Here is a 144,179-nt window from a genome sequence, read left to right as displayed (position 1 = left end):
TCTCCTGCTCATCATCCTCTTCCTGCCACTCTATTGCCATCAGCTTCTGGAACACCTCAAACTTCTCCAGCGTTGCCATGGCGATGTCGGTGAGGTAGGTTTCTTCGGCGATGGCGAGGATATCGTTAAGTTTGGGGTTGATGATGAGGGTCTGGCCGTTCTTGACGTGGGTCTGGTACTGCCCCTAGTGCTCCAGGAAGCAGTGTCAATAGCATACCGCCGCCATGGTTACCCAGAACAGCTTGGACTTCACCATCTCTGTCTGCTTGAGCCCCATGCGGAAGTAGGTGTACTGCCGAGAGGGATGGGGAAAACAGGTGTAAGAAGAGAAAGAAAACTAATGTCAAATATTTGACATAAAGGACAAACATACTCAAAAACATATAGGCTTAATGATCAGCAAAATTAGTAGTTGTCTTGCAGCTAAAGCATCAACCAATATATTTACTATATCTTTACTGCATTGAGAATACAAAGTCTCCTTTCAATTGCCTTGTCTTTTTTTATCTTACTCTTCTACTCCATCATTATAATTCCCAGTGAGTCTGACTTGAAAAAGCCTTGTAGCCCAAATTTGCTTTCAATCCCATTCAAATATTTTATCTTACTCCCAACTCCCAGTGAGTGTGACCTCTGACCTGGAACTTGTACTCCAGCTCTCCCAGGTCATCCTGCACCATGGCTGGAGAGTCTCTGAAGAGGTCAGTGATTGCTGGACAGTGAAGGCGCACTTCTCTCTGAGAAACCTGGCCACTGTGTTAACCCTCCTCAGAGGAAGGGTCAGGATCTGGGGGTAGTGGCTCACCACCCGCTGCAGATTGCCTGGAGAGAAAGTGACACACAGGGGAGATTGTGTTAGAGAGCATCCATGGAAAATGGGTGGAAGATGTTATGCACATACACATCCAATAGCTTTGTGAATAAATACAATAAATAACACTTAAACCACTATGATCCAGCTCTAGGCCTATCTCAAACTGTGATGTGGTAACAACACCCTCAACCTGTATAACCTGAGACTATACAATTGTAATACCCTTGTTTGAACCAAGTATTGAGTTTGTTATAATTAATTGGTATTATATTTAAAAGATGATTGAATTGCTCCTAAACTGTAATGTTGTTAATGCATTATGCTTTTTGAAGAAATATTTATTTAATGTATTAGTGAATAGTTTGGTTTACTTTGAAGTTTTAAGTTTTGACCAATAAGGTCACTTGTTAAGCTGTGGCCAATGGGAGTTGACCTGGTTAACGGGAGGCCTGGGAAAAAGAGAGGGAAAGAGACATTGGTAGAAGGATGGACTTTTTACCTTAGGACCGTTGGTGAAGAAAAATTATAAAAGAAGACGACAGAACTGGAACAAAACCCATACCTACAAAGACATGAAGGGAAATATATATTTAATTTTATAACAGTTGTAATTTTGTTAAAACTTAGTAAAGACTGAAGCTACCGTCTCGTCGTGGAGGTATTTGCCAGCCTTGAGGTTAGCCTAGCATCGTGTGACACCGGGAGATAATTGCTTGGGAAGCTTAACAAGTTCATGTTCCCATGGGATATCGGTTACGGCTAAGGAGTACTGTCTGCATGGGTAGCTGTGCTTGCCTTGGACTTTGTGAGGAAACCTGCATGGAACTGCCATACTTCGCTGAGGGAATATCTACTAAGTAGTGAGTAACCCCAACGTGAGGTGCTTCTGGATATTTTTGGGTGTCATCATTTTTTTTATAGCTCCAACGCGCGCCAACGGTTTATTTAAGCAAACTTGAAATAATTTGGACACGGTTGTGCACGACTCATTGGGGTTTATTAATTTTTATTACTTTTGATGTTGTGTCTGAAAATGCATTTGTGTTTGAAAATGTTTTAATACACATATGGAACCTTATGTATGTTGCCTTGGTGGAGTCATTGATTGTTTCAATTTAATTTAATGCATGGGATAGTTTATCCTGATTCTATAACAGAAACCTATAATCATTTCATCTGAAGTTAATACCCTATTGTCATAAACCTAGATGGTTTACAATAGGAATTCTTATTGGAGATGTCCTTCTCACCTAACATCCCATGCTGTTGAGACACTCTACATAAGTTAATATTGTGAGAGTCATATTCGAGCCTGGTGAGAGGGTTACACAATGCAAAGAGAGGTTCATCCTCTCACCTTCAAGCAGCCCTAGTCTCCTCATGTTGTCCATACGTTGCTGCAGCTGAGTGCCCTTCACATAGAACAACTCTGGACACTTCTCCAACACACTAGATGAGAATAGAGCCATGAGAGCCATGGGAATAGAAGAGGCATGTTCACTCTGCCCTCCTCGACGCTTGGTTGCTGCCTCTAAGAGTTGATCTACCTGGTTGTCTGTGAAGCCCATGTCGAGGAGAGCTTGCAAGGATAGCTCCCTGCCCGGCCGCAGTTGGTGCTGTGACAGGTCAGTATGCTGATGCTGGGTGCTAGTCTGGTTGTTGGTAGAAAAGTCTGCATGTTGTGAAAACCGGTTGTCACACATTGTGTCTCCCAAGAACGGTTCTTAGATTCAAGACAGGGCAGGTTGCATATATATATATATATATTTTTTTTATAACTAAGCAAAGATAGACTACAGCCTGTCGTTTCAATTGGGAACAAATGAGCCATAGTGGGCAGAACAAGCAAGTAGGTGGGTAGAGCCAAGCACAGTTCTAGCGACATTTGCATATTTCCATTGGGGAACGCCTACGCTGTGAAGTGCACGTGTGCAATAACTCAATTCGCCTTTGCACTCCTTCTAAACAACACCATTTTTTGAAACTCTGGCAAAGGGTAAAGAATACAACACTTAGTCCACTCTGCTCGTAACATTTTAGTTTTGAGAGCAGTAAACTGTATTGAGATCAAATGTTTCATTGATGAGTAAATTAACAGAATGTCAGCCAAAATCCATCTCATTCCATATTCTCCCACTGCAGGCCACTGGGCTTCCTCTCACGACTATATTTGGTAGTGAGTGGGAATGCCAACCGGATGCTTCACATTTATACATCTGGTGAAATATCGGTCTTATTATTCTATCTATGCCCTTACCGTTTTAAATATAAACTTCAATTGGGTGACATTAGAGTTGGGAAGTCCCAAGGATCCTGTTTGGACTACCCCCTAGCATATCGGAACCTGTTCCAGTCGTATATTTGTGATTTTGTTGAAAATAGTACAATATAAACACTTAGCTAGTTTTCAATAATAATCTACGCATTCACCTGCAAGTAGGGGATCAGAATATATACAGTACCAGTCAAAAGTTTGGACACACCTACTCATTCCAGGTTTTTTCTTTATTTTACTATTTTCTACATTGTAGAATAATAGTGAAGACATCAAAACTATGAAATAACACATATGGAATAATGTAGTAACCAAAAAGAGTGTTCAACAAATCAAAATATGTTATATTTGAGATTCTTCAAAGTTGCCACCCTTTACCCTGATGACAGCTTTGCACACTCTTGGTATTCTCTCAACCAGCTTTACCTGGAATTATTTTCCAACAGTCTTAAAGGAGTTCCCACATATGCTGAGCACTTGTTGGCTGCTTTTACTTAACTCTGCGGTCCAACTCTTCCCAAACCATCTCAATTGGGTTGAGGTCAGGTGATTGTGGAGGCCAGGTCATCTGATGCATCACTCCATCACTCTCCTTCTTGGTTAAATAGCCCTTACACAGCCTGGAGGTGTGTTGGGTCAGTGTCCTGTTGAAAAACAAATGATAGTCCCACTAAACGTAAACCAGATGGGATGGCGTATCGCTGCAGTTTGCTGTGGTAGCCATGCTAGTTAAGTGTGCCTTGAATTCTAAATGAATCACAGACAGTGTCACCAGAAAAGCACCATCACACCTTCCCCTCAATGCTTCACGGTGGGAACAACACATGTGGAGATCATCCGTTCACCTACTCTGCATCTCAAAATGGCACGGCGGTTGAAACCAAAAATCTGAAATTTGGACTCATCAGACCAAAGGACAGATTTCCGGCTACCCGGATAAAGCACTAAATAAACTTCAGTTAGTGCTAAATACGGCTGCTAGAGTCCTGACTAGAACCAAAAAATTGGATCATATTACTCCAGTGCTAGCCTCCCTACACTGGCTTCCCTACCCACGGTTCAAACTATTCAACAGCCAGTGAAAAATCAGAGCGCCAAATTAAAATCAACAAAATGTCATAATTCAAAGTTCTCAAAAATATGATTATTTTACACCATTTTAAAGGTACACTTCTCCTTAATGTAACCAAATTGTCCGATTTCAAAAAGGCTTTACGGCGAAAGCATAAAGTTAGATTATGTTAGGACAGGTACAACACAAGAAAAACCACACAGCCATTTTCCAAGCAGGAGAGGGGTCACAAATACCAGAAATTCAGCTAAAATTAAGTACTAACCTTTGACGATCTTCATCAGATGACACTCCTAGTACTCAATGTTAGACAATACATGTATGTTTTGTTCGATAAAGTTCACATTTATATCCAAAAACAGCATTTTACATTGGCGCGTGATGTTCAGAAAATATTTTTCCTCCAATAATCCAGGTGAATCAGCACAACAATTTACAAAAATACTCATCATAAACGTTGATAAAATATTAAACTGTTATTCAAAGAATTTTAGATAACCATCTCCTTTATGCAACCGTTGTGACAGATTTCAAAAAAGCTTCACGGGGAAAGCACACTTTGCAATAGTCTGAGTACGGCGCTCAGAAACATACACTAGGCAATACAGATACCCGCCATTTTGGAGTCATTTAAAATCATAAATAGCATTATAAATATTCACTTACCTTTGATGATCTTCATCAGAAGGCACTTCTAGGAATCCCAGGTCCACAATAAATGTTGTTTTGTTCGATAAAGTCCATAATTTTTGTCCAAATACCTCCTTGTTGTTTGCGCGTTCAGTAAGCTACTCCAAATGTAGGAAGCGCGCCCAAATTTCACGACAAAAAGTTTTTAAAAAAAGTTCTATTTACGTTCGTTGAAACATGTCAAACGTTGTATAGCATCAATCTTTAGGGGCTTTTTAACATAGAACTTCAATAATATTCCAACCAGACGATTCCAATGTCTTGAAAAACGTTTTGGAACACAGCTACCTCAGCACGTAGCGCCAATGAACTCATGTCCTTCCCTGAGTCACCAAATCCCCGGCCTTCTTGTTCGCTCTCTGTTCACTGCAAAAGCCTGAAACTGGGTTCTAAAGACTGTTGACATCTAGTGGAAGCCTTAGGAAGTGCAAAATGAACCCTAAGTCACTGTGTGTTGGATAGGCAATGACTTGAAAAGACTACAAGCTACAGATTTCCCACTTCCTGGTTAGATTTCTCTCAGGTTTTTGCCTGCCGTATGAGTTCTGTTATACTCAGACATCATTCAAACAGTTTTAGAAACTTCAGAGTGTTTTCTATCCAAATCTACTAATACTATGCATATTCTAGTTCCCGGGCCCGAGTAGTAGGCCGTTTAATTTGGGTATGTTTTTCATCCGGCCGTGAAAATACTGCCCCCTACCCAAGAGAGGTTAACCTGTTGAGGACCCCTTCGAGATAGGATCCCGTTAACGGGATCATTTGACAAAATAGCATGGCGTGACTATTTTACACCATTTTAAAGATACACTTCTCATTAATGCAACCACATTGTCCGATTTCAAAAAGGCTTTACAGCGAAAGCAAAACATTACATTATGTTAGGACACCACCTAAACAAGAAAAGCCACACAGCCATTTTCCTAGCAAGGAGAGGCGTCACAAAAACCCGAAATACAACTAAAATTAAGCACTAACCTTTGACGATCTTCATCAGATGACTCTCATAGGACATCATGTTACACAATACATGTATGTTTTGTTCAATCAAGTTCATATTTATATCCAAAAACAGCATTTTACATATTACAGAAATACTCATCATAAACGTTACAAATTATATAACAATTATTTAAAGAATTATAGATATACTACTTTTTAATGCAACCGCTGTGTCAGATTTTAAAATAACTTTACGGAGAAAGCACATTGTTCAATATTCTGAGTACATAGCTCAACCATCAATGCAAGCTATACAGTTAGCCACAAAGTCACGGCGTCAACAAAACTCTAAAATAGTGTTAAATCTTTTCTTACCTTTGCTGATCTTCGGTGGAATGCACTCGCAGGATTCCCACTTCCACAAGAAATGTTCATTTGTTCGATAAAGTCCATCATTTATGTCCAAATACCTCCGTTTTGTTGGCGCGTCCAGAACACTATTCCAAAGGCACGAGGCGGGGGCGCAAATAAATAGACGAAAAGCTCAAAAGTTCCATTACCGTTTGTAGAAACATGTCAAACGATGTTTACAATCAATCTTTACGGTATTTTTAACGTAAAAATGCGATAATTTTCCAACCGGATTCATTCCAGAAGAAAAAGAAGGAACGGCGCGCTCGCGGGCTCGCGCATCACCAAGTCCCTTGTCCTCAGACAGGCCACTGATTGACTGAGCTCCTATTTTCTGCCCAGTAACAGGAGAAGGATGAAAAAAAATTTCTGAAGGCTGTTGACAGCCATTGGAAGCCTTAGGAAGTGCAACGTGACCCCTTAGACACTGTAGTTTCGATAGGGATTCAAAATAACTACAATTCTCAGATTTCCCACTTCCTGGTTGGATTTTTCTCAGGTTTTGCCTGCCATATGAGTTCTGTTACACTCACAGACATCATTCAAACAGTTTTAGAAACTTCAGAGTGTTTTCCATCCAAATCTACTAATAATATGCATATCCTACCTTCTGAGTCTGAGTAGGAGGCAGTTTAATTTGGGCACGTTTTTCATCTAGCCCAACATTTGTAGAACAACTAAAGCTACATTAATAACGCTTGTAACGATGTACGCTGAGAGTCGGGAAGCAAGTTCAGGGAGTGAATACGATTAATAAATAAACGAACAAAACAAGAAACACAAACAGCGCACCGTCACCAAACAGCAACAATGACAACTGGGGAAGAAACCAAAGGGAGTGACATATAAAGGGCAGGTAATCAAGGAGGTGATGGAGACGAGGTGAGTGTCATTATGCATGTAACGCTGGTGACAGGTGTGCACCCTAACGAGCAGCCTGGTGACCTAGAGGCCAGAGAGGGAGCACACGTGACAACTCTAAATTAAATAGGAGTACCTATTTCTTTGTTAACCGCTCAATACTGAATAGCTGCATGTGCGCAGTCCCTCAAATCACTTGGAGAAAATATTATTTTGAATTTATTCAGCCTTGTTCAATTGTATTCTTCATACTATAAAATAATATAAAATGACGCCACGGAATTCGAAGCAAATCTTGCTAAATGAACTAGTGTAGCCCACAGCCATATGGCATAGCCAGATCAGGACCTAACACAAGGACAACTCAGAGTATGACATTCTGTTCTTCTGAAATAGACTACATTTTCTTCATATCATGTGTCATGACTGTCCTGTGAAGATCCACATGGGTCAGATCAGGTTTGCAATGAATAACTCAACCAGACCCCTTTCACCCACAGTGAGGAGGAGGGAACTGGGCCGGGATGACAATTCATGCCCTGTTGTAAATGAAAGGAGAAGAAGACTCCCCCTCCAGTATTAACCAAAGGAATGGTCTTTGTTAACAGACTGTTAGCCTGACAGAATCGTCCCTGTCGACCAGAGTGCATAAAAGGATTTGTAAAGAAATTAACATTTAGACCAGGAAAGACGGGGAGTTGCAGCCCACGTCTAAAGTGGTTTGAAATCTGAATCTCATAGACGAGAACATCGCAAGGCTGCAGCTGCGTGTGCAAAGTGGTTTGAACCCTGAATACCAACAAGAGGTGGAGGAGAAAACTCCCCTCTCAGACAATCACTGGTACGGCTGATTAGCTGTCCTAACTGAAGTATCTAGAAAAGCGAATTTAAGTGGGACCATTCAACTACTCTTCTCAAATCACCATAGTACGCTACTCTAATAACCAAAAGGTGAACCATCGACACGGCAGGCTAGCCTATCTTCAAATAAGCAGCTTCAGAGCGAATGGAACAAAGTGAACTATGTAGTTCTGTTCAGGACTACACAACGGACAAAGACATTTACACATAAATACATTAATGATTTCTTATTCCAAACGGGTGGCAGGTTCGTGTGCAAAGTATATGATTAATGTGAGAATAGTTTCTAAAATGTATCTGTCATGTCCTGACCAGTGTAAGAGGTCATTTTCTATAGTGGATGGGTCGGGGCGTGACGGGGGTGTTTGTTTGACAGTCTGTGTTGTTATTTCTATGTTGTGGGTTCTAGGTTTTCTGTTTCTATGTCGGGTGTTTGGGGTTGATCTCCAATTGGAGGCAGCGGTTTCTTGTTGCCTCTGGAGATCGTATTTAGGGAGGGGTTTTTCTTATTGTATGCTGTGGGTTGTTAATTGTGAGTAGTGTGTTTTCCTGCTCTGCGTCACGGCTTTATTGTTTTGTATTTTCTAGTTTAATGTATTTGGCATTCGGTTTCACGATTCAATAAAAGATGTGGAACTACGATCACGCTGCGTATTGGTCCGATCCTTCAGAAAGCCCTGACAGTATCAACGATAAGTCTCTCTCCCACTCTCTCTCTCTCTCTCCATGCCATTGTGTAAGAAGCAGCCATATTCTTGTCAGTCCGCTAGGGACCTTTTCCTAATGTATTAAGTGTGTATGTTTATCCTGTGTTATTATTTAGTTAGCTAGTAAATAAATAATTAAACCAATTAGTATAGTACTGAATCATAAGTATTGCTATTTTTTTTGCAGATGCAGGAGGTTACAACTGTTCAGAATTATGATTTGATAAGAGGTTATGATTAATACGTTGACTGTTTTATGGATGTTATGGGTAAAGACCTTTTAGAGTTTAATTCGAGAGATGGTAACTCTTTAAACAACTGCTCTCGTGGTGCCCCAAATTCCTAATGAGTTAATTGTTACCTGATTGATTTATATAGTTAGTTGATTCGATAAATAACAGTCATCAGATTATTGAAAGTAAAGTCACACCATGTTTCTTTAGACCTGTCTAAAAGAAATAATTAATTTATTGTGAAGGTGTAGGCTATATTACATGGATTTATTAGACTTTTTAAAATGTAGATGTTCCCAAGGTCTGCATCAGTGGATGTGAAGAAGCCAGGAGAAATTGGTTTATGTTAATTAACGGTCAATTACTGTGAGACCGGCAGTTATTTGCTTGACAATCACCGGCTGCCAAAATTTCGTGACCGCCACAGCCCTAACTCTGCCCATAACTTTTAGACATTATACAATTCCCAGAAGGCATGAATTACTGAGTCATTGTTAGTTTACAAAGTGGAATAGTCACATATGTTTACTGGACGGGGGAAAGAAAAACATTTCAACTATCTGTTTATTATATAAAAACTAGTTTTTTTCCAGATCAATCAGGAATTTCCATTGTCTGTATACTGACCTCTACCAGACTTAGTGCTGATGCGTCCTGTAGTGAAGCACTGTTGCTGTAGATGTGCCTATAATGCAACATGGCATCCTGCTGGCCAGGCCTGCTCAGCCACACACCAAACACACACCTGCCCCCATGGAGCTCAGCCCTACGGATGTCACACTGCACCTCTGGAGGGAGGAGAAAAAACAAAAAAGCGGGTCGGACTCTACCAAGTATGGGGAAGGGGTGTGCAGGAGCTTGGCGTTATCATCTGAGGTATAGGAGAACTCGTCATTATCAGCATGTGCCCCAACACTAGGCAGCTCTATACTTCCACTCAGGTCTGGCCCTGCCATGGCCCGAGTCACCTAGTCCCCGTTGGTGTCCAGGTCCAGGTAGCAGATGGCTGAGTCCACAACCTGGGCTGACTGGGATGTCCCATCCTCCGGACTGGACCCCCCATGACCCAAAACCTCCTTCTCACAGAACCCAGAGGAGGAGCGGCTGCCCAGGGAGATCACCTCGAAGCTGGAGTCCTACAGGGCCCACAGGTCACACTGATGCTGTGGATCTTTGGCATGGTGTGAGAAGGGGCGGCAGGGCCCAGCTGTGCTACGCTCTTCCATGGTTGGAGTGTCTTGGTAAGTAACACAAAAAATACACAAACATTATAGTCCATTCTCAGAGGAAAATGTGAAGTGAATGTGAATTTACTGCACGACTCAATGGACCTAATAACATTTTAAGATTTCAAAATCATATTTCTTGACTGGCTAAAACACTGTAAAATTAACTTTTCATTAAGACCTGGTCCCACCCCTTTGAGGAGCTGCTGTCCTGGGCTACGGGTTGGAGGGTTAGTGGGTGACAGGCAGAGTGTCTCAGGCCCCTGGGACACGGGACCACCTGGGCTGCCTCCTCCATCAGCTCTGTAGTGTCGTTATCATCAGCCCTGTGGAGAGACACCTAGTTAGGTACAATCCCATATCAACCCCTCGTCCCTAGGCACAGTTAATCTCAGTCCCATATTTCCATCTAGCCCCCTACAGCTCTGTAGTGTCATCAGCCTTGTGGAGAGACCTAGTTAGGCCCCATCCAATATCAACCCTTCGCCCCTACAGCAACACTGAGAAAGTTAGGCCTAGTCCCATATCCACCCCTTGCCCCTACAACTGATCTTCACTTAGATCTACAAAGATTGTACTAGACACGCAATTTGCCTACTTGAGGGCCTCAAACCTGCTGATTTATCATTATATTTTATTTGGTATTTTATTAATAGTTGGGAGGAGTCAGTGGGACGTATCAGTGACATTTACTAGCCAAAGTGGAAATGAAAATCAGCATGAAAACCAAAGGGAGCATGACACACCCACGCTATGTGGTTATTTCGGGACTGAACTAACTTGCCCACAGGTAACGAGGTGACTCACCTGACCATGGGTGTGGAGGTAACATCAGGTGGAGGGAGTGCTGCCCTGCTGCTCCATTCTTGTACTGGTCCCAGTAAAGATCCTGCCCTTTCCAGTGGAGCTGTTTCTCCCCAGTCCTGCCTGCTGTGCCATGGCCACGTCACCAGCCAGTAGAGAGGTGGGTTCTAGAAAAAAAAAGTCATTATTTAAGTAACAAGCACAATCCCTATTGAATTGTTCTTTTGGCAGCCTTACTTTGATTACATAAAGTACAAGTGATTTGGGGATTTGAGACACCATGAAGAAGAATCAGCGATGTGATCAGCACAACAATGAAATCAGGAAGAATGGTTTGGGGGTAGGTTCTTTTCAGTATATATGAAGGATGATCACATTTTGACTATGCAGAAAGGAAATGGATTTCATGAATAACACGAGCACGGGAAACATCAGAAAAGTTAGTGATGCGTGAGAGCCAAACTTTTCCCTGCTGAAGTTTGCCTCCCAGTGGGTGTGTGACTGCGATGAGTGACCATTCTAGTTCCAGGGGCAGGGTTAGGACGATGAGAGCATCTACAGGGGTCTAGAAGGAGCGAGAGAGGAACAGACACTTACTGCTCCGTCTACTGGAGATGCAAGAAACAAGGAGTCTGACAAACACCCATAGCTGGCTGCCATCCGACAGTGTTTGTTTTCATGGAGTGGAAAGCGTTAATTGGTTTACATGATGCATCCCAGCCCAGGTGCTAATCTTGAGGCTAAACCAATAGAGGTTCAGAGGCCTTGTGTCCCTGGCACTACACACACATTGTTAATCTCTACAACAGTGAGTGTTGCTCACTCCTGGTTCTGGAGAGACAGTGTGTGCAGGCGTTTGTGCCAGCCCAGCACTAACACAACTGGGACAATCAAAGTCTTTCTTGATGAATAGTTGATTAGCTGAATCAGGTGTGTTAGTGCTAGGCTGGAATAAAAGCCTGTACACACTACGGCCCCCTAGAACAAAGAGAGAAAGAACACTGCTCTACGATGAAGAGAGAAAGTGAACTAGAAGAGTCAACCGTGTTGCTAGTAGAGGGGTTGGACGAGCCTGTGTGTAGAAACCCACCCCCTGGATGATGGGGTAGAGGACTGGCACCATTCTCCGAGCCACAGGAACACTCTTAGAAGGCAGGCATCAGGAAGGTGACATCCTGTAGGGACCAAAGACTGAGTGAGGACTATTCAATAGAGCTACATTAGGGAGCCCACTACAGCATATGGACACAGCTACAGAAGAAAAGTACTCTGAAGTACTTTAGATTATTGAATACAAAAGGTCCATAAAATGAGTCTCGTTTCCATCAGCCATTACCTCAAAATACAATGAAGGGTGCAGAACTCATAACTATGATAAAGATGAAAATGTATATTAGAAATAATTTAATTGAAAGCAAACCCCTGAACCAGAGTCTGTATGACATAAGAGGTGCAATTCAATACCTTTCCCTGTAGCTCAGCGTTGCCATAACCCAGGAGGCTTAGGGTGGAGGGTGAGGAGACCACTGAGGGGCAAACACCGACACCATCCCAGAATATACCAGCCCCAAACCAGAGGAGAGGAGACGACTGTCCTCTTTGACTCCTGAAGGATGGCACATAGACTTCAGAGAAATAAATAATATTGATCTTACATTATGCATGGTATTATATATAAAACATAGTGTAAAAAGAATAGAAAATGAGAATACCACTGTGTCCTACCAGAGGACAGTTCCTTTCCATGTAGCTGCTCACAGTGTTGTGAGGGCTCTGGTGCTCTGCAGACTGGGAAGGAGAGGAGGGGGAAACACTGCTGGTTCTTGAGTCCTCCAGAGGTGTCTTTGGGTTCTGAGCAGACCAACCCATCCCCATCCCTCAGCTGCTGGGGTTTCCCACACACCACCGCCCCTGGGGTTTAATACAGAGAGGAACGGAGGTGCCCCCCCCTGCTTTGACTAGACACAGGGAGTACAGGAGGGGACTAAGTACAAACCCCTAAGGGGCCCCAGAGTTGAGGATCAGCGTGGCAGATGTGTTGTTGCCTACCCTTACCACCTGGGTGCAGCCCGTCAGGAAGTCTTGGATCCAGTTGCAGAGGGAGGTGTTTAGTCCCAGGGTCCTTAGCTTACTGATGAGCTTCTTGGGCACTATGGTGTTGAATGCTGAGCTGTAGTCAATGAACAGCATTCTCACATTGTCACGTTCTGACCATAGAAAGATGTTATTTTCTATGGTAGAGTAGGTCAGTGCGTGACAGGTTTTTTTTTCTAGTTTAGATTTTCTATGTTGTTATGTTCTAGTTTTTGTATTTCTATGTTGGGTTTTGTTTGGGATGATCTCCAATTAGAGGCAGCATTAGTAGGTGTTTTTCCCACCTGGGTTTGTGGGAGATTGTTTTTGAGTTAGTGTATGTTTCACCTCTGCGTCACGGTTTGTTGTTTTTTGTTCTTTAGTTTATTTGTATGTATTGCATAGTTTCACACTTTAATAAAGAATACTGTATGTGGAACGCGCATGCTTTGAGTACACGTCCTTGTAATCCATCTGGCCCCACGGCTTTGTGAATGTTGACCTGTTTAAAGGTCTTGCTCACATCGGCTACCGAGAGCGTTATCACAATCATCCAGAACAACTGGTGCTCTCGTGCATGCTTCAGAGTTGCTTGCCTCGACGCGAGTATGAAAGGCATTTAGCTCATCTGGTACAGTGCTTCCTCCTTTAAAAGTTGTGTCATACTGCGACACACCTTGCGGGCTGCTGCAGCATTCTGTGGCATGTTATCTATTTGTTAGCCATTTTTTTCTGTTAATTCAAGTTGTTGCTAGTTTGACCACCAGAGGGCATCTTTAAGAAGGATTTGATAACCAGGAGGAAGGAGTAGACTGTCCTTGTAAATAATAATTTGTTCTTAACTGATTCCATATGTGTTATTTTATAGTTGTGATGTCTTCACTATTATTCTACAATGTAGAAAATATTAAAAATATAGAAAATCCTGGAATGAGTAGGTGTGTCCAATCTTTTGGCTTGTACTTGCTTTATTCATTTGATTAATAATATTATGGTGTTTCTATTCCATGAAAAACGAAAAACCCTCTGGTTAAATTCAGACCGTCTCGCTCTTGGAGCGCACACTGGATGTTCGGGCAGAGGAGTAGGGTTGATTTGAGCGTTCTGGCCTTATAACGGCAGTCAAGCGCCCAAGCTAACATTGGCTAGCTTGCTAGCTACTTCCAGACACAAATGAGACCACTCTGACCATTTTACACACCCTAGCAGAGCTGCTTAGGCAGTTTTTTTGTTAACCAGAGTGTTGGTGACTGCAAATGTGCTGCTGGAAACAATTTAATTACGCTTTTTTGACTGACGTTTATTGACACCAGCCATATTCAACGGGTGTAAGCGCTCGTAAATTCATTATTCAGAGCGAATTTACGAAAGCACGCGAATGTCCATTGAGAACGCACAACGACTATACCATTTACCTAAGCTAAGAATGATGGGAATAACCAAGTCAATAAACGTTGGGTAGTTAGACAGCCTATAGTTAATATACTGTCAAGTTTGATATAAAACCCCTTAACGTTAGGTAGATAGCTAACATACCGGTACATACTGCTGTAATGATATACTATGTGGTTTGTAAGGACAGAATAGCTAACAAATTGTCAGTCAACATAATGTGTAAGGTAACTTATTTGAGAAAAGATGCGCTCTATCAACTCTGGGGCTTGAGCATGCTTTTGGTGCACAGTCGATAGCGCGCAGGACATCGGGCAAGAAGGTTGATGGTTCGAAACCTGTTCCCTGCTTTTTTCATTTGAAGTCGTGCACAATTATCAGTTTATTATTTGGTTTATATTGCCTATTCATTGTCAGCTAGAGACACAGTAGTGCATTGTGACCCAAAAGCATAATCAGTGCTCTAACTCTCTCCTTGGTTGTTAGGGCAAATCTGGTCTGTGATAGGACGGGGGTTTTCACACCAAGCTCGGCTATTAGACTATTCTTTAATAAAGGTTGAATAGTCTATTGTTCAGCTATTAGCCCCCCTCCCCAACCCTCAAGAATTTCCCTGTATTTAGCACCATCCATCATTCCTTCAATTCTGACCAGTTTCCCAGTCCCTGCCAATGAAAAACATCCCCACAGCATGATGCTGCCACCACCATGCTTCACTGTGGAGATGTTATTCTCGGGGTGATGAGAAGTGTTGGGTTTGCGGCAGACATAGCATTTTCCCTGATGGCCAAAAAGCAACATTTTTGTCTTATCTGACCAGAGTACCTTCTTCCATATGTTTGGGGAGTCTCCCACATGCCTTTTGGTGAACACCAAATGTGTTTGCTTATTTTTTTCTTTAAGCAATGGCTTTTTTTCTGGACACTCTTCTGTAAAGCCTAGCTCTGTGTACGGCTTAAAGTGACCCTATGGACAGATACTCCAATCTCTGCTGTGGAGCTTTGCAGCTCCTTCAGGGTTATCTTTGGTCTCTTTGTTACCTCTCTGGTTAATGCCCTCCTTGTCTGGTCCGTGAGTTTTGGTGGGCGGCCCTCTCTTGGCAGGTTTGTTGTGGTGCCATATTCTTTCAATTTTTTAATAATGGATTTAATGGTGCTCCGTTCAAAGTTTCCGATATTCTCTAATAACCCAATCCTGATCTGTACTTCTCCACGACTTTGTCCCTGACCTGGTTGGAGAGCTCCTTGGTCTTCATGGTCTCGCTTACTTGGTGGTGCCCCTTGCTTAGTGGTGTTGCAGACTCTGGGGCCTTTCAGAACAGGTGTGTATATATACTGAGATCATGTAACAGATCATGGGACACTTAAATAAAGTCCACATGTGTGCAATCTAACTAATTATGTGACTTATGAAGGTAATTGGTTGCACCAGATTTAATTTAGGGGCTTCATAGCGAAGGGGGTGAATACATATGCACGCACCACAACATTTTTTTTTTTTTTTCACTTCACCAATTTGGACTATTTTGTGTGTCCATTACATGAAATCCAAATAAAAATCAATTTAAATTCCAGGTTGTAATGCAACAAAATAGGAAAAAGGGGGATGAATACTTTTGTAAGGCACTGTATAATCATATTTCATGACATTGTAACGGTTGTCTTTTTTACAGAAGACAGAACTGTCAGGGAATGCTATTCTGATATGTCAGATGACGAGATGGACCAGAAAGTCAGGGCCATTAAAGCAAGGATGCCCCATGCGGGCTTTAGAATGGTCAAAGGAAGTCACAGAGCAATGAGCCATCGTGTACAATGGCGAAGAGTTAGGTAGTCTTTGCAGCGTGTAGATGGTGCAGGTGTCATTTCCAGAATGATCCAGCTTTGTTGTATAGCTTGGCAAAAATACTCAGTTCCTGCTCCCCTGTCTCTCGTCCACATTGATACAAATCATAAGTTGATAAGGTACTAAGATGTATGTCTCCATCAAATCTAAGGAATTATTTTAACTTTTTTATTCTTACTAATTCGTAGACAAATTTTCAATGATGTATGAAATTGTAGTTGTTCTTCATCAACTGGTAATACATTAATACTGAAGCAGGTTAATGGGTTAAACATTTCACTTTTAATTCCAATGCTTTTTTTCAAGATACAACATTGTCATCTTTGGCAGTATAGATGGATTTTCAAGGAAGGTAAGTATATCATTTTGTATGCATATTGCATATTTCCCATCACGTAATGAACAACCACAATACCAGTCTGGTGTTAAGCTTTCTGTGCTGTATTGACGTATCCTGAAAATGACATCTGCTGCTTTAGATTGAATGGTCATATCTCAGTTATTTTCATATCTACAAAAAATAAGCTATTTTCTTTACTTTCAGAGTGCGAGCTGATCAAGGGGTCGAAAATGTAGATATTGCCAGATGTTCACTGTCCGAGGAACAGGCTGGGGAAGCTTTATTGCTGGCAAAAGTGTCCATAACCAGAGGTAATTAAACTGTTCTGTGTTCTTTTTCTCTCTTCCTCTCTGCCTGTCTTGTTGTACATGGAACCTGTCTCACATGCGTTAATTTAAAAAACCTTAAAATGTCAGCTGCTAATTTTAAGATTTACACCACATAAACACTCAGACAATTTCACTGGACTATCAAGCCCCTGTTGCAGCCAAATTTATCGTCACTAATACAGATTTGTTTCTTTTGAGCATTCCAGATTCAGCAGGTGGAGGACCTGCTTTAACAGGAGGATAATCTGAAATCTGGAAACACTGACCATGGGGTCATTGTACTTGACATCCCATGCCCTGTCTACTGAGAATCTTTCTGTGCTGCAATGTCAAGTGAACTCTACCACTGACTCCTCATCTTTTGGTCAGGACATATACATGCATGCTCTGTGATTAGTTATGAGTCTCCAGCCTTTTTAGGTGCAGTCCTGACACACTATGTAGGATATTGTTTTAGCCCCAATGACACTCTTGATAATGGCAAACATTTGTATTTTTTGGAGGAGGGTGAAAGGATACCAGGCCCAGCTGTCAAAGTGAGAGAGTAGGCTATTCTGGATAGAGCCGGTTTTTGCCTCAAATGATCAAGTCATCATCAAGCTTCAAGTGGTATTTATGTATTCATTTGTGATGCTATCCTTGATATGATCCTGCTATTGTCACATGCTACACATGCACATGTATCTATCTATCCAATGTTATCATGATTTGTTATTAGCGATATTATACTTATATTATACAGGAAGTATTATTAAAGAGATGCTTTACATTGAAATACAGACAGAGATGTAGTAGTGCCAGAGTTAATGATCCAAGGTCAGTTTTGCATTTCACCTCCTGATGATTATGATGACTGACCATGTTAGAATAAAAAAAACTAAACTTAATCATGCTCTCTCTCTATCCATCTGTCTCTCATCTGCAGGTACTGTATGTTTTGATGTGAGAAAGGAAGCCAGTCCCGTCATCGCCACCTCACCCGCTCTTAAGATAACCTTCGGGCCGACTGGGAGCCCAAGGCTGGTTAGGAGACACCGCAAGAGACACTATGTAATTGTGATGAAGTGAGAGAATATTAGGGTAGCACTGTAATTCATTAATCATATGCTGTCTTCCCTGCTCCTCTGTTTTACCTTTTTCCTTTTCTGTCTTCTACACCTCTCTCACCACCTCCTTTTCCTTCCTATTTTTTTATAATGCACACCATATGTGCGTTGAAGTACACATATGTGCATTGAAGTACAGATTGAACTTGTATTTATAATAGAATGTTATAATATTTATAATGCATGTATTATGTATTTATAACACCTGGATAATGAACTTTCAATAAAGCGTTAAACATGCTCCACTGGTTGTAATGAAGTATCTCATTGGATTACTACACCTATCCTGTGTCCTCAGATTAATGCAGATGAAGGGAGTTAGATATGCATAGGTGTATTTCGTTTATATGAATTACAAATCAGCCTTTACGTAAATCATGTTTCCAGTCTATTGCATAGTTACAATGTGTAATCATTGATGTCCCAGGAGCAGGAGTGGTAAACACTGTTGAAGTGCATAATTGTAATACATACATGCAGACACAGAATCATTTAAAGAACTGCTGCTCATTCTGTTCCCCAGTTCGAGGTCTACGTCACCGGTTTTCTAGGATTCGCTGACCAGGGATTTTCCCCGTTGGCGCCAGACCGACCCGCACCGCGCCCCTGTGGTTGTCCCCGAGGCCGGTGTCGTCCCGCTGCTAGTGCAGCGTGTCGGGGGGGTTTTCTAGGCTTCACTGAATGAGATTTATTATCATCAACCCCGGACTGTCTTTTTCCCCTGATTAGTATGATATATACAGTATGTGCCCTCTGTTCCCTCTGTCTTTGTCGGTTATTGTTCCTATGTCCGTTGGTCGTGTGAGTACCTATGCATTGGTGCAGATGTTATGCTGCGTGCTTTATATATTGTGTATTACGGGTATCGTCCCGTGTCATTCAACGAGGTTTACCCTCGCTCTTTTGTTTGGGTACAGACCAGTGTTTTGTATACGTGTTTGTTTTGGGTGTATTAAAAATCCCTATTGTGTATTCCTGCGCCTGTCTCCAAATCCTTTATAACAGCGTGACAGTTTGATACACCTGGTATTGGATATGACTGAAAAATGTCTCACAGAGATTCATAGCTTTATTTATTTATTTGCACCTTTATTTGCCAAGGAAGACTACATGATCAGTGAATATATTCAATGTACAGACTGCAATGTGGGGATCTCATGCATGGTACTAACTACAGTACATGTCTATAGGACTTGCATCCTTGGCACAATAAAGTTATTATATTCTACTCAAGCCATAGGCTTCATTAATGCCATTCAGACTTGAAGTCGATACAACAACTTTGATAGCTGAGGTTCATAGATAGGTTCTGAACTAATATTCATACCAAAAGTTTTAGGGTCCATACACAGATCGGCTACATACTGTAGCTAGCTACACATCCATAGGCATACAGTTATTTTTTTATCCTCCACTACACAATAAGCAAATAGTTTGCTCGCTATGTTACTTTAGCTGTATTGCAGGGCAAATATAAGCAAAGCAAGCTAACACAATTGTACATTCAATTTGCAGTAAATGCTTTAGCTAGCTAGATTCTTTACATCCACTGTTTCACAAGACGACAGCCTGGTTTGCTGGTTTTCTCAGGAGTCCCTAAAACATTAAACAACACAAATTCCAAATTCATTCTCATGTCATAACACTAGCTAGCTAGCTGGCTAATGTTAGCTAGTCAGCTAACTTGCTTAACAGTGACTTTCGTAAATTAACTTTATGACAGAAAAATATGCACAAACGTTTGTCTCTACATTAACTAACATATTCCTCTCAATTGTAAATGTTTTGCTTGACTCGTTATGACGTTATAACTACTTACATTTGCTTCCACCATAATGTTTTGTCAGCCATCTTTGCTGAAGAAAGTCACCAGGGACGGGTTCGTCAAATTCATCATTGGAACCACTCAATATGATTGGTCATATAAAAACCTTGGGACCCAAATGCATAATGAGTGCTCTAACTCCCCCTTGCGGTGGTCTGGAGCAATGAAGCCGTGACCCTGGGTACCTCTAAAAAACTGATTTAAGTTTGCCTGCATTAAAGTCCCCGGCCACTAGGAGCGCCGCTTCTGGAGGAGCATGTTCTTGTTTGCTTATGGCCTTATAGAGTTGGTTGAGTGTGGTCTTAGTGCCAGCATCGGTCTGTGGTGGTAAATAGACAGCTATGAATAATATAGATGAGAACTCTCTTGATAGATAGTGTGGTCTACAGCTTATCATAAGGTACTCTACCTCAGGCAAGCAATACCTCAAGACTTCTTTAATATTAGCATTTTAGTGTTATATTTTGAAACAGGCTTGAAAAGCTAAGTAGCCAACAGGCAGAGGGTAGCATAATTTGTCTGATTCTCTGTAATAATGGTATGGGAATAATAATTCATTTTATTTTGTAAAGTGGTTTCTTGCATCAAACAACAAAATGTTCAGTCACCACCTTGTCTGAAGGACAAGTTGATGAACAGATTAATGGCTAGCCCTGCATGCTTTTTTCAAAAGTCTCATGGAATGTAGGCCTACATTGAACATGTAGGCTGCTACTGTAGGCTGAATCATAGAACCGCTATTTCCATTTTTATAAAAATTATGTGATGCATTTTCTCCATTGTTTTTTTTAATGGTAGGCCACTATGGTAGGCCTACATTATGATCAAATAGCCACAGTATTAGAGGGAACATTGCTCCTCAGCACAAATTTCTGCAGGCCCACCAACCAATGAATTTATGTTATGCCCCTGGAATAGAGCACACACAATCTCCTATACTGTTCCAATCTGATTAATATTTGAGTTTCATTCCAAATCGCAATACACACCAATTTTCATATTCATGTTTTTTTTTATCAGAAATTATTTCTTATGTGTGTGTAAAATATGTAATGTTCGTATCCTGTATATTTGAATTTGATATGTGGTTGTCTCACCTAGCCATCTTAAGATGAATGCACTAAGTCACTCTGGATAAAAGCATCTGCTAAATGACAAAATTGTCAAATGTAACTATTTTACATACAGAACTCATAACGGTATAAATAAATAAAAATGTATATAAATAAATATTGATGTCACAAATGTATAATTTCTACAGTTCTTTATTTAAAGTATGTATACTGTTTAAGTAGTTATTTTTCACATTTGACTGTAAAACCAAGCAGTACTACCCATCTGACAGCGAGGTGGATATACAGTGTTTTGAACCATATGGAAACTATCAAGTGTTAGATTTCAAGCAAATACATGTCTGTCATTGAACAACCCCATTTCATGATTAGATGGTGAAACATTCTCTCTACAAGTTCTTAAAACAATAAAAGCTAATTTACCAACATTTCGGAAAAAGAAAATATAGCATTTTGGAATAAATCTCTTGATTTGATCTACACAAACATTTCTATATGAACATTTTGCAAATGGACAAGCTAGTTGGCTAGCTCGCTAACAGCTGTGTTAACTTTTCCTTGCTGGCTTGCTTGAGCAGGTTGGTTGCTAAGGTCAGAAGAGCTGCCATAAAGTCTGATGAATCTTAAATAAGCTTGCACACTGTATCGTGTTTAGTGACACAAGTTCATGGGTAGTTGAATGCTAAATATTATCAAAGAAAGAGATTAAATTTTGCTTTGTTATTTGTAGCTAATGTTATGTGGTATCCCAGGAGGTCTACCCCAGGGGGTGGTAATAGAGGGGAGGTACGTGATGCGACGTTGGCTCCCTCTGCTGGGAATACACGAGCTGGACACCCCGACACGGATAGCTCCAAGTGGAGGTAATTAGGGATAATGCCAACCAGCCGTGGAGGCCACATAAAAGGAGCACTGTGGCACATTGCGAGAGAGAACTGGGAGAGGCCGACACAGAGCCAAAGCGGAGAAGAAGGACCGAGCCAAACCTAAGTGATTTTCTTTGTTATATTTATTTTATGCCCTAGTAAAGTTGTGTTTGCGGACTAAAACCTCCCTGTCTCTGTGTTAATCTCTGCATGCTCAACCCAACACCCCACGGTTTACCACAGTTAGATGGTCAAGAAAAGTTAGCATTATAGCTACCGGCTAAGTGGTTCTCCTAAACCTGCAACGAAAAGTCAATTTTGACAAAAGCTGTATCCCTTCTAGACAAAACCGGCTTTGGCAGAGGTACCAAACAGTGCATTAGTGAAAAAGTGATGAATCAGCGCATTGTGTGCATCAGAGCAAAAGTTAATATTCCTTTGAAATCAATAAAAGCTTTAATGTTGTTCAAATAGAACATCAAGACAATTTAGATATCTTATTGACTTCTGCGTTCTGGTGGAAAAGCTACATAATGAAATTGGTAGCCTACATCCTTAACTTTAGAGGAACATTTTCCCAATAAAGTCATCAATTCTACTCTGACCATTAATTTCACAAATATGAATCATGTTCCTTAGTCCAGGAAACTTGTCTTTTACTTATTTTTTTACTACATATTTACAGTGCTGCTTGAAATAAGGTGTTTTCTGAACAGAGAAAACCATTGTTCACACTGGATATTTATTAATATATGTACAAATTAACAACAACGATAACAAATACAGTCTTGACTGAAAACTCAACCACTAACATAATCTCATTATACAATTTTACATTTGAACAGACATTGTACTCAGTTTTAGCCCTGCTGCAATGATAAAGGACACAGCTAATAACTTGGATAAAATGAAAATGCTTCTCGTGGTTTGGCGGGTCATGTTTCGGAGGACTCGACCTTCGCCTCCCAAGCAGGTTGGGGAGTTGCAGCGATGTGACAAGATCGAAATTGTGGACAAAAATGGGGTAAAAAAAAAAAATTATATATATATATATATACACTGTATATATATATATATATTAATACATATGTTTTAATGTTTCTGTACATGCTTTGTGGGTAATGCTGTTTACACAATGATAGAACTACGTACATGAGTTCAATATCTGTCAGCAGAAGAGACGATCGAGAGAAATGGGAAGATACTATGAAAATAGTATTCCAATAGTGTGTTCTGCTGTCCATCATTGAAAAAATTAAATGAGTTAACAGTCATTACAAATGTTTTGAATTTGAAATATTCAACCCAACACACACACACCTCTGTTGGTATTTTAGTATCATGATGCAAAAAAAACCTCAAGATCTCATCATGTACCAAAGAGTTAAATATCACAACAACAATGCAGGGCTAGGTAAGCACTCGTAGGGTAGGAAGGGCTCAGCCATGACTGACCATCATGGACAGTAGAGATAATTAGTACATGCCACTGTTAATCACTTTGAAGACAGGAACACAGTCCTCTGTCCAATAGTTTTCTCAAAATGTCCTACTGTAGTCTACAGAGGTCAGCAGGATGGATATAGAGAGAGGGTTCACTTTGGCTTCTACAGAATGCAGGACAGCTGGGTGTACCCAGAGCCATGTACAGTGGCAAGACAAAGTATGTGAACCCTTTGGAATTACCTGGATTTCTGTATAAATTGGTCATCAAATTTGTCACAACAATAGACAAACATAGTGTGCTTAAACTAATAACACACAAATGATTGTAATTGTCTTGTCTATATTGAATACATAATTTAAACATTCACAGTGTAAGTTGGAAAAAGTATGTGAACCCCTAGGCTAATGACTTCTCCAAAAGCTAATTGGAGTCAGGAGTCAGCTAAGATGGAGTATAATCAATGAGACAAGGTTGGGGATGTTGGTTAGAGCTACCTTACCCAATAATAAACACTCACAAAATGGGTTTGCTATTCACAAGAAGCATTGCCTGATGTGAACCATGCCTCGAACAAAAGAGATCTCAAAAGACCTAAGATTAAGCTGGAAAGGGTTACAAAAGTAACTCTTAAAGCCTTGATTTTCATCAGTCCATGGTAAGACAAATTGTCTATAAATGGAGAAAGTTAAGCACTGTTAATACTCCCTAGGAGTGGCCGTCCTGCAAAGATGACTGCAAGAGCACAGTGCAGAATGCTCAATGAGGTTAAGAAGAATCCTAGTGTCAGCTAAAGACTTACAGAAATCTCTGGAACATGCTAACATCTCTGTTGTCGAGTTTACGATATGCAGAATACTAAACAAGAATGGTGTTCATGGGAGGATACCTTGGAAGGAAGAAACTGCTGTCCAAAAAAACATTTCTGCACATCTGAAGTTTGCAAAAGTGCACCTGGCTGTTCCACAGTGCCTCTGGCAAAATATTCTGTGAACAGATTAAACTACAGTTGAGTTGTTTGGAAGGAACACACAACACTATGTGTGGAGAAAAAAAGGTACAGCACACCAACATCAAAACCTCATTCCCACTGTAAAGTATGGTGGAGGGAGCATCATGGTTTGGGGCTGCTTTGCTGCCTCAGGGCCTGGACCGCTTGCTATCATCGACAGAAAAATGAATTCCCAAGTTTATCAAGACATTTTGCAGGAGAATGTTAGGCTATCTGTCCGCAATTGAAACTCGACAGAAGTTGGGTGATGTGACAGGACAATGACCCAAAACACAGAAGTAAATCAACAACAGAATGGCTTCAACAGAAGAAAATACGCCTTCTGGAGTGGCCCAGTCAGAGTCCTGACCTCAACCCCATTGAGATGCTGTGGCATGATCTCGAGAGCAGTTCACACCAGACACTGAAACAGTTTTTTAAAGAGGAATAGTCCAAAATTCCTCCTGACCGTTGTGCAGGTCTGATCCGTAACTACAGAAAACGTTTGGTTGAGGTTATTGCTGCCAAAAGAGGGTCAACCAGTTAAACCTGTTGGGGTGTAGGGGGCAGTATTTCCACGGCCGGATGAAAAACGTACCTAATTTAAACAGGTTACTACTCTGGCCCAGAAACTAGAATATGCATATTATTAGTAGATTTCAATAGAAAACACTCTGAAGTTTCTAATACGGTTTGAATGGTGTCTGTGAGTATAACAGAACTCATATGGCAGGCAAAAACCTGAGAAAAATCCAAGCAGGAAGTGGAAAGTTTGAGAATTGTAGTTCTTCTTTTGATTCTCTATCGAAACTACAGTGTCTGTGGGGTGGCGTTGCACTTCCTAAGGCTTCCATTGGCTTCCAACAGCCTTCAGAAAGTGGTTTGAGCATTCTCCTGTCACTGGGCAGATAATAGGAGCTCAGTTACTGAGTGGACTGCCTGGCAACAAAGGGATTGGATATGCGAGGTCACGCGAGCGCGCCGTTCCTCCTTCTTTTTCTTCTTGAATGAATATGCTATTGTCCGGTTGGAATATTATCGCAATTTTACATTAAAAATACCATAAAGATTTATTTTAAACAGCGTTTGACATGCTTCTAAGTACGGTAATGGAACATTTTGACTTTTCGTCGAGCGCGGTATGCCTTTGGATAGTGACCTGAACGCACAAACAAAAGGTATTTGGACATAAATATAGAGTATTTCGAACAAAAACAACATTTATTGTGGAAGTAGCAGTCCTGGGAGTGCATTTTGACGAAGATCAGCAAAGGTAAGACAATATTTCTAATACTAATTCTGAGTTTAGGTTGACCCGAACTTGGCGGGTGTCTGTATAGCTCGTTGTGATGGCTGAGCTATGTACTCAGAATATTGAAAAATGTTCTTTCTCCGTAAAGCTATTTTAAAATCTGACACAGCGGTTGCATCCAGGAGTAGTCTATCTATAATTCTTTAAATAATTGTTATATATTTTGTCAACGTTTATGATGAGTATTTTTGTAAGTTGATGTGCACATTCACCGGACGTTTTGGTGGGAATACATTTTCTGAACATCACGCGCCAATGTAAAATGCTGTTTTTCGATATAAATATGAACTTTATCGAACAAAACATACATGTATTGTGTAACATAATGTCCTAGGAGTGTCATCTGATGAAGATCGTCAAAGGTTAGTGCTTCATTTAGCTGTGTTTTGGGTTTTATTGACACATGTCCTTGCTTGGAAAATGGCTGTGTGATTATTTTTGTCTATGTACTCTCCTAACATAATCTAATGCTTTGGTTTTGCTGTAAAGCCTTTTTGAAATCGGACAATGTGGTTACATCAATGAGAAGTGTATCTTTAAAATGGTGTAAAATAGTTGTATGTTTGAGAAAGTTGAATTATGACATTTTGTTGTTTTAACTTCTATGGGCTAGCGTCCCATGTAGCCCATAGAAGTTAAATCAAAGGATTCACATACTTTTCCCACCCTGCACTGTGAATGTTTACACGGTTTGTTCAACAAAGATATGAAAACGTATAATTGTTTGTGTGTTATTAGTTTAAGCAGACAGTGTTTGTCTATTGTTGTGACCTAGATGAAGTTCAAATCAAATTTTAAGACCAATTTATGCAGAAATCTAGGTCATTCCAAGGGTCTTTCTTGCCACTGTATATAGAGAGTTAGGACACTTTTTTGAATATTGTTCTAATTCAAGACATTCAGTTAATTGACATATTCCCCATGCAATGTTAATGAGGTGCTAACATGGCTGCCAAAGAATGTTGATATTTATACAATGGCTGGGTCTAATCCTGAATGCTGATTTGTTAAAACCGCATTCTAGCCAGTGTCCATTCCACAAGTTACCACCAGCTAAATCAATGATGTTAAAATGCCTATTTACTCTGTTCCATCTGACTACGCAATCCCCTGTCTCATCAGCCCAGCCAGGCACTTTATAAACTTGATCTCCACTATAAAAAGCATCTAGACATTTTCTCACATTTCATTTAGACTAACATTTAGTTTTCAACAGCGGAGATTTGTATAAACCTTGCAGTTTGTCTCTCCAACATTTGCAACATTGTTTCAATATTCAAATTCGATCTCTAGCTGTCCCATAGTAATGAATGTGTCGGGAGTTGGGACGAGACAGACAGTGTTTCTTACATGCTGACCACACTGCTCGCGCGCGTGCATCTGTGTGTGCCATCGCACGCATGTTGATTTTGTCCATATCAAAATGAACTCTGAACCAAATATATTCATTTGGGGACAGGTCAAAAAGCATTAAACATTTATGGTAATTTAGCTAGTTAGCTTGCTGTTGCTAGCTAATTTGTCCTGGGATATAAACATTGGGTTATTGTTATACCTGTAATGCACAAGGTCCTCTACTCCGACAATTAAGATCAAAGGGTAAACCGAGTTAGTTTCTAGTAATCTCTCTTCCTTCAGTCTTCTTCTTTGGACTTTGGCAGTTGACCACCACCTTTAAGGTGCATTACCAGCACCAACTGGACTGGAGTGTGGACCTCAGGTCATCTTTCAGTCACTCACATGTGTATATGCTCCTAAAAACCAATGAGGAGACGAGAAAGGCGGGACTTACAGCACGTCAAGCATCACAAATCGAGCCAAGATCTATTTTAGCACCTGGCTACGCAGACGCTCGTTGATGCGCGCGAGCAGTGTGCGTGCAATGATTGAATAACATGTACTTGCACATTTATTTTGCAAAGCTCGCACATGCTACGCGGGCGGTGTGGTCAGCATGTCAGCCAGTTGAAATCATGAATCAGCTGGCATAATTTTTATGTATTTAAACAAAGAAATGTAAATTGAAAAAAGGTCAAACGAAATGAAGTGCAGCTAGTTTGCAGTCTTTCCAGCTTCAGTTTGAAGTGATTGTGTTAGCTGGGTTGTTGGCTAGCTCCTCTGAACAACATTTTCCTGACGAGTGAGCACAATTTCTATACCAGGCAAAATCGTGCCTCATTTGCTCCTTGTTACGGATGTTTCCAATTAAATGTCACTAGAAAACAGCTTAAACAAATGCAAATGCAGCTACTTTGCTGTTATTCTGTCTGCACTTTTTGATGTGACTGTAAGTTAGCCGTAGTTGGCTACCTAGCAAGCAAGGGATAAGAACGTTGACAGCCAGTATGGTAATGGAACATTTAGAATGAACGACTGGGTCATGTCCATAGATACAGAACAAAAAGACTGAATGACTGGGTCGCATCACTGGCAACCGAACCGACCAGCCGGCCTCGGTAGAAACCCTAGATTTGGGTCAGGACTATATCTTGTCGAAGGATGAAATAGTATTAATAAATTCTTCAAAATATTTTTTTAAATGAAAATATGTCAATCATTACTGGAATATGTTGGTAACCTAGCCTAGTGAAAACCTACGCATAGAAAATGGGTAAACGGATTCAAAAATAAGAAACAAAGATATCTTGATTGCATAGCTCTTGGTGGATGCACTATTGGCAGCAGTTACTGCTCATTTTCAATAAGATTCCAACAACTTTGTGCAAGTTGTAGGGCAACATATTTACATTGTGTTTGTCAAAATTGCTCAAGTTCAGTCAATTTGGTTGGGAATTATTGATGTATTGCAATATTCAAATCTTGTCTCTGATTTAAAGCAGATTTAGGCCAAGTCAGGACTGAGACTGGACCACTAAGGAACACTAAACATCTATTCGAAAGCCATTCTGGAGTGTTTTTGGCCTTAAAATTCATATAAATTTCCCTCTGAAAAATACAATTATATCCTAGTATTAGGTCTTCAGAGGAATGAGGCATGTTTTCCTGTACGAACGACCAGCCAGCTTGGGCAGCAACCCTAGATTTGTGTGAGGACTATATCTTGTCGAAGGATGAAATAGTATTAATAAATTCTTCAAAATATTTATTTTTATAAAAATATGTCAATCATTACTGGAATATGTTGGTAACCTAGCCTAGTGAAAACCTAAGCATAGAAAATGGATAAACTGATTCAAAAATAAGAAACTTGATTGCATAGCTCTTGGTGGATGCACTATTGGCAGCAGTTACTGCTACGACTCATTTTGAATAAGATTCCAACAACTTTGTGCAAGTTTTAGGGCAACATATTTACATTGTGTTTGTCAAAATTGCTCAAGCTCAGTCAATTTGGTTGGGAATTATTGATGTATTGTCACGACTTCTGCCGAAGTTGATGCCCCTCCTTGTTCGGGTGGTGCTCGGCGGTCGACGTCACCGGCCTTCTAGCCATCACTGATCCATTTTTCATTTTCCATTGGTTTTGTCTGGTTTTACTACACACCTGATTTCAATCCCATTCATTACATGTTGTTTATTTAACCCTCTGTTTTCCCTCATGTCCTTCTCTGAGATTGTTTTGTTTGTTATCGGTTTTGTGTATTTTGTATTGGTGGGCTACGGGTATTTTTTATCCATGTTGTTTTTATGTACGTTGGTTTTGGAGTTCGTGTTTGTTTATTCTTTATTAAATAACTCCAGTTATACCAAGTTGGTTTTTCCTGCGCCTGACTTCCTTGCCACCTACACACACATCGATGACATGTATAGCAATATTCAAATCTTGTCTCTGATTTAAAGCAGATTTAGGCCAAGTCAGGGCTGAGACTGGACCCCTAAGGAACACTAAACATCTATTCGAAAGCCATTCTGGAGTGTTTTTGGCCTTAAAATTCATGTAAATTTCCCTCTGAAAAATACAATTATATCCAAGTGTGTCAAGGGGGTACTCAAGGATGCAGGAGGAGTGAAGTCAGGCGCAGGAGACAAATGTCCGTGAACACACGTTTAATGGGCGTAATCCTCAAATAGCCAAAAACAGGCAAGGCAGGGCAGCAATACAAAAACAACAGTATGAGCCCGAAACAAAGTAGGGGCGCAGCCCAAACTCATCAGCCTTACAAATACACAGGCAGAGGAAAAACACCTAACCCCAGCCTAACCAACCTGACGAAAACAATCACGCACAAAAAACAAACCTTAACAGAAAGACTTAGTAACCCCCCCACTAATGAACTAACACAACACAGGTGCAAACCTAAACTAGACCTAACAAAAGGAAAACGAACAGAGGATCGGTGGCAGCTAGTAGGCCGGCGACGAAGACAGCCGAGTGCCGCCCGAACGGGGAGAGGTGCCACCTTCAGTCGATGTTGTGACATAGTGTTAGGTCTTCAGAGGAATGAGGCATGTTTTCCTGTAAAATTTTTGATTTGCTTTGCTCCATTTATATTTATTTTGATCTGGACATACTCCCCAGATATTGCCGGTGACATGCATACCCATAACATGATACTGCCACTACAATACTTGGAAATACAGAGGTTTTCACTCTCTGATGTGTCACGTTGGATTTGCCCCAAACATGATCTTATTTAGGCCAAAAAGTGAATTTCTTTGTCATGATGTATTGCAGTATTACTTAATGGCCTTGTTGCAAACTGGATGGATGATTTAGAATGGATTTTTTAGCACAGGCTTCCTTCTTTTTCTTTGTCATACATGCCAGTAATATGGAGTGAATGTGATGTTGTTGATCCATGTACGTCTTTAGCCTCATAGTGATATCCCTGGGCAGATTCCATTCTCAGCCACATCACATTTAGGAAGGGTGGCCAGATCTTTGCAGTGTCTGGGTGATATGATACACCATCCAGAGATGAATTAACATACTTGTCCATACTCAAAGGGATATTTAGTGGCTTGGAATTATGTTTAACCTCCCCTGATCCATGCCTGTCTAAAAATGTATTGCAGACATGCTTTTAAAGCTCATTGGTGGCTCTGAGGATGAATCATTGTTTGAAATGCACTACACACTATCCTCTGACGTTACAGAGACAGAGGAAGTTGCTCTCAAATCAAGAGAAAGACTACTTTTACAAACAGATGGACCCCATTCAAGAAATTGTGTATTTTTTTTTTTATGAGCACATCTTGATAACGATGATTGTTTAGGCAAGTTTAAACTGTCTGCACTGTAGCAGAGCTGTGGCATGCATGCTTTGTCAAGTAGAGCTTTCAGTTAACGACATTGAGTACAGGTTGATCTTCATACGGACGAGGCAGGAGGAGGAGCTGTGCAGAACACACACACATACACAAGAGCAGGGTTGGGCACACACTGGAGGTGCCACTGATGAGAACTTGTCCAGATTAGGCATATCAATCACAGTTCTATCCTAATGTGCTTGATGAAAGTCCTTCTTACTGTGCGGTCGGTTTCCCAAGATGTGGTCAATCTCTGTGACAATGCCTGCTGTCATCTTTGGAATGACCTACAATATATGAAGAGGAGAAACAAAACATTTGATTCAGTTAGTTGTAAAGTTGATAGCAGTAGTTAGTAAATACACCACAATAGATGTACTGTATCCAAAACATTCAACAAACAGTGTAGACTAGAGAGAGGGAACAGTTTTTGAGTGCTGAGAAAGGGATGCCAGAAAAATTACATAATTTATTACAATTTTTATTTACTACATCCATGGTCCAAGTTCCGGCCTGGTCGTCAGTAAGACAGCTGGTCTAGCTCAGTTGGTAGAGCATGGTGTTTGCAATGCCAGGACAGTTGATTTTATTCCTGGCATTACCCATATGTAAAAATTGTTTCCACAGATGACTGTATGTCGCTTTGGATAAACGTGTGTTCTAAATGTCATGTGTTGTTATTATTATTATTATATATTAAAGCTTGATATCTATTCTTCAAAGGAGTCCTGCTCCCCTAAATGTAGACAGTTTAGTATATGAGAGATGCTCCTTGCCTCCATGGCCCTCAGGTTCTCTGCAAGCTGGATGGGGTTGGATGTTCCCAGCAACACTGAGCTCACTCCTTCATTCCTCAGGCACCAGGCTAGAGAAAGAGAGAGAGAGGTTAATCAGGACAAGTCCCTTGTGGAGGTAGGCCCCCAAACCTGAAACAAGGGCAATCCTCTACATTTAGCAGGGTTATCTGTCTGTACCGATATCTTACCGATGGCTAGTTGTGGCAGAGTGCAACCCAGCTTCTCAGAGATGGTAGTCAGCTCCTTCAGCTTGGCCTGTTGTTTCCTCCCGTCCTCACTCACTATCTTCTCCTTCAACCAGGCATACGGCTGGAGGAGAGAGAATGGAGAAGGATCTTAGAAAACCCCTGAGGACTAAGCAGACATTCATAAAACCCCTCAGATGTTGTTGGGACAAGAAGATACGAGCAGTACCTTCATGGAGGCCCTGGAGCATTCTGGGATACCATTCTCATACTTCCCAGTGATGATTCCACAGGCTAGAGGCGACCAGGATACCACACCCACACCTGCAATGGCACGTGGTTGTCAGGCCACATGACAGGCAAGGTAATCATCAGACCATGGTACTGAAGGACAAAAGAACTGGTATCTACAGTTTACCTTTTGCGGCATGGAATATTGACTGGTATGTCAAAGACCACAGCATGCAGACCACAGCATGCACAGTCCAATATAGATGCCACTTGCCTATCTTGTGGTAGAGCTCAGGCAGCTGTGTCTCCACCTTGTCCCTCTGGAAGAAATGATACTCGGCCTGCTCACACACTGGAGGGATCAGGTTAAACTGCCTAGCCACAGAGTACGCCTCCTAAAAGAATGAGGGATGAGAAAGAGAGGAGGAGGAAGGGGAGAGAAACATGGTGAGGAAAGTGGGATCTGAACTTTACTGACTGTATTCATCTTTTAAAGCTTTGCATTTCTTGTCAGACCAAATTTCCATATCATCAAAACATTGATATTACAAAACATCACCTGAACTTTTCAGACTTCATTTACCTTGTCAACCCCCTGTAGTGTTTGTTTACCCCCTAATGTCAGACTTCAGAAGCATTCATTTCCTAAGCATGCTAGTGAATTATGTGGACAGAATCTAGTTAGTAGGTCTACAGCAAATTAGAGTATGAAGTTCATGTATTGTGAGGTTGTGAGGAAGTGTGTTCCTACTCACCATGATCTCCATGGCAGACCATCGTGATGTTCCCCAGTACATGGACATACCCTGGTTGATCACATGAGTCATTGCCCTCACGATCTCTGCAGAGACAAAAACAACAAACACCTGCTAGCTACAGGAGGGAAACATGGCTTTTTTGGACAAATGGGATGTTGTGGGTATTGGTGTAGGTTGGCACTTTCTGCTCACGAGCCAAAACGGGTCCACCAAAATGTTGTATGATAAGTTACTTTCTGCTAAATAAATCAAATACAAAAATATTCCTGAAATTTCTATATGTTACCAATTCCAATTCCTACAATGTGTTACCAATTCCAATTCCTACAATGTGTTAGCAATTCCAATTCCTACAATGTGTTAGCAATTCCAATTCCTACAATGTGTTAGCAATTTAACTAATTTAAAGTGCTTAAAATCCTGTTCAATCTTCTTAAAGGCAAATAGTGACTTTTCTTGTCTAATATCCTACTGGGCACACCAAGTCATTTCAACGTGGAGAATTGGGTAACATTTGTTAGATGAGATTCCAACCTATTTTCACCCTCTCAAAAAGACCACTAAAAGACCTAAAAGTTTATTGAAATCACAATGTGTTATCACTATGCTTTCAACCATTTAAAAGCACAACCAAATTCCAATGTAAAATCAAATTCTGATTTTTGGTTTAGTGTCACACCCTGACCTGAGAGAGCCTTTTTATGTCTCTATTTAGGTTTGGTCAGGGTGTGATTTGGGTGGGCATTCTATGTCTGTATTTCTATGTTGGGGATTGCTTTGTTTCAGCCAGGTATGGCTCCCAATCAGGAACAGCTGTACATCGTTGTTGCTGATTGGGAGTCATACTTAGGCAGCATGTTTTTCCTTTGGGTTTTGTGGGTAGATGTTTTCCGTATAGCTTATGTGCCTTATGGAACTGTGTAGTCGTTGTTTTGTTTGTTTTTGTAAGTGTTCACTTTTCTTCAAATTAAAAAGATGAGCATTCATATTCCCGCTGCGTTTTGGTCCTGTGTTCCAGACGACCGTTACATTTAGTTAAATGTGTTATCATTGCGCTTTCAACCATTTAAAAGCAAAACAAAGATCAAATGGGAATATAATGTCAGATATTTTGTTTATTTAGACAACAACTAAATGTGTTATCACTGTGCTTCATCTAATAGCACAACCAAATGACCTGGATTGCAGTTGAGATTACATTAAAGTACATGGTGCAAGTGTTCGTTGCCATTTGAGATTCTGTGTAGGTTATTATAGCAATTGTGAAGATTTCCACAGACCTGCGACCCTGAACTTGCACACTTTCTATGATTACATAAGAAGAAATTTATTGTTACAGTAACCGCAAATTGTGGCCAAGGATGTTACTCATTTTTAAAATGAATAAATACTGTTACATTAGTTTGTAAGATAGCCTTACCATTACGCTATTTACTGTCTTACAACCAAATGAACATTTAATGGAGATATCTACTGCTTGGATAGTTAGATCTGAGCCACTGGCTTAATCCTATTTTATATCTTTAGCTTTTGTTGTTGGTTGAGATGGAGACGTGAATCCAACATATCATTTGTTAACTTGTCGACAAGTTAATAGGCTATTTACTGTATTGATAATGTGATATTGAATTGTGTTAGGTTGTCAACACAAACAATATCAACATTTGAAGGAGATGTTTTTTCTGCTTGGATAGCTCCATCTGTGTCACTGAGCCTGGCTTTAATTCCAGTTTGTCTACAAATTAATTATTGATATGTTGGCTTTAAGTCTCCATTTCCACCAAAAATCTAAGTTAAAGAATAGAACTAAATCAAATCCAATCCAACTTTAAATGCACTTTAAATACAGTTTGATTTGATTAAGTTTTATTTTTTTACTTAGATTTTTGGTTGAGATGGAGACGTGAATCCAACATACACTAAGTGTACAAAACACTAAGGACAGCTTCCTAATATTTTGCCCTCGGAACAGCCTCAATTCATCAGGGCATGGACTCTACAAGGCATGGAAAGCTCGAAACCTTCCACAGGGATGCTGGCCCATGTTGACTCCAATGCTTCCCACAGTTGTGTCAAGTTGGCTGAATGTCCTTTCGGTAGTGTACCATTCTTGATACACAGTGGAAGCTGTTGAGCATGAAAAGCCTAGCAACATTGCAGTTTTTGACACACACTGGTGCGTCTGGTGCACCTACTACCATACCCCGTTCAAAGGCACTTAAATCTTTTGTCCTGCCCATTCACCCTCTGAATGGCACACATTCGCAATCTATGTCTCAATTGTCTTAAGACTTAAAAATCCTTCATTAACCTGTCTCCTCCTCTTCATCTACACTGATTGAAGTGGATTTAACAAGTGACATCAATAAGGGACCATAGCTTTCACCTGAATTCACCTAGTCAGTCTGTCATGGAAAGAGCATGTGTCCTTAATGTTTCGTAAGCTCAGTGTATTTATATTTAACTTGTAGATTCAATTGGATATCAACCAAAGCTTGAATCCCCAGGCCTACATATCTATTTTTTGTTGATCCTGGACTGAATTAAACGCTGGAGTGATAGATGTGCAGAAGATGAATGTGCAAGTAGAGATACTGGGGTGCAAAAGAGCAAAAAAATAAATGACAATATGGGGATGAGGTAGTTGGGCGGGCTATTTACAGATGGGCTGTGTACAGGTGCAATGATCGGTAAGCTGTTCTGACAGCTGATGCTTAAAGTTAGTGAGGGAGATATAAGACTCCAGCTTCAGTGATTTTTGCAATTCGTTCCAGTCATTGGCAGCAGAGAACTGGAAGGAAAGGCGGCCAAAAGAGGAGTTTGCTTTGGGGCTTTACCTAGCAAAGACTTATAGATGACCTGGAGCCAGTGGGTTTGACGAGGGCCAGCCAACGAGAGCATACAGGTCGCAGTGGTGGGTAGTATATGGGGCTTTGGTGACAAAACAGAAGGAGTGCTGGAGGCTATTTTGTAAATGACATCGCCAAAGTTAAGGATCGGTAGGATAGTCAGCTTTATGAGGGTATGTTTGGCAGCATGAGTGAAGGATGCTTTGTTGCGAAATAGGAAGCTGATTCTAGATTTAATTTTGGATTGGAGATGCTTAATGTGAGTCTGGAAAGAGAGTTTACAGTCTAACCAGACACCTAGGTATTTGTAGTTGTCCACATATTCTAAGTCAGAACCGTCCGGAGTAGTGATGCTAGACGAGCGCGGGGGGGGGGGGGGGGCGGGCAGCAATCGATTGAAAAGCATGCATTTAGTTTTACTTGCATTTAAGATCAGTTGGAGGCTACGGAAGGAGAGTTGTATGGCATTGAAGCTCGTCTGGAGGTTAGTTAACACAGTGTCCAAAGAAGGGCCAGAAGCATACAGAATGGTGTTGTCTGCGTAGAGGTGGATCAGAGAATCACCCGCAGCAAGAGCGACATTGATGTAAACAGAGAAAAATGTTGGCCTGAGAATTGAACCCTGTGGCACCCCCATAGAGACACACTGAACTCTATCTGAGAAGTAGTTGGTGAACCAGGCGAGGCAGTCATTTGAAAAGGCTGTTGAGTCTGCTGATAAGAATGCGGTGATTGACAGAGTCGAAAGCCTTGGCCAGGTCGATGAAGATGACTGCACAGTATTGTCTTTTATCGATGGCGGTTATGATATCGTTTAGGACCTTGAGCGTGGCTGAGGTGCACCCATGACCAGCTCGAAAACCGGATTGCACAGCGGAGAAGGTGTGGTGGGGGGGTTGCAGACTGGAGTGAAGTAGGGGGTTTAAGATAGGCAGAATCATTCTCATCACAACACAATGGTTATAGTCAGTGACAAATATCAAAACTAAGCAGGGCTGGATGATGTTAAAACTCTGGATGGGAGACTGAAGGGATAGCTCTCCAGGAGGAGGTCTTGCCCAGCCGACAGTTTTTTTCTGATAGTGAATATTATGTTGAAGATCTGACGTTGTTTCAAAGGTAAACAAATTGGTTACCATGACAACATAATCCTTTGGTTGACATTTTACCCTCAAAACAAAAGTTTACGTTGATTACTTTTTCAAATCTTATGTATTTTCCACGTGGATTCCACGTCAAAATAATTTGACAAATTATACTGAACAAAAATATTAACGTAACATTCAACAATTTTAATGATTTTACTGAGTTACAGTTCATATAAGGCAATCAGTACATTTAAATAAATGAATTATGCCTTAATATATGGATTTCACAAGACTGGGCATAGGCCATCCCACTGAGGAACCAGGCCCAGCCAATTAGAATGAATTTTTCCCCACAACAGGGCTTTATTACAGACAGAAATACTCCTCAGTTTCATCAGCTGTCCGGGTGACTGGTATCAGACTCCCGCAGGCGGTCACAGAGTCCGAGGTGCTAAAGGAGCTCCTTAAACTTGACACCCAAAAAAACATCTGGGTCAGACGGTTTAGACTCTTTCTTTTTTAATGTTGCTGACCCTATAATCGCCAAGCCTGTCTCTCCTTTCTGGGGAGGTTCCCATTGCTTGGAAGGCAGCCACGATTCATCTGTCACAAGTGTCGATGAAAGGGGACCAAAACGCAGCGGGTATAGTGCTCATCTTCTTATATTTATTAAAGAGTGAACACTTAAACAAAAATAACAAACCGACAATCAACAGTTCTGTAAGGTTCACAGACTATACAGAAAGCAACCACCCACAAACCCAAAGGAAAAAAGGGCTGCCTAAGTATGGCTTCCAATCAGAGACAACGAAAGACACCTGCCTCTGATTGGAAACCATACTCGGCCACACATAGAAAACAAACATAGAAAATGAAAACTAGAACAAATCCCCTCTAAATAAACCAACCCCAAAACACACAAAAACAACACCCCCTGCCACGCCCTGACCATACTGGTCAGGACATGACATCATCCTTTTTTATAGGCCTATAACCTAACTGTTATAGGCCTATTTCTATTTTGCCCTGTTTATCAAAAGTGTTGGGAAAAAAATTAAAAAACAATAATCAACTGACTGGCTTTCTTGATGTCTATAGTATTCTATTTGGTATGCAATCTGGTTTCCGCTCAGGTTATGGATTTTGTCACTGCAACCTTAAAGGTCCTCAATGATGTCACTATTGCCCTTGATTCTAAGCAATGTTGTGCAACTATTTTTATTGACTTGGCCAAAGCTTTTGATTCGGTAGACCATTCCATTATTGTGGGCCTTTGGGATCTTTGGCCTGGTTTTCTAACTAACGCTCTCTCAAAGAGTGCAGTGTATAAAGTCAGAACATCTGCTGTCTCAGCCACTGCCTGTCACCAAGGGTGTACCCCAAGGCTCGATCCTAGGCCCCACGCTCTTCTCAATTTACATCAACAACATAGCTCAGCCAGTAGGAAGCTCTCTCATCCATTTATATGCAGATGATACAGTCTTACACTCAGCTGGCCCCTCACCGGATTTTGTGTTAAACGCTGTACAAAAAGCTTTCTTAGTGTCCAACAAGCTTTCTCTGTCCTTAACCTTGTTCTGAACACCTCCAAAACAAAGGTCCTGTGGTTTGGTAAAAATAATTCCCCTCTCCCCACAGGTGTGATTACTACCTCTGAGAGTTTAGAGCTTGAGGTAGTCACCTCATACAAGTGCTTAGAAGTATGGCTAGACGGTACACGGCCCTTCTCTCAGCACATATCAAAGCTGCAGGCTAAAGTTATATATAGATTAGTTGGTTTCCTCTATCGTAATCACTCCTCTTTCACCCCAGCTGCCAAACTAACCCTGATTCAGATGACCATCCTTCCCATGCTAGATTACGGAGACGTAATTTATAGATCGTCAGGTAAGGGTGCTCTCAAGCAGCTAGATGTTCTTTACCATTAGGCCATCAGATTTGCCACTAATGCTCCTTATAGGACACATCACTGCACTCTATACTCCTCTGTAAACTGGTCATCTCTGTATACCCGTCGCAAGACCCACTGGTTGATGCTTATTTATAAAACCCTCTTAGGCCTCACTCCCCCCTATCTGAGATATCTACTGCAGCCCTCATCCTCCACATACAACACCCGTTCTGCCAGTCACATTCTGTTAAAGGTCCCCAAAGCACACACATCCCTGAGTTGCTCGTCTTTTCAGTTCGCTGCAGCTAGCGACTGGAACGAGCTGCAACAAACACTCAAACTGGACCGTTATCTCTATCTCTTCATTCAAAGACTCAATCATGGACACTCTTACTGACAGTTGTGGCTGTTTTGTTGTTGTTGATTATCTCTACCTTCTTGCCCTTTGTGCTGTTGTCTGTGCCCAATAATGTTTGTACCCTGTTTTGTGCTGCTAACATGTTGTGCTGCTGCCATGTTGTGTTTCTACCATGTTGTTGTCATGTTGTGTTGCTTCCATGCTGTGTTGTCATTTGTTGCTGCCATGCTATGTTGTTGTCTTTCGTCTCTCTTTATGTAGTGTTGTCTCTCTTGTCGTGATATGTGTTTTGTCCTATATTTTAATTTAATGTATTTTTATTTTTAATCCCAGCCCCCATCCCCGCAGGAGGCCTTTTGCCTTTTGGTAGGCTGTCATTGTAAATAAGAATTTGTTCTTAACTGACATGCCTAGTTTAATAAAGTTTAAATAAAAAATATATAGGAGGGGGAAAAAAACGGATGTGGAGGTCCTGGGCTGGCGTGGTTACATGTGGTCTGTGGTTGTGAGGCCGGTTGGACGTACTGCCAAATTCTCTTTAACGACCTTGACGACGACTTACAGTAGAGAAATGTATATTGAATTCTCTGGCAACAGCTCTAGTGGGCGTTCCTGCAGTCAGCATGCCAATTGCACTCTCCCTCAAAACTTGAGACATCTGTGGCATTGTGTTGTGTGAGAAAACTGCACTTTTTAGTGGCCTTTTATTTTCCCCAGTGCAAGGTGCACCTGTGTAAGGATCATGCTGTTTAATCAGCTTCTTAATATGCCAAACCTGTCAGGTGAATTGATTATCTTGGCAAAGGAGACATGCTCACTAGCAGGGATGTAACTAAACTTGTGCAACAAAAAGTGAGAAAAATAAGCTTTTTGTCTGCAATGTTTTATTTCTGCTCATGAAACATAGGACCAACACTTAATATGTTGCATTTATATTTTTGTTCAGTATACATTGAAACAACGTTGATTTAACCAGTTTGTGCCCTGTGGTGGAGAGGAGAAAATGTCAGGCATGAACAACAATACATCAGTCCTGAGATGGAAGAGAGAAATGGAGAAAGAATGAAAGAGATAACTGTGAGGTGTACATTGTTCATCAGATTCTATGAATTCTTAAAGCGGCAATCAGCAGTTGAAAAAAATGTAAAAGTGTTCTTTCTGCCACTGTTTCGCTAAAAACTGAGGGATGGGGCTTGAGAATTGCAACCACTCTCAAATTCATAGACAGACCCACAGAGTTTCTAAAACTAGAGGTGCAACGTCATAAGAATTCCGGAAACGCTTGCCAAAGAGACCAGGCTGGGGTTTGAGAAGACAATGAGAGAAATGAAAAATTCTTTGTTGTTAATTTTCTCAAAATCTAAAGGCACAACCCAGATTCGAGACAACATCTTAAAGAGTTGAACAGGTGATTACTCCAACCTCGTGAAAGTGACAATTTAAAAAAAATGTTTTACAAAAACATTTTTATATTGAAGAAGTGCCTTTGATTTGATGCCCTGCACATGCGCAGTTCGGCGTGAGACAACTGTTAGAACAGATGCGCATGACCTTAGCTAACAAACATTGACATGACATGGCCTACAAGTGTGTTCTGGGATTTTATTGGAGAAGCAGTTTCTGTCTATCTTTATACTGCACTGTCTTTGACAGAGCTGTGGATGTAAGGACTGACCATCCATGATAACAAAATTATAGTTTTAACCATGGTTTACATTTACTTTGTTTACAAACATTGGGGTAAAACATGCTTATACTTTGGGTTCTGATGAGGCAAGACAGTTGAACTAAACTCATGAGGCATTTCTAAGTTATATTCTTCAAGAATCAATGGGCACATATCAATATATTATAAGTCCAAAAATGGACATACTGTAGTAACCCAGCTAACAACAAATGTTCCCACAACTTTAGAGAATGTTCCCTTATGAGTCTCTATAGGTCATTAACTAACGTTTTCATAGGAATGTACCCAGGATGTGCTAGGGAATATTTACAAGAAAATATTCCCTTAATGTCAAATAGAACTTACCTAAAACATGGTTACTGTCACGTCCTGACCAGCAGAGGGAGCAATTGTATTAGTTTTGGTCAGGACGTGGCAGAGATTTTGTGTTACGTGTGAGTTGGTTGTTGGACTCCCAATTGAAGGCAGGTGTGTTGAGTTGCCTTTGATTGGGAGTCCTATATAGTAGTGTGTGTTTTTCCTTGTGGTTGTGGGTAGTTGTTTTTGCACTGCCTTTTGTGTGCCTACAAAACTGTTCCTGTCGTCGTGTTTATTGTTTTTTCCTGTGGATGCTTTACTCGAGTTTATTACAAATATGAGTATCCACATTCCCGCTGCGCCTTGGTCCATTCCTGACGACAAGCCTTACAGAACTACCCACCACAAAAGGACCAAGCAGCGGAGGAGGAAGGAGCAACAGGAGTACAGCGTGATGGACTCGTGAACATGGGAACAAATCCTGGACGGAGAGGGACCATGGACTCAGGCTGGGGATTATCGCCTCCCGCAGTGGGAGATGGAAGCGGCGAGAGCGGAGAGGCGATACTATGAGGAGAGAGAGCGCAACAAGCACGAGAGGCAGCCCCAATACTTTTTTTGGGGGGGGCACACGGGACAGTCGGCGGAGCCGAGGTCGGAACCAGAGCCAGCCGGGTTGACATTGGAGGTGAGCGAGGGGTACGAGGCAGAGACTGTGAAGGAGTTAATGGGGAGATTAAAGGAGAGAGATGAGAGAGCTGCTAGTTTGGTGCATAAGGCACGGCATTCGCCCTACGGAGCGTGTTGTGGATATGATGTCACCTGAGGCAGCTCTCCATACTCATCCTGAGGTGCGTGCTGGTTGTCTGGTGAAGACTGTGCCTGCGCCCAGAAACAGGCCTCCTGCATGTCTTCCCAGCCCTGCACGTCCTGTGCCTACGCCCAGAACCAGGCCTCCTGCATGTCTCCCTATCCTGGTCAAGCCCGTGCCTCCTCTACGGACCAGTCCTCCAGCGGGTCTCCCCATCCTGGTCAAGCCCGTGCCTCCTCCTCGGACCAGTCCTCCAGTGGGTCTTCCCATCCTGGTTCGTCCTGTGCCTCCTCCAAGGACCAGTCCTACGGTGGATCCCTCCACCCTGGTCTCTCCTGTGCCGCCTCCTCAGACCAGGCCTCCAGCGGGTCTCCCCAGCATGGCGAATCCTGAGCCGGATCTGCCGGAGTGGCCCGCCGTGCCGGATCTGCCAGAGTGGCCCGTCATGCCGGATCTGCCAGAGTGGCCCGCCTGTCCTCCGGCCCAGCCCGAGTGGCCCGCCTGTCCTCCGGCCCAGCCCGAGTGGCCCGCCTGTCCTCCGGCCCAGCCCGAGTGGCACGCCTGTCCTCCGGCCCAGCCAGAGTGGCCCGCGTGTCCTCCGGCCCAGCCAGAGTGGTCCGTCTGCCAGGGTCAGCCCGAGTGGCCCGTCTGCCCGGCGCAGCTATCCGCGCCACCGAAGTGGGCGACGCCGAAGGTGGAGCGAGGTTCACGTCCCGCACCTGAGCCAACTCCAGGATAGGTGGGTTGGGGAGGGAGGGTGTAGCACAGTGCCGTCGTTGACGGCAGCCACCCTCCCTTCCCTCCCTTATTGTTTAGGAGGTATTGTTTATTGGTTTTGTTGGGGTATTGGGGATTTTTTGTGTTTTCTTTTTTAAGGTGCATTCCGGGGTCTGCACCTTTAGGGGGGGGGGGGTACTGTCACGTCCTGACCAGCAGAGGGAGCAATTGTATTCGTTTTGGTCAGGACGTGGCAGAGATTTTGTGTTACGTGTGAGTTGGTAGTTGGACTCCCAATTGAAGGCAGGTGTGTTGAGTTGCCTTTGATTGGGAGTCCTATATAGTAGTGTGTGTTTTTCCTTGTGGTTGTTGGTAGTTGTTTTTACACTGCGTTTAGTGTGCCTGCAAAACTGTTCCTGTCGTCGTGTTTATTGTTTTTTCCTGTGGATGCTTTACTCGAGTTTATTACAAATATGAGTATCCACATTCCCGCTGCGCCTTGGTCCATTCCTGACGACAAGCCTTACAGTTACCATGTTCTCAGAACTTAAGATATTAATGTTCTAGACATGGGAATGTTGCAAGAACATTCATGTGTCCCGCTTCTGTGGGTTAGGAGAATATTTCATGAACGTCCCACCAAACATACACAGAACATGGTTGCCATGTTCACAGAATATAAGACATTAATGTTCTAGACTCGTTTCATGGGAACGTTGCAGGAACAGGAACTTTCTCACAAACATTCTGTTGTATAAAATAAATAAAACAATTCTGACATTGTATTCCCATTTAAACAGTGTTGTCCTTTAAAATGGTTGAAATCACAGTGATAACACATTTACTGTAGATGACAACTAAACAAGAAATCAGACGGAATTTGGTTGTCCTTTTAGATGGCTGAAAGCATAGTGATAACACATTAGGAATTCAACAAACTTCTTGCTGACTTTTAGAGTTGGTAAAAAAAGGTTGCAATCTCATTGATGTCTCTACCAAATATTACCCACATTTACATGTTGAAATAGTGTGGTGTGTGTGTGCCCAGTGGGTAGCTTGTAGAGGTTCTAATCAGAGTAGTAACAGTTGATGGAGCAGAAGTCACCCGTAGTGGACCTTTGTCAGTTCTGTAATGCTGCCTATGACGCTCTGTAATTCAATAACCTCTCTCCTTCCATTGAAACAGTGTTTGTGTATCGCTCGTCACACCACAATGGCCCTGCAATACCACTCTACCTTCAGGCACAAACAGAACTGACAAAGGTCCACTACGGGTGACTTCTGCTACATCAAATGTTACTACTCAAGTTGTCTAACTAACCAGAAGCTCTATTGTAAGGGAACTAGAACATTCAATTCAATTCCATATACTTTAGATGTCCCGCAAGGGGCAAATATGCTTGGCAAGCAGTGCAATTTGGTAGCTTTACAAAATCTTATATCTATACCCCAAACAAGAAAAAGTTGGTAAGATGATAACACAGTACAACTCAACAGGCAGTACAGTATATATATATTAAAAAAGCGAAATCTCACACAGAGAGCTTTGATGATAAAATTACGGGGTGGCAGGTAGCCTAGTGGTTAGAGCGTTAGGCCAGTAATCGCAAGGTTGCTGGATTGAATCCCTGAGCTGACAAGGTAAACATCTGTCTCTGATTCAGAGGTGTTGGGTTAAATGCGGAAGACACATTTCAGTTGAATGCATTCAGTTGTACAACTGACTAGGGGTCTCCCTTTCCCCACACCCTTACAAATGTGTAGTCTAATCAAGAAATGCAACAGGATGTATTGGGTTTAGGTGCATTTCTCCATAAATAACTACAATCATGCTGAACAACAAAATGTAAAACAGGGAGAGATGGAAAAGATAGATGAACCTACATCAGTGTGATTAAAAAAAATGTGATTCCCTTTCATGAGCAGCTCATTCTGTGAGCCTACAAACAGTGGAGAGTGCCAGAGTGTGTGGGTGAAACAGGTGGGAAGTGGAGAGGAGAAAATGTCAGGCATGAACAACAATACATCAGTCCTGAGATGGAAGAGAGAAATGGAGTAAGAATGAAAGAGATAACTGTGAGGTGTACATTGTTCATCAGATTCTATGAATTCTTAAAGCGGCAATCAGCAGTTGAAAAAAATGTAAACGTGTTCTTTCTGCCACTGTTTCACTAAAAACTGAGGATGGGGCTTGAGAATTGCAACCACTCTCAAATTCATAGACAGACCCACAGAGTTTCTAAAACTAGAGGTGCAACGTCATAAGAATTCCGGAAACGCTTGCCAAAGAGACCAGGCTGGGGTTTGAGAAGACAATGAGAGAAATGAAAAATTCTTTGTTGTTCATTTTCTCAAAATCTAAAGGCACAACCCAGATTCGAGACAACGTCTTAAAGAGTTGAACATGTGATTACTCCAACCTCGTGAAAGTGAAAATTTTGTACATTTTTGACAAGAACATTTTTATATCGAAGAAGTGCCTTTGATTTGACGCCCTGCACATGCGCAGTTCGGCGTGAGACAACTGTTAGAACAGATGCGCCTGACCTTAGCTAACAAACATTGACATGACATGGCCTACAAGTGTGATCTGGGATTTTATTGGAGAAGCAGTTTCTGTCTATCTTTATACTGCACTGTCTTTGACAGAGCTATGGATGTAAGGACTGACCATCCATGACAACAAAATTATAGTTTTAACCATGGTTTACATTTACTTTGTTTACAAACATTGGTGTAAAACATGCTTATACTTTGGGTTCTGATGAGGCAAGACAGTTGAACTAAACTCATGAGGCATTTCTAAGTTATATTCTTCAAGAATCAATGGGCACATATCAATATTTTATAAGTCCAAAAATCTCTATAGGTCATTAACTATAGGTCATTAACTAACATTTTCATAGGAATGTACCCAGGATGTGCTAGGAATATTTACAAGAAAATATTCCCTTAATGTCAAAAAGAACTTACCTAAAACATGGTTACCATGTTCTCAGAACTTAAGATATTAATGTTCTAGACATGGGAATGTTGCAAGAACATTCATGTGTCCCGTTTCTGTGGGTTAGGAGAATATTCCATGAACATCCCACCAAACATACACAGAACATGGTTGCCATGTTCTCAAAATATAAGACATTAATGTTCTAGACACGTTTCATGGGAACGTTGCAGGAACATTTATGTGTGTCAATTGTCAGGACGTCGCTTTATAGTTCTAAAGAATTGTTCTCCCCCCAAAAAAATTCTTTACACATCACGCCTTGTTACTGTTGCCAAGCCAATCAATGCCCGGATCCATTTAGTTTCAAAATTCGTGCTCAAGAAGAAATCTTACAGATTCCCATATCTGAGTGACAAACTCATTTTAACTATATCAGATAGGTATTTTAACTTTGACATGAACATATTTTGATAAGAATGTGAGAGTAGGGTGATTCCCTTAGCTTGTCTGTCAAACTCATTCCACAGAGGGCCGAGTGTCTTCCTCCCTTGTAATTGATTGATGAATTAAGGTCACTAATTAGGAAGGAACTCCTCTCACCTGGTTGTCTTGATCTTAATTGAAAATAATAATAAATAAAAAAGCAGACACTAGGCCCTCCATGTAAGGAGTTTGACACACCTGTCTTACCGGTCTCAAATCCAGGCCATCAGCACCAATGACAAACACTATAACCACTGTCCCAATAAAGGATATCTCTAGGACATGTACTTATTGGGTCAGTATAGTTAGACCCTGTCCAGTACTGAAGAAAGCCTAACCCCTCCTCCCTAGGCACTTATGTGTATCTGAAACAACTTTATAGGCGTAAGGCTGTGAGAAATAGGGTGAATTCACGTTGAAGTAAATCTCAACTCTGTTAAAAGTACACTCAAGAAACACGTTTATTGATCATTGTGATTCAGGAGTATCATTATAATATGTTAACATCGCAGAAGATTGGTGGCACGCTAATTGGGGAGGACAGGCTCGTGGTAATGGCTGAAGTGGAATAAGTGGAATGGTATAAAATACATGTCATCCCTGCTTTTTGTTGCTGTTTCCACCTTCCCTGCGAGCTGCCCTGTCTGGAACTGTGAGGAGTAACAGCGTAGCCTACCATGTGAAAGACCAAAGCCGGTGGGAGTACCTTTGAGGAGGGTGGTGTCTGTCTATCACAGGTGAAGGAAATTTTAGACAAACAAAAAGATTTCTACAAGCAGTTGTTACAACATCAAAAAAATAGCTTCAAGAGTTGTGTACAAATACTGGTGAAGTCAACTAATAAAAGAATGGATGACCTGATCAGACAGGGCCAGGACCTGGAGAACAGTTTGTAGTTCTCCCAGGGTCAGTTCGATAAGTTTAAACAGGAAAATGGCAAGATGACAGAAATCTAAGTCATTGAGAGAGGACTTTAGTTCTGTATGTTAATCCATGATAACAATGACAGACAAATCAGATTATTTCGAGGGACAATCAAGGCAGAACAACATTGTTGAGGACGGAATCGCAGAATCTCCACATAAGACCTGGTCAGAGTCTGAGGACAAAGTGAGGGAAATGATCTCAGAGAAACTGAAGATGGACCACAGGAAGATTCCCACAGGATTGGAAAACCCACCACCGGCCCACGTGACAGGCCCAGGCCAATAGTGTTTCAAGACAGGCCCAGGCCAAGTTCAAGACAGACCCAGGCCAATCAAGTTCCTGATGTTCAAGGACAAGGTAGCTGTTCTGGAAAGAGCCAACAAATTGAGAGGAACATACATTTTCCTCAATGAGGACTATCCTGAAGCTGTGCACCAGAAGAGAAAATAATTTATCCCGTCCATGAAAGCTGCCAGAGCGCGTGGGGACAATGCTTACATCTGCTATGACAGGCCATTGTCCACCCTCATTCCCAAAAGCCTGGAAGGGATGAGAGAGCCAAGCCTATGGGTTCGTAGATTCAACCCCAGAGCGCACACACACCAACTGATTAATGGACCGCGGAATTCGTTTTTTTTCTCTTGCTTAGTTTGTTATTTTCCATATTATGTCAATCTCTGAGAAGCTACACAGGAAAGGCTGAAAATAGCAAATATTAATATATGTAGCTTTAGAAATAAGGTTAATGAAATAAATAACACTGACTGAGCTGACTAGCACAGTCAGTGTAGTCAGCTCAGCTATCCCCATTGAGACCGTGTCGGTGCCTCGACCTAGGTTGGGCGAAACTAAACATTGCGGTGTTCGCCTTAGCAATCTCACTAGAATAAAGACCTCCTCCATTGCTGCCATTATTGAAAGAGATCGTAATACCTCACATCTCAAAATAGGGCTACTTAATGTTAGATCCCTCACTTCAAAGGCAGTTATAGTCAATGAACTAATCACTGATCATAATCTTGATGTGATTGGCCTGACTGAAACATAGCTTAAGCCTGATGAATTTACTGTGTTAAATGAGGCCTCACCTCCTGGTTACACTAGTGACCATATCCCCCGTGCATCCCGCAAAGGCGGAGGTGTTGCTAACATTTAAGATAGCAAATTTCAATTTACAACAAAAAAAAAACAACGATGTTTTTGTCTTTTGAGCTTCTAGTCATGAAATCTATGCAGCCTACTCAATCACTTTTTATAGCTACTGTTTACAGGCCTCCTGGGCCATATGCAGCGTTCCTCACTGAGTTCCCTGAATTCCTATCGGACATTATAGTCATAGCAGATAATATTCTAATTTTTGGTAACTTTAATATTCACATGGAAAAGTCCACAGACCCACTCCAAAAGGCTTTCGGAGCCATCATCGACTGGGTTTTGACTGGGCTTTGTCCAACATGTCTCTGGACCTACTCACTGCCACAGTCATACTCTGGACCTAGTTTTGTCCCATGGAATAAATGTTGTGGATCTTAATGTTTTTCCCCATTATCCTGGACTATCGGACCACCATTTTATTACGTTTGCAATCACAACAAATAATCTGCTCAGACCCCAACCAAAGAGCATCAAAAGTCATGCTATAAATTCTCAGACAACCCAAAGATTTCTTGATGCCCTTCCAGACTCCCTCTGCCTACCCAAGGACGTCAGAGGACAAAAATCAGTTAACCACCTAACCGAGGAACTCAATTTAACCTTGCGCAATACCCTAGATGCAGTTGCACCCCTAAAAACTAAAAACATTTGTCATAAGATACTAGCTCCCTGGTATACAGAAAATACACGAGCTCTGAAGCAAGCTTCCAGAAAATTGGAACGGAAATGGCGCCACACCAAACTGGAAGTCTTCCGACTAGCTTGGAAAGACGGTACCGTGTAGTATCGAAGAGCCCTCACTGCTGCTCGATCATCCTATTTTTCCAACTTAATTGAGGAAAATAAGAACAATCCGAAATGTATTTTTGATACTGTCGCAAAGCTAACTAAAATGCAGCATTCCCCAAGAGAGGATGGCTTTCACTTCAGCAGTAATAAATTCATGAACTTCTTTGAGGAAAAGATCATGATCATTAGAAAGCAAATTACGGACTCCTCTTAAATTTGCGTATTCCTCCAAAGTTCCATTGTCCTGAGTCTGCACAACACTGCCAGGACCTAGGATCAAGGGAGACACTAAAGTATTTTAGTACTATATCTCTTGACACAATGATGAAAATAATCATGGCCTCTAAACCTTCAAGCTGCATACTGGACCCTATTCCAACTAAACTACTGAAAGAGCTGCTTCCTGTGCTTGGCCCTCCTATGTTGAACATAATAAACAGCTCTCTATCCACCGGATGTGTACCAAACTCACTAAAAGTGGCAGTAATAAAGCCTCTCTTGAAAAACCAAATCCTGACCCAGAGAATATAAAAAACTATCGGCCTATATCGAATCTTCCATTCCTCTCAAATATTTTAGAAAAAGCTGTTGTGCAGCAACTCACTGCCTTTCTGAAGACAAACAACGTATACGAAACGCTTCAGTCTGATTTTAGACCCCATCATAGCACTGAGACTGCACTTGTGAAGGTGGTAAATGACGTTTTAATGGCATCAGACCGAGGCTCTGCATCTGTCCTCGTGCTCCTAGATCTTAGTGCTGCTTTTGATACCATCGATCACCACATTCTTTTGGAGAGACTGGAAACCCAAATTGGTCTACACGAACAAGTTCTGGCCTGGTTTAGATCTTATCTGTCGGAAAGATATCAGTTTGTCTCTGTGAATGGTTTGTCCTCTGACAAATCAACTGTAAATTTCGGTGTTCCTCAAGGTTCTGTTTTAGGACCACTATTGTTTTCACTATATATTTTACCTCTTGGGGATGTCATTCGAAAACATAATGTTAACTTTCACTGCTATGCGGATGACACACAGCTGTACATTTCAATGAAACATGGTCAAGCCCCAAAATTGCCCCTCACTAGAAGCCTGTGTTTCAGACATAAGGAAGTGGATGGCTGCAAACTTTCTACTTTTAAACTCGGACAAAACAGAGATGCTTGTTCTAGGTGCCAAGAAACAAAGATATCTTCTGTTGAATCTGACAATTAATCTTGATGGTTGTACAGTCGTCTCAAATAAAACTGTGAAGGACCTCGGCGTTACTCTGGACCCTGATCTCTCTTTTGAAGAACATATCAAGACTCTTTCAAGGACTGATTTTTTTCCATCTACGTAACATTGCAAAAATCAGAAACTTTCTGTCCAAAAATGATGCAGAAAAATGTATCAATGCTTTTGTTACTTGTAGGTTGGACTACTGCAATGCTCTACTTTCCGGCTACCCGGATAAAGCACTAAATAAACTTCAGTTAGTGCTAAATACGGCTGCTAGAATCCTGACTAGAACCAAAAAAATTGATCATATTACTCCAGTGCTAGCCTCCCTACACTGGCTTCCTGTTAAGTCAAGGGCTGATTTCAAGGTTTTACTGCTAACCTACAAAGCATTACATGGGCTTGCTCCTACCTATCTTTCCGATTTGGTCCTGCCGTACATACCTACACGTACGCTACAGTCACAAAACGCAGGCCTCCTAATTGTCCCTAGAATTTCTAAGCAAACAGCTGGAGGCAGGGCTTTCTCCTATAGAGCTCCATTTTTATGGAATGGTCTGCCTACCCATGTGAGAGACGCAGACTCGGTCTCAACCTTTAAGTCTTTACTGAAGACTCATCTCTTCAGTAGGTCCTATGATTGAGTGTAGTCTGGCCCAGGAGTGTGAAGGTGAACAGAAAGGCTCTGGAGCAACGAACCGCCCTTGCTGTCTCTGCCTGGCCGGTTCCACTCTCTCCACTGGGATTCTCTGCCTCTAACCCTATTACGGGGGCTGAGTCACTGGCTTACTGGTGTTCTTCCATGCCGTCCCTAGGAGGGGTGCGTCACTTGAGTGGGTTGAGTCACTGATGTGGTCTTCCTGTCTGGGTTGGTGCCCCCCCTTGGGTTGTGCCATGGCGGAGATCTTTGTGGGCTATACTCGGCCTTGTCTCAGGATGGTAAGTTGGTGATTGAAGGTATCCTTCTTGTGGTGTGGGAGCTATGCTTTTGCAAAGTTGGTGGGGTTATATCCTGCCTGTTTGGCCCTGTCCGGGGGTATCATCGGATGGGGCCACAGTGTCTTCTGATCCCTCCTGTCTCAGCCTCCAGTATTTATGCTGCAGTAGTTTATGTGTCGGGGGCTAGGGTCAGTCTGTTATATATGGAGTATTTCTCCTGTCTTTTCCGGTGTCCTGTGTGAATTTAAGTATGCTTGCTCTCTCTCTCTCTCTCTCTCTCTCTCTCTCTCTCTCTCTCTCTCTGAGGACCTGAGCCCTAGGACCATGCCTCAGGACTACCTGGCATGATGACTCCTTGTTGTCCCCAGTCCACCTGGCTGTGCTGCTGCTCCAGTTTCAACTGTTCTGCCTGCGGCTATGGAACCCTGACCTGTTCACCGGACGTGCTACCTGTCCCAGACCTGCTGTTTTCAACTCTCTAGAGACAGCAGGAGCGGTAGAGATACTTTCAATGATCGGCTATGAAAAGCCAACTGACATTTACTCTTGAGGTGCTGACTTGTAGCACCCTCAACAACTACTGTGATTATTATTATTTGACCATGCTGGTCATTTGTGAACATTTGAACATCTTGGCCATGTTCTGTTATAATCTCCACCCGGCACAGCCAGAAGAGGACTGGCCACCCCTCATAGCCTGGTTCCTCTCTAGGTTTCTTCCTAGGTTTTGGCCTTTCTAGGGAGTTTTTCCTAGCCACCGTGCTTCTACACCTGCATTACTTGCTGTTTGGGGTTTTAGACTGGGTTTCTGTACAGCACTTTGAGATATCAGCTGATGTAAGAAGGGCTATATAAATAGATTTGATTTGATATTGTCACGACTTCTGCCGAAGTCGGATCCTCTCCTTGTTCGGGCGGCGTTCGGCGGTCGACGTCACCAGTCTTCTAGCCATCGCCGCTCCACTGTTCATTGTTCCATTTGTTTTGTCTTGTTTCCCCGCACACCTTGTTTACATTCCATAATCACACTACATATATATTCCCTCTGTTCCCCCCATGTCTTTGTGTGGAATTGTTTTTGTTACGTGTTTTGTGTGACGCGCCAGGCTGGTTTTTCTCCGGGTACCGTGTTCACCCGTAGTATGTTTGATTGTTAAACATTTTTGCATCATTGTGACTTTGTTGCGCTTTTCACTTTTGCTTTTGGCTGGAGGTTTGTTTGACGCAGTTGCGTCCGTCTGTTGTTTGCTTCTACCAAATAAAGTGTGCCCCTGATCACAACTCTCTGCTCTCCTGCACCTGACTTCTACACAAATAGCGCACAACCTGACACATATATTAGCCATTTCTGAGAATCATTTAGATAATTCCTTTGATGATACAGCAGTAGCAATACGAGGATATAACATCTATAGAAGAGACAGGAATGCTTATGGGGAGATGTTTCTATATATATATTCAGAGCCATATTCCTGTAATGCTTAGAGAAGATCTCTGTCAAGTGTTATTGAAGTGCTGTGGTTGCAGGTTCACCTGCCTCATCTAAAGCCTATTATTTTGGGGTGTTGCTATAGACCATCAAGTGCTAACAGTCAGTATCTAAATAATGTGTGTGAAATGCTTGATAGTGTATGTGATGTTGTTGAATTCTAGTTTGAAATACTTGCTTTACTAGAAGTTAATTGTTACATGTATGAGGAATGTATATGGTGGGGTCAATGGAGGTTGTATAAGAGCCAGCGCCCGGAAAAGTTACTAAGTAAGGGTAAAGGGAATAACATGGTTGCGGTCACTGATAAGGGTGGATAGCTGTTGATTAGTTTGTGGGCCAAGGTCAGGTCAGGTCACATGAAGGGAGAAGGCACAGTTTATTACCCACATCCCTAAACTTCCTGCCTAGCAACAATTTATGTAGTGTTTAGAGAAAGGAGGAGACTCTGCCTAAATGGGGGTATAAATATGTGTTTGTGTAAAGAGGGCTTTGTCTTTGCAGCTGTTTGATCCAGTGGGTGAATAAACTTGGTTTGAGCTTTTCCTAGTTGTCCGTTAGGTTCTAAATAACCAGTGTAAAACTGATACAATGTAAACAGAGAGGTCAACTTTCTTGGGGACCTCAATATTGACTGGTTTTCATCAAACAGTCCGCTCAAGAGGAAGCTTCCCAGGTTCAGGTTATTAATTAATCAACCTCCAGGGTGTTTACAAACACGACAGGAACAAGATCACCCACATGTAGTGTTCACATTTTTTGCTTTGACTCTTATGTGCATGATCTAAAAAATATTTGTTGGTCTGATGTGATGAATAAAGAGCATCCAGACGGGTGCACTTGTTTAATTTGTGAAATTGCTGCTTCCAATTATTGATAAACATGCACCTGTTAAGAAACTGACTTTTAGAAATATTTATGGATTAATGAGGAATTGAAAAACTGTATGGTTGAAAGTAATGGGGTAAAAGGAGTGGCTAATAAGTCTGGCTGCACATCTGTGGCTGATTTATTGCAGATTAAGAAATTATGTGACTAAATTCAACAAAAAGAAAAAAGAAAATAAATGAAGCCAAGATCAATGATATAAAGGATGATGGGGAAAAAACTTTGGACTACTTTAAATGAAATTATTGGAAGGAAGACAAATTCAAGTCCACCCTTCATCAAATCAGATGGCGTATTCATCACAAAACCATTTTATGTTGCCAATTATTCTAATGATTACTTTATTGGCAAAGTGGGCAAACTTAGGCAGGAAAGGGCAACAATGAACAGTGAGCCATTAAGGCCACTCCTACCTGTCATACATTTAATCTGAATCTAAAGGAAGGTGTTTGTCCTCAGCCAAAGTAATTCCGCTACCCAAGAGTGGTAAAGCGGCCTTTACTGGTTCTAACAGCAGACCTATCAGCTTGTTGCCAGCTATCAGCAAACTATTGGAATAAATTGTGTTTGACCAAATACAATGTAATTTCTCTGTAAACAAATTGACAACAGACTTTCAGCATGCTTATAGAAAAGAGCACTCAACATGTACTGCACTGACACAAATGAATGATGATTGGTTGAAAGAAATTGATCATAAGAGGATCGTGGGAGCTGTACTGTTAGATTTCAGTGCAGCCTTTTATATTATTGACCATAACCTGGGTTTTCTTTAAATGGAAACCTCTCTATTGTCAAACATGTAGGGTGTGGTGTACCACAGGGCAGCTCTCTAGGCCCTGCTACCCTTTTTAATTTTTACCAATGATCTGCCACTGGCATTAAACAAAGACTGTGTGTCCATGTATGCTGATGATTCAACCATATACATGTCGGCAATCACAGCTAGTGAAGTTACAGAAACCTTTAACAAGGAGTTGCAGTCAGTTTTGGAGTGGGTGGCCAGTATAAACTGGTCCTGAACATCTCTAAAACTCAGAGCATTGAATTTGGTACAAGTCATTCCCTAAACTCTAAATCTCAGCTGAATCTGGTAATGAAGGGGTTGGCTGTTTTTTATTTTATTTATTAATTTAACCTTTATTTAACTAGGCAAGTCAGTTAAAAACAAATCTTATTTACAATGACAGCCTACACCAGCCAAACCCAGACAATGCTGGGCCAATTGTGCGCCGCCCTATGGGACTCCCAATCACAGCTGCTTGTGATACAGCCTGGAATCAAACCAGGGTGTCTATAGTGACGCCTCAAGCACTAAGATGCAGTGCCTTAAACCAATGTGCCACTCGCTGTTGAACAAGTTAAGAATACTAAATTACTTGGTGTTACCTTAGATTGTAAACTGTCATGGTCAAAACATATAGAATCAATGGTTGTAAAGATGGGAGGTCTGTCCTTAATAAAGAGATGCTCTGATTTTTTGACACCACACTCCAAAAAGCAAGTCCTGCAGGCTGTAGTTTTGTTTTATTTTTACTATTATCAAGTCATGTGATCAAGTGCTGAAAAGAAAGACCTAGTTCAGCTGCAGCTGGCCCAGAACACAGCGCATGTCTTGCTCTTCATTGTAATCAGAGGGCTAATATAAATTACATGCATGGCAGTCTCTATTGGCTAAAAGTTGAGACTGACTGCATCACTTCTTATTTTTATAAGAAACATTAATGTATGGAACATTCCAAATTGTTTGCGTAGTCAACTTACATACAGCTCTGACACACACACCTTCCCCACCAGACATGCCACCAGGGGTCTTTCCACAGTCCCCAAATCTAGAACAAATTCAAGGAAGTGTACGGTATTATATAGAGCTATTATTGCATGGAACTCCATTTCATCTCATATTGCTCAAATGAACAGCTAACCTGGTTTAAAAATACAGATAAAGCAATACCTCACTGCACAATGCCATTCCCCTATTTGACCTAGATATTTTGTGTGGATGTATTGATATGAAGGCTATGTGTGCCGCTTTAAAATGTATTTAGTTCTGACCTTTAGCTGTTCTGACTATTAATGTTCTGTATTGTGTCATGTTGTTTCATGTCTTGTGTGGACCAGGCCTGTAATTTCATGATTTTAGGGGCAAGGCCAATTGGCCTTCAAGAGATGCCCAATCTACAACAAGGGCAACAAGGCCATTAACGAAAATAGCCAATTAAATTGCTTTGAAAACCGAAATACCGCAGCTATTCTGTTATGAAAAAAATAAGTGTATGTAAATGCAGATAAATAATTAGCCTACATATTGAATTGCAGGTGATGGCCAGACCTACGGTGAGGGAAAAAAGTATTTGATCCCCTGCTGATTTTGTACGTTTGCCCACTGACAAAGAAATGATCAGTCTATAATTTTAATGGTATGTTTATTTGAACAGTGAGAGACAGAATAACAACAACAAAAAATCCAGAAAAACACATGATACTCCCCAGGCCTTGTCCAGGTCCTGCCCCATCCAGGATTTCCTCCCAGGTCCAGTCATCCGGCCCACGCTGCTTGGTCCTTTGGTGGTGGGATCTTCTGTAACGATTGTGCAAAGGAGTAGACCAAGATGCAGCGTGGTAAGTGTTCATCTTGATATTTATTTGAACTCTGAACACTTAAACAAAATAATAAACAATGGAAAATGACCGTCATGTCTTGCAGGCTTTACACAGTAGTACAAAAATAATATCCCACAACTCAAGGAGGGAAAAGTGCTGCCTAAGTATGGTTCCCAATCAGAGACAACGATAGGCAGCTGCCTTTTATTGGAAACCATACCTGGCCAAAACATAGAAATATAAACCGTAGAATGCCCACCGCACACCCTGACCTAACAAAATAGAGAAATAAACCGTCTCTCTCAGGTCAGGGCGTGACAGAGAGACAGAATAACAACGAAAAAATCCAGAAAAACGCATGTTATAAAATGATTTGCATTTTAATGAGGGAAATAAGTATTTGACCCCTCTGCAAAACGTGACTTAGTACCTGGTGGCAAAACCCTTGTTGGCAATCAGAGGTCAGACGTTTCTTGTAGTTGGCCACCAGGTTTGCACACATCTCAGGAGGGATTTTGTCCCACTCCTCTTTGCAGATCTTTTCCAAGTCATTAAGGTTTTGAGGCTGACGTTTGGCAACTCGAACCTTCAGGACCTTCAGGCCACTCCAGGACCTTATTGTGCTTCTTCTTGAGCCACTCCTTTGTTGCCTTGGCCGTGTGTTTTGGGTCATTGTCATATACATCCACGACCCATTTGCAATGCCCTGGCTGAGGGAAGGAGGTTCTCACCTAAGATTTGACGGTACATGGCCCCGTCCATCGTCCCTTTGATGCGGTGAAGTTGTCCTGTCCCCTTAGCAGAAAAACACCCCCAAAGCATAATGTTTCCACCTCCATGTTTGACGGTGGGGATGGTGTTCTTGGGGTTATAGGCAGCATTCCTCCTCCTCCAAACACGGCGAGTTGAGTTGATGCCAAAGAGCTCCATTTTGGTCTCATCTGACCAGAACACTTTCACCCAGTTGTCCTCTGAATCATTCAGATGTTCATTGGAAAACTTCAGACGGGCATGTACAGTGGGGAGAACAAGTATTTGATACACTGACGATTTTGCAGGTTTTCCTACTTACAAAGCATGTAGAGGTCTGTAATTTTTATCATAGGTACACTTTAACTGTGAGAGACGGAATCTAAAACAAAAATCCAGAATATCACATTGTATGATTTTTAAGTAATTAATTTGCATTTTATTTCATGGCATAAGTATTTGATCACCTACCAACCAGTAAGAATTCTGGCTCTCACAGACCTGTTACTTTTTCTTTAACCTGTTGAGGACAGACGTTCCGCTCACCAATATCCAATGGTAGAGCGTGGCGCGAAATACAAAAAAACGTAAAAATGCTATAACTTCAATTTCTCAAACATATGACTACTTGACACCATTTGAAAGATAAGACTCTCGTTAATCCAACCACATTGTCCGATTTCAAAAAGGCTTTACAGCGAAAGCAAAACATTAGATTATGTTAGCAGAGTACCCAGCCAAAAATAATCACACAGCCATTTTCAAAGCAAGCATATATGTCACAAAAACCCAAACCACAGCTAAATGCAGCACTAACCTTTGATGATCTTCATCAGATGACACTCCTAGGACATTATGTTATACAATACATGCATGTTTTGTTCAATCATGTTCATATTTATATCAAAAAACAGCTTTTTACATTAGCATGTGATGTTCAGAACTAGCATTCACACCCAAAACGTCCGGTGAATTTACTAAATTACTCATCATAAACGTTGACAAAATACATAACAATTATTTTAAGAATTATAGATACAGAACTCCTTTATGCAATCGTTATGTCCGATTTTAAAATAGCTTTTCGGCAAAAGCACATTTTGCAATATTCTGAGTACATAGCTCAGCCATCACAGGCTAGCTATTCAGATACCCGCCAACTTCGGGGCTCACTAAACTCAGAATTACAATTAGAAAAATTGTATTACCTTTGCTGTTCTTTGTCAGAATGCACTCCCAGGCCTTCTACTTCAACAACATATTTTGTTTTTGTTCCAAATAATCCATAGTTATGTCCAAATATCCCCGTTTTGTTCGTGCATTCAGGTCACTATCCAAAGGGCGAGCGCATTTCAAGACAAAACATTTCAAAATGTTCCATTACCGTACTTAGAAGCATGTCAAACACTGTTTAAAATCAGTTTTTATGCTATTTTTCTCGTAAAATTTAGATAATATTCCAACCGGACAATGTTGTATTCATTCAAAGAGGAAAAGAAAAAATGGCAAGGTCTTGTGAACGCGCATCTCCAATCTCTCTGTCACCAGGCAGTCCACTGACAAACTGTGCTCCTGTACTCGGCCCAGAGACAGGAGACGCGTCAATCCGGTTTCTGAAGGCTTTAGAGAGCCAATGGAAGCCTTAGAAAGTGTCACGTAACAGCTCAGATACTGTAATTTTGATAGAGATGCAACAGAAGGACTACAAATTGTCAGACAGGCCACTTCCTGCTTGGAATCTTCTCAGGTTTTTGCCTGCCATATGAGTTCTGTTATACTCACAGACACCATTCAAACAGTTTAGAAACTTTAGAGTGTTTTCTATCCAAATCTACTAATTATATGCATATTTTAGTTTCTGGGCAAGAGTAGTAACCAGATTAAATCGGGTACGTTTTTTTCACCCGGCCGTGAAAATGCTTACTTGAGCAGGGGGACCTTGCGGGCGCTGCAGGATTTCAGTCCTTCACGGCGTAGTGTGTTACCAATTGTTTTCTTGGTGGCTATGGTCCCATCTGCCTTGAGGTCATTGACAAGATCCTCCCCTGTAGTTCTGCGCTGATTCCTCACTGTTCTCATGATCATTGCAACTCCACGAGGTGAGATCTTGCATGGAGCCCTAGGCTGAGGGAGATTGACAGGTCTTTTGCGTTTCTTCCATTTGCGAATAATCGCACCAACTGTTGTCACCTTCTCAACAAGCTGCTTGGCGATGGTCTTGTAGCCCATTCCAGCCTTGTGTAGGTCTACAATCTTGTCCCTGACATCCTTGGAGAGCTCTTTGGTCTTGGCCATGGTGGAGAGTTTGGAATCTGATTGATTGATTGCTTCTGTGGACAGGTGTCTTTTATACAGGTAACAAACTGAGATTAGGAGCACTCCCTTTAAGAGTGTGCTCCTAATCTCAGCTCGTTACCTGTATAAAAGACACCTGGGAGCCAGAAATCTTTCTGATTGAGAGGGGTCAAATAATTATTTCCCTCATTAAAATGCAAATCAATTAATAACATTTTTGACATGCATTATTCTGGATTTTTTAGTTCTTATTCTGTCTCTCACTGTTCAAATAAACCTACCATTAAAATAATAGACTGATCATTTCTTTGTCAGTGGGCAAACGTACAAAATCAGCAGGGGATCAAATACTTTTTTCCCTCGATGTATACTGACATGAGGGAGGCGCTTGAAAATGTAGCAAAACTTTAATGACACTTTTAATTATATATTAAATGCCAGTCATGTTTTACAAATATAATGTAGGATAATTATTAATATTTGATTCTGGGACATACTTGAGGCACTCTTGGTTCTGATAGGAGAGAAAGGCCAGTGCCTGTTGCGCACTGCAATCACCCACCTTGCAATCTGAGCGGACGTAGTCAACATTTTGAAACTATTTAACCATAAACGTAATTACTTAAAAACAGGATGATTTTTTTCCTTCATTTTATGAGGCACGTCTACCATGTTCCGACCATAGGAATGTTAAGGAGATTATTTAATAAACACTTCCTCATATGTCATTTCAACCAGTATTTCTCTCATTTTCTCAACTTTCTTTTGTTGTCCAGCAGCCAAAGACACAATCCTAGTCATATGAACAACCCATGCTTGTTGGTGCGTCTTTACATCTTCCCTATTTATACATTTATGAAAGATATTTTAATCTCTGTCATATGAAACCGCTTGCATTTGCGATGCAGTTTTGAGAATGGTGTTTTCCTGCTAATTGCCTTTTTGAACATTCCCGCTTATAGCCAACTGCCGTGTGTGCATTGCTGTGTTTATAATGTGTCTGTCTTCACTTGTAGCCTACTTCGGAGCTGCTGATTAAATTTTTTTATTATTATTTAACTAGGCAAGTCTGTTAAGAACAAATTCTTGTTTACAATGACAGCCTAGCGGGGAACAGTGGGTTTACTGCCTTGTTCAGGGGTAGAACAACATATTTTTACCTTGTCAGCTCGGGAATTCGATCTGGCAACCTTTAAGTTACTGGCCCAATGCTCTAACCACTAGGCTACCTGCTTCCCCTGATGCCTGTGAGAAGGACCCAATCACGTGAGGGTCATTGGCTAATAAGAATTTGTCACGTTTCACTTCAATAGCAAGGCAGGGCGCACAATATACACAGTAGGAGAACAGCTCCAATAAATACTGTGGGACGGGACGCAGCCCGGCAACCCTAATGCCTAAAACACGCAACATAAATGAGGACACACAATTGCCCTACTTGCCCAAAGACATGACAATAAACAATCCCGCACAAATCCCCAAAGAAAACAGACAAACTAAATACTCCACTAATTAACTAACCAGAACAGGTGCTGACCTAAAACAGACATAACCAAAAGACACAGAAACATAGATCGGTGGCAGCTAGTAGGCCGGCGACGGCGACCGCCGAGCACCGCCCGACCGGGGAGAGGCGCCACCTTCTGTGGACATTGTGACAGAATTGAAATATCTGAGAGAGCCATGTGAGTGAGAGGTGCTTCGGAGTAGGCTACAGCGATTGGCAGCTGGGAGAAGGGAATTATAATTACTATAGTCATCCCAAGGGCACAGTGGCCACTTTGGCCGCAGGGCAATCATTTTTTTAGTGGGCATTATGACCACACAAGGGGGAATCGACGGCCATGGCCACCGATTCCGCCGGGAAATTAGAGCCCTGGTGTGGACCCCAGGAAGTGTAGCTGCTGCTTTTGCAGGAGCTAATGGGGATCCTAATAAAACACAAAAAATACCAAACAACCTCCCCCTCAAGGTCAGCAAAACCTTGAGGGGGACTGATTGTGGACTTCAGGAGGAGAAATGTTGGGCATGCCCCCATCCTCATCAACGGTAACACCGTGGTGAAGAAGGCACGGCAGCGACTCTTTAACTTCAGGATGCTGAAGAAATTTGGCCTGTCCCAGTGGGCCCTCACGGTGTTCTACAGGAGCACCATCGAGAGCATACTGTCGGGCTGAATCACAGCCTGGTACGGCAACTGCACCGCCGCTGACCGCAAGGCTGTACAGACGGTGATACGCTCAGCCGAACAACATTGGGTGCTCACTGCCTGCCCTCCAGGACACCTACAACACCAGGTGTCGCAGGAAAGCCAAGAATATCTGTTCTCCCCACTTCCATCACTCAGACGTGGGGAGTATACAGTAGGAGTATCATGGGAAAAAAACTGTCAGACTGGCCAATAGCTTCTATCCCCCAGACCATCAGGCTGCTCCCCTTATCCCTCCCGCCCCCCCAGAATTCCTACCTCCCCCTTCTGCTGCTCCCCTTAGGGATATTCTACACCCCCCAACCCCCAACGGACACTTAGTTATTATTATTTTTTATTATTATTATCAATATTATTGTCTCATTCACTTCTCTTTTTTTGACCTGCACTTTTGGAGCTCGGAGCAGAAGAATTTCACTGTACCCGGAAATCACATCTGTGACTCTGTGCATGTGACTAATAAAGTAATCTAATCTAATCATTAAAAATATATATACTTTCCAACCCCAGGCCTCGCTGGGGTATATGTTAGGTCAATGGGTTGCTTACTGTGTACACCATGGGTAGGGGGCAGACAAATATTTGTATTTTGCATTCAGAAAGGATCGAGTGGGTTTGGTTTGTTTGTGTATTGAGTTTGTTTGTTGGTGTGTCTATGTTTGCCTGTGCCTGTATGTGTGTGTATATGTATAATTACTGTGTGATTCATATCTATATGCTACATTTAGGTTTTTCTTTAAATATTTGTATATGGCATTAGTGCATAAGCCTAAGCATTAGGGCATAACTGTATGTGCGCCAAATACACGCCAATCGCCAAAGGCTTTTGGGAGCGTGGGCAGAAAAACATTTAAACAATTTATGAAGAAATGAGAAACGTCATTGTTCAATAAATGTTCAAGAGAAAAAGGGCAGCACATTATCTATATTTGCGGGTTAGTGTCAGGTGTGGGCCTCAGATTTTCTCTTTATCACATACTGTAGACAGGCAGTGACCCGCACATCACTATTCCACACAGGTGTTTGTGAACAGGGTGTGTACTCCATGAGACGTCTGTCTTTGAGATCCCTACTGCTGTACGGGCCCGATTCAATCAGGTCCGCTTTAGCCGACATCCGCATGGCTGATGTTTTGATGGTGTTTGAGGTGGAAATCCACAAGCGGCTCCCGGCATTTTACCTAAAGCTGACATTGTCATTGGCTGCATGGAGTAGGATTAAGATAAATCTCATGCAGCCTTGTTTACAACTTCGAACACTGGATTATATAATTTAATGGTTTTCAATTTTAGCGTCATTATTTCTATATAGCCTACACTTTCTCGTTCTGAACTTCTAACTCTAGTGGGATGGGTTTGGCTTCTTGACAATGATCACAAAAGCAGCTGCTCTTCGATTTGACAGCACCAACGCAGTTCCACCTCTGACACCGCCAAAACAGTTGTCAGCTAATGCTGGTTAACTTCTTATGGCTAGGGGGCAGTATTTTCACGGCTGGATAAAAAACGTACCCGATTTAATCTGATTATTAGTCCTGCCCAGAAACTAGAATATGCATATAATTATTAGCTTTGGAGAGAAAACACTCCAAAGTTTCTAAAACTGTTTGAATGGTGTCTGTGAGTATAACAGAACTCCTATGGCAGGCAAAAACCTGAGACGGTTCTGTTCAGGAAGTACCCTGTCTGACCATTTATTTGCTTTCTTTGACATCTCTTCCAAAAACTAAGGATCTCTGCTGTTATGTGACAATACCCATGTCTCCAATGGGCTCTCAGAGCCCGGGAAAAACAGGAATGACGTAATTCAAAGCCCTGGCTGAAACAAAGGAGAGCAAAAGCTAAGTGGTCAATCAGTGGAGTAAGCCTTACGCTCGCGACCTGCCCCGCCCCCGGCTTTCGGTTTTTCCCACAGTTTACAGACAGGCAGATTCCCGGTCGGAATATTATCGCTTTTCTACGAGATAAATTGCATAAAAATTGGTTTTAAACAGCGGTTGACATGCTTCGAAGTACGGTAATGGAATATTTAGAATTTTTTTGTCACTTTCTGCGCCATGCTCGTGACCGTGATTTAGTATTCTGATAGTGTCTAGAACGCACGAACAAAACGTCGTTGATGGAATATAACGATGGATTATTTGGGACCAAACCTACATTTGTTATTGAAGTAGAAGTCCTGGGAGTGCATTCTGACGAAGAACAGGAAAGGTAATAGCATTTTTCTTATAGGAAATGTGATTTTGGTGAAGGCTAAACTGGTTGGGTGTCTAAATAGCTAGCCCTGTGATGCCGGGCTATGTACTTAGAATATTGCAAAATGTGCTTCATCCGAAAATCTATTTTCAAATCGGACATATCGAGTGCATAGAGGAGTAATGTATCTATAATTCTTAAAATAATTGTTATGCTTTTTGTGAACGTTTATCGTGAGTAATTTAGTAAATTCACCGGAAGTGTTCGGTGGGAATGCTAGTTCTGAACGTCACATGCTAATGTAAAAAGCTGTTTTTTGATATAAATATCAACTTGATTGAACAGACATGCATGTATTGTATAACATAATGTCCTAGGTGTGTCATCTGATGAAGATCATAAAAGGTTAGTGCTGCATTTAGCTGTGGTTTTGTTTTTTGTGACATTATATGCTAGCTTGAAAAATGGGTGTCTGATTATTTCTGGCTGGGTACTCTGCTGACATAATCTAATGTTTTGCTTTCGCTGTAAAGCCTTTTTGAAATCGGACAGTGTGGTTAGATTAACGAGAGTCTTGTCTTTAAATAGCTGTAAAATAGTCATATGTTTGAAAAGTGGAAGTTTTTGGCTTTAGAGGAGTTTGTATTTCGCACCCCGCCCATCATTGGATATTGGAGCAGACGTTCCGCTAGCGGAACATCTAGATGTAAGAGGTTAACACTTGATTTGATTGAATCAAGGCCTAAGCCATCATAATATATATGGGGTGAGACAGGGATAAGGCATCCCTCTATCCTGCCTGGCTGCTTTTGTATACCTCTAAAAGCTTATATGATGACAAACCAATGTCAGACACTCACCTCACTCCACGCACCACACACCTGTGGGCACAGGGGATGCAGGTTGGGTGCCTTGTGAAAATTTGTCGACGAGTGGGTAACCCGCCTGTACCATCCGTCCTATTGGCCAACGTGCAATCATTGGAGAATAAGCTGGATGAGCTCACTTCAAGACTATCCTACCAACGGGACATTAAAAACTGTAATATCTTATGTTTCACCGAGTCGTGGCTGAACGACGAGCTGGATAATATACAGTTGCCTGGTTTTTCCGTGCATTGGCAAGACAAAACAGCTGCCTCCGGTAAGACAAGGGGTGGCAGTCTATGTCTATTTGTCAATAACAGCTGTTGCGCAAAATCAAATATTAAGTAAGTCTTGAGGTTTTGCTCGCCTGAGGTAGAGTATCTCATGATAAGCTGTAGACTACACTATTTACCAAGAGGGTAGCTGTCTATTTACCACCACAAACCGATGCTGGCACTAAGACCGCACTCAACAAGCTGTATAAAGACATAAGCAAGCAAGCATGTTACATGTGCAACAAGAGGAAAAAAACTCTAGACCACTTTTACTCCACACACAGAGACGGGTAGAAAGCTCTCCCTTGCCTTCCATTTGGCAAATCTGATCATAATTCTATCCTCCTGATTCCTACTTACAAGCAACAACTAAAGCAGGAAGTACCAGTGATTCGCTTAATAGGGAAGTGGTCAGATGATGCAGATCCTAAGCTACAGGACTGTTTTTCTAGCACAGACTGGAATATGTGCCGGGACTCATCCGATTGCATTGAGGAGTATACCGGGTTCATCAATAAGTGCATTGATGACGTTGTCCCCACAGTGACCGGAGGTTCCCCAACCAGAAGCTATGGATTACAGGAAACATCCGCAATGAGCTAAAGGGTAGAGCTGCCGCTTTCAAGGAGCCGGACTCTAACCCGGACTCTTATAAGAAATGCTGCTATGCCCTCAGATCAACCATCAAACATGCAAAGCGTAAATACAGGACTAAGATTGAATCCTACTACACCGGCTCCGACGCTCGTCGGATGTGGCAGGGTTTGCAAATTATTACTGACTACAAAGGGAAGCAATGAGACAGCCTATAGGGAGGAGGTCAGAGACCTGGAAGTGTGGTGCCAGAACAACAAGCTCTCCCTCAAAGTGATCAAGACAAAGGAGATGATTGTGGACTTCAGGCAAAGGAGAGCCAAGCACACCCCCATTCTCATCGACGAGGCTGTAGTGGAGCAGGTTGAGCGCTTCAAGTTCCTTGTTGTCCACATCCCCAACAAACTATCATGGTCCAAACACACCAAGACAGTCGTGAAGAGGGCACGACAATGCCTATTCACCATCAGGAGACTGAAAAATTGTGGCATGGGTCCTCAGATCCTCAACTAGTTATACAGCTGCATCATCGAGAGCATCCTGACTGGTTGCATCACCACCTGGTACGGCAACTGCTCGGACTCCGACCGCAAGGTGCTACAGAGGGTTGTGCGTACGGCCCAGTGCATCTCTGGGGCTAAGCTTCCTGCCATCCAAGACCTATATACCATGCGGTGTCAGAGGAAGGGGCTAAAAATTGCCAAAGACTCCAGCCACCCTAGTCATAGACTGTTCTCTCTGCTACTGCAAGGCAAGCGGCACCGGAGCGCCAAGTCTAGGTCCAAAAGACTTCTTAACAGCTTCTACCACCAAGCCATAAGACTGCTGAACAGCTAATCAAATGGCTACCCGGACTATTTACATTGACCCCCCCCCTTTTCACACTGCTACTACTCACTGTTTATTATCTATGCATAGTCACTTTACCCCTACCTCCATGTACATATTACATCAATTACCTTGACTAACCTGTACTCCCGCAGATTGACTCGGTACCGGTACCCCCTGTATATAGCCTCGTTATTGTTATTATATTGTTGCTCTTTTATTTTTTACTTTGGTTTATATACTATTTAGAGTTTTTAACTCTTATTTTTCTTAAAACTGCATTGTTGGTTAAGGGCTTGTAAGTAAGCATTTCACAGTAAGGTCTACACCTGTTGTATTTGGAGCATGTGACAAATCAAATTTGATTTGATTTAACTTCTTATGGGCAGGTGGGATGGTAGCGTCCCACCTGGCCAACATCCGGTGAAATTGGAGAGCGTGAAATTCAAACTACAAAATTATAAATATTTAACTTTCATAAAATCACAAGTGTAATACATCAAAATAAAGCTTAACTTCTTGTTAATCCATCCGCTGTGTCAGATTTCAAAAAGGCTTTACGGCAAAAAGCACACCATGCAATTATCTGAGGACAGCGCCCCGCATGAAAAAACATATTTCAACCAGGCAGGTGCGCCACGAAAGTCAGAAATAGCGATATAATAGATGCCTTACCTTTGATGATCTTCTTCTGTTGGCACTCCAAAAGGTCCCAGTTACATCACAAATGGTCCTTTTATTCGATAATGTACTTCTTTATATCCATAAAAGCTCAGTTTAGCTGGCACGCTTCAGTCAATAATCCACCCAGTTTCCCTCCATCAAAATGCATACAAAATGAATCCCAAACGTTACTAATAAACTTTCCAAACAAGTCAAACAATGTTTATAATCAAACCTTAGGTACCCTAATACGTAAATAAAAGCTAAAATTTAAGACGGAGAATAGTTATTGTCTTTACCGGAGAAAAATACCAAAGAAGGCGCTCTCTTCAACTCGCTTGGAAACACTACAGCCAAAATGGGAGCCACCTAGAAAAACTACAAAACTACTAATTTTTCCAAAACCCAGCATGAAACTCTTTCTAAAGACTGTTGACATCTAGTGGAAGCCCTAGGAACTGCAATCTGGGAGGATTTCCACTTATAATAAAAGTGACAGCCATTGAAAACAGTGGTAGGCCGAATTTTTTGGGATGTTTTGTCCTCTGGGTTTTGCCTGCCATATCAGTTCTGTTATACTCACAGACATCATTTTAACAGTTTTAGAATCTTTAGAGTGTTTTCCATCCAAATCTACCAATTATATTCATATCCTAGCTTCTGGGCATAAGTAACAGGCAGTTTACTTTGGGCATGCTTTTCATCCGGACGTGAAAATACTGCCCCCTACCCAAGAGAGGTTAAATATTATGGTCTGCAGCTTATCATGACTTATTTCAACGCAAGACTTCCTTATCATTAAAGATTGCACACCGGCTGTTGTTATCAAAGAGACACACCCCTCCTCCCTTCATCTTACCCGAGTCTGAGGTCCGGTCTTGACGATGCATAGAAAAATATGAGAGATGTATATTATCCAAGTCTCCACTCTGAGATACATAGGATATTACAGGTTTTCAGGTACCATTGATAGAATAGTCTCGAACGGAGCTCATCCAGTTTGTTCTCCAGTGACTGCACGTTCGCCAATAGAACAGAGGGCAATGGCGGTCTATTTGCTCGCCGACAGTCTTGTCAGGATGCTGCCTCTCTCCCTCTCTTTCGCCGCCGCTTCCTCTTTCGAGTCCCGGGGATCAGGGTCTGGTCCAGAGTAAGCAGAACGTACAGAGGTGCCAAATAAATGAAGTAGAACTGTTAATCTAAATTGAGATTAGTGATCACTGCTCTGTTATCCAATAGCTGTTTTCGGTCATAAGAAAGACTATTAAGTTTTGATTTCCAGCGGGGGGTAAAAATACTTTTTTTCTCTATCTCATTAATCCACCCAACATAAGTTTTAATAATTGTCAGTAATTAGCCCAAGGGTAATTGGCGCTGCATCATTTGTGGGGGACGACATGTTTACTGTTGATTTATTTCAGCAATTTTAGGGCTTTTGTAAAGTTGTTGTTGGTTGGCATTTTACCCTGTTTTAATGTTACTCCTGAATCACTACGATCAATAAAATAGTTTTTCTTGAGTGTACTTTTAACAGAGCTGAGATTGACATCAAATTGCATTAACCTTATTGCTTACGCCTATACAGTTGTTTCAGATCTACACAAGTGCCTAGGGAGAAGGGGTTAGGGTTTGCTTCTGGACAGGGCCTAACTATACTTGCCCAATAAGCCCATGCCCCTAGGGTTTATCCTTATTGGGACAGTCGTTAGAGCGTTCATCATTGGTGCTGATGGCCTGGGTTCCTCACGCTACTCTCACATTCTTAGAAATATATGTTAATGTCATTATTTGGCAACAGTTACAACACCCCTGACTGATCGAATTAAAATCTGTTTCTCATCGAAAGATGGGAATCTGTAGGATTACACCTTCATCACAAAATCGGACAAAAATGTATCGATTCTCCCATTCCTCTCCCAAAAATTTGAAAAGCTGTTGCGCAGCAACTCACTGCCTTCCTGAAGAAAAACAATGTATACGAAACGCTTCAGTCTAGTTTTAGACCCCATCATAGAACTGAGACTGCACTTGTGAAGGTGGTAAATTACCTTTTAATGGCATCAGACCGAGGCTCTGCATCTGTCCTCGTGCTCCTAGACCTTAGTGCTGCTTTTGAAACCCTCGATCACCACGTTCTTTTGGAGAGATTGGAAACCCAATCTTGGTCTACACGGACAAGTTCTGGCCTGGTTTAGATCTTATCTGTCGGAAAGATATCAGTTTGTCTGTGTAGATGGTTTGTATTCTGACAAATCAACTGTAAATTTCGGTGTTCCTCAAGGCTCCGTTTTAGGACCACTATTGTTTTCACTATATATTTTACCTCTTGGTGATGTCATTCGGAAACATAATGTTAACTTTCACTGCTATGCGGACGACACACAGCTGTATATTTTGATGAAACATGGTGAAGCCCCAAAATTTCCCTCCCTGGAAGCTTGTGTTTCAGACATAAGGAAGTGGATCACGGCAGATTTTCTACTTTTAAACTCGGACAAAACAGAGATGCTAGTTCTAGGTCCCAAAAAACAAAGACATCTTCTGTTGAATCTGACAATTAATCTTGATAGTTGTACAGTCGTCTCAAATAAAACTGTGAAGGACCTCAGCGTTACTCTGGACCCTGATCTCTCTTTTGACAAACATATCAGGACTGTTTCAAGGACAGCTTTTTTCCATCTTCGTAACATTGCAAATGAAACTTTCTGTCCAAAAATTATGCAGAAAAACGTATCCATGCTTTTGTCACTTCTAGGTTAGACTACTGCAATGCTCTACTTTCCGGCTACCTGGATAAAGCACTAAATAAACTTCAGTTAGTGCTAAACACGTCTGCTAGAATCTTGACCAGAACCAAAACATTTGATCATATTATTCCAGTGCTAGCCTCTCTCACTGTCTTCCTGTTAAGGCTAGGGCTGATTTCAAGGCTTTACTGCTAACCTACAAAGCATTACATGGGCTTGCTCCTACCTATCTTTCCGATTCGGTCCTGCCGTACATACCTACACGTACGCTACGGTCACAAGACGCAGGCCTCCTTACTGTCCCTAGAATTTCTAAGCAAACATCTGGAGGCAGGGTTTTCTCCTATAGAGCTTCATTTTATGGAATGGTCTGCCTATCCATATGAGAGACGCAGACTCAGTCTCAACCGCAAACTCAGTCTTTTTATAAGAATATTTTTTTATATCTATTTGTTCACCTTTATTTAACCAGGTAGGCCAGTTGAGAACAAGTTCTCATTTACAACTGCAACCTGGCCAAGATAAAGAAAAGCAGTGCGACAAAAACAACAACACAGAGTTACACATAAACATACAGTCAATAACACAATAGAAACATCTATGTACAGGGTGTGCAAATGTAGAAGAGTTGGGAAGTAAGGCAATACATAGGCCATAGAGGCGAAATAATTACAATTTAGCATTAACACTGGAGTGATAGATGTGCAGATGATGATGTGCAAGTAGAGATACTGGGGTGCAAAATAGCAAGAGGGTAAATAACAATATGGGGATAAGATAGTTGGGTGTGCTATTTACAGATTGGCTGTGTACAGGTACAGTGATTGGTAAGCTGCTCTGACAGCTGATGCTTAAAGTTAGAGAGGGAGAAATAAGTGATTTTTGCAATTCGTTCCAGACATTGGCAGCAGAGAACTGGAAGGAAAGGCGGGCAAAGAAAGGTTGACTTTGTGGATGACCAGTGAAATATACCTGCTGGAGCGCGTGCTATGGGTGGGTGTTGCTATGGTGACCAGTGAGCTGAGATAAGGCAGGGCTTTACCTAGCAAAGACTTATAGTTGACCTGTAGCCAGTGGGTTTGGCGACAAATATGTAGTGAGGGCCAGCCACCGAGAGCATACAGATCACGGTGGTGGGTAGTATATTGGGCTTTGGTGACAAAACGGATGGCACTGTGAGACTACATCCAGTTTGCTGAGTAGAGTGTTGGAGGCTATTTTTTAAATGACATCGGTGAAGTCAAGGATCGGTAGGATAGTCAGTTTTACAAGGGTATGTTTGGCAGCATGAGTGAAGGAGACTTTGTTGCAAAATAGGAAGCCGATTCAAGATTTCATTTTGGATTGGAGATGCTTAATGTGAGTTTAGAAGGAGAGTTTACAGTCTAACCAGAGACCCCTAGGTATTTGTAGTTGTCCACATATTCTAAGTCAGAACCGTCCAGAGTAGTGATGCTAGTCAGGCGGTCGGGTGCGGGCAGCAAACAGTTGAAGAGCATGCACTTAGTTTTACTAGCATTTAAAAGCAGTCAGAGGCCACGGAAGGAGTGTTGTATGGCATTGAAGCTCATTTGTAGGTTTGTTAGCACAGTGTCCAAAGAATGGCCAGATCCAATCAAATCAAATTTTATTTGTCACATACACATGGTTAGCAGATGTTAATGCGAGTGTAGCGAAATGCTTGTGCTTCTAGTTCCGACCGTGCAGTAATATCTAACAAGTAATCTAACAATTTCACAACAACTACCTTATACATACAAGTGTAAAGGAATGAATGAGAATATGTACATATAAATATATGAGTGATGGCCGAACGGCATAGGCAAGATGCAGTAGATGGTATAGAGTACAGTATATACATATGAGATGAGTAATGTAGGGTATGTAAACATTATATAAAGTGGCATTGTTTAAAGTGACTTGTGATACAGTTATTACATCCCATTTTTAATTATTAAAGTGGCTAGAGATTTGAGTCAGTATGTTGGCAGCAGCCACTCAATGTTAGTGATGGCTGTTTAACAGTCTGATGGCCTTCGTGCAAACTTCACTACCCTCTGGAGAGCCTTACGGATGTGGGCGGAGCAGATGCCGTACCAGGCGGTGATACAGCCCGACAGGATGCTCTCGATTGTGCATCTGTAAAAGTTTGTGAGTGTTTTTGCTGACAAACCAAATTTCTTCAGCCTCCTGAGTAGGCGCTGTTGCGCTGTTGCGCCTTCTTCAAGACGCTGTCTGTGTGGGTAGACCATTTCAGTTTTCCGTGATGTGTACGCCAAGGAACTTAAAACTTTCCACCTTCTCCACTACTGTCCCGTCGATGTGGATAGGGGGTGCTCCCTCTGCTGTTTCCTGAAGTCCACGATCATCTCCTTTGTTTTGTTGACGTTGAGTGTGAGGTTATTTTCCTGACACCACACTCCGAGGGCCCTCACCTCCTCCCTGTAGGCCGTCTCGTCGTTGTTGGTAATCAAGCCTACCACTGTAGTGTCGTCTGCAAACTTGATGATTAAGTTGGAGGCGTGCATTGCCACGCAGTCATGTGTGAACAGGGAGTACAGGAGAGGGCTGAGAACGCACCCTTGTGCGGCCCCTGTATAGAGGATCAGCGGGGTCGAGATGTTGTTTCCTACTCTCACCACCTGGGGGCGGCCCATCAGAAAGTCCAGGACCCAGTTGCACAGGGCCGGGTTGAGACCCAGGGTCTCGAGCTTAATGACGAGTTTGGAGGGTACTATGGTATTAACCTGTTAGGGCTAGGGGGCAGTATTTACACGGCCGGATAAAAAACGTACACGATTTAATCTGGTTACTACACCTACCCAGTAACTAGAATATGCATATAATTATTGGCTTTGGATAGAAAACACCCTAAAGTTTCTAAAACTGTTTGAAAGGTGTCTGTGAGTATAACAGAACTCATATGGCAGGCAAAAACCTGAGAAGATTCCTTACAGGAAGTGGCCTGTCTGACCATTCCTTGAGCTTCTTGCCTCTGTTTATTGAAGACTGAGGATCTTTGCTGTAACGTGACACTTCCTACGGCTCCCATAGGCTCTCAGAAGGCGGGAAAAAGCTGAATGATGTGATTCCAGCCCCAGGCTGAAACACATTAGCGCGTTTGGATAGTGGCCGATCAGAGGGCCATCAGACTAAGGCACGTGCACGAGGGGATCCCATGCTTTTACTTTCTCTCTCGTTGAATGTAAACAGGCTTTGCCGGTCGGAATATTATCGTTTTTTACGAGAAAAATGGCATAAAAATTGATTTTAAACAGCGGTTGACATGCTTCGAAGTACGGTAATGGAATATTTAGAATTTTTTTGTCACGAAATGCGTCGTGCTCGTCACCCTTCTTTACCATTCGGATAGTGTCTTGAACGCACGAACCATATAGAGGATATTTGAACATAACTATGGATTATTTGGGACCAAACCAACATTTGTTATTGAAGTAGAAGTCCTGGGAGTGCATTCTGACGAAGAACACCAAAGGTAATAACATTTTTCTTATAGTAAATCTGACTTTGGTGAGTGCTAAACTTGCCGGGTGTCTAAATAGCTAGCCGTGATGGCTGGGCTATCTACTTAGAATATTGCAAAATGTGCTTTCACCAAAAAGCTATTTTAAAATCGGACATATCGAGTGCATAGAGGAGTTCTGTATCTATAATTCTTAAAATAATTGTTATGCTTTTTGTGAACGTTTATCGTGAGTTATTTAGTAAATTGTTAGTAAATTCACCGGAAGTTTGCGGGGGGTATGCTAGTTCTGAACATCACATGCTAATGTAAAAAGCTGGTTTTTGATATAAATATGAACTTGATTGAACAAAACATGCATGTATTGTATAACATAATGTCCTAGGGGTGTCATCTGATGAAGATCATCAAAGGTTAGTGCTGCATTTAGCTGTGGTTTTGTTTTTGTGACATTATATGCTAGCTTGAAAAATGGGTGTCTGATTATTTCTGGCTGGGTACTCTGCTGACATAATCTAATGTTTTGCTTTCGTTGTAAAGCCTTTTTGAAATCGGACAGTGTGGTTAGATTAACGAGAGTCTTGTCTTTAATATGGTGTAAAATAGTCATATGTTTGAGAAATTGAAGTAATAGCATTTCTAAGGTATTTGAATAACGCGCCACAGGATTCCACTGGCTGTTACATAGGTGGAATGATTTCGTCCCACATACCCTAGAGAGGTTAAATCCTGAGCTGTAATCGATGAGCAGCATTCTTACATAGGTATTCCTCTTGTCCAGATGGGTTAGGGCAGTGTGCAGTGTGATTGCGATTGCATAGTCTGTGGACCTATTGGGGCAGTAAGCAAATTGGAGTGGGTCAAGGGTGTCAAGTAGGGTGGAGGTGATATGATCCTTGACTAGTCTCTCAAAGCACTTCATGATGACGGAAGTGAGTGCTACAGGGCGATAGTCATTTAGCTAAAGTTACCTTAGTATATTGGGAGCAGGAACAATAGTGGCTCTCTTGAAGCATGTGGGAACAGCAGACTGGGATAGGGATTGATTGAATATATCCGTAAACACACCAGTCAGCTCGTCTGTGCATGCTCTGACGATGCGGCTAGGGATGCCGTCTGGGCCGACAGCCTTGCGAGGATTAAAACGTTTAAATGTTTTACTCACGTTGGCTGCGGTGAAGGAGAGCCCACAGGTTTGGTAGCGGGCCGTTCAGTGGCACTGTATTGTGTGAGTGGCACTGATGTATACAGAATGGTGTTGTCTGCGTAGAGGTGGATCAGAGAATCACCAGCAGCAAGAGCGACATCATTGATATATACAGAGAAAAGAGTCAGCCCGATAATTGAACCCTGTGGCAGCCCTATAGATACTGCCAGAGGTCCGGACACCAGGCCTGCCTATTTGACACACTGAACTCTATCTGAGAAGTAGTTGGTGAACCAAGCGAGGCAGTCATTTGAGAAGCCAACGCTGCCAATAAGAATGCGGTGATTGACAGTGTCGAAAGCCTTGGCCAGGTCAATGGCGGTTATGATATTGCATAGGACGTGGCTGATGTTCACCCATGACCAGCTCGGAAACCTGATTGCATAGTGGAGAAGGTACGGTGGGATTCGAAATGGTCGGTGATCTGTTTGTTAACTTGGCTTTCGAAGACTTTAGATAGACAAGGTAGGTTTGACACATTAGATCTGGTAAAAGATAATACAAATGTTCCATCATCTTTGAAATGTAACAGTTTGGGTCTAGAGTGTCTCCCCCTTTGAAGAGGTGGATGACCGCGGCAGCTATCCAATATTTGGGGATCTCAGACGATACGAAAGAGAGGTTGAACAGGCTAGTAATAGGGGTTGCAACAATTTCGACGGATCATTTTAGAGAGGGTCCAGATTGTCTGACCCTGCTGATTTGTAAGGATCCAAATCTTGCAGCTCTTTCAGAACATCAGCTGTCTGGATTTGGGTGAAGGAGAAGCGGGGAGGGGGGGGGCTTGGGCAAGTTGCAGCAGGGGGTGCTGAGCTTTTGGCCAGGGTAGGGGTAGCCAGTTGGAAAGCATGGCCTGCTAGTAGAAAAATGCTTATTGAAATGATCAATTATTGTAGATTTATCGGTGGTGAAAGTGTTTCCTAGCCTCAGTGCAGTGAGCAGCTGGGAGGAGGTGTTCTTATTCTTCATGAACTTTACAATATCCCAACTTTTTGGAATTAGTGCTACAGGATACAAATTTCTGTTTGAAAAAGCTAGCCTTAGCTTTCCTAACTGACTGAGTATATTGGTTCCTGACTTCCCTGAAAAGTTGCATATCGCGGGGGCTATTCGATGCTAATGCAGAATGCCACTTGATGTTTTTGTGTTCTGGTCAAAGGCAGTCAAGTCTGGGGTGAACCAAGGTCTATATCTGTTCTTAGTTCTACATATTTTGAATGGGGCATGCTTATTTAAGATGGTGAGGAAAGCACTTTTAAAGAGCAACCAGGCATCCTCTACTGACGGGATGAGGTCAATATCCTTCCAGGATACCCAGTCCAGGTCGATTAGAAAGGCCTGCTCGCTGAAGTATTTTATGGAGCATTTGACAGTGATGAGGGGTGGTCGTTTGACCGTGGACCCATTACGCACGCAGGCAATGAGGCAGTGATCGCTGAGATCCTGGTTGAAGACAGCAGAGGTGTATTTAGAGGGCAAGTTGGTCAGGATGATATCTAAGAGGGTGCCCGTGGTTATGGATTTAGGGTTGTACCTGGTAGGTTCCTTGATAATTTGTGTGAGATTGAGGGCATCAAGCTTAGATTGTAGGATGGCCGGGGTGTTAATTATGTCCCAGTTTAGGTACAAACTCTGAAGATAGATGGGGGGCAATCAATTCACATATGGTGTCCAAGGCACAGCTGGGGGCAGAACGCAGTCTATAACAGGCGGCAACGGTGAGAGACTTGTTTGTGGAAAGGTGGATTTTTAAAAGTAGAAGCTCGAATTGTTTGGGCAAAGACCTGGATATTATGACGCAACTCTGCAGGCTGTCTCTGCAGTAGATTGCAACTCCGCCCCCTTTGGCAGTTCTATCTTGTCGGAAAATGTTATAGTTAGGGATGGAAATTTCAGGATTTTTGGTGGCCTTCCTAAGCCAGGATTCAGACACGGATAGGACATCCGGGTTGGCGGAGTGTGCTAAATCAGGTAATAAAAGAAACGTAGGGAGGAGGCTTCTAATGTTAACATGCATGAAACCAAGGCTTTTACGGTTACAGAAGTCAACAAATGAGAGCACCTGGGGAATGGGAGTGGTGTAGGGGGCTGCAGGGTCTGGGTTAACCTCTATATCACCAGAGGAACAGAGGAGGAGTAGGATAAGGGTATGGCTGAAGGCTATAAGAACTGGTCGTCTAGTGCGTTCGGAACAGAGAATAAAAGGAGCAGATTTCTGGGTGCGGAAGAATCGATTCAAGGCATAATGTACAGACAAGGAAGGGTATGGTAGGATGTGAGTACAGTGGAGGTAAACCTAGGCATTGAGTGACAATGAGAGAGGTTTTTTCTCTAGAGGCACCAGTTAAGCCAGGTGAGGTCACTGCACGTGTGGGGGGTGGAACAAAAGTTAAGGCATATTGGGCAGGGCTGGAGGCTCTACAGAGAAATAAGACAATAATCACTAACCAAAACAGCAACAGACAAGTCATATTGACATTAGGGAGAGGCATGTGTAGCCGAGTGATCATAGGGCTCAGTGAGTAGCAATAGATGAGTCAGGGAGCCAATTCAGTAGTGCTACTACGCTAGGCAAGCTCGAGACATGGCGATTCAGACAGCTAGCGGGCCGGATGCTAGCAAATGGGCCTCAGGGGACGTCGTAACGGAAGAGCCTGTTGAAACCACCTCGGACAGTTATGTCGGCAGACCAGTCGTGATGGATCAGCGGGGCTCCGTGTCGGCAGTAAAGGGTCCAGGCCAATTGGCAAACAAGGTATTGTAGCCCAAGAATTGGCTGATGGACGTCTTTGGCTAGCCTGGAGATGGGCCTAGCTCCGCGCTAGCTCCAGGCTAACTGGTGCTTTCTTCGGGACAGCGACATTTGCCAGGAGTAGCCCCTCGGATAGCAGCTAGCTAGCTGCGATGATCCGGTGTAAAGGTTCAGAGCTAGCGGTAGGAATCCAGAGATGTGGTAGAGAAAAAGCAGTTCGTTATGCTCTGGGTTGATATCGCGCTGTGCAGACTGGCAGGAATTGACCGAGCTGAGGCTGGCTGATGTCCGAGTAGTCAGTGGGTACCTGACTACTAGCTTGGAGCTAGTTAGCTGGCTAGCTTCTGGTGGTGGTTCACGTTCTAAAGTATAAAAAATAGCAGATCCGTACCACATTGGTTGAGACGTGTTGCAGGAGAGTATGTTCTGTCCATAGATGGAAATTGAGATTAAAAATATATACGAAATATATACGAAGAAAACGATATATACACGGGACGGGACAAGACAAAAACAGACATCCGACTGCTACGCCATCTCTTCAGTAGGTCCTATAATTGAGTGTAGTCTGGCCCAGGTGTGTGAAGGTGAAAGGAAAGGCACTGGAGCAACGAACCGCCCTTGCTGTCTCTGCCTGGCCAGTTCTCCTCTCTCCACTGGGATTCTCTGACTCAAACCCTGTTACAGGGGCTGAGTCACTGGCTTACTGGTGCTCTTCCATGCCATCCCTAGGAGGGGTGCGCCACTTGAGTGGGTTGAGTCGCTGACGTGATCTTCCTGTCCGGGTTGGCACCCCCCTTTGGGTTCGTGCCGTGAGGGAGATCTTCGTGGGCTATACTCGGCCTTGTCTCAGGATAGTAAGTTGGTGGTTGAAGATATCCCTCTAGTGGTGTGGGGGCTGTGCTTTGGCAAAGTGGGTGGGGTTATATCCTGCCTGTTTGGCCCTGTCCGGGGGTATCGTTGTACGGGGCCACAGTGTCTCCCGACCCCTCCTGTCTCAGCCTCCAGTATTTATGCTGCAATAGTTTGTGTAGGGGGGGCTAGGGTCAGTCTGTTATATCTGGAGTATTTCTCCTGTCTTATCCCACATCCTGTGTTAATTTAAGTATGCCCTCTCTAATTCTCTCTCTCTTTTTTTCTCTCTCTCCCTTTTGCTTTCTCTCTCTCTCTCGAAGGACCTGAGCCCTAGGACCATGCCTCAGGACTACCTGGCTTGATGACTCCTTGCTGTCCCCAGTCCACCTGGTTGTGCTGCTGCTCCAGCTTCAACTGTTCTGCCTGCGGCTATGGAACCCTGACCTGTTCACCGGACGTGCTACCTTGTCCCAGACCTGCTGTTTTGAACTCTCTAGAGACAGCAGGAGCGGTAGACATACTCTGAATGATCGGCTATGAAAAGCCAACTGACATTTACTCATGAGGTGCTGACCTGTTGCACCCTCTACAACCACTAGGATTATTATTATTTGACCCTGCTGGTCACCTATGAATATTTGAACATATTGGCCATGTTCTGTTATAATCTCCACCCGGTACAGCCAGAAGAGGACTGGCCACCCCTCATAGCCTGGTTCCTCTCTAGGTTTCTTCCTAGGTTCCGGTCTTTCTAGGGAGTTTTTTCTAGCCACCGTGCTTCTACACCTGCATTGCACGCTGTTTTGGGTTTTAGGCTGGGTTTCTGTACAGCACTTTGTGACATCAGCTGATGTAAGAAGAGCTTTATAATTGATTGATTGATGACCACATTTCCACTACCTCTCATAAAGTGTTAGTACTTATTAATTCTATATAGCTGGACATCTCTCCATCATCTTCTTGAAATGCACTTTGAAGTGAATCTCAGCTCTGTTAAAAGTACACTTTAGAAAAACAGCTTTATTGATCAGGAGTAACATTAAAACAGGGTGAAATGACCTACCAACATTATACCACTATACAGAAAGCCTGAAAATTGCTGAGAAAATAGTAAGATTAACTGATAACTGACGCAGACATGGTGCTGTAGCAGAAAGATTGGAAGGACATGAACCAAGATGTTGTGAGTTCAAATCCCAGGTGAGGACAAGATGAATATGAATTACTGTATATATGCACAGTGTATTGATGTATGTCAATCTGTGTCAAATATGTAAATTGAAAACACTGCATGTTAAAAGCACTGTGGGTGTCCCTAACCTTGCCAAAGATCAGTGGTTCACCAATCATGGCCTTGATGGGCTCGGCAACAGTAACAACGGGTGATGTGTAATGAAACCCTTTTATTTTGGGGAGAACGTTTCTTTGGGATCTTCAGGTGACGTCCTGACAACTGATACAGAGAAATGTTCCAGCAACGTTCCCATGAAACGTGTTTAGAACATTAATATATTTTATTCTGAGAACACGGCAACCCTGTTCTGTTTATGTTTGGTGGGACGTTGATGGAATATTGTCCGAATGCTCAGAAAATTGGACACAGGACTGTTTTTGCAACATTCCAATGAAACATGTCTAGAACATTAATATCTTATATTCTGAGAACATGGTAACCACGTTCTGATAAGCTCTGTTTGCCATTAAGGACATTTCTAACTCTAACACCAGGACATACTAAATAGGTTCTCATGAGGTTTTTGATAACATACGATGTTCTCCTAACTAACGGAAAACTAGACACTCAAATATCTGGGGAACATTAAGGGTAACATTGTAAAAATGTTCTCTTTCCCTAAAATTGTTAGCTGGGATAGGATCACAGCTGGGTGTGTGCATGTGAGAGAGAGTTTGTATGTGTGTGCATGTGTCTGTCTGTCTGTCTGTCTGTCTGTCTGTCTGTCTGTCTGTCTGTCTGTCTGTCTGTCTGTCTGTCTTTCAGTCCATCTGTCCGTCCATCTATCATCTGCTTTGCTTTCTGTGTCTGTCAATCGGTCAATTAGTATTGTATTTGGTAGTAAAGACAACATTGTCTGTTGTTGGCCATGAGGCAAAGACGATATAGCAATCTTTCTTTGAAAATTTCTGCCATGGGGCATGTGTGACAGACATCAGCAGCTCTGGGTGACAGGCTCAGGTTGTGTACAGTCTGGACCCCCGGTGGCTTGTTTAGGGCTGAGGGAGTAAGAAGGATCCGAGCTTAGAGAGAACAGTAGGGGATGGAGAGAGAGAAGGGGGTTAGAGACAAGAAATCTCTAGCAAGTTAGTGATGTGACCCACTCTGTTATAGGAGAGCCAAGAAATAGCGGAAGTAAGTAAGCGAGGCAAAGGCAGAGAAAAAAAGCAAAGAGACACAAATTAGAGAAAGAGAAATAAAAGAAGAGGAAAAGAGAGAGTACAGTAGGGCTTCTATCTCCATGGAGACCAACCCCAAAATACACCAGCTACCCTCGAGGGGGGCTCTAATCCTGTTTCAGTAGAATGAGGGGAGGGGAGCAACACACACAGAGGCCTTGTTGAAACTCACTGAACACAGAGTGGGGGGGTAAGTGTGTTTATTTGTGTTTGTTTGCTTGCTTGTGTGTGTGTATGTGTGTGTGTGTTTGTGCATGCACATGACTGTGTGTGCATGTGAAACAAACGAGTGCCAAAGTAAACCAACAACAATACCATCAATCACTCCCATCCCTGAGAGTCACCCTCTCACCCTCTCCCTCCCTCCTCCCCCGGGGTCACTCACCCTCCATGGGGGTGTTGCTGTCGGGCCGGTTGGCAAACACCACATCCACATACTCCAGCTGCATCCTCTGTAGAGAGCTCCTCAGACCTGCAGGACAGAGAGAGAGAGAGAGAGAGAGAGAGGAAGATGGAGGGGGTGGTGGATAGAGGGAGAGAGATGGGCAGAGAGGGAGCGGGAGGGTGAGAGAGAGAAAAGGAAATGAGAGAGCGAGAGAGAGAGAGAGAGAGAGAGAGAGAGAGAGGTAAACACCTGTTAGAAACCTGCAGTTACAGAACACAACAAGCCACAGAAGATCTGAGGGAAGGTGAGGGAGACCTTTCCTCCTCTGTCTCTCTCATCCTGTCAGATGAAGGCTTTGCTGTTTGAATCCCAAGAGGAGAGGAGAGAGGGAAGAGGGTTGAGGGGTATAGATGAATGAGGTATTGTGTCTGTCAGCTCAGCTCAGCTCCATTCACAAAAACAAATAGGAGAGCAGACATAGATGAAAGGATGGAGAGAGGAGAGGAGAGGATGGGACACAAGAAGACAGGAAAGGCAAAGAAAGGAGGTGTATACCTGAGTGTGTACATATGTGTGTTTGGAAAAGTGTGTTTACGTGTATACTGTATGAGTGTCTGTGCATGTGTGTGTGTACGTGTGTGTATACGTGTGTACATTTCTGTGACAGATGAATGCCAGCCAGAGTTAATCCTGTGAGGGAGTCATGCTCTCCCCTGTCACCATTCACAATCTTAATCCATGTCCTGTCATCTGCAACCCGGTAATCCCAGGAACATTACACATGTGCGCACACATGCATGTGCATGCGCACACACACACTAATCTGAGCCTGCTCTGCCATGATTTTTAGAAGGCTCTGAAGGGACTCTATTTTGAAGTGACTCACACACACTCACACGACTTGTACTGATTAAGCAGTCTTAAGGCCTCTACGTGCCTCTATTTTTGGAGATTAGAGAGAAGTGGATAGAAGGGTAATACATCAAATGAATTCCATTGGTGGATATGGGATAAAGGAGGAAACAAGCAAGGTCATGAACAAAGTCCTGTTTAAAAATCTCTTTAAATATCCTGTCAATCAGTAAATAAAACCACCAAAAACCATCCTTGTCAAACACCAGTTTGCCTCACTAGTCCTCTACTCTTGACTGTAGGAACCAGTTTAGACATCCATCAGAGATATGAATACTGTCGTCAACTGTCTTTCTCGGCCCAACATCGATTATCTTAAGGTGACACCGCCACACCTGCCAATGCCCTTCAAAAAATGCTGTGAACAGCAGTCTCTTTTAGACGATCAGATGCTACATCGATTAGCCAGCAGTGACATCCACAACAACAGTTTAAATAGGTTGTCAACAACTGTGTCTCTCAGCCAATCAGATACTGCATCGATTAGCCTGCAGTGACATCCACATCAACAGTTTAAATAGGTTGTCAACAACTGTGTCTCTCAGCCAATCGTGTCCTTCATCAGTTAGCCTGCGGTGACATCCACCACATTATGGTGACACAGGCGCTGTGCCTTAGTATTGTTATCTATCCTCCAGGCAGGACAGCTGAGCCCAACTAATTGGTTATGCTCTCTTTCTCTCCCTTCCTATGTTTTCTCACTTTCTCTCACTTTATCTTTCCCGCTCTCTTCCTCTCTCTCCTCCCTCCCTCTCTCTCTGTCTCTCCCCCCTTCTCCCCATTCTTTATCTCTCATACTAAACATATGATTCTGTTCTTCTTTGGGGGGAAAGTTAGAAGCTGATATGAATGTTAATACTATTTGAGAGTGCTGCAGGAGGTGCAGGCACTGTGTTGTGGACGGGACGTTGTTGGGCTGGATCAGGGACTTGGTTTGGGGTAGTGTGCGGATTGGGGTCATCTGGGTGTCAGGTTTAGCTGTGTAATACCCTAAAAACTGTAAAATAGGAGACTGGGGGGACTGAAAGGGGAAACATGGAAAGGTAAGGTGGGAGATGGCAGGAGAGGAAAGGAAAATAAAAGGAATGGTAAGGAGAGGACAGAAAATAACAGGCGAGGAGAGGAGAGGAGATGATAGGAGAGAAAAGAACAGGAGAGGACACTACAGGACACGAGGGTATGGGGGGGGCCCTCATGTCTAGCATATCATATTACAAATGGACCAACTCAAGACCCAGAGACATCCGACCCTGAGAGGTAGTAGAGACATACAGGTACTTCAAAAGAGGAGGTTAAGTTCAACTGAGCACACCGGAGGAAATAAAATAAAATTGTATTGGTCACATGCACATGGTTAGCAGATGTTATTGCGAATGTAGTGAAATGCTTATGCATCTAGATCCGACAGTGCAGCAGTTTCTAAGAATTTCCCAACAAAACCTAATATCTAACAAATTCCACAACAAAGCCTAATACACACAATCTAGTAAAGGAATGGGATACGAATATATAAGTATAAAACATATGGATGAGCAGTGACAGAGCAGCTAAGATGCAATAGATAGTAAAGAATAGATAGTGAAGGATACAATATACATTATATACTGTATTTATGAGATGAGTAATGCGAGATATGTAAACATTCTTAAGTGGCATTATTAAAGTGACTAGTGTTCCATTTATTAAAGTGGCCAATGATATCAATTCTGTAGGTAGGCAGCGGCCACTCTGTGTTAGTGGTGGCTGTTTAACAATCTGATGGCCTTGAGATAGAAGCTGTTTTTCAGTCTCTCGGTCCCAGCTTTGATGCACCTGTACTGACTTTGCCTTCTGGATGGAAGCGGGGTGAACAGGCAGTGGCTCGGGTGGTTATTGTCCTTGATGATCTTTTTTGCCTTCCGGTGACATCGGGTGCTGTAGGTGTCCTGGAGGGCAGGTAGTTTGCCCCGGTGATGCGTTGTGCAGACCGCACCACCCTCTGGAGAGCCTTGCAGTTATGTGAGGTGCAGTTGCCATACCAGGCGGTGATACAGCCCAACAGGATGATCTCAATTGTGCACCTGTAAAAGTTTGTGAGGGTTTTCAGTGACAAGCCACATTTTTTCAGCCTCCTGAGGTTGAACAGGCGCTGTTGCGCCTTCTTCACCACACTGTCTGTGTGCGTGGATCATTTCAGTTTGTCGGTGATATGTACCCCGAGGAACTTAAAACTTTCCACCTTCTCCACTGCTGTCCCGTCGATGTGGATAGGGGGCTGCTCCATTTGCTGTTTCCTGAAGTCCACGATCATCTCTTTTGTTTTGCTGACATTGAGTGAAAGGTTATTTTCCTGACACCACACTCCGAGGGCCCTGTCCTCCTCCTTGTAGGCCGTCTCATCGTTGTTAGTAATCAAGCCTACTACTGTTGTGTCGTCTGCAAACCTGATGATTGAGTTGGAGGCATGCATGGCCACGCAGTCGTGAGTGAACAGGGAGTACAGGAGGGAGCTGAGAACGCACCCTTGTGGGGCCCCAGTGTTAAGATTCAGCGGAGTGGAGATGTTGTTTCCTACCTTCACCACCTGGGGGCGCCCGTCAGGAAGTCCAGGACCCAGTTGCACAGGGCGGGGTCGAGACCCAGGGTCTCAAGCTTAATTATGAGTTTGGAGGGTACTATGGTGTTGAATGCCGAGCTGTAGTCAATGAACAGCATTCTTGCAGCAATCAATCACAAGAGAGAGGGAGAAGAGAGAAAATAAAAAGTGATGTGGATATGAAAAGGAGGGGATTATAGAGGTAAACTGGGGCATGGAGTGATGTGGAGGACAAGACAGAAGGAAGAGGAAATCAGCCACTTTACCTTCAATTATGTGCTTTCTGTTGAGTCCTCTCTCTGTCTCCGCTCTGGAAAAGAACACAGAAGTAAATATACACACAGAAAAGTATACACAAAAGGGCACACACCAGTGCATGCACACACAAACACACACACACACACACAGAGAGAGACACAGACACATAGACATACAGACGCACAGATTTACAGTGACTAGAGCATTGAACTCGTCCCACCAGCCTCTAATGAGCTGTCTACAAATCGATGAATAAACAAGAGACACAACAGGCCCTGGGAAGTGTCGGTAGCAACAAAACAAACTTTATCGTCTGTCAGCACTGAAAATGCAATGCCCTGTAATCTGTCATAGTGGATGTCTGAGTCAATGACAAACTGTCAGCGACATCATCCTCATCTACCCAGCCCTCCACCATTACTATCCATCTTCTCCCCCTACCTTCAAACCTTTCTTTGTCTTTCTCTCCTTATTTTTTTCTTCATGTTCACCCCCTCTCTTTTTATAATATATGCCACTTAACAGACAAAGCAACTTACAATAATGCTTGAATACATTTTACACATGGGTGGCCCCAGCAGGAATCAAACCCACAACCTTTTGCATTGCAAGTGACATGCTCTACTGACAGAGCCACACAGACTCTCTTTTCTTTCTCTGAGAGTTGGGGACTGATATTCCAGGCACACAGAGAACTGTAGCGTGGGGCTGAGTCATCCTGGATCTCTGGCTGTGTTATTCTCTGTTATGTTATCGGCTGCCCCAGCTGTGTGTGCGAGTCTGTTCAGAGACGCAGAGAGCCTCGTCAGGCCCCAAACAGACGGCCAGGCTGGTTGTTAATCATGTCTCTCTCTCTCTCTCTCTCTCTCTCTCTCCAGGTCCACAGTAAAGAGGGTTGTGTCACCACAGAACCACTCGGATACTTCAAAGATAGAGCTCTTTGAGCTCTATGGTACCGTATTGCTGTGCGCTATTTTTGGCCTGAGTATGTGCACAAATCTTAGACACCCTCCTTCATCATAGTGCAAATCCAGCCTTGTGGCTCTAGTGCACTGTAAAGGAAGAGAGTTTTAGTTGAGACTTGACCTGCAGACACGACAGAGCCAGTAGCAGACACAGGAACGACTCCGACCTGACCAATTGTCTAGATTCTCATTAGGAACCTCAAATAGACAGGATATGTCTAATAAAGAGAAGATGAACAGGTTAGAGCTCTCTGATGGATGATCCTGTTCAACTTCTGTCAAGACAGAACTCAGACAGAACTCAGACAGAATTCAGACAGTATACGGTATAGGAGAGCCTCAGTACAGACCGTTCAAAGATCTATCCTATTTCACGCACCTCAGAATCACATTGGCGTGGTGCTCAGAATGTCTGAGGAGGAACATACTTACTTTCCTCCCCAGTAGAGCTTGGTGGTGATCACCAGACTTGACCTCCTACATAAAGACAAAGGGGAGAGATCAGCCAGCCAGGCAGACAGAGATCAGACAGACAGACAAACAGAGGGAAAGACATGGACATCCTTATCCATATCCTGATGAATATCAATAGCCTTATGTTAGGTCTTAATACTGTAGGGGAGTCAACAATATGGATCCTTTAGCTTTTTATACATGTTATTCAAGTATGAAGAAAAGTATTCTGGGACACTTTCTCTGAACTTTGATAGGATACAGTGTATCTACTCAAAGTAAAGTCAAATCCCCATTGCTTGGCTGTTTAATGTTTAAATCGGAGGCGGTGACCCGACATGAAGAACTGGAGAGTGAAGACGTTATGATTGGAAATGTACATTGGAGAAATGAAGCAGCAAAGATGTATGAGATCAGTATGTGCTGATAGCTGAGGCCAGACCACCTACCAGTCTACCAGCCTTCGCAAAACCAAGAACACATAACTTTCCTCTGATTGCCATGGTTACTGCTGCAGACCTAGTTAGCAGATGGGTGGATCAGTTATATTGGTGATGAAATTGAGATAAATCTGTGGTTTGATTAACGGTAGACTAACAGTAGATTAACGTTTGTTAGCTGGCCCCGTCTATCTCTCTCTCTCTCTCTCACCCACACACACACACACACACACACACACACACACACACACACACACACACACAAAAGATGATACATACCTCCAGCACTTTTTCTTGATGATGTTCCCCAGGATTATCTCGGCTCTGTAATAAAGCAGGGATATTAACTCTAAGGGTGTGTGTGTGTGTATGTGTGTGTGTGTGTGTGTGTGTGTGTGTGTGTGTGTGTGTGTGTGTGTGTGTGTGTGTGTGTGTGTGTGTGTGTGTCTACATGGTAGTAGCTGAGACAGACAGACAATACAGTTGTCATGAATTTAATTTGCCTATTTCTCAGCGGTGCCGGTGGATAAACAAAAGGCCAAGACCAAGTGGTGCACAAAAAAGCCACAAAAAAGCTTTTTCTGATTAAGCTCGTGCCAAATTACGGAACCACATCAGCAAAGCTACCACATCATCCTCGACTGACGAAACACCATCGCAGGTGGAAGCTAGTAGTCCTACTGATGCATCAGCTAGCACTAGCAGCCTCCCAGTCTCGACAGAGACCTCACTGCCCGGGCCCGGCAATGACAGTGGCCTTGCTCCTCCTCTACTTCCTCCCCTCGAGAATAGTGAAGACCTCCTTCTCCTCCTCCTCTCCCAGAAAACCAAGCTGATGACTGCCAGAGACCCAGCGGCTAGTGGACTGGTTTTACGCACCACAAACTTTATTTCAAAGTTGCGCGAGAGCAGAAGTCGGCTAAGGTAGGCTATAGGTCTACAGGACAGTTCTATATTCCCCCAAAATATTTGGGTTACTGATTAGTATGCTGTTGCATTGACAATTTGTTTTACAATCTGCAATGTTTGAATTTCCCCCTTTAATTACTGAACAAGTAAATACATTATTGCCGCCAGCCAGCATTCTGAATAGCAGCATTGCGACACAGTAGGCAGATAGCTTAGTGAAACATCAAAATCAGGGTTAACATGACAAAATTACAACCAAATACAAATAAACATGTATCCATTAAAGGAAATCTATAGGCTACTCCAAGCACTAGCACCTGACTGGCGCAGCGGTCTAAGGCACTGCATCTTAGCGCTAGAGGCGTCACTACAGACACTGGTTTGATTCCAGGCTGTATCACAACCAGCTGTGATTGGGAGTCCCATAGGGTGGCGCACAATTGGCCCAGCGTTGTCTGGGTTTGGATGGGGTATGACGTCATTGTAAATAAGAATTTGTTCTTAACCAACTTGCCTAGTTAAATAAATAAAAACATAATCTGATAGGCAGCCGCATAGATGTTGAAATTTCAGAACCATGGACAGCGATTGTCTCTTCTTTGTGAGTGGCTGACGCATTAGATTTTTTGTAGGAGAGCGGGATCACAGGGAAACCTGTGCTACGCTAGTGGTGCTACACATTGGTAGGTGACTTTACAATGTAAAGTGCTTGAGCATTGATAAAGTGTTCCAATCTGTTGCTAAATCCAACCGACCCATTACTGTGGAATTCAGTTGAGGATGAAAACCGAAGCCCCAGAATGCTGCGTTAGAAGTCATTCGGGAAGATAGCACATTTCATACTGTATAACAGGAAGTACTATTAGAGCTTGATCAAATGAACCATTGCACATTATCAATGCTCTCCATATACACTCAAATCAAAAATCAAATCAAATATACACTGTATGCATCCTGTACTACGTTCAATCATGTGTGCATGGAAGTGTAAATGTACTAGTGTGGGTGCCAACTTGTTTCAGCCTCAGCTGAATTCTCGTTGTCTTGGCAAGGCAACTATGTTGAATACACAAACAGTCTGGCATGCACCCACGCTGTAAACCTACTTGCTTTAGAACTAATCCCATTCCATATGGTTAATTCACACCACTGTCAGCTTGGCTGACCCCTATACTTTATGGGGTTTAGTGCTGGTCTGGAACAAAAACCTGCACTGTATGTGTGTGTCAACCCACCAAGACCAGATTAGCTAGGTTGTTGTTTGTGTTGCACTGCTTTGCTTTATCTTGGCCAGGTCGCAGTTGTAAATGAGAACTTGTTCTCAACTAGCTTACCTGGTTAAATAAAGGTGAAATAAAAAATTCAAATAAAATAGCCATTGCTGTCCTGTTTCAGGTGGGTAGGTAATAGGTATTCAGATCACACTCACTTCCCCCCAGCGTAAACTTCGGCTGTGTCGAAGAGATTGACCCCGTTCTCGTAGGCGATGGTCATCAGCTGCTCAGCCACCTGAGAAACACAAGAGGCTTTATCAACCCAGGAGAGAACAGAGAGCTGGCAGCTGAGAGGCATTCGGCAGAGACAAAACAAGAGAAAAGATTTTTGAAACTCAAAATGAAACTGAGCAGTTCTCTGTAGCTCAGTTGGTAGAGCAAGGGCACTTGCAACGCCAGAACAATGGGTTTGATTCCTGGACTGCATGTATGCACACATGACTATAAATCTATTCAGATCAAATCATCTGCTAAATAGCATATATTGTACTGGGTAGAATTCAGCAAAAACAAATGACAGAAATACATTTTGGCTGGGATTTGTGCCATAAATGCTAAAACGTTAACATTTGGAAATAGTGCCAGGGAAACTAAACCAAAGCATAGATTGTTGTCAGACGTTGTTCATAGACTGCTTACAGGGTAAGGAAACCAATGTGTCATTTGGGTGAACTATCCCTTTTTGTATTATTTCAATGTTTTAGTAGCTAAATGAATGTTGTCTTGTTATCTGGTCTGTGGGATCTCCCTGTTACTATACATATAATACACAATCCAAGCAGACAATATCAACACCCTGTAATTTCCCCACAACACTTTGTCAACATCATTCTACTTTTTGTACCTGCAGGCCACTTTCACAAGGACAATGCAGTCTACCCGTATCAGCGTCTCCAGTAGACAAATGTCACAGTTCAATGCCCTCACTCCACCAGTGAGTGTGTGTGTGTGTGTGTGTGTGTGTGTGTGTGTGTGTGTGTGTGTGTGTGTGTGTGTGTGTGTGTGTGTGTGTGTGTGTGTGTGTGTGTGTGTGTGTGTGTGTGTGTGCGTGTGTGCATGGCATGCACGTGTATGCGTGTGTCATGTATGTAAATGTGTGTGTATGTTCAACTGTGTGTGAACTGTCTCCATGTCCTTCTCTCTGTCCATGTGTGAGCCATGTGTGGCCCATGGATCTGAGAGGCAGCAGGGTGAGGGAGTGATAAGGCAGAGGAAGTCTTGGTGCTAACAGGAGCTGACTGGGAAGGAGACCTGTTTTGGGACGACCACACTAACCAGGGGTCCGGGATAGCTCAGGTGGTTGGAATGCTGCGCTGGTAACACCAATGTTGTGGGCGCAATTCCTTAACGGTCTCATGCATTGCTTGTAATTTGAATCCTGACTTACCTCATCTGAAATCTGACCTCCAAACGTTACCCAAGTACCTAGGAAAAATAAATGTCAAAGTCATAATTCTGGAACAAAAAAGCCATTTGTACAAAATGGAACATTCTAATCTTAACTTTAAACCCCTATATGTTGACAGTGACAGAAAGTGTAAACACAAGTCACCCAGCAATTGCTAGCTTTGGACACAGAAATATGACTTACACTCTCAAATCCAACATCTAACAAAAAAAATGTGAAAGGTCAGAGGGCACAGTAGAATAAGTTCCGGCAGGTTCAGTACTCATCCTCTTGTTTCTCTCCCTGTCACAACCCTGGCCTCGACTCGACTTACCCATGATTCACCACTGCTAAATCCACCCTGGGTGGAGCTGCGTGTTTGTGTGTGTGTACGTGTGAGTCCTTTCGTGTGTGTGTGTGTGTGTGTTATGATGCTAACTTTGCTCCCGGTCTTTGCAGTGTAAAGCTACAGCCCCTCTGTCCTTGTCAGAATCGCCTAGCATCACCCCAAAATAATTCAGTTACTGTGTGTTTACTGTTTGTTGACTTCTCCCTTTACCCTCAATTACCCCCTCAGTGTTTCAGCTGGGTCATTAGAGTTGCTGTACAAGGCAATAGGCGAGTATGACTTTTTTGCCTCGCTCAAAAGCACAGGGATGACTTTATATTGTACTATTACTACACACACACACACACACACACACATACACACATAGAAGATAAACACAAAGAGAGTGTTTATCTGTCGGGTTGGCTGACAACATCATGAAAATGGTGCATATGCATCAATGGGGCCGGAAGCCGTGCTTGTTATGATTCTGAACGGTCAAATAGCTAGCAATAATGACAAGAAGCTCCCATGTGGGGAATCGTAGGTGGCTCGTTTCATTTGATCTTGTTCTTGATACCATGTCTCGTTTTGAAGTGTTTTGACTAATTTCATGTCAATGTTAATATGGTTGAAATTCGGCAGCTAGCTAAACAACAACTACAACAGCGTATTTGAGAGACAACATGTTTTTTTCTAAGCCGTCTCCGTCTGTTTTGCCCCATAGTTGTGCACTAGTCGATTCCGTTGCTAAACAACCAATCCGTGTATGGTATAATTGCTTAAGTATTCATAAGGCAGATGAATTAAATCAATCCTATCAAAGAGCCTGTTTACCCCCTGGTGTGCATTAGATATGGGTGATAATTGAGCAGCTTGTTTTCTGAAACCAGGAGCACTGATTAAATATTAACAAGAATAGGATTAAATTACTGTAAATAGCTGCACACTGTCCCTCAACACTCAGAGTATAGAAGATGCAAAACTTTGCCTCCCTGTATCTATGTCACTCGCATAAACAGACACACAGACAAACACACACACACAGACACACACACACACAGACACACACACACACACACACACACACACACACACACACTCACACACACACACACACACACACAACTACTTGCATCCCTTTTCACAAACCCATAGGACATAATAAAGCAATAGTACCTGGAAAGAGTTGAGCTTAATACAGAGGTTACACATGGATGCTGATCAAATCATTAGTGATTTGTCACTAATGCTAATTAAACGTACTCACCGAGGCCCAAACAGGAGACACGCAGGCCTGATTTCCCCAGGTTCCTGTGGAAAACACATCCCATAATGTTACTGAGATGAAGAAAACTAGTGTTGCGTGTTCATGCTATTAGATGGGATGTAAACACATGAGACATGTACACAATTCACTGGCAGCGTTTGCTCCGCTTTGCACCGAACAATTGAAAAGGAACAGAAAATCAATTGTAATCTCTGCGCGGAGCGTTTAATAATGGTCATTGTGACCTTTATTGACCTCCTCATATTTGATCATGGAGAATCATTGGAACACGCCGTGACCTCTGTCGCTGGTCCAATCATGAATCAGAATTGAGAGATTACTGGGAGAAGAGAGTTGATTTAGCCCATCTATCACACACTACACTCTCACATTGGATTTTCTCTGGCCCTGAAGCATTGTGATGTTTTTAAAAGCCCCTTGAGGACTATATGGGTTGATTGGACTTGTTTCATTACTTCATACTGTAATTCTGTGGGGTTTGAAATTATATGACTGATTTTGTACAAAACAATAACTGTTTTTTGTTGTTGCATTTTTTTGTTGTTTAGTAAGCCATCAATCTTTTTTCAGTCTAAGATGTTTTTTCCCAAATCAGATTCTTAAAGAAATACACACAGATATTTTTTTTATTTAACCTTAATTTAACTAGGCAAGTCAGTTAAAAACAAATTCTTATTTTACAATAATGGTCTACACCCGGCAAACCCTCCCGTAACCCGGACGATGCTGTGCCAATTGCACACCGCCTGGGAACAAACCAGGGTTTGTAATGACACCTCTAGCACTGAGATGCAGTGCCTTAGACTGCTGCGCCACTCAGGAGCTCTTCCACACATACAGTATACACACATGCATGCACGCACGCTCACATGCACACAAACTCGCACACACAACAGAGATAACAGACAATTCTACCCTAAAACATTATATTGTTATTGTCTGCCTCAGGAACACAACACGCCTATCTGTAGCATCTGCAACCATCACCACTGCAGTGCTATCTTATTACTCTAATACGACTGCAATCCCAAACACTTTCACCTTTCTCTATCTCTCTCTCTCCACCCTCTCTCTCGTTCTCTCTCTCTCTACCCACCCACCCCCCCACTCTCACCCCTCCCTCTTTCTCTCTCTGTCATTCACTCTCTTCTCTCTCTCTCGCTCGCTCGCCCCCCCCCTCTATCTCTCTCTCTCTTTCTTGCTGTCCCCCTGACCATTAACTCTCTCACAGTATCCCTCTGATCTATGGCTCTCTCCTAAAGCCTAATTTATTCCAAGCTAATTCTCAATTTCCTCCTAGCTGATCCATGCTAATACAAAAAGAGAGGGAGCGAGAGAGAGATAGAGTTCCTCTCATGGAGTAGGAGAAAATAAGTAACGACTGGAGAAAAACCCAAGGCCATTGATTTTCACACATGCACGCATGTTGTCCTTGACTGACACTTGGTGGACCGAGAAAAGAGGGTGGGGAAGAATAGGGAGAGAGAGACAGAGGGGAGGGAGACAGACAAGTAGGAAGGAAGGAATTGGTACAGAGGGAATTGGAGTAATGAGAGAGAGAGAGAGAGAGAGAGAGAGGGAGATTGAGAGGGAAAGAGAAAGAGAAAGGGAAAAAGCGAGAGTCCAAGGTGTAGATAGTCACAGAGGGGAGAATCTGAAAGTCCTGAAGTCTATGCAGATCAAACACACTTCGCTAAATGACACAGAATGAGAAATGTGAAATGACAGCTGGTCCCCCACAGGGTTCAGTTAGTGTGTGTGTGTTTGTACGTGCAACTGTGTGTGTGTGTGTGTGTGTGGGTCTGTGTGTGTGTGTGTGTGTGTGTGCGTGCGTGCGTGCTTTCGTTAGTGCATGTGAAATGTGAAATGACAGCTGGTTCCCCACAGGGCTCAGTGTGTGTGTGTGTGAGTGTACGTGTGTGTGTACGTATATGTGCGATCGTGTGCGTGCGTGCATATCATGTGTGTGTGAGTAAATGATCTGTGCATGTTATGGGGCCCAATTAAACTTTAATACTGGAATACTTTAATACCCCTGGAATTGACTGGACATCAAAGGTACTGAAAGGGGGAGGGAGATGGGTCACATACCCAGCACAGCCTCTTTGGAACTCGTGTATGGAAAATTCAATATCTCGAGTCTTCCTTGGTCACTAATTACATCGGTGGGCAATTTACTGTATTATTGAGCTAGAGTTTAATACATAGGTTTGCTAAAGACACTAACATACAGTTGAAGTCGGAAGTTTACATACACCTTAGCCAAAAACATTTCAACTCAGTTTTTCACAATTCCTGACATTTAATGCTAGTAAAGATTCCCTGTTTTAGGCCAGTTAGGATCACAACTTTATTTTAAGAATGTGAAATGTCAGAATAATAGTAGAGAGAATGATTTATTTCAGCTTTTATTTATCACATTCCCAGTGGGTCAGAAGTTTACATACACTCAATTAGTATTTGGTAGCTATTGCCTTAAAATTGTTTAACTTGGGTCAAACATTTTGGGTAGCCTTCCACAAGCTTCCCATAATAAGTTGGGTGAATTTTGGCCCATTCCTCCTGACAGAGCTGGTGTAACTGAGTCAGGTTTGTAGGCCTCCTTGCTCGCACACGCTTTTTCAGTTCTGCCCACAAATCTTCCATGGGATTGAGGTCAGGGCTTTGTGATGGCCACTCCAGTATCTTGACGTTGTTGTCCTTAATCCATTTTGCCACAACATTGGAAGTATGGTTGGTGTCATTGTCCATTTGGAAGACTCATTTGCGACCAAGCTTTAACTTCCTGACTGATGTCTTGAGATGTTGCTTCAATATATTCACATAATGTTCCTGCCTCATGATGCCATCTATTTTGTGCAGGGCACCAGTCCCTCCTGCAGCAAAGCACCCCCACAACATGATGCTGCCACCCCCGTGCTTCACAGTTGGGATGTTCTTGGGCTTGCAAGCCTCCCCCTTTTTCCTCCAAACATAACAATGGTCATTATGGCCAAACAGTTCTTTTTTGTGTTTCATCAGACCAGAGGACATTTCTCCAAAAAGTACGATCTTTGTCCCCATGTGCAGTTGCAAACCGTAGTCTGGCTTTTTTTATGGTGGTTTGAGAGCAGTGGCTTCTTCCTTGCTGAGCGGCCTTTCAGGTTATGTCGATATAGGACTCGCTTTACTGTGGATATAGATACTTTTGTACCTGTTTCCTCCAGCATCTTCACAAGATCCTTTGCTGTTGTTCTGGGATTGATTTGCACTTTTCGCACCAAAGTATGTTCATCTCTAGGAGACAGAACGCGTCTCCTTCCTGAGCGGAATGACGGCTGTGTGGTCCCATGGTGTTTATACTTCCGTACTATTGTTTGTACAGATGAACATGGTATCTTCAGGCATTTGGAAATTGCTCCCAAGGATGAACCAGACTTGTGAAGGTCTGCAATTTGTTTTCTGAGGTCTTGGCTTATTTGAGCAAAGAGGCACTGAGTTTGAAGGTAGGCCTTGAAATACATCCATATGTACACCTCCAATTGACTCAAATGATGTCAATTAGCCTATCAGAAGCTTCTAAAGCCATGACATCATTTTCTGGAATTTTCCAAGCTGTTTAAAGGCACAGTCAACTTAGTGTATTCTGACCCACTGGAATTGTGATACAGTGAATTATAACTGAAATAATATGCCTGAAAACAATTTTTGGAAGAATTTGTTTTGTCATGCACAAAGTAGATGTCCTAACCGACTTGACAAAACTATAGTTTGTTGACAAGAAATTTGTGGAGTGGTTGAAAAACAAGTTTTAATGACTCCAACCTAAGTGTATGTAAACTTCCGACTTCAACTGTTCATTTACTACCGATCAAAAGTTTTAAAACACCAACTCATTCAAGTTTTTTTTAATTTTAATTTTTTACTATTTTCTACATTGTAGATTAATAGTGAAGACATTAAAACTATGAAACAACACATATGGAATCATGTAGTAAGCAAAAAAGTGTTAAACAAATCAAAATATATTTTACATTTGAGATTCTTCAAATAGCAACCCTTTGCCTTGATGACAGCTTTGCACACTCTTGGTATTCTCTCAATCAACTTCACCTGGAATGATTTTCCAACAGTCTTGGAGTTCCCACATATGCTGATCACTTGTTGGCTGCTTTTCCTTCACTCTGCGGTCCGACTCATCCCAAACCATCTCAATTTGGTTGAAGTCACGGGATTGTGGAGGCCAGGTCATCTGATGCAGCACTCCATCACTCTCCTACTTGGTAAAATAGCCCTTACACAGCCTGGAGATGTGTTGAGTCATTGTCCTGTTGAAAAACAAATGATAGTCCCACTAAGCCCAAACCAGGTGGGATGGCATATCACTGTATAATGCTGTGGTAGCCATGCTGGTTAAGTGTGCCTTGAATTCTAAATAAATCACAGACAGGGTCACCAGCAAAGCACCCCCACACCATAATAACTTCTCCTCCATGCTTTACGGTGGGGAAATACACATGTGAAGATAATCCGTTCACCCACACTGCATCTCACGAAGACACAGCGATTGGTACCAAAATCTAAAATTTGGACTCCAGACCAAAGGACAAATTTCCACCAGTCTAATGTCCATTTCTCATGTTTCTTGGCCCAAGCAAGTCTCTTCTTGTTATTGGTGTCCTTTAGTAGTAGTTTCTTCGCAGCAATTTGACCAGAAAGGCCTGAATCACACAGTCCCCTCTGAACAGTTGAGGTTGAGATGTGTCTGTTAATTGAACTCTGTGAAGCATTTATTTGGGCTGCAATTTCTAAGGCTGGTAACTCTAATGAACTTATCTCCTGCAGCAGTGGTAACTCTGGGTCTTCCATTCCTGTGGCGGTCTTCATGAGAGCCAGTTTCATCATAGCCCTTGATGGTTTTTGAGACTTCACTGGGAAGGAGGTTCTCACCCAAGATTTGACGGTACATGGCCCCGTCCATCGTCCCTTTGATGCGGTGAAGTTGTCCTGTCCCCTTAGCAGAAAAACACCCCCAAAGCATAATGTTTCCACCTCCATGTTTGACGGTGGGGATGGTATTCTTGGGGTCATAGGCAGCATTCCTACTCCTCCAAACACGGCGAGTTGAGTTGATGCCAAAGAGCTCCATTTGGTCTCATCTGACCACAACACTTTCACCCAGTTGTTCTCTGAATCATTCAGATGTTCATTGGCAAACTTCAGAGGGGCATGTATATGTGCTTTCTTGAGCAGGGGGACCTTGCGGGCGCAGGGGCAGAAACCCCGGGGGGGACGGGGGGGACACGACCCCCCCATCCTGGGAAAAATATGATTTGTCCCCCCCAATATATCACTGAAACATAACTATGTAATTTAAATAATATGAATAATACGCAAATGAAAGCAATTGTGCTGATTATAGACACTTAATAGCGCGTTTTTAAGTTTCAAAAGATTGCAACCCCCCCCACCCTTTGCCTCACAATGGTTTGATCCACTGAGGGGTCGTATCTACTGTCTGAAAGGCACTCAATGCACGTAACTGACGTGAGGTTAATCCAGTCAATCGCGCACACACACAGCTGAATATGCAGAGCTAGCACGCAAATATTAACTATTAAGCTAGCTAGTACCTATTCCATTTATGTGGCGTCGTCAAAGATGGAATCAGCATGCAGATGATGTAAGTTAGTTCCTCAAAGTCCCTGTGATAAGGTTAGCAATAAACTGAAATCCAAACTCAACAGAACTACACTCTCTTCTACCATTGTCAAAATATATTTAATGGTCTCGTTGCAAAAGCTAAATTGTCGCAAGTGAACTTTTATTTATTTATTTTATTTCACCTTTATTTAACCCGGGTAGCAAAGATTATAGCAAACACCACTGAAACTGAATTGGTGCTCGCTAGCTTTGCAAATTCAGCTATTGTTGGAAGCCAGCCAATATGAAACAAACTATTAAAATTACAAAAGGTTGCAGCATCTGTTGTGTAAATGGTGAACTCATACAGCTGTCAACTCTTATCATTTTAATCCGTTTCACATTTGCTAGCTACCTTTTAGATTGAAGCCCAAATAGAATGATTGAAGATGATAGAAGCCCATCTCCTACTGTAAATAACCTACACACTGTGTGTGTAGCCAGCCAGGTAGAAAAATGGCAGAAAAATAAAAGACGGACATCAGAGTATTTTTCAATACACCAAAACGCATAGTAAGAACCCTAGTAGCCTAATATCTCAAAGACTAGTTGATAAAATGTTCATAAGAAAGAAATGAAATTCTAATGGAAATGTTTCACAATGATGTCATTAGGCAGAGCAGGCACAGATGGCACACAGACAACAGAGTTGGGGACAGATATGCAGGGACAGACTGGCAGAGACAGGGAGTCTCAGGTAAGTTTGTTGAGTCTTTGTTTGGCAACATTATGAAAGGTTCTCAATTTTTTTGACTTGTAAAATAGGAACATAATTGGAAAATGCCATGGATACCCCCACTCTCAACTTAAACTGGTGACTGAACTAAGATTTGTTAAAGGCAATGGTATTGCTGTTGTGATTAGTTGTGTAGATTTGGGTACCGGTAGTTAGGAGTACAGCAAACACCTTATTTCTTTGGTTCCTCAATATACATTTACCATATTACAATGTAGGCTATGTGTTACAGCACTACTTTTGGTGTCCCCCTCGGGAATTGCTCTTGAGAAAAGTTCATGTAATTGTCCCCTCCAAAGTTGATATCAGATTTTCACCAATGTGCGGGCGCTGCAGGATTTCAGTCCTTCACGGCGTAGTGTGTTACCAATTGTTTTCTTGGTGACTATGGTCCCAGCTGCCTTGAGATCATTGACAAGATCCTCCTGTGTAGTTCTGGGCTGATTCCTCACCGTTCTCATGATCATTGCAACTCCACTAGGTGAGATCTTGCATGGAGCCCCAGGCCGAGGGAGATTGACAGTTCTTTTGTGTTTCTTCCATTTGCGAATAATCTCACCAACTGTTGTCACCTTCTCACCAAGCTGCTTGGCGATGGTCTTGTAGCCCATTCCAGCCTTGTGTAGGTCTACAATCTTGTCCCTGACATCCTTGGAGAGCTCTTTGGTCTTGGTCATGGTGGAGAGTTTGGAATCGGATTGATTCATTGCTTCTGTGGAAAGGTGTCTTTTATACAGGTAACAAGCAGAGATTAGGAGCACTCCCTTTAAGAGTGTGCTCCTAATCTCAGCTCGTTACCTGTATAAAAGACACCTGGGAGCCAGAAACTTTTCTGATTGAGAGGGGGTCAAATACTTATTTCCCTCATTAAAATGCAAATCAATTTATAACATTTTTGACATGCGTTTTTCTGGATTTTTTTGTTGTTATTCTGTGTCTCACTGTTCAAATAAACCTACCATTAAAATTATAGACTGATCATTTCTTTGTCAGTGGGCAAACGTACAAAATCAGCAGGGGATCAAATACTTTTTTCCCTCCCTGTAAATCAAATTATACAAACTCCCCAAAAATGTTAATTCCAGATTGTACAGCAATAAAATAGGAAAAATGCCAAAAGGCGTGAATATTTTCACAAGCCACTGTACCTCCCACATAGTACAGTCAAAACACCCCTGGAGACAAGTGATACTGTTGTCGTTCCAGATCTGGACAGTTTTAACTGTGGGTTTCTCCCTCTCCAGGAGGCGACAGTAGGTTGGCCGGAGGTAGACAACATTGTGGTCTGATGTCCCTAGGCGAGGTCTGGTGGTGGCAGAGAACACATTTGGTATTGTCCCATAGCACAAATCAAGAGTCTTATTTTTCCTAGTGTGACATTTCACATACTGGTGGTATGTGCACAGGACTTTGTGCAAAGTACATTTGTTAAAATCCCCTAAAATAAATGTGGGTGCGTCGGGGGAGATGGATTCCAGTTTCTGTGACAGATTATAAATCATCTCTGATGCCTTTGTTATATTAGCTTTCGGTTGAATGTTCACAACGGTGACAAATAATTGGTGGAACTCACGGGGCAGATAGTAAGGTTGCAGTGACACAGAAAGCAGTTCAATGTCGGGGTACAGAGTCTCTCTCTTACCAGGATCGATTTACACCACTGGTCCCTGACCAGCAGGCAGACGCCCCGCCGTGAAGATCCATTTACACTTCTGGTCCCTGACAAGCAGGCAGACGCCCCGCCATGAAGATCCATTTACACCACTGGTCCCTGACCAGCAGGCAGACGCCCCGCCGTGAAGATCCATTTACACCACTGGTCCCTGACAAGCAGGCAGACGCCCCGCCGTGAAGATCCATTTACACCACTGGTCCCTGACAAGCAGGCAGACGCCCCCGCCGTGAAGATCCATTTACACCACTGGTCCCTGACCAGCAGGCAGACGCCCCCGCTGTGATGTTTCCCTGTGACTGTCAGATCACGGTCCGCTCTGACCAGAGTGAAGGCCGGCTCCACGTCCCTGTCCGGGACTCTGTCTTCCAGCCAAGTCTCAGTAAATGCCAACAAACAGGCCTCCCGGTTTTTACCCTCAGTGCATGCGCATTGATCAGCAAGTTGGTGGGTAAGGGAGGTTTGGTCTTTAATTTTTTAAGTCTTTGTCTGATTCCCCCGCGTTTTCCAAGTTTGCATTTAGGTTTGCAATCCACTCGCAGACAATCAGGGATTAGATGGTCCATTGGGATATCCATGGTGTTTGTGTTTGAGTTGCATTGTAGTAAGAACTCCCTGCTGTATTGGATTCCGCTGCCAGCAGCGTTTTCATCATTTAGTCTGTTTGTAGCGGGTATGTACACGATCAACAAGATCAGTCCAACACCCCACCACTGTAAATCCATGGTTGGCAGATTGTTTGTAAACTAAGTGAACAAATTAAAAACATAAAAGAACGCCACACACACTGCGGGATGCAACAGAGCCGTTTCATCTCCTTTAGCACCAACTAGACTGGAACATTAAGCGGGCCCGGGCAGTGAGGTCTCTGTCGGGACTGGGAGGTTGCTAGTGCTAGCTGATGCATCAGTAGGACTACTAGCTTCCACCTGCGATAGTGTGCAACTCAATATTAGGAAATGTCCTCAATGTTTTGTTCACTCAGTGAATATTGTCTGTCTGGCTCACCGACTACCCATGTAGATTGGACAACACAAATACTTCGCTTGCTACATGTGAAAATTAAAAAAAGAGGGTTACTGTCAAAATTATAATATTTTGACATAGATGTGAGATGACGGGCGCATGAGACCTCAGAGCTCGTAGGCCCCTCCGCCTTGCGGTTGCTGTGGGGGTTTCCCCTACGCCAGTGACTCAAGACTCCATTCATTTATAATAAGATGTTTTTGATTGCGTAAACAACAACAGTAATTCTGTGATGGCAGAGATGCAGGGTTGTGTTCCAAACAAAACAACTACAAGTGTTCTTGCTCTAGTTCCTCAACAGCACAGCTAGGAGAGCTCAAAAAAGCACCTTATAGTTGAAGACTCTTCTTGGAGTCATAAAAGTGCATTGAAATGACTTTGAAATGTGCACACTATGGAGAGGCGTGTGGCCCCTTGGAGACAGCAGTTAGACCTCTCACTCAGACCCTTGTCTTTTTTTTCTTATGTTGCACCTACCTCACATTTTCCATTAATATTTTTATCATGTCACGGAATGTATTCAAAGTATTTTTAGATTTCGATATCAACAAATGCAGAGAAAAGTACAATAAATGTCAAATCCACATCAAATCAAGTGTAATTTTTGGATTCAGTCTTGTGTCAGGTGAAATGCTGTGTCCTCAACTTTGGTCTAATAATTTTCCCATAATCTCCAAACTGTTACCTTTCACTCTTATGCATATGCATTTTCACATTTATTCTGTAAGAAACATTTTAATATAGGCCAATTCCCACGAGTGTAAAGTTGGTGCCGTCCTCCTAATCTTAAATGGCACTGACTGACACTGGTGTGTGGGTGTGAGTGTGTGCATCCTCGTGTGTGTGTGTGTGTTTGTGTAGCTGTCACGCTCTGCCTCACATGCCACATTGGGAAACATCTGAAGGTGTAATCTTGATACAGAGTGCGAGCAGCGCGACCAAACGAAAACCACAACGTGATAATACGGCCGTTTGAGTCATTCACAGTTGTCATGGAGATGTGAAAATAGCTTACATATACACTACCGGTCAAAAGTTTAAACACACCTACTCATTTAAGGGTTTTTCTTTATTTTGACTATTTTCTACCTTGTATAATAATAGTGAAGACATCAAAACTATGAGATAACAAATGGAATCATGTGGTAACTAAAAAAGTGTTAAACAAAACAAAATATATTTTATATTTGAGATTCTTCAAAGTAGCCACCCTTTGAATTGATAACAGCTTTGCACACTCTTGCAGCCAACAAGTGCTCAGCATATGTGGGAACTCCTTCAAGACTGTTGGAAAAGCATTCCAGGTTAAGCTGGTTGAGAGAATGCCAAGAGTGTGCAAAGCTGTCATCAAGGCAAAGGTTGGCTATTTGAAGAATCTCAATTATAAAATATATTTTAACTTGTTTAACACATTTTGGGTTACTTCATGATATCATATGTGTTATTTCATAGTTTAGTAAAAATAAAGAAAAACCCTTGAATGAGTAAGTGTTTTAAAACTTTTGACTGGTAGTGTATATATACATTATATACTTTTTTTACCCACTTCTCCCCAATTTTGTTACTACGATCTTGGCTCATCGCTGCAACTCCCCAACAAGCGGGGGCTCTCAGCATTGGAGAGAGCATCTTCCAGTCTGAATGATTCTACGTCTTTATAAGGAAGTCTCACACCAGTTTGCTGGTAGGGTATGGGATGCTACAACCTTAGTGAACCAAGGGAATCTAAAAAGTGGAGAATGGAATGCTACAAGTTTAGTGAACCAATGGAATGAAAAAAATATATCAAAATGTATTTGTCACATGTGCCTAATACAACAGTGTAGACTTTACTATGAAATGCTTGCTTATGAGCCATGCCCAACGATGCAGAGTAAACAAATAATTATAAAAGAAACATAGTAACACAAGAGGAATAAAATACACAAGAATGGAGCTATACACAGGGAGTACAAGTACCATATCAATGTGCATGAGTAAGAGGTGCTTGAGGTAAATATGAAGACAGGGTAAAGGGACTAGGCATCAGGATAGATAAAAATACGAGTAAAATAAAGAACAGAGTAGCAGCAGCATATGATGAGTGTAAAAGTGTGTATGTGTGTGCGTATGTGTGTTTGTACTGTGTCGGTATTAACGGGTGTGTGTATGTGTGTTTGTGTTGTGTCGGTGTGTGTGTGTGCATATGTAGTATATGTGAATGTGTGTGGGTTTTGTGTGAGATTGTCAGTGTAGTAATTGTGAGTGAGTGAATATATACAGTAATGTGTGTGAATATAGTCTTGTGAGTGTGCAGAGAGTCAGTGAACTGTTTACTTGGGCAGTCGCCTATCACAGACCAGCAGTGTGTGTATGTGTGTTCACACTGATAAAGAGCGAGAGAGATGGGGGGGGGGAGTTCTCCAAAGCCTCAACTAATATTCGTTTTGACATGGTTACAAATAGCCCAGCTTTCAAAGGCAACTTTTAGAGGGAAACAGAAATCATAGTCACATTTGTTTGACCCAGGACTGAGTTTGGGAAACCCTGTGCTAAATTACTAAAATGTAAAAAATTCTAATAAATCGCAAACCTAATCCTTATTATCCTTATCCTTATTAAGTACACTGCTTTTGACCAGATCCAAATGAACCCTGGTCAAATGTAGTGCACTATATAGGGGATAGTGTGCCATTTGGGACGCAAGAAGTGTGTCCTCCCGGTCTGGCTTTGGGCAACCAGTTTTAATAAACTTGTAACTTATCAGACCTTAAGCCATTGTCTCGATTCAGATGGCATCACTCCTAAGCGATGCTGGTCCCTCAACCGATCTGTCTTGTAGCTCATATTGATTTGATTTTATTCCAGAGCATCCGCCATTTATAAAACTAAAACATAGTTCCTAATTTATGATATCCATGTGCTCGCGTATGACCTTGCATGAAATAGGCAGAATAACTACCAAATGTATTACAAATGTTGTGACAGTGATTTAATAGTTTGCAATTGTGAGAAAATAAGAACAAAGCAGTGGCTATCTCCTGCAAAAATTCATAGCAAGAACATCAGTCGCCAGTGCAGTGACTTAACCAGCTGCTAAGCAAATTGTTGTTGCTAGCTTACTTACATAGTTAGATAGCTAGCTCTATATTGACTGACAAAACAAATTATTAGCCTGTTTAAATGATCCTGAAGTTGTAGACATGCAGCCCCAAAATTAAAGGGACATTTCACCACTGCTCTTTCACAGTATATGTCCATGAACATGTTATTAAGATATAATACGTGTCATACAAATCTTGAATTTCCTCACTACATGCAAATACATGCGTTTCTGCATCTGAACAGTAGAAAAGGGCCAGCTATATATCCTGGTTGTAAGCAAACCACAATATCCCGAACTGATAGCGATTACAGGACGTAGTACCACCCCTGTCGAGGTGGATCCAGTTGAGCTGAGAATGGGCGTCAACAGGTAGCTAATGTTACTCACTGGACCAGCCATAGAACATCAGTTTACAATAACTATCTATTTTCATTGTTCTGTTGACAACAACTGCAAAGTTTAGTGTATGTGCAACTACAAGCAAGTACAGGCTTCTGGGGTAACATTTCATCAGTTACCTGCCGGAGATATTCCTCGGAGCCGACAGTGGCTGGCGGATTTCGAAAATGACCTGATAAAAATGATCTCAACTGATGGGGTTGCCAGGTCGTAGAAAGTTGAAAAGTGAAGCTAATTCCATTGATTTCCCCCATCACTTCAAAGAGGAAGGCATCCAATCAGCCAACACCAGCGCAGCAGAAAACAAGTCCAGCAGAGGTAACGTATCTAAATTAGGTAGCGAACTACATTTATTTTGTCTAAACCAAAATGTTGCTAGCTAGCTTTCATAATACGCTGACTAGACATTCCAACGCAAATCAATTGCATGCTAATGTTAGCTACTTTAGGGTACGTTAGCTACAGCCTACCAGACCATATCTAACCATTACCTAGCTAGCTAACTAACTTCCGCAGATGTTAATGTCGCTCGTCTATGTGTTCTATTTATAGAGTCCGATCCCATCAACATCTGCAGCTTCATCAACATCAAGCTCAGCACCAGGAACTAGTGTAAGTCACCTTTGCTAAATAAATGTACTGGAGCTAGGCATAAACATGGTCCATGTCTTGTTGCCATGGTTGGTGTGTTTACAAGTATGCTACTATATTAGCTTACTTTTTTCCTCATCAATCTACACACAATACCCCATAATGATAAAGCAAAAACTTTTTGCGAATTTATTTAAAATAAAAAACAGATACCTTATTTACATAAGTATTCAGACCCTTTGCTATGAGACTCGAAATTGAGTGCAGGTGTATCCTGCTTCCAATGATCATCATTGAGATGTTTCTACAACTTGATTGGAGTCCACCTGTGGTAAAATCAATTGATTGGACATGATTTGGAAAGGCACACACCTATCAATATAAGGTCCCACAGTTGACATGTCAGAGCAAAAATCACACCATAAAGTCGAAGGAATTGTCCGCAGAGCTCCGAGACAAGATTTTGTCGAGGCACAGATCTGGGGAGGGGTACCAAAAAATATCTGCAGCATTTAAGGTCCCAAAGAACACAGTGGCCTCCGTCATTCTTAAATGGAAGAAGTTTGGAACTCCCAAGACTCTTCCTAGAACTGTCCGCCCGGCCAAACTGATCAATCAGGGGAGCAGGGCCTTGGTCAGGGAGGTGACCAAGAACTCGATGGTCACTCTGACAGCGCTCCAGAGTTCCTCTGTGGAAATGGGAGAACCTTCCAAAAGGAAAACCATCTCTGCAGCACTTCACCAATCAGGCCATTATGGTAGAGTGGCCAGACAGGTGCCACTCCTCTGTAAAAAGCTTATGACAGCCTGCTTGGAGTTTGCCAAAAGGCACCTAAAGGACTCTCAGACCATGAGAAACAAGATTCTCTTGTCTGATGAAACCAAGATTGAACTGTTTGGACTGAATGCCAAGTGTCATGTCTGGAGGAAACCTGGCACCATCCCTACGGTGAAGCATGGTGGTGGGATTGGAAGTCTAGTCAGGATCAAGGGAAAGATGAATGGAGAAAAGTACAGAGTGATCCTCAATGAAAACCTGCTCCAGAGCGCTCAGGACCTCAGACTGGGGCAAAGGTTCACCTTCCAACAGGACAACGACCCTAAGCACACAGCCAAGACAACGCAGGAGTGGTTTTGGGACAAGTCTCAGAATGTCCTTGAGTGGCCCAGCTAGAGCCCGGACTTGAACCCGATCTAACATCTTTGGAGAGACCTGAAAATAGCTGTGCAGCGACGCTCCCCATCCAACCTGACAGAGCTTGAGAGGATCTGCAGCGAAGAATGGGAGAAACTCAAAAAATACATGTGTGCCAAGCTTGTAGCATCATACCCAAGCAGACTTGAGGCTGTAATCGCTTAGGGTAAAAAATAAAACAAAATACTAATTCATCTCCGCTTCAAAATAGTCAATTGTGAAATATCAAAACAACACCAACAACTCAGTGAGTCAGAATCTCCGTCTTTCTTCAAATTAACATCACCACTGAATAGTCATTCTTTCTGGAGGCCTGCTGTTCCTCTGACACCTTCGCAGTGTCTGAGGTACTGTTTCAGAAGCTACCTCCACACGCCCAGAACCTGGTGTCGCAGGTCAAAACCATATCCATCAATACAGCTACAACTTCTTCTGTAGTATTCTCTGTATTATGGAGGCTTAGTTGATTGTTTATGCAAAGCTTGGAGTATAAATGGGAGAAAAGCAGAGGTATTAGTAAGAAAGGGATGGTGTGGGTAACTGACTGGTGTCTGTTGGGTGTGGGTAATGTGTGTGAAGGTTAGTATGCATGATCTTTTGACACAAGGGGGAAAGGGTGGATATAGTGCCTAGTAGTGGTCCATGAGACACCTAGTAATTGTACTGGTGCATGTCCTGAACTGATGATATCTTGCTATCCTGGAGCATAAGAATGTGGGACGCAAACAAGCCAGTACAGCAAAAAGGTATTTATGAAAGCACAATCCCCTCTTGAGAAAACAAAATCATCAATACACAAGCCAAGTGCTCCTCAAAGTTTTCACACCCATGCAATCAGTTCTTTGGCATGGGGAAGAGGGGCTGTTAGTATACTCTTCTAGCCTATTCACTCTATTTTTGGCAGTTCTTCTTTACTCAACCACACTAGACTGTCTACAAGTCAAGCCCCCTCAACCTTTTCATACTCTTGCAGTCAATTATTTTGCATTGGGGAAAGAGGCTTATTATACCCTTCTAGCCTATTCACTCTATTGTTGGCAGTGTTTGTCTACTCAACCGCACAGCTGTAGGTGCTCATACACAACAAACGTTTCACACCTTTGCTAATAGCCCATCTCAATGCCCCATTATTGACTCTGGGTGTAACAAAACACATACAAGTCTACCGTACCCTTTTTTATTTACAGATGAACATGGTTTCATGTATGGTTACACATCCTCATGATCTGTCTTCATGTCTTTCACATCCTCGTGATCAGTCTTCATGTCTTTCCAGGAGACTTGCAGTACAAACAAATCTTCTGCAAGAAGTCGAAGTAGTGGGTGATGAAGAAATTGTACGAGCCCAGAACCGACCACTTCAGGGAGAGGCTTGTCCGCCTGGCTGTGGAGCGGAGAAAGGACAAGACGGCGGTCTACAAGCAGCCAGAATCACAGCTTCCCAAACCCAACAACCCTGCCAACTGCCAAAGCCTGCTAAACCAGCTGCCATAGCCCAAAACAAGACAAGGTTCACCAGCTGAAAAACATTCAGGACCCTGTCTGGAACATTCAGCCTACACAACATCCATATTCATTTAGACTGATGTTGTAGCATAATATAGAATGCCTAGTATGCTCACAACTGCATTGTGGTATAGATATTTCTAGCTCTTGTATACATGTATATAATGGAGTTTGATCAAATGTTTTATAAAATCTTTTTTACAAGTGTACTGACAAGTGGCTAAATGATTCCAGCAGCATCAGAAAACAAAGTGTTGACTTCAACTTCTTCTTTGCAGCTCCGTCAGGGTTATCTTTGGTCTCTTTGTTGCCTCTCTGGTTAATGCCCTCCTTGTCTGGTCCGTGTTTAGGTGGGCGGCCCTCTCTTGGCAGGTTTGTTGTGGTGCCATATTCTTTCCATTTTTTAATAATGGATTTAATGGTGCTCCGTGGGTTGTTCAAAGTTTGGGATATTTTTTGATAACCCAACCCTGATCTGTACGTCGTCACAACTTTGTCCCTGGCCTGTTTGGAGAGCTCCTTGGTCTTCATGGTGCCACTTGCTTGGTGGTGCCTCTTGCTTAGTGGTGTTGCAGACTCTGGGGCTGTTTGGAACAGGTGTATATATACTGAAATCATGTGACACTTAGATTGCACACAGGTGGACTTTATTTTGTGGCTGTTAGACTTCCTGAGCCAACGGTCACAGCGGGTCAAAATAGGTCCCCAAGTGTCGGACACATGCAACACCAACACAGGCTCTCCTCAGGGATGTGTTTTGTCCCCACTCCTGTACATTTTGTACACTAATAGTTGTACTAGTTCCCATCCTGACAGAAACCTCGTTAAGTTCGCTGATGACACTGCCTTGATCAGCCTGTTGCATGATAACGAGGAACACCATGGCCCGGTCCTAGATGACTTTGTAGAATGGTGTGAGGAATCACACTTGGTCCTCAATACCAACAAGACCAAAGAGATGTGCATAGACTTCAGGAAGCGAACAACACCTACCTCTGGAACATCTATCAGAGGTCAGAACATAGAGATTGGAGAGGAACACAAATATATGGGTGTCCTCTTGGACAATAAGCTTCAGTGGAGTAAATGTACAGACCTGACCTACATAGTCAGTAGAGACTGTACTTTATCAAAAAGCTGTGATCTTTTAATGTTAATTGTACTATACTCACTCTGTTTTACAAATCTTTCATTGAGAGTATTTAAACCTTTGTATTGTTTGTTGGTTTGGCAATTCCACTGTCAGCCAGAGAAATATGCTGAGAAGGATTATCACCACAGTAAGCAAGGTACTTGGAGTCAAACAGACAGACCTGGATGAGATCTTTAAGGTCAGGGCCCTCCGCAAGGCTCACAAAATAATTTTTGACCCAAGCCACCCCCTGTACCCAGACTTTGATCTACTCCCCTCTGGGCGCAGGTATAGGGCACCCCTAGGCAGGAAAAACAGAACTAGACAATCATTTGTGCCAGGTGTGATATCCCTCCTAAATAGCTTGGGCTAATGTTCCTATCGACCCAGTAAGGCCAGCAGGCTAGTCTCTTTTTATTGGTATGTAACTGTTATGCAAGTTGTATTGTCAATTTGTTTTGTTATTTCAATGCCACTTTAAACATGTACATGACACTGCAACAAAATTTCCCCATGGGGACAATATAGTCAGTAAAGTAAAGTGACAGTGGCCTTGCTCATCCTCTTCTTCCTCCTCTCGAGAATAGTGACAGTTCCTCTAGTGAGAATATCGGTCCTCCATCTCCTCCTCGTCCTCTCCCAGAAAACCAAGTTGATGACTGCCAGAGACCCAGCGGCGCTCGTGAGAGCGACCCCCCTTCTGTGGGCACTGGTAAGCCTACGAGTGATGAGACGGTTAGCTCCGACAGCGTGGAGTCCGAGTTCCAAAGTGCCTTCAGAAAGTATTGACTTTACTTTTTTTCTACATTTTGTTGTGTTACATCCTGAATTTAAAATGGATTAATTGAGATGTTGTGTCACTGATTGACACACAAAACCGCATAATGTCAAAGTGGAATATTATTTGTAGAAAATGTTTGAAATAAAAAAAAATGTAAAGCTGAAATGTCTTGAGTATTCAACCCCTTCGTTATGGCAAGCCTAAATAATTTCAGGAGTAAAAAATGTCCTTAACATAATAAGTTGCATGGACTTTCAGCAGGACAATAACATAAAACACATGTCCAAATCTACACTGGTTGCTTACCATCTATGGCAAGACTTGAAAATGGCTGTCTAGCAATGATCAACAATCAATTTGACAGAGCTTGAAGAACGGGAAAATAATGTATTATCCACGTGTGCAAAGCTTTTAGAGACTTACCCAAAAAGACTCACAGCTGTAAACGCCTTCTACAAAGTATTGACTCAGGGTTGTAAATTGTAATGTAAATGAAATAATTCTGTATTTTATTTTCAATAAATGTGCAAAAATTTCAAAAACATGTTTTCACTTTGTCATTATGGGGTAATGTGTAGTTAGGTGAGAGAGAAAAACATAAATGAAATCCATTATGAATTCAGGCTGTAACACAAATGTGGAATAAGTCAAGGGTATGAATACTTTCTGAAAGCACTGTAGCTTTAGATAGGCTAAAACGGCTAGACTGCATTGTATGCATAATGAAACAATCCCTGGCAAGCTATTGTTTTGACGGTGGACTGATTGTATTATTTGGCATTAAAAGACTGGTTTTACACAGCACAAACGTTCTATACAAGCTGCGAGAGAGCCCAAATACAGCTAAGGTAGGCTACAGGACAGTTGTATATTCTAAAACAATCTATTGGTTACTGATTAGTATGCTGTTGCATCAAAAATTCATTCTACAATCTGACATTTTTGAATTTCCCCCTTTAATTACTGAACAAGTAAATACTGTACATTATTGCTGCCAGCCAGCATTCTGAATAGCACCATTGCGACACCGTAGGCCTATAGATTCGTGAAACATCAACATTAGACTTAACATGATCATGTATCCATTAAACAAAGCAAAGATATAGGATACTACAAGCACTAGCATTCAGGTCTGAATCACAATAGACAAACATAGGCTCATTCTGTTCAGAGCAACCCAGGGTATGACACTATGTCATCTGGTAACTGTACAAACATAGGCTCATTCTGATCAGAGCAACCCAGGGTATGACGCCATGTCATCTGGTAACTGTACAAACATAGTGATCATCGACATTGAGACTGGAGTTTTATGGTAAGAAAATGTGAAGTGCACATTTGGACTCACGGGTGTTTGGCTTGTTTGTATGACATCAAAGTGGAATTTATTATAATCCTCAATGTCTCATTTTACAAAATACATTAGGTCCTTTTAATTTACAGCATTTCCCTCACTCAGACAACAAAACATGTGCTAAAGTTGCCCAACTAGTGGGAGGGATGGGACCAACTTCTTGTGCGTGCGATGCTCAAGTTCAGAACAGCAGTCAGTCAAAACCCATACAGCGCATTGAAGCGCAGAGCCTGAGCTCTGACGTAATTTATAGCATGCTACTGCACAAGCACTGTGTTCCAATTTAAGCACTTATTAGTGCCCAAATCTGCCATTTTCAACCCTTATACGGGTACGAGCATGGCCTTATTTCTATTATAGTATATTGGATGACTGTCATTCATATTCCATTCAACCAGCTCAATGTAACATTGATAGGTTTAGGTTACTATACGATGCTCGAATTTGCCCTATACCCATCATGAGGTTGCTACAACCTAGCCTACAAATTGAAGTCTATAACATACAGTTGAAGTCGGAAGTTTACATAAACTTAGGTTGGAGTCATTAAAACTCGTTTTTCAACCACTCCACACACTTCTTGTTAACAAACTATAGTTTTGGCAAGTCGGTTAGGACATCTACTTTGTGCATGACACAAGTAATTTTTCTAACAATTGTTTACAGACAGATTATTTCACTTATAATTCACTGTATCACAATTCCAGTGGGTCAGAAGTTTACATACACTAAGTTGACTGTGCCTTTAAACAGCTTGGAAAATTCCAGAAAATGATGTCATGGCTTTAGAAGCTTCTGATAGGCTAATTGACATCATTTGAGTCAATTGAAGGTGTACCTGGGGATGTATTTCAATGCCTACCTTCAAACTCAGTGCCTCTTTGCTTGACATCATGGAAAAATCGAAAGAAATTAGCCAAGACCTCAGAAAACAAATTGTAGACCTTCACAAGTCTACAATAGTACGCAAGTATAAACACCATGGGACCACACAGCCGTCATACCGCTCAGGAAGGAGATGCGTTCTGTCTCCTAGAGATGAACGTACTTTGGTGCGAAAAGTGCAAATCAATCCCAGAACAACAGCAAAGGACCTTGTGAAGATGCTGGAGGAAACAGATACAAAAGTATCTATATCCACAGTAAAACGAGTCCTATATCGACATAACCTGAAAGGCTGCTCAGCAAGGAAGAAGCCCCTGCTCTAAAACCACCATAAAAAAAGCCAGACTACGGTTTGCAACTGCTCATCGGGACAAAGATCGTACTTTTTGGAGAAATGGCCTCTGGTCTGATGAAACAAAAAAATAGAACTGTTTGGCCATAATGACCATTGTTATGTTTGGAGGAAAAAGGGGGAGGCTTGCAAGCCGAAGAACATCCCAACAGTGAAGCATCATATTTTGGGTGTGCTTTGCTGCAGGAGGGACTGGTGCACTGCACAAAATAGATGGCATCATGAGGCAGGAAAATTATGTGCATATATTGACGCAACATCTCAAGACATCAGTCAGGAAGTTAAAGCTTGGTCGCAAATGGGTCTTCCAAATGGACATTGACACCAAGCATACTTCCAAAGTTGTGGTAAAATGGCTTAAGCACAACAAAGTGAAGGTATTGGAGTGGCCATCACAAAGCCCTGACCTCAATCCCATAGAAAATTTGTCGGCAGAACTGAAAAAGTGTGTGCGAGCAAGGAGGCCTACAAACCTGATTCAGTTACACCAGCTCTGTCAGGAGGAATGGGCCAAAATTCATCCAAATTATTGTGGGAAGCTTGTGGAAGGCTACCCAAAATGTTTGACCCAAGTTAAACAATTTAAAGGCAACGCTACCAAATACTAATTGAGTGTATGTAAACTTATGACCCACTGGGAATGTGATGAAAGAAATAAAAGCTGACATAAATAATTCTCTCTACTGTTATTTCACATTCTTTTTTTTGTAACAGTATTTTTTATTGGAGTTTCACAATTTTCACCCATATTAAGAGATACAACAACAAAGACAAGGCAAAAAAAACAGCACTCACTTACACATATCCGTATGTATGCACGCACGTACACACACACACACCATTTTCCTCTCCCCGCTCAGCGCTTCTCTCACCCCATCTCCCTCATTGCGTCTCTCAATACATACATTTTAAACAACCATAAACAGAAAAATAAAAATAAAAAAAAATAAATAAAAATTAAATTAAATAAAAAGCTCAGTTTAAACCAAGAAGTTGAGTTCCCCACATGGACCGTACAGTGTAATTCTGAAATACATAGATCACCATTCTAAGAGAATCCTTGCAGCATAATAGCTGATACTTCAGGTTCTAGGTAATTTAGGTAAGGTTCCCATTCTTTGTAGAACTGATCTGTCTTAGAATGCAATGTACATGTCAGATATTCCAGCGGCACCCATTCAAATAGTATCTTACGCCAATCTTTAATAGAGGGGACCTTATCACTAATCCACTGTAAGAGGATGTTTTTCCTCACTGCGAAGGTGAGGATGTTGTAAAGCCTCCTCTTACCCACAGAAGTTACATGCCTACTAGGGAGACCTAACAGTAGAGAAACTGGGTCCAATTCTAGATCGACCCCTAGGATATTTTCAATTTCTTGCAGAACACCAGACCAGTATCTTTGTATTTTGGTACATGACCATAAACAATGTGTTAGGGTGCCTGTATCAGTTTTACATTTGAGACACTGAGGAGAGGAGGAAGAGGGGCTAAATGCATGTCTGCGATTTGGGGATATATGCAATCTGTGTATTATTCTTAATTGAATTGCTCTAGTACGATTACATATAGATATTGTTTTTGCATATTTCCAAATGTCCTCCCACATCTCTTCGTCAATGGTAACAGACAGTTCTTTCTCCCACACTTGTTTCACCCTCTGTGTGTCGACAGCGGAAAAGGACCTTAAAGCATCATAAAACAGACTTACAGACATTTTCCTTTGTGGGGAAAAAAGCATTCTTTCAATGACAGACATATCAGTGTTGCCAATTAAGGTGGTGCTCTTCAGAATATAATGTCTTACTTGTAGGAAACGGAAAAAGTCCTGCTTTGGGAGTTGATATTTCTCGACCATCTGCTCAAATGACAGTAAAATCTTATCCGCAAATAAGTCATTTAGTCTGCGTATGTCCTTATTAAGCCAAACGTTAAAGCCAGCATCCAGCAATCCTGGGACAAAATCTGGGTTGTTAAGAATTGGGGTAAGAGCAGAGGTTAGTTTGGACCTTCCCAGGAAACGTTGAACTGACCTCCATACTTTGAGTGTGTTAAGTGTAATGGGGTTGTTACAGTGATCTTTTACAGACTTGAAACTTGTGAAAAACAAAAGGTCCTGTAAAGGGTATTTTGAAAGAGAAGTCTCAATGTCTAACCAAATAGAGGAGTCATCGTTTGTGATCCAGTCTGAAATATAACATAGGTGGGCACACCACTGATAGAACCTGATATTGGGCAGATCCAAGCCGCCCATAGAACTTGGCAGCTGCAATATTGCCATCTTAAGTCTTGGCTTGCGTTTACTCCATATAAAGGAACTTAGCCATCAATTTACATCCTTTATTACCTTATTGGAGAGTAATACTGGGATCATTTGGATTGGATAAAGTAGCCTAGGTAAAATGTTCATTTTCAAGAGGGATATTCTACCCAACCATGAAATCAGAAGAGAGTTCCAGCGCTCCAGATCCTGTCTTATTGTGTCAAACAAGGGAACAAAATTGGCTTTGTACATTTGTTGGAATTTAGGAGTTACAAATATACCCAGATACGTAAAACCTGAGGGAGACCATTTAAAAGGGAAGGGGGGAGAAGTATTAGGTACAGAGTGAAGGTTACCAAGTGGCATAGCCTCTGATTTAGTTAGGTTAATCTTGTAGCCTGAGAATTCGCTGAATAACTCAATAATATTAATAAGAGATGTGATTGAAGTCTCGGGATTAGAAATGAATATCAGGACATCATCAGCATACAAGCTTATTTTATAGTGAACATCACCAATGAGCAGCCCCTGTATAGCAGGCGTTACCCTGATGGCCTCGGTCAGTGGTTCCATAACAAGTGCAAATAGGAGGGGGGACAAAGGACAGCCCTGTCTGGTACCTCTGTGTATAGAGAAGCTATTTGACCGTAGTCCATTAGTAAGGACAGCAGCCTGAGGATCATCATATAAAACTTTTACCCATTTTATAAAGTTGTCCCCCAGACCAAATTTATTTAGAGCAAAGAATAGGTAAGACCACTCTACACGATCAAATGCTTTCTCAGCATCTAGGGAGAGCACAAGACCATCCATAGCACTTCGTTGGTAGACTTCAATTACATTAACCTCTATGGGCTACGTGGGACGCAAGCGTCCCACCCCTGGTACACCCTATCAACAACAGGTGAAATATCAAGAGCGCCAAATTTGAAAACAATTAAATGTCATAATTAAAATTTCTCAAACATACAACTATCTTACACCCTTTGAAAGATAAACATCTCCTTAATCTAACCACGTTGTCCGATTTCAAAAAGGCTTTACGGCGAAAGCATAAAGTTAGATTATGTTAGGACAGTACATTGAAAATAGCTGTGTGTAATGTTTTGTCAATGCAAAGACACGCGTCACCAAAAGCAGAAAACCAGCTAAAATTATGCACTAACCTTTGACAATCTCCATCAGATGACACTCCTAGGACATTATGTTAGACAATACATGCATTTTTTGTTCTATCAAGTTCATATTTATATCCAAAAACAGCATTTTACTATGGCGTTGATGTTGAGGAAATCTTTTCCCTCCAATACCGCCAGTCAAATCAGCACAACAAATTAAATAATTACTATTTGAAAACATTGGTAAAATATTATATTGTCATTCAAAGAATTATAGATTTACATCTCTTGAACGCAACCGGATTGCCAGATTTAAAAATAACCTTACTGGGAAATCACACTTTGCAATAATCTGAGCACTGCGCCCAGAAAAATACGCTTTGCGATACAGACTAACCGCCATGTTGGAGAGATCTAAAATCGAAAATACTATGTAAATAATCCATTACCTTTGATTCTCTTCATCAGATGTCACTTCCAGGAATCCCAGGTCTATAACAAATGTAGTTTTGTTCAAAAAAGCTCATAATTTATGTCCAAAAAGCTCCGTGTTGTTAGCACATGATCTATGCCCGCCGGACTTGTCTTCATGAACGAGGGGGAAAAAAATATTTACGTTCGTTCAAACATGTCAAACGTTGTATAGCATAAATCATTAGTGCCTTTTTCAACCAGAACATGAATAATATTCAAGGCGGACGATTGCATTCTCTTTTAAAACATATTGGAACGAGAGTACCCAACATGAACTCGTGCGCCAGAGTCTTATCGGCCACCACCGTTCCAAGGCTCTTGTTTGGTCAGATCTCACAGTAGCAGATTCAAACCACTTTGTAAAGACTGGTGACATCTAGTGGAAGCCATAGGAAGTGCTCAACGATTAATAAGCCCCTGTGTGTTTCAATGGCATAGGCTTAAAGGTAATTCAACACATCAGGTATCCACTTCCTGTCAGAATTTGTCTCAGGGTTTTGACTGCAATATGAGTTCTGTTATACTTACAGACACCAGTTTTAGAAAATTCAGAGTGTTTTCTATCCAAACCTGAATAATAATATGCATATTCTAGCTTCTGAGTTGGTGTAGGAGGCAGTTAAAAATGGGCACATATTTTTTTCTAAATTCTCAATACTGCCCCCTAGCCCCAACAGGTTTTAAGGAGCCGTCTGACATTGTTACATGACCTACGTCCCTTAATGAAGCCAGTTTGGTCTCCTTTCACAATTAGTCGCAGTGAGTCCTCTAATCTTGTGGCTAGAATTTTAGAAAGCAATTTTCTATCCACATTCAGAAGGGAAATTGGTCTGTACGAGGAACAAGACTCCGGACATTTTCCCTTTTTGAGAATAAGTGATATGTTGGCTTCTCTCAGCGTTTGGGGGAGCTGGTCATTTGAAAATGAGTGGTTAAACATATCACGCAAAGGCTCAAGGATCAGGCCATGGAACTCTTTATAGAACTCACTACAAAACCCGTCCGGTCCTGGGGCCTTACCATTTTGCAGATTCTTAATTGCAGACATTATCTCTTCCTCAGTAATAGGGGCATTAAGGAGAGACTTCTGTTCTTCGGAGATAGTAGGGAGCTCAATCTTAGAAAATAAGTTCTCCATTAACTTGGGTGCGTCATTTGGCAGTTCTGAGGCGTAAAGATTTGCATAAAATTTCTTAAATGAGTCATTTATCAATTTATTTTCATATAAATGATTGCCATCAGAATCAGTAATAGCCGCAATTGACTGTGAGTCAGCTCTCTTTTTAGCTAGGTACGCCAAGTACTTTCCTGGCTTATCGCCATGTTCATATAGCTTTTGCTTGACAAATCTCATTTTATTTTCAGTGTCCTGTGTTAGGAGGGAGTCCAGCGTTGATCTAATGACTGATATTTCCTTTAATAGGGCAGGAGTGGGAGTTTTAATGTAGTCCTTCTCTTTAGTTCCTAATTCACCCTCTAGTGTTTTTTGCTTTTCACGCTTTTTCCGCCTCTTAGTGGCTGCATATGACATAATCAGACCCCTGGCGTACGCCTTACAGGTTTCCCAAAGGAGTGAGGGGTTATCTGTTGATTGAGAGTTAATAGAGAAAAATGCTTTAAACTCTGTAATAAAATATGATGTGAATGTATGGTCTTTAAGAATGGTTGTATTCAACCTCTAATGTCTTGACTGATTGAATGCCCCGTTGAGTTTTATGTCCAGGATCACCTCCGCATGAATAGATATGACTATGCTTCCTATCCTAGCGGATAAAACAGACTGCAGCGACGTCCTGGGCATAAAAAGGGGGGAAGTAAATATTCATTATGGAAATGCTCTGCCCTTGTAAAGTACCATTAATTATAACAAAGCGACCCAATTTATCTTTCACACACTTCAAGACCTTAAGTGGTAGGTTATTTTTCACAAGAATTGCTACACCTCTACTTCTGGATGTAAATGATGAGAAAAACACTTGACCAAACCCCCCTTGTTGTAATTTCAGATGCTCCTTATCATTCAAATGAGTTTCTTGTAACAGGGCAATATCAATATTTTCTTTTTTCAAAAAGGATAGTACCTTATTCCTTTTAATGGGGTTATGGCTCCCTCTAATGTTCCATGTACATACACGTAGTCTGTTACCTGCCATTGCGCTTTGACCATTCAATATCCAGACTGAATCCTACTGTAAAAATGGGGTGGTACCTTTTTCCATGTGTTGAACTCTCCTCTATCTCACTGAGCGTAAACAAACGATATGAACCCTGAACTCGAACTATACTAAACCCAAAAATTAAACATGTAAAGATCCAAAAGGTGGTTTTCCCACTAGCTAACATGCAGGGGATTTCAACTTTCCAATGTAGACTCTTAAGTCCGCATTGCCACTCAATAGCCTCATCCTTTATATATGTGGAAATTAAAATCAATAGAAGAAGACTGAGGCTCTTCCACCTAAAACCAAGCCTGGGCACCAATATAGGTTCACACATATTTCAGTCTGAGCTACGGCGGCAGTTACTTTAGCAAGAAAAATAATACCGATACAAATATTACTCAACAGGAGCACATGAGAACTTACACCACTGTTTCATGATCAGATTAAAAATAAAATAAGACGTTATCCAATGCTGCGGAGGTGCAGCTTAAGGTTATTTACCCGAGAGAGTCAATAAACACAGCAGCTTCTTCAGATGTGTAGAGTTTTTTAGGCGATCCGTTGACCATAATCTTCAATGTGGCCGGGTACAGCAGTGCGTAGTCGATCTTCATTCTCTTGAGTCGAGCCTTCACCTCATCAAACGCTTTGCGCCTTCGTACAACCGCTGTGGAATAATCATTGAAGAATGAGACCTTTTGACCTTTACGTTGACTACCATCAGAACCGATGTTTCTAGCCGCATCCATGACGCGCTGCTTGTCGGTAAAGTTGTGGAACTTTATAACCACTGGTCGTGGGCGCTGATTGGGACCGGGTATCGGTGCTTGAGAGCGATGTGCTCTGTCTAGCTTCACACGACCAGCCTTAGTGTCCATTTGTAGGTAGCCAGGGATCCATTCCTCAAAAATTTTTACTGAACGTGTCCCTTCAGAATTTTCCGGGAGTCCCACAACACGGATATTGCATCTGTGTCCTCGATTATCCAAGTCATCAATGTGCTCCGCCATTTCGCGCACCTGCTTCTCAAGTGCTTTTATCTTAGTGTCCATGGATGTAGTTGACGTTTCCACAGTAGCAATTCTTCCTTCCGCCTCATCAACACGTTTGACAACCCTCTGTAGTTCAGCTGAATGGCCTGCTATTGCTTCCAGGACCGTTCTTATCTTAACATCGGTCACTTTAGTAATGTTATCTGTCATTCTTTGAATCACCAGGTCCATTGTGCCTGGATCCGCAATGTTGTTAGATTCGCTAACGTTAGCTAGCTCCTCCTGCACATCTACAGGGATGGCGGTTTTGGTCAACTTCTTAGTAGCTCTGTTGGGCATGTTGTCGAAGATTTTTGAGAAATAGTCGCCAAGACTCATTGTAGGGTAACTTATTTAACCAATTCTACCACTTTTTCAAGCTAGGAGATTAATGTAAGAATATAAATTTACGAATACCGCGTGAGCTCGCTGAAACACCGTGTTCTCTCTACGGCGCCATTTTGTTCCCCCCTATTTCACATTCTTAAAATAAAGTGGTGATCCTAACTGACCTAAAACAGGGAATTATTACTAGGATTAAATGTCAGGAATTGTGAAAAACTGAGTTTAAATGTATTTGGCTAAGGTGTATTTAAACTTCCGACTTCAACTGTAGGTGAACAGGTCAAGATACAAAACAGTGTGTTTAATCAGTTATTTAGTGATGTGAATATATTTAATATATTTTTGTCACGTCCTGACCATAGAAAGCTGTTATTTTCTATGGTAGAGTAGGTCAAGGCGTGACAGGAGGTTATCTAGTTTAGATTATCTATGTTGTTATGTTCTAGTTTTGTATTTCTATGTTGGGTTTTTGTTTGGGATGATCTCCAATTAGAGGCAGCTGGTCATCGTTGTCTCTAATTGGAGATCATACTTAAGTAGGTGTTTTTCCCACCTGGGTTTGTGGGAGATTGTTTTTGTTTTTGAGTTAGTGTATGTTTCACCTCTGCGTTACGGTTTGTTGTTTGTTCTTTAGTTTATTTGTATGTATTGCATAGTTTCACAGTTCAATAAAATATGTGGAACGATAATCATGCTGCACTTTGGTCCGCTTCATCCTACGACAACCGTGACAGAATCTCCCACCACCAACGGACCAAGCAGCGTGTTCAGCAGGACAAATGGACATGGGAGGAAATCCTGGACGGGAGAGGACCCTGGAGGCAGGCCGCGGAATATCGGCGGTCAAGGGAGCAGATGGAGGCTGCGAGAGATGAACGGCGAATAAATGAGGCACTAGCACTGCGACAATGGAAGCCCGAGAGGCAGCCCCAATAAAACATTTTGGGGGGGCACACGGGGAGATTGGCAGAATCAGGGTGGAGACCTGAGCCAACTCCCCGTGCTTACCGTGGGGAGCATATGAACAGTCAGGCACCGCGTTATGCGGTGATGCGCACTGTATCTCCTGTATCTCCGGTGCGCATTCATAGCCCGGTGCGCTCTGGGCCTGCGCCCCTGAGGTGCGTGTTACCAGTCTGGCGCCACCTGTGCCAGCCCCATGCATCAGGCCTCCAGTGCGCCTGTCCAGTCCGGGGTGTCCTGTTCCTGCTCCCCGCACTCGCCCTGAGGTGTGTGTTATCAGTCTGGTGCCACCTGTGCCAGCCCCACGCATCAGGCCTCCAGTGTGCATTCCCAGTCCAGAACCTCCTGAGACCGCCTACAGTCCGGAACCTCCTGAGACGACCTACAGTCCGGAACCTCCCGAGACGGCCCACAGTCCAGAACCTCCTGAGACCGCCCACAGTCCGGAACCTCCTGAGACGGCCCACAGTCCAAAACCTCCTGAGACAGCCCACAGTCCAGAACCTCCAGCGATGTTCCCCAGTCCAGAGTCTTCAGCGACAGTCCACAGTCCAGAGTCTTCAACGACGGTCCGCAGTCCAGAGTCTTCAATGACGGTCCGCAGTCCAGAGTCTTCAACGACGGTCCGCAGTCCAGAGTCTTCAGCGACGGTCTGCAGTCCAGAACCTCCAGCGGCGGTCTGCAGTCCAGAACCTCCAGCGATGGTATGCAGTCCAGAACCTTCGGTGATGATCCACGGTCCGGGTCCTTCGGCGACGATCCAGGGTCCGGTGACACAAAAGCGGAGGGATCAGCGGGCGAAGCAGGGGTTACGCCCCGAAACGGAGCCGCCTCCTCTGCTGGAGGATCCGTGGGATGAGAAGGTTCTGCGTACTGCACCAGAGCCGCCATAGACATTAGTCACCCTCCCTTACCCTCCCTTTTTTATTTGTATATATATTTTTTTGGTGCGTTCGGAGTCCGCACCTTTGGGGGGGGTACTGTCATGTCCTGACCATAGAAAGCTGTTCTTTTCTATGGTAGAGTAGGTCAGGGTGTGACGGGGGGGTTCTAGTTTAGATTTTATATGTTGTTATGTTCTAGTTTTGTATTTCTATGTTGGGTTTTTGACGAAGCTAGAAGAATTTTAGAAGAATTTTGAAGAGAATAATGAACAAATGTTGCACAATCCAGGTGCGGAAAGCTCTTAGAGACTTACCTAGAAAGACTCACAGCTGTAATCACTGCCAAAGTTGCTATTACAAAGTATTGACTCAGGCGTATGAATAATTATGTAAATGAGATATTTCTGTATTTCATTTTCAATAAATTTGCGAACATTTCTAAAAACATGTTTCACTTTGTCATTATGTGGTATTGTGTGTAGATTGGTAAAACACGTTTTTTTCCCATTTAATCCATTTTGAATTCAGGCTGTAACACAACAAAATGTGGAATAAGTCAAGGGGTATGAATAATTTCTGAAGGCACTGTAAGAGTCGTTAGAAGGTAAGGGCTTCTGTTCTTAAACATAGATCATAGGAAATCCCAGGGCATAGTGTCTATAATACTGTAATATGCTCACATAGTTGCTGTCACAAACTCAGGTGGATATTCATTTCCAATTTCTGTACTTTTTTAATCATGTTTTTTTGCAACTGTTTGTCAAATTGTGTTGTGTTTTACTTGTAGCCCAGGTTGCCCTGAAAAGAAAATGGTAAAACACTTCAATGTGACACTTCTTGGTTCCATGTGGGTCTAATGCTTTATAACACATGAATGAATAAGCTACTACAACAATAAATCGTAAACACTATACGAATACTCATTACTTAAGCACCAATAACTCATTGACTAAGCATGTATAACACATGAATAAGTGCTCATTACCACAATTACAACAGTAATTCATTTACGTACCGGTACTTCATGCCAGTGAGCTTGGCGGTGGACTCCTTGAGGTTGTGGTGGTAGCGGTTGGTAAAGGAGCCCAGGCTGCGGGCGATGAGGGCCACCGTACGGAAGCGTGCCCGTGCCTGGCTGGCCGTGTTGGCACTGGTGGCATTCTGCTTGCTGTGCCCTCCATTCCCCGGGGGCCTCAGCCCTCCTCTTCCTCCGTCCTGGTCCGAACATGCAAACGAAACCTGCATGGTGGTGGCTGTACTGTCGGTGGTGGTGGTGGGCTGCTGGGGCTGCTTGCCAGCCTTGCTCCAGTCTTCACTGGGTTGTATGTGTCTGCAGTGTCTTTGCCTCTCCTGAAGTGGTTTTTGTCTCCTTTAGTGGTCATGCATTTCACTTTTTTGTCGAAAAGTCCCCTCGCATTCTACCTCTTTCTCTTCTGTTTGTTATACCTGGCTCTCAGCCCTTCTCTTTCTCTTCCCTCCTCTTCTCAGGCTAGTCTGTGCCACTGAGGAGGTTCTCCGGGAGCAGGGGACTGCAGTGGAGGGGTCTCCTTCACCCTCCAGCGTCGGCTAAACCGTCCAGTCAAGAACCAGGAGCGGGAGCGGACTGCATTGCATACAGAGCAACACACACAGCCACACACAGACTCGCTCACACACAGACTCTCTTACACACTCATAACCAAATCTTAACAGACCAACACAAACACTCTCGCTTTCTCACACACAGACAAATCTTCAATCTTCCAAATCTACACACTGCCACATGCAAAGAAAAACATTCTTACACCAAGCCAGATATCTACAGCGTTGGAGATCAAAAGAATGAAGAGATTCTTGGATTGTCCTTAAACCTCAAGGAGAAGTGAGCTGTCCTGTGAGGAAAGCTGGAGTCCCACTAAGACTTGCATCCCACCAGGACCTTTGGTAGTAGAGAGCTGATATGCAAGCTTCCTAGCCCAGGAAATCCCGCTTCTAAAAGTCCACCATGCTGAGAAGAGAGGGACAGCTTCCAATGCTCTGCTCAGAAGGAAAACGTGGTGAAAGTGCTCCGTTTGATACAGAGACCCCAGAATGATAGCGAGGAAGTGAAGAAGAGGAGGAGAAGGAGGAGGGAAAAGGACGAAGCATGATCCCTCTCTTCTGAAAGGAAAGGACAGGCGTACAATGAGAGGGGGAGTGAGGAGCCGAGAAGGAATGCATGGTGGTGAGTGTGAGAGTGAGCGAGGGAGTGATTGAAAGAGAGAGACAGGCTGCTGCCTCTAAATGACTGGCTGAAATAACCACAGCGTTTCCTCACTAGCGACACACAGAGAGAGGAGAACACAGTGTGGATGGAAGGGACAGAGCTGAAGCCAAGTGGTGTGTGTGTGTGTGTGTGTGTGTGTGTGTGTGTGTGTGTGTGTGTGTGTGTGTGTGTGTGTGTGTGTGTGTGTGTGTGTGTGTGTGTATCAAAGAGTGTTTGTTTATTGAGGTAGATGCTCAGTGGTATTATAAGCATAGCTGGGTTAAGTACGGGTGCTACAGCACCCCCTGGTGGTGAGATGGTAAAACTGCAGAAGAGGTATAAGAACTTGTGTTGTTGCAATTAAAAACTGTTATTATATTTTTTTTCCGTTGCATTATTTGATAAAAATAATAATAATATTGGCTATAATATAGTGTAATATAGTATATAAAAATATAAATAAAATCTTCAAACTGTACAATCAAGCTTTCAATGCACTACCGTGAGGTTGAACGTTTCCATTTGATTCCTTTCTGTAGGCTAATAGTAGCATTTACAAGGTCAATCAAAATCAAAATGTTTCCAATAAATATCTATTGTCAAAGTGTATACATTACCACGACTGAATTCCTGTAGTTCAATGCTTCCCATGGCGCCCCCTTCTGGCTATTGGAAAATAAAATGGAGGACTATCCATACCAAACTTTAAATTGTATTTCCAGGCACTTCCAGCAGTTCTCCCCATCCTAAATATGTTTAGACATGATTATTATGCCCCCTGACTGAGTATATAGAGACATATGGTGTCTCCTATATTCCTGGAAGAGGTGTTCTTCACTGATATATCACTTAAACAATGTAAACAACGCTTTGGTCCTATTATTTCTCACACAATTTCTATTTGGCTGAACATTTTTAAACAATGTAATTGGGAATCAAAATGGCATGCCCATATTTCACAATAATGCCTGTTTGATTTGGAAGGCGACTTTTTGCTTCCCCCCAATGGTCCAAATGTGGAATCTGTACCCTTACCAATATCATGGACAGTAATGGTTTGAGAACATTTCAAGATGTTACATTTTAGTCATTTAGCAGACGCTCTTATCCAGAGCGACTTATAGTAGTGAATGCATACATTTCATTATTGATTTTTTTGTACTGGCCCCCTGTGGGAATTGAACCCACAACCCTGACATTGCACACACCATGCTGGCATTGCAAACACCATGCTCTACCAACTGAGCCACAGGGAACCAGGCAACTAGTTTCTATATTTTCAACTTAGGTCAACTATGCTGGCCTATGGAGTCCCTTGGGAAACCAAACTACTGAGCCATTCAATGATGGGATTTATAAAGAAATGATCTGTGCTCCTGAAAGGACTGATCTCTATAATATATAAGCAACTTTTATAAAGCTAATATTCTGAGATTGCCATTAAACATGTATGGTCCACAGAACAATCATTTAACTGGAACAGAATATGGAAAAATATGTCCTTGGCATCTTGTAATCTGAACCATCAATGTATACATTTTAAGTTTGTTCACAGACTGTATTTAACACCAAAGAAATGTTTTACGATGACATTGGCACAAACTCCCAACTGTTCACTGTGTCCCCTAAATTCCTTCATATGATGTGTGAGTGCCCTGCGGTTAAATTCTTCTGGAGCAAAGGTACCAAATTCATTTGAAGTGCTTGAATGTAAACATTCAATGCCTTGAATCTATTATCTTACATAAAATTGATTGCTCCTGGAATCTTTCAATCAACAAGAGATGATTACTGCTGGCAGGCAGCGCTGCCTCAGTGGATGGAGACATGTTAGCTGGGTGGGATTGGGGGAATGGGATTGGGGGAATGGGATTGGGGGAAAGGGATGCTGGGGGTGGAGCCCCACTTATTTTTTAGTTTCTTTTCCTATTTATACTTAATTAATAATTACTTAAACTTGAAATGTGATCCAAATGATCAATATGTTGTAGTTATGTACCTTTGTAATGTTTTTTTATCTTGTTTTTGTCTTCTTCTTAGTGGCAGCCCACAGGTACAATGTACGAGATAATGAATAGAAAATATATGGAATATGAAATTATGTGAATTAAAATATTTTACCTGTATCCCCCCCACAATTTTTTTTTTTTAAATCCTGGTAGCCAACCAAAGCAACCTGCTATCACAGCAGCCCCAAGGAATGAAAACAATGAGTATGCTGCATCTAGCACCTGCAGCAGTCCACACGGGTGACTGGCGCCGAAACTTTAGCCTCTGAGGAGCAAGATGCTAATAACTCCACTGGCTGCAACAGCTCCGCGTTAGCCCCGGCACCAGGCAGAGAAGCATGCTAGGCCTACTGCACCCACAGAGAACATTTGGGCAGCCATGGCTGAGCTAGCTGATCAGCCTTTGCAACCCAAGGAGGACTTCGCCTTTATGGAAAATGTATCCCGTGTATCCAGGTTGGTTCGACAAATGGTACTGGCTGCATTATGTCAAGGAAGACCATTGAGTGCTATGTTTCTCATGTGTTTAAGGCTGTGAAGAAATTGCTTATCAATAAGGAAAATGTTAGATTCAATTGCATTTTTGTTAAATGGTGGTTTTGCAAACTGGTGCAAAGCAATCAAGAGATTCTGGGAACATGAGAAATCACACTTGCACACAGATCAATTACAAAAATTGCTGCTTTAGGTAGCACACCAATCAATGCCTTGCTATCAGACTTGCTGACATCCAGACTTCGGAGAGACTGGATGAGATCCTTCTACAGTTTGATCACACTGTACAGAGGGAGATAGTCGCGCTCATCTGAATGTGCCTTCTATGGATTGACAGCTGATTGCACCACTGACGTGAGCACGATGTAACAGCACTCATGCAGTCTACAGTATGTCGACCAGAACCTGGAGTCACACTGATTTGGGGGGGTTTTACCATGCCCCCGACTCTACAGCGAAAATCTGTTCTTGTGTGTGAAGGATATTTGCGTTTAAACATTCCCATGGAATAGCACCAGGTATTCTGCTTTGATGGAGTAAGTAACATGTCAGGCCCTTTTTCAGGTGTACAGGCTCGACTGAAAGAGGTATTTCCAGGTACCATGTACAGCATGTGCACTGTAGGAACAATTCACTGTATTTAGTTTTGCAAGAAGTTACCCGCGAGGTGAACTTTGTGCATTGTGCGGCCGTCATCATAAGGGAATCACACATGCGCAAACAGTTATACAAGTTGCTTTTTGTTGTGGAAGAAGTAGTGACCAACATCCTAGGCCTGTGTCCAACCATGTGGTGCATGCACACAGTGGCGATTTTAGTATGGAAATCTTGGTGGGGCAAAAAAAATCCTATGTGGGATGCATGCCAGCAAAGCCACTACACAACACAACACTAAACAATACATTCATTGCACTATAACGGTGACAAACGGTGCCCACAAACTGTTAGGGCCTACATAAAGCTGTCCCAACAGCAGTCCCAACATCTTACCACTGCTACACCTGGCTATCAGCTGAGCCTTGTCTGGCAGCGAAACAGCTCATTCAGCCTCATTTACTGCCTTCAAAAAAAAAATAGCTGATATGGCTGACTTGCTTAAACTAATGTGGTTTCTACTGACAATTGAGATGTACAAACTATGGCATAAGCGGATAAGAGGCAATACAAAATTCCGATTAAGACATTAATAAGCGAGCGAGGACAGACGTAGTCAATATAACTATTTGTTCAGCACTTTTGAAACGTACAGTAACAGAATTCAGAACGCTCTTACAGTTTTCTCCCTGTACACCAAGTCAGAACCGTAGGACAAATAAAGAGGGCATATAAGCAGACAATGAAAGCTCTACAATATTCAATGATTACATTTCTCAAAAACAGGTTATATGCTACATGTGCACCACCAAGTCAGAACAGTAAGCAAAATTAAGAGGTGAAAATAGACCAAATGTAACGAGTGTCGTACGGAGTAGACCAAGGCGCAGCGGGTTGAGTGCTCATTTGAACTTTTATTGAACACTTAAACAACAAAACGAACAAACGCACAGTATTGCAGGCTAAACACAGCTATGCAAAAACAACTTCCCACAAAAGACAGGTGAAAAAAGGGCTACCTTAGTATGACTCCCAATCAGCAACAACGATGTACAGCTGTTCCTGATTGAGAGCCATACCAGGCCAACAAAGAAATACACAACATAGAAAAACCATAGAAATACAAATCATAGAACAATACCCAAAAACCCCGGAACACATAAAACAAACACCCCTCTTACATAAGAACATATCCCAACAAACCCCGAACCACATAAAACAAACACCCCTTGCCACGTCCTGACCAAACTACAATAACAAATAACCCCTTTACTGGTCAGGACGTGACACCAAATTATTAGGGTGAGGCACATGGGCTACTAACACAACATACACTTAGTATTACTTTCTTAGCTACAGTATACATATCTCTCTGGCATATTACATCATTTATGCAGAAGCATACAATACATTTTTGGACTCACTTGAACAGGAAGGTATCGCGGCAGTCCTTCTTGTGGGCAAATTTTGTCATCAAACTTTGTCATTAAAGTCTGGTATTCTCTGGATTTATGGTGCATTCAAGAAAACTGGGAACTATGAAAAAAATGTTTTGAATCATGATGACGTCAGTGATCTTCAGGTCATAGCTCTGGAAAGAGGTCCGAGTTCCCGATTTACTTCCGAGTTGGATGAAAGTTCAATACGTATTTTCCCACTTGTAGCTCGTTTTTCACCGAGTTCCCAGTTGACTTGAACTCACTAAAGTCCGATTTTGCAGTTCCGAGTTAACAGTTGTTTTGAGCTTCATTGACCGCATGGCCAATGTTGAATGTTTAGAATTTTAAACTATGAAAATAGACCCTTAATCTTAGACTTGGGACCACACAGCCACTCCACTGAATAGAAGGCTAATGATTGCTTTGCAATGCACTGATTCCTTCCAAACCACTCATTGTTGAATTTGCTATTTCCAACTTGTTGTGTAATGTTTATGTCCAATGGCTGATGAGCACCGATACGTTTTATCTATAATTTCTCTTCATTACTTCTCTTCATATGACAAGGATTAAAAAGGATTTGCCAGTAGATTGTCGACTAGATTCATGATGCTGACTGGTAGCTAAGATTTTGAAAGTATGATGTTGACATGATCAATCCAATCAAAGCTACTGTATATATAATGTGATTTGACGTCATTCTATCTGTGTCCAATGACCTTGAGCCTTCTTGGATGGGCACTTCTAATGTAACTATATGTCAGCACCCAAGGGGCTAGAATTTTAGACCTCTACACTTAGACTTGGCGGTGACGTACTGTCCCCATGAGTGACAGAACACTGAGACAATTACGGCGCAACACTCCATATTTTCTGCTGGCTTGCCCCACCACCACAGAAAGCACAGAGCAAGACTGAAACACCTGCATTTTGGAGCTGCCTTACTCAACAACAAAAAAAAGAGAGACTTCAGAACATCAGCCTCCAGGGGGACCCCAATTTAATAATAATTTGGATTGGCAAAAATCACAATGTATGGGCATTTTGTCCTTTTTTTTCACCCAACTCTTAACGTAAATCCAATGACATGGTGACGTTTGGTCGATTTCACATTGAATTCACGTGAAATCAACTGACGTCTGTGCCCAGTGGAAAGTCTAATTCTGCTGAGCTCTTCTTAAATAAGCAACCAGAAGCTATCTATTGTGTTCACATATCTAAGTGATACGAGCCAGAAACGGTACTGTGATATAAAGTGTAACCCCGTTCTACCCTGCCTCTGATATGCTCCGCTCTGTTCCACCAGAGCTGCATGCATGTGTTCCTGTACTCCAGCCTCCCCCACAGAACACTGATGTGAAGACGCAGGATTTCACAGTTCATTGAGTAAAGCAAACCCCAGGGCCATGGCAAGACTTACGTATATCCTTTATGAATTCATTTGATAACTCTGAGTTGTATCTGTCTGTTTACAATGTTGCACATTGTATTTCTGTAAATCTGATGGGTTCTCTTTTGGTTGCTGTGCCAAGAGACATTGTGTCTTCTTGTGTCTACTGTTAACTTGTTGTATAAGAACCCAATGGAAAAATGAAGATGAATTATAATTATATTTTATTTTAACAAACTCAGTGATAAAAAAAAAAGATTGGTAAACTCTATTTATTTCCTTCTCATTTAACCATAACAAAATGGTCCACAATAAACTTAGCAAAATACTATGATTTACCATACTCAAAGTGCTGCATCAAGTACGCCAAAAGATTTTCACAGAGACATCCAAAAGCCTACCACCATGAGGCAAGGGTGAGTTTGGGTAGATCTAAGCTGTGAGACCTGTGAGAGACACAGTCCAGTACATTTTAGGTAGAGGTTGAACATGGTGCTGAGATAGATGTCCATCACGCTTTTGCCTCAGTGCCTGTAAGCCAAAACGTCCTCCTTGTCCAACCCATTTAAAAGTATGTCACTCAAAGTTGTCAACTAGAACTGACACATTCTAGGTTGGAAGAATCCCCGACGGGCAATGAGGACTCTGATTATCCCCCGGCTAACTACTTTACCACAGTAAGAATCTATAAATGAGTTGTGGAACAGACGGCTTAGATTAGAATGTCTCCGAGACAGAGACTCAGCCTATATAAGAAACTGTGATAAGCACACAGGGGAATATGAGAATGCACAATTAGGTTGTTAGAAACTCCACAAAACTGAAGATTAAGTCCCCCTATCTGCTTTGTTCTCCAATAATTATACATAATTGACGTCCTCTTGAAATAAAGATAAAATAAAAAACATAATTCACCAAGACCAATTTATGAATCACATCATCAGTATGCTTCATTTTATTGCAGGCAATTCCTTTCTCAAACCCGAAAACACACAGTACAAACCAGTTGAGTCGTCACCAGGAGTGAAGGCAAGACTTAATTACATAGAAACAACAGTGTATATATTGCACATAAGAGAATACACTATGGCAACCTGTGTTTTTCTTTGGCATTCAGCAGGATCCAGGATAATTGCTATCTGAATTAAACTTCCTGTGAAAAGAACAGGGTTGAATAAACGTTTCAAATGAGGTTGTGAAGTCACTGCTGCTACTGTAGTCTTTCTTTCTCTCTCTTTCTCTCCATTTCTCTTTTGATTTCTTAATTTCTTTCTCTCTCCCTCCTCTCTGCTGCTTTATTTCTCTCTTTCTCTCTCTTCCTATCGCTCTCATTTCTGATTTGATTTCTTTCTCTCTCCATCCCATCTCCTTCACGCTCCTTACTTTTTCCCTGTCTCCTTCCCCCTTCCCCCTCTCTTTCCCCCCAGCCCATCTGTTCCCCTCTCTCCATGCTAAATCACCATTCACCACGCCTCTCTCTGTCTCCACGCCAGACCATACTAATCACTTATGTTGTAGATGTGCCTGGGCGCAGTAGTCATTAACATGCAGCTCATATCTAGAACTACAGAACCAAACTACTAGAACTAGAATCAGCCTCCAATGGTGTTGGCATTGACTCCATGCTAACTTATTAGGCAACTCAAATATTACCCTGGGCCGTTTAGCACTGCGGATCAGAAGGAAGCTGAGGGAGAGAGAGGGCTGTAGCCAGGTAAAGGTAAAGTCATCTGTTTTTGTCAGCAAAGCCATGGTATTGATCTTATGTGTATCACTGAATAAGGGAAGATTTAGGCTGATCAACGCTATGGTTGCTCTGGTGATTCATCATCATCATCACCACCACCACCATCATCTTCGAGTCAATTCAAATTCCAATTCCAACATTTCTTAATTGAAAAGCATTGAAGAGAATTGGAATTGGAATCAGAATTTTAGTGTACTTATTGAATTGTCTGGAATGGAATTGACCCCAACCCTGATACAGTTGACAGTGATAAAGCGGTTAGAGAGTCATTACATCCAGATCCAAAAGGCCCTATCCCTGGCATCAGTGTTGGTGATTAAATGCCCGTGTGTTTGCCTGAAGCACATCAACCATAGTACAAAGAGAGCTGTAAAGGGTTAGAGGTTTACTTGAAAGGCTTGGCGATGAAATTTTCAAATATAGTTCTGTAGAAGGCATACAGTATGCACAAATGAGGATCATACAGCTAGCTATAGGCATTTATATGATAAACTATAGGCTTTTCTTATTACATTTACATCATTTAGCAGACACTCTTATCCAGAGCGACTTACAGTAGTGAATGCATACATTTCATAAATGTTCTTTTTTCCATACTGGTCCCCCATGGGAATCGAACCCACAACCCTGGCATTGCAAAAACCATGCTCTACCAACTGAGCCACACAGGACCACATTATGCTATATATACACTCCCCTCTGTGTTTATGCTGAACAACAATATAAACGCAACATGCAACAATTTCAAAAATGTTGCTGAGTTACAGTTCATATAAGGAAATCAGTCAATAAATTCATTAGGCCATGATCTATGGATTTCACATGACTGGGCAGGGGCGCAGCCATGGGTGGGCCTGGTAGGGCATTGGGGAGCCAGGCCCACCCATCGGGGAGCCAGGCCCAGCCAATAAGAATTTTCCCCACAAAAGGGATTCATTACAGACAGAAATACTCCTCAGTTTCATCAGCTGTCCGGGTGGCTGGTGAAGAAGCCAGATGTGGAGGTCCTGGGCTAGCATGGTAGCACGTGGTCTGTGGTTGTGAGGCCCGGTTGGATGTACTGCCAAATTCTCTAAAATGACGTTGGATGCGGCTTATGGTAGAGAAATGAACGTTCAATTCTCTGGGAACAGCTCTGGTGTACATTCCTGCAGTCAGCATGCCAACTGCACGCTCCCACAAAACTTGAGACATCTGTGGCATTGAGTTGTGTGACAAAACGGCACATTTTAGAGTGGTCTTTTATTGTCCCAAGCACAAGGTGCATCTGTGTAATGATCATGCCGTTTAATCAACTTCTTGATATGCCACCCCTGTCAGTTGGAAGATTATATTGGCAAAGGAGAAATGCTCACTAACAGGCATGTAAACACATTTGTCCACGAAATTTGAGAGAAATTTGATTGTTGTGGATATGGAATATTTCTGGGATCTATTATTTGAAACATGGGACCTGCGTTGTCTTGGCTGTGTGCTTATGGCCTCTGTACGCCTATGTAGATATTCCATTGAAAATCAGCCGTTTCCAGCTACAATAGTCACTTACAACATTAACAATGTCTACACTGTATTTCTGATCAATTTGATGTTATTTTAATGGACAAAAAAATGTGATTTTCTTTCAAATACAAGGACATTTCTAAGTGACCCCAAACTTTTGAACGGTAGTGTAATGTATATATATACACATATCGTTTTAAAATCTAATTTCCTTTATTACTTTCCACTTACCCTACAGCCCCTCCCCTAATTGGAGTAAACTAGTGATCAACAACACTAAGACTTCTACTTCCAGCTTATACTGTACATACTATATGCATTTTACAGACACAATCTATTTTACAATAGTTATACCTCTACCCTCAACCTGTCCCATCTATTTCTGATGTCCATCAAGTTTGATTTCACTTTGCCATATATTTTAAACTGTGCTTTTTCATAAAACTTCTGAACCTATATACATTTTACAGACCCCGTATGTTTTACATTGGTTATCTTGTTGTTATTAGTCCCACCCTTCAGCTCTCTTCAACCCCTCCCATCTATCTCTTAACACCATCTATATTGGATTTCTATTTGCTATATATCTTTCAACTGTGCTGGGATGTTTCTAAAAAGTTCTGAACCTTTCTATTCTCCTAGTTTTTACAGATTGTAAATTAAAGATAAATATTTTTGCTAAAAGTTTTATTATATTATTGATCGATTGATTATGACTTTTCAAATCACCCAGTAGCGCTATCTGCAGAGTTAATGTTGCAATTCTTCAGCCATTCCTGGACATGTGACCAAAAACATGCTACATATGGATAGTACCAAAATAATTTATCTAGTGACTCCGTCTCTTCACAGCAAAATCTGCAGAGCTGGGAAGGTTGTATCCCCCATATATATAACATTCTATTTATTGCAAGAATTTTGTCTAATAATTTAAATCTGTTTAAATCTGTGTTTTGATTCCGGCGTCATTTTGCGTATCAGTTCATAAACCATGTGCCATGGATTCGGTACATCGAAAATCTCTTCCAAACTATTTTGCAATCTATATGGCACAGCTGTCAATTTTTTGGTCCTGAAATGAAACTGGCATACTTTTTTATTTAGGGCAATTTTCTTTAACCAATTTTCCTATTTAAGGCAGGGCTGATAGACAAGTTCCTTACTTTTTCCCCTTTCCACTTGCTTCTTCCATTTTTGCGGTAATACTGCAATTAGTTGGTAGAGCAGACATTTCCAATAATTTTGTTAGCTGCATGTGTGACATAACTCCACCAGTCCTATTTATGATATAATTTACAAAGGTTATACCTTTTTTTAGAAATGTTATCAAAATAGTTTTTATCAATGTGTATATATGAGTTTAACCACAATATTTGTTGTAATATTTGTTCTGTCTTTTCTGGTGGATTAAACTAAAATAGCAATATTTTGGAGATGATTTCATTTTCAAATAACCGAAAGTGAGAGGTTGTAATCTGAATAAAGGGAAAAAGTGTCAGGTACATTGTAAAAAGTGGACCAAAACGCAGCGGGTATATGAATATTCATCTTCTTTTATTAGAAGGAAACCAAAAAAAACACTTATACAAAAATAACAATGAAAAACAGTCCTGTAAGGCTACACAGCTATACATGGAACAACTACCCACAAAACCCATGGAAAAACACCCCTACTAAATAGGACCTTCAATTAGAGGCAACGAGGAACAGCTGCCTTCAATTGAAGGTCAACCCAATAAACTAAACATAGAAATAGAAGAACTAGAACAAACATAGAAATATATTAACATAGAAGATAACCCCAAAAAACCCGAAACACACAAAACAAACACACCCCTACCACGTCCTGACCAACTACAGTAACAAAATGACCCCTTTTCTGGTCAGGATGTGACAAAAAGGCCATTCTTGAACATGGGGTGAGAAATTCTTACTAATTTGCTGGAGAACCAGTTGGATTAAACTATAACTTTTGTATGACTGACGCCTTTAGTGAAAGGTCTAATGCTTTAATATTTAATCATTTCTGCCTTCCGAATTCATATTAATTAAGTAAATAGGCCCTTTAAATTTTGTCTGGCCTGCCATTCCAAATATATATTTTTTTAAACTGGTCATATAATAAAAGAAACATGTCACCAGTTGTAGGAAAATAGGTAAACTGGGATATGAGTTAATCAGGGTGATTTTTTCACAAATACACAGGTATTTTGGTTTCCATGGTAGCAAGATCATATATATTTTTGCTAACTTTCTATTAAAAATGTATGGAGTGAGATCCTTTCTTTCGGGGTATGTATACAGAGTATGTCCACATCACCATCAGACAATTTTATTGGTAACTACACGGTAATGTAAAAGCTGGATTTTTTGGTGATCCAATATGTAATAATTTGGTTGCAATCTAGAGAGGTTAGAAAAATTATTTAGATCCTCTATAAGGCTGTGGAGGGACACAAATGGTGGATTTAAAAGACAACGTGAATCATCAGCGTACAAAAACACCTTTGTTTCTAAGCCCTGGATTTCTAACCCTGTGATATAATATTGTTGGATCTGATTTTAACAGCTAACATTTCGATGGCAATAATCAATAGATAATCAATAGATATGCTAACAGTGGACAACTGTCCTCTTGACAGTTTAAACTTTAGTAGCCATTATTTACTATTTTACCTCTAAGATTACTATAAATAACTTTAACCCATTTTATTAGAGTTTCGCCGAAATTGAAATATTCCAGGCATTCATATACAGTTGAAGTCGGAAGTTTACATACACTTAGGTTGGAGTCATTAAAACTCATTTTTCAACCACTCCACCAATTTCTTGTTAACAAACTATAGTTTTGGCAAGTCGGTTAGGACATCTACTTTGTGCATGACACAAGTAATTTGCTGCTTGAGCGTTGGATTGCTGCAGGAGGGACTGGTGCACTTCACCAAATAGATGGCATCATGAGGCAGGAAAATTATGTGGATATATTGAAGCAACATCTCAAGACATCAGTCAGGAAGTTAAAGCTTGGTCGCAAATGGGTCTTCCAAATGAACAATGACCCCAAGCATACTTAGTTGTGGCAAAATGGCTTAAGGACAACAAAGTCAAGGTATTAGAGTGGCCATCACAAAGCCCTGACCTCAATCCCATAGAAAATTTGTGGGCAGAACTAAAAAAGTGTGTGCGAGCAAGGAGGCCTACAAACCTGAATCAGTTACATCATCTCTGTCAGGAGGAATGGGCCAAAATTCACACAACTTATTGTGAGAAGCTTGTGGAAGGCTACCCAAAATGTGTGACCCAAGTTAAACAATGTAAATGCAATGCTACCAAATACTAATTGAGTGTATGTAAACTTCTGACCCACTGGGAATGTGATGAAAGAAATAAAAGCTGAAATAAATCATTCTCTCAACTATTATTCTGACATTTCACATTCTTAAAATAAAGTGGTGATCCTAACTGACCTAAGACAGGGAATTTTTACTAGGATTAAATGTCAGGAATTGTGAAAAACTGAGTTTAAATGTATTTGGCTATGGTGTATGTAAACTTCTGACTTCAACTGTATGTGAGAATGCTATTCACATACCACCTGTGCCGCCCCCAGGTGGTATGGGTAGGCAACAACACGTCGGCCACGCTGATCCTCAACACTGTGGCCCCTCAGGGGTGTGTTCTTAGTCCCCTTCTGTACTCCTTGTTCACAACTGCATGGCCAAACACGACTCCAACACCATCATTACGTTTTCTGACAACACAACAGTGGTAGGCCTGATCACTGACAACGATGAGACAGCCTATAAGGAAGGGGTTAGAGACCTGGCAGTGTGGTGCCAGGACAACAACCGCTCACTCAGTTTGAGCAAGACAAAGGAGTTGATCGTGGACTACAGGAAAAGGGGGGCCGAACAGGCCCCCATTAACATTGATGTGGCTGCAGCGAAGTGGGTCGAAAGATTTCTAAATATTTCATTACCGTACTTCGAAGCATGTCAACCGCTGTTTAAAATCAATTTTTATGCCATTATTCTCATAAAAAAGCAATAATATTCCGACCGGGAATCTGCAATTAGCTAAACAGCCAAAGGAAAATACTGCACGGGGTCGAATCGGGCACCCGCCTAATTCCATTGTCCTCTGATGGGCCACTTGGAAAAGGCGATAATGTGTTTCAGCCTGAGGCTGCCTCGTCATCGTTCAGGTTTTTCCCGGGCTCTGAGAGCCTATTGGAGCCGTAGGAAGTGTCACGTTACAGCTAAGATCCTGACCCTTCAATAAACAGAAGCAAGAACAACAACACCTTGTCAGACAGGCCACTTCCTGCATGAAATCTTCTCAGGTTTTTGCCTGCCATAGGAGTTCTGTTATAATCACAGACACCATTCAAACAGTTTTAGAAACTTTAGGGTGTTTTCTATCCAAAGCCAATAATTATATGCATATTCTAGTTACTGGGCAGGAGTCGTAACCAGATTAAATCGGGTACGTTTTTTTATCCGGATGTGAAAATACTGCCCCCTTGTAATTGAAGTAGAAGTCCTGGGAGTGCATTCTGATGAAGACAGCAAAGGTAATCAAACTTTTCTAATAGTAAATCGGAGTTTGGTGAGTACCACACTTGGTGGGTGTCAAAATAGCTAGCCTGTGATGGCCGGGCTATCTACTCAGAATATTGCAAAATGTGCTTTCACCGAAAAGCTATTTTAAAATCTGACATAGCGAGTGCATAAAGGAGTTCTGTATCTATAATTCTTAAAATAATTGTTATGTTTTTTGTGAACGTTTATCGTGAGTAATTTAGTAAATTCACCGGAAGTGTTCGGTGGGAATGCTAGTCACATGCTAGTCACATGCTAATGTAAAAAGCTGGTTTTTGATATAAATATGAACTTGATTGAACAAAACATGCATGTATTGTATAACATAATGTCCTAGGATTGTCATCTGATGAAGATCATCAAAGGTTAGTGCTGCGGTTTGGGTTTATGTGACATTATATGTTAGCTTGAAAAATGGGTGTCTGATTATTTCTGGCTGGGTACTCTGCTGACATAATCTAATGTTTTGCTTTCGTTGTAAAGCCTTTTTGAAATTGGACAGTGTGGTTAGATTAACGAGAGTCTTGTCTTTAAAACTGTGTAAAATAGTCATATGTTTGAGAAATTTAAGTAATAGCATTTCTAAGGTATTTGAATATCGCGCCACGGGATTACACTGGCTGTTGAGTAGGTAGGACGCAAGCGTCCCACCTAGCCCATAGAGGTTTAAGCACTGATTTGGTTGTCATGAGTCATTCATTCAAACTTTTTAAAGTATATCATAGCATGCTATTGTGATTTAGTGAACTTCATAATTTCATGCATTGAATTTGAATGTAGCCTAGCTATAGCATGTAAGGTAAAAAGCAACATTTTCCATTCATTAAAATACATGCCAACATATATTTATGAAATATATGTTGGAATGTATTTTACTAGCAACCACAGCATACTGCCAAAATATATTTCCACAACATATATTTAAATATATAAACATATATGTAGAAATACAGTACTAGTCAAAAGTTTCGACACACCTACAATACTTACAGTGGGGGGGAAAAGTATTTGATCCCCTGCTGATTTTGTACGTTTGCCCACTTACAAAGAAAGGATCAGTCTATAATTTTAATAGTAGGTTCATTTGAACAGTGAGAGACAGAATAAAAACAAAAATATCCAGAAAAACTCATGTAAAAAAATGTTATAAAATTATTTGCATTTTAATGAGGGAAATAAGTATTTGACCCCTCTGCAAAACATGACTTAGTACTTGGTGGCAAAACCCTTGTTGGCAATCACAGAGGTCAGACGTTTCTTGTAGTTGGCCACCAGGTTTGCACACATCTCAGGAGGGATTTTGTCCCACTCCTCTTTGCAGATCTTCTCCAAGTCATTAAGGTTTCGAGGCTGATGTTTGGCAACTCGAACCTTCAGCTCCCTCCACAGATTTTCTATGGGATTAAGGTCTGGAGACTGGCTAGGCCACTCCAGGACCTTAATGTGCTTCTTCTTGAGCCACTTCTTTGTTGCCTTGGCCGTGTGTTTTGGGTCATTGTCATACTGGAATACCCATCCCCGACCCATTTTCAATGCCCTGGCTGAGGGAAGGAGGTTCTCACCCAAGATTTGACAGTACATGGCCCCGTCAAATGATTTGATTTGACGGTACATGGCCCAATCCATCGTCCCTTTGATGCGGTGAAGTTGTCCTGTCCCCTTAGCAGAAAAACACCCCCAAAGCATAATGTTTCCACCTCCATGTTTGACGGTGGAGATGGTGTTCTTGGGGTCATAGGCAGCATTCCTCCTCCTCCAAACACGGCGAGTTGAGTTGATGTCAAAGAGCTCCATTTTGGTCTCATCTGACCACAACACTTTCACCAGTTGTCCTCTGAGTCATTCAGATGTTCATTGGCAAACTTCAGACGGGCCTGCATATGTATTCTTGAGCAGGGGGACCTTGCGGGCGCTGCAGGATTTCAGTCCTTCACGGCGTAGTGTGTTACCAATTGTTTTCTTTGTGACTATGGTCCCAGCTGCCTTGAGATCGTTGACAAGATCCTCCCGTGTAGTTATGGGCTGATTCCTCACCGTTCTCATGATCATTGCAACTCCATGAGGTGAGATCTTGCATGGAGTCCCAGTCCGAGGGATATTGACAGTTCTTTTGTGTTTCTTCCATTTGCGAATAATCACACCGAATGTTGTCACCTTCTCACCAAGCTGTTTGGCGATGGTCTTGTAGCCCATTCCAGCTTTGTGTAGGTCTACAATCTTGGCCATGGTGGAGAGTTTGGAATCTGATTGATTGATTGCTTCTGTGGACAGGTGTCTTTTATACAGGTAACAAACTGAGATTAGGAGCACTCCCTTTAACCTGTTGAGGACAGACATTCAGGTAGCGGAACCTCGTTCCGCCTGCGGAACCCCTAGCCAACAGCCAATGGCATCGCACGGCGCGAAATACAAAACCAACTAAAATACCACAATTCAATTTTCTCAAACAATCAACTATTTTACACCATTTTAAAGATAAGACTCTCGTTAACACATTATTAGTTACTACATGAGTCCATGAGTCCTTTTTGGCGAAAGCACATTTTGCAATATTCTGAGTACATAGCTCGGCCATCACGGCTAGCTATTTTGACATCAGCCAACTTCGGGGTCACCTAAACTCAGAATTACTATTAGATTAATTGGATTACCTTTGCTGTTCTTCGTCAGAATGCACTCCCAGGACGTCTACTTCAACAACAAATGTTGTTTTGGTTCCAAATAATCCATAGTTATATCCAAATACCTCCGTTTTGTTCATGCGTTCAGGTCACTATCCGAAGGGTAATGCGGGAGCGCATTTCGTGACAAAAAACATCAAAATATTCCATTACCGTATTAGAAGCATGTCAAACGCTGTTTAAAATCAATTTTTATGCTATTTTCCGCGTAAAATTTAGATAATATTTCAACCGGGCAATGTTGTATTCATTCAAAGACTGAAAGAAAAACATGGCGAGTTCTCGTGACCGCGCATCTCCAGTCTCACTGTCCCCAGGCTGACCACTTACAAACTCTGCTCCTATACTTTGCCCAGAGACAGCAGACACCCCATTCCACTTTCTGGCGGCTTTAGAGAGCCAATGGAAGCCTTAGAAAGTGTCATGTTACAGCACAGATGCTGTAATGTCGATAGAGATGCAACAGAAGGACAACAAATTGTCAGACAGGCCACTTTTGTATTAAATCTTCTCAGGTTTTGGCCTGCCATATGAGTTCTGTTATACTCACAGACACCATTCAAACAGTTTTAGAAGCTTTAGAGTGTTTTCTATCCAAATCTAATTATATGCATATTTTAGTTTCTGGGCAGGAGTAGTAACCAGATTAAATCGGGTATGTTTTTTATCCGGCCGTGAAAATACAGCCCCCTATCCCAATGAAGTTAAGCGTGTGCTCCTAATCTCAGCTCGTTACCTGTATAAAAGACACCTGGGAGCCAGAAATCTTTCTGATTGAGAGGGGGACAAATACTTATTTCCCTCATTAAAATGCAAATCAATTCATAACATTTTTGATATGCGTTTTTCTGGATTTTTTTGTTGTTATTCTGTCTCTCACTGTTCAAATAAACCTACCATTAAAATTATAGACTGATCCTTTCTTTGTCAGTGGGCAAACGTACAAAATCAGCAAGGGATCAAATACTTTTTTCCCCCACTGTATTATTATTTATTTTCTTTATTTTTACGATTTTCTACATTGTAGAAAAATATTGAAGATATCAAAACCATGAAATAATAGATATGGAATCACAAAGTAAGCCAAAAAGTTTTATTCAAATCAAAATCTATTTTATATTTCAGATTCTTCAAAGTAGCCACCCTTTGCCTTGATGACAGCTTTGGACACTCTTGGCATTCTCTCAAGCAGCTTCACCCGGAATGCTTTTCCAACAGTCTTGAAGGAGTTCCCTCATATGCTGAGCATTTGTTTGCTGTTTTTCCTTCACTCTGCAGTCCAACTCATCCCAAAACATCTCAATTGGGTTGAGGTCGGGTGATTGTGGAGCCCAGGTCATCTGATGCAGCACTCCATCACTCTCCACACTCTTCGTCAAATAGGCCTTATACAGCCTGGAGGTGTGATGGGTCATTGTCCTGTTGAAAACCAAATGTCTCACTAAGCGCAAACCAGATGGGATGGTGTATCGCTGCAGAATGCTGTGGTAGCCATGCTGGTTAAGTGTGCCTTGAATTCTAAATAAATCACTGACAGGGTCACCAGCAAGGCAACCCCACATCATCACACCTCCTCCTCCATGCTTCACGGTGGGAACCACACAACCGCCATGTCTTTGTGAGACGCAGAGTAGGTAAACGGATGATCTCTGCGTCTCACAAAGACATGGCGGTTGGAACCAAAAATCTCAAACTTCCACCGGTCTAATGTCCATTGCTCATGTTTCTTGGCTCAAGCAAGTCTCTTCTTCTTATTGGTGTCCTTTAGTAGTGGTTTCTTTGTAGCAATTCGGCCTGATTCATGCAGATGCAGTCTCCTCTGAACAGTTGATGTTGAGATGTGTCTGTTACTTGAACTCTGTGAAGCATTTATTTGGGCTGCAATTTCTGGGGCTGGTAACTCTAATGAACTTATCCTCTGAAGCAAAGGTAACTCTGGGTCTTCCTTTCCTGTGGCGGTCCTCATGAGAGCCAGTTTAATCATAGCGCTTGACAGTTTTTGCGACTGCACTTGAAGAAACTTTTAAAGTTCTTGACATTTCCGGATTGTCTTAAAGTAATAATGGACTGTCGTTTCTCTATGCTTATTTCAGCTATTCTTGCCATCTTCTGTATTTTTTAAAAATATATTTGTACCTTTATTTAACTAGGCAAGTTAGTTAAGAACAAATTCTTATTTACAACGGCGGCCTATACTACCCCTACCTTGTCACAACACAACTGATTGGCTCAAACGCATTAAGAAGAAAATAAATTCCACAAATGATCTTTTAACAAGTCACACCTGTTAATTGAAATGTATTCCAGATGACTAGCTCATGAAGCTGGTTGAGAGAATGCCAAGAGTGTGCAAAGCTGTCATCAAGGCAAAGGGTGGCTAATTTGAAGAATCAAACATATATTTTGATTTAACTACATGATTCCATATGTGTTATTTCATAGTTTTGATATCTTCACTATCATTCTACAATGTAGAAAATAGTAAAAATAAAGAAAAACCCTTGAATGAGTGCAGGTAGGTTTCCAAAGTTTTGATTGGTACTGTATATGGAAACTGCCAATTTTGTAATATGTCCATATATGTTTGTACATATAAGGCTTAAACGTATACTGTATTTGGATGTCTGTAAAATATATGTCAATATACTGTATTATTTTTCCGTATGAGTGTGATGAACATTTATTCAAATCAGGCTCGTTGACATAACAAACAAAGAGCCTTTTATGCCATATTTGGAGACACACCAGTACATTCTACTGTTGACTTAACACATGAGGAAGCCATACCATATCTGGAAAAACCTTTCAGTTTGTGGTCTTATTTACATACATTAGTTGAGAATATGTTCATGTGTCAGTGTGGGCCATTTAGCTGATCAGTTCCTTGTGCTGACCTTCATAGTCCCAAGTCAAGAGCTAAAACAGAATCATACACTATACACACTATCATACACAGATTAGCAGTTTACAGAACAATAAAAATGTCATATGTTCTGTTCATCACCACTTACTAACTCTATTGGACATTGGTGTAGTTTAATTTGTATTTTACCTTTATTTAACTAGGCAGGTCAGTTAAGAACAAATTCTTATTTACAATGATGGCCTAGGAACAGTGGGTTAACTGCCTTGTTCAGGGGTATTGATCATTCACATATACTGTTCTGCTGAACCTGTTACACATTTCACGTAGGGTCAAGAACACAGGGGAACTGATGAGCATACCTGACTCCTCCCCTGAGGTCACACCTGATTGGCCTATTACCCATGAGACATGACCAATGCGATGAAAGTGTGTGTGTGTGTGTGCAAATTAGAAACAGTACAGTTAATGTGTGATGGTGGATAAGACCATGGGTTTCATAGTGCAAAGATTACCATCTAGTGTTGGGGGACAGCCACTACAGTAGTGATATGAGATGCTCATGTCTCTGTCTTCCCTGTACTATCAGACCAATGATGTGGTTAGAGAAACGTGGAGGGTCCCCCACTCTGTTGTCCATCTGGGGGTCTTCACTGATATTCAGAGACAAGTCCTTACAGAAAAACCCACACTTCAGAAATTGTTGTGGTGCTATAATCTCATACACTTCCAACAGCACACCTTTACAGTGGTTTATATCTTTCCAACTAACCCACCAAATAAACACATCTTTAAGCCCAGTTTTTAGTAGAAAAGACAAGTGACGTCTGGGTGGGTCGCAGACACTCGTCTGCTGTGTTTTAAAAATGGAGTGCTGAACGACAACGTCTGTGACCGTCCAGTGCTCCTCCACGTCTTTTTGTCTGCTTTGTTGTCAATTTTGTCTGCAACTTGTATTTTCTACCATACATTTGGCTTTAGGCAGGGTGACTCACAAGGCATTAGCCATGACCCCACTCCTCATCCATCATTTTGGAATCACTGCTCCTGTATGACCATAAACCCTCAATCTCTCTCCAACTGCTCCCTGCCCTCCTCAGTAACATGTGGAGGTGTTGTCTGCTGTTTTGAATATTTTGTGATATTAGGTACAGGTGGAGAGAGACACGTTGCATTGAATATGTCATAATAGCATTATTAAACACTTTTAGTAGCAAAACTCAAAAGACATAAGATAATGAAACACTAAGTTCTATAGACATTTTATTTATATTTATTCAAATCAAGCTCATTGACGTAATGAACACAGAGCCTTTAATGCCATATTAAAAGACACATCAGTACATTCTATTGTGGACACAACAGGAAGCCATGCCATATTTGCAAAAACCTTTCGGAGTTTGCGTTTTTATTTATAGACATGAGTTAAGTATACGTTCATGGGCCAGAGTGGACCTTCATAGTCCCAGGAATAAAGCTCAAACAGAATCATACACTATGCACACTATCAAAAACAGGTTCTCAGTCACAGGAGGCTGCTGAGGGGAGGATGACTCATAATAATGTCCGGAATGGCGTGAATGGAATGGTATCAGACACATGGAAACCATGTGTTCGATGTGTTTCGATACCATTACATTTATTCCGTTCCAGCCATTACTATGAGCCGGTCCTCCCTAATTAAGGTGCCACCAGACGCCTGTGTACTCAGTATACAGTATGCATTGTGTTCTGTTCATCACCACACTAACCAACTCTATTGGACATTGGTGTAGTGATATTGATCCTTCACATGCTGTCCAGCTGAACTTTCACTCTAGGGTCAAGAGCACAGAGGAACTGATGAGCATACCAGACTCCTCCCTGAGGCCACATCTG

General features: G+C 42.0%; 1 protein-coding gene and 1 pseudogene across 1 annotated transcript; both read right to left on the bottom strand.

Annotated features, from left to right (window-relative positions):
- LOC115169152 (transcription termination factor 4, mitochondrial-like) overlaps positions 1-2,517 on the bottom strand; it is a 2,708-nt pseudogene extending 191 nt beyond the window's left edge.
- A 27,412-nt stretch (positions 2,518-29,929) lies between these two features.
- LOC115169338 (voltage-gated potassium channel subunit beta-1) lies at positions 29,930-123,253 on the bottom strand. Its single transcript, XM_029724860.1, has 14 exons — positions 121,774-123,253; positions 91,102-91,145; positions 89,504-89,541; positions 88,272-88,351; positions 86,213-86,257; positions 85,473-85,517; positions 84,084-84,127; positions 80,331-80,417; positions 32,672-32,757; positions 32,191-32,311; positions 31,915-32,009; positions 31,689-31,809; positions 31,480-31,568; positions 29,930-30,990 (listed from the first exon to the last, which is right to left on the bottom strand). Exons 1-14 carry the CDS (start codon positions 122,001-122,003, stop codon positions 30,895-30,897), a joined length of 1,221 nt encoding a protein of 406 aa, XP_029580720.1. The 5' UTR covers positions 122,004-123,253; the 3' UTR covers positions 29,930-30,894.
- Positions 123,254-144,179: the final 20,926 nt, after the last annotated feature.

This window comes from Salmo trutta, chromosome 31 (assembly GCF_901001165.1).
Source record: "Salmo trutta chromosome 31, fSalTru1.1, whole genome shotgun sequence".
NCBI lineage: Eukaryota > Metazoa > Chordata > Actinopteri > Salmoniformes > Salmonidae > Salmo > Salmo trutta.
The sequence above is the reverse complement of the archived record's forward strand: the minus strand, read 5'-3'. Positions and strand labels throughout refer to the sequence as shown.

Excerpts from the sequence above, each read along its gene's own strand:
- LOC115169338 (XM_029724860.1), bottom strand. The coding sequence starts at position 122,003 with ATGCAGGTTTCGTTTGCATGTTCGGACCAGGACGGAGGAAGAGGAGGG. Across the intron at positions 91,146-121,773 it reads CTCACTGGCATGAAGTACCG|GAACCTGGGGAAATCAGGCC; the intron begins GTACGTAAATGA and ends TGTTTTCCACAG. Across the intron at positions 32,312-32,671 it reads GGTCTGCCATGGAGATCATG|GAGGCGTACTCTGTGGCTAG; the intron begins GTGAGTAGGAAC and ends TCATTCTTTTAG.